This window comes from Scatophagus argus, chromosome 2 (assembly GCF_020382885.2).
Source record: "Scatophagus argus isolate fScaArg1 chromosome 2, fScaArg1.pri, whole genome shotgun sequence".
In the NCBI taxonomy this organism is placed as follows: domain Eukaryota; kingdom Metazoa; phylum Chordata; class Actinopteri; family Scatophagidae; genus Scatophagus; species Scatophagus argus.
The window spans coordinates 23,432,477-23,541,141 of record NC_058494.1 but is presented as its reverse complement, the minus strand read 5'-3'; the positions used below and the strand labels follow the sequence as shown (position 1 = coordinate 23,541,141).

The 108,665-nt window shown below is 44.7% G+C and overlaps 8 protein-coding genes and 2 non-coding genes across 15 annotated transcripts; 6 read left to right on the top strand and 4 right to left on the bottom strand.

The window, feature by feature from the left end:
- Positions 1 to 901: 901 nt before the first annotated feature.
- slc5a10 (solute carrier family 5 member 10) lies at positions 902 to 20,849 on the top strand. The gene is made up of 16 exons (XM_046371885.1): positions 902 to 1,198; positions 1,292 to 1,417; positions 1,504 to 1,575; positions 2,508 to 2,612; positions 3,305 to 3,364; positions 3,681 to 3,785; positions 3,898 to 4,003; positions 4,095 to 4,175; positions 4,269 to 4,474; positions 6,974 to 7,109; positions 15,569 to 15,676; positions 15,818 to 15,968; positions 16,079 to 16,247; positions 18,501 to 18,716; positions 19,611 to 19,704; positions 19,849 to 20,849. Exons 2-16 carry the CDS (start codon positions 1,301 to 1,303, stop codon positions 20,040 to 20,042), a joined length of 1,920 nt encoding a protein of 639 aa, XP_046227841.1. The 5' UTR covers positions 902 to 1,198; positions 1,292 to 1,300; the 3' UTR covers positions 20,043 to 20,849.
- On the bottom strand, positions 5,346 to 14,856 carry LOC124049813 (protein FAM83G). 2 transcript variants are annotated; one of them, XR_006841479.1, is made up of 6 exons: positions 13,437 to 14,856; positions 11,017 to 11,184; positions 9,927 to 10,051; positions 7,717 to 9,115; positions 6,086 to 6,513; positions 5,346 to 5,589 (listed from the first exon to the last, which is right to left on the bottom strand). XR_006841479.1 is itself a non-coding variant. In XM_046371869.1 (5 exons), exons 1-5 carry the CDS (start codon positions 13,926 to 13,928, stop codon positions 6,142 to 6,144), a joined length of 2,556 nt encoding a protein of 851 aa, XP_046227825.1. In that variant the 5' UTR covers positions 13,929 to 14,856; the 3' UTR covers positions 5,346 to 6,141. The 2 variants fall into 2 exon arrangements, 1 of the variants encoding a protein (XP_046227825.1); XM_046371869.1 differs by having other exon boundaries at positions 5,346 to 6,513.
- Positions 20,850 to 21,766: 917 nt separating the features above from the next.
- LOC124049800 (GRB2-related adapter protein-like) lies at positions 21,767 to 27,215 on the bottom strand. The gene is made up of 5 exons (XM_046371860.1): positions 27,138 to 27,215; positions 26,916 to 27,013; positions 26,363 to 26,482; positions 23,194 to 23,503; positions 21,767 to 23,102 (listed from the first exon to the last, which is right to left on the bottom strand). The coding sequence occupies exons 1-5, from the start codon at positions 27,213 to 27,215 to the stop codon at positions 22,923 to 22,925; spliced, it is 786 nt and encodes a 261-aa protein (XP_046227816.1). The 3' UTR covers positions 21,767 to 22,922.
- A 1,405-nt stretch (positions 27,216 to 28,620) lies between these two features.
- brat1 (BRCA1-associated ATM activator 1) lies at positions 28,621 to 35,741 on the bottom strand. Of its 2 annotated transcripts, none has more exons than XM_046371831.1 (12): positions 35,229 to 35,741; positions 34,459 to 34,607; positions 34,224 to 34,371; positions 33,730 to 34,135; positions 33,077 to 33,199; positions 32,826 to 32,917; positions 32,628 to 32,731; positions 32,345 to 32,525; positions 31,911 to 31,984; positions 31,366 to 31,450; positions 30,958 to 31,241; positions 28,621 to 29,974 (listed from the first exon to the last, which is right to left on the bottom strand). In XM_046371831.1, the coding sequence occupies exons 1-12, from the start codon at positions 35,395 to 35,397 to the stop codon at positions 29,105 to 29,107; spliced, it is 2,685 nt and encodes an 894-aa protein (XP_046227787.1). In that variant the 5' UTR covers positions 35,398 to 35,741; the 3' UTR covers positions 28,621 to 29,104. The 2 variants fall into 2 exon arrangements, with proteins under 2 accessions (XP_046227787.1, XP_046227796.1); XM_046371840.1 differs by having other exon boundaries at positions 32,628 to 32,728.
- A 94-nt stretch (positions 35,742 to 35,835) lies between these two features.
- eif3ba (eukaryotic translation initiation factor 3, subunit Ba) lies at positions 35,836 to 42,753 on the top strand. The gene is made up of 19 exons (XM_046371855.1): positions 35,836 to 36,063; positions 37,495 to 37,687; positions 37,775 to 37,894; positions 37,985 to 38,042; positions 38,230 to 38,358; positions 38,470 to 38,627; positions 39,252 to 39,383; positions 39,497 to 39,563; positions 39,661 to 39,707; positions 39,803 to 40,013; positions 40,122 to 40,194; positions 40,290 to 40,412; positions 40,521 to 40,599; positions 40,801 to 40,939; positions 41,048 to 41,173; positions 41,431 to 41,508; positions 41,632 to 41,740; positions 41,841 to 41,953; positions 42,187 to 42,753. The coding sequence occupies exons 1-18, from the start codon at positions 35,964 to 35,966 to the stop codon at positions 41,939 to 41,941; spliced, it is 2,043 nt and encodes a 680-aa protein (XP_046227811.1). The 5' UTR covers positions 35,836 to 35,963; the 3' UTR covers positions 41,942 to 41,953; positions 42,187 to 42,753.
- On the top strand, positions 40,646 to 40,727 carry LOC124053913. Its single transcript, XR_006842265.1, has one exon. It is a non-coding gene; the product is annotated as a small nucleolar RNA SNORD60 (small nucleolar RNA).
- LOC124053906 lies at positions 41,227 to 41,314 on the top strand. Its single transcript, XR_006842264.1, has one exon. It is a non-coding gene; the product is annotated as a small nucleolar RNA SNORD60 (small nucleolar RNA).
- A 1,494-nt stretch (positions 42,754 to 44,247) lies between the features above and the next one.
- On the top strand, positions 44,248 to 53,745 carry LOC124049778 (carbohydrate sulfotransferase 12-like). 2 transcript variants are annotated; one of them, XM_046371810.1, is made up of 7 exons: positions 44,248 to 44,325; positions 44,458 to 44,927; positions 49,631 to 50,291; positions 50,565 to 50,707; positions 52,060 to 52,188; positions 52,300 to 52,492; positions 53,141 to 53,745. In XM_046371810.1, the coding sequence occupies exons 3-7, from the start codon at positions 49,743 to 49,745 to the stop codon at positions 53,405 to 53,407; spliced, it is 1,281 nt and encodes a 426-aa protein (XP_046227766.1). In that variant the 5' UTR covers positions 44,248 to 44,325; positions 44,458 to 44,927; positions 49,631 to 49,742; the 3' UTR covers positions 53,408 to 53,745. The 2 variants fall into 2 exon arrangements, with proteins under 2 accessions (XP_046227766.1, XP_046227774.1); XM_046371818.1 differs by lacking the exons at positions 44,248 to 44,325; positions 44,458 to 44,927 and adding an exon at positions 47,742 to 47,899.
- Positions 53,746 to 57,089: 3,344 nt separating this feature from the next.
- On the top strand, positions 57,090 to 84,024 carry ern2 (endoplasmic reticulum to nucleus signaling 2). Of its 3 annotated transcripts, XM_046371791.1 has the most exons (25): positions 57,090 to 57,219; positions 57,321 to 57,457; positions 73,798 to 73,915; positions 74,003 to 74,036; positions 74,244 to 74,316; positions 74,409 to 74,481; positions 74,582 to 74,704; positions 74,814 to 74,915; positions 75,279 to 75,338; positions 75,466 to 75,682; positions 76,166 to 76,244; positions 76,749 to 76,899; positions 77,685 to 77,827; positions 77,951 to 78,145; positions 79,110 to 79,296; positions 79,491 to 79,595; positions 79,704 to 79,794; positions 80,277 to 80,466; positions 80,620 to 80,716; positions 80,880 to 81,079; positions 81,406 to 81,553; positions 81,970 to 82,097; positions 82,275 to 82,398; positions 82,482 to 82,549; positions 82,647 to 84,024. In XM_046371791.1, the coding sequence occupies exons 5-25, from the start codon at positions 74,314 to 74,316 to the stop codon at positions 82,827 to 82,829; spliced, it is 2,667 nt and encodes an 888-aa protein (XP_046227747.1). In that variant the 5' UTR covers positions 57,090 to 57,219; positions 57,321 to 57,457; positions 73,798 to 73,915; positions 74,003 to 74,036; positions 74,244 to 74,313; the 3' UTR covers positions 82,830 to 84,024. The 3 variants fall into 3 exon arrangements, with proteins under 3 accessions (XP_046227747.1, XP_046227731.1, XP_046227738.1); XM_046371775.1 differs by lacking the exons at positions 57,090 to 57,219; positions 57,321 to 57,457 and adding an exon at positions 71,620 to 73,195; XM_046371782.1 differs by lacking the exons at positions 57,090 to 57,219; positions 57,321 to 57,457 and adding an exon at positions 72,265 to 73,195 and having other exon boundaries at positions 77,951 to 78,139.
- Positions 84,025 to 88,835: 4,811 nt separating this feature from the next.
- Positions 88,836 to 107,721, bottom strand: gna12a (guanine nucleotide binding protein (G protein) alpha 12a). Its single transcript, XM_046371805.1, has 6 exons — positions 106,942 to 107,721; positions 101,731 to 101,949; positions 93,869 to 93,919; positions 93,572 to 93,772; positions 93,022 to 93,228; positions 88,836 to 92,120 (listed from the first exon to the last, which is right to left on the bottom strand). The coding sequence occupies exons 1-6, from the start codon at positions 107,257 to 107,259 to the stop codon at positions 91,959 to 91,961; spliced, it is 1,158 nt and encodes a 385-aa protein (XP_046227761.1). The 5' UTR covers positions 107,260 to 107,721; the 3' UTR covers positions 88,836 to 91,958.
- Between the last annotated feature and the right edge of the window lie 944 nt (positions 107,722 to 108,665).

Below are 108,665 nucleotides of genomic sequence, written 5' to 3'. Positions count from 1 at the left end.
TTCACTACAAGTGCATGAGAATTAAAGAGGCTGCGCACCTCCTTGATATACCAGGATGTTTCCATTTATATGGACATTTTAACCTTTTCTTTGTAAAATAAACAAAAGTGTTGGGAAAAGACAGATGTTATGTCTGTATCGGTTACACATGTTCAATCAATTAACAGTAAATATGTTACATGTGATAGGGTAGTCATGTAATCTCATTACTGTTGGGAGTTTTCTGTTTTAGAGTGAAACTTCCTGTAAAACTTTAAAACAAACCTGTCACATACATTAAAACAACAACAGCACCAGGTTCAGTTTTCAAACTGGAAATTGTAACGCTCATCCTAAAATACCAAATATTATCTGAGGTTATATAGTAGGATTTTGTGGATGTTTTGTCACAAATGGATCGAGCTTCAAACATTTACATTTTTCTTCAAAAAAAAAAGACTTTGAATGAATCGAATAAAAGCTCACGTTCCACACTCATTTTGTGAGATCAGGTGTCATCGTGTTGGCGCTTGCTGGAGTAAAGAAACTTTCCTTCCTGAAGCCCACTGACTGAAACTGTACGAAGGTGTTCAGCCCGTCTCTGTTTCCCTCCCACACGTCGACTGACCCTGCTTTGCACTTACCAGCAGATGTTTGTGTGTTTAGACACTAATGATTATAAACTTGTCATCGCCAATGATTGACCATCTGTGTGTGTGTGTGTGTGTGTGTTCATCAGCGTGGACTCTGGTCCACATGAGCATCTGCTGTACTCCACTGCTCACCCATACCATGCACTCCATTATCCCCTAGCACAGTGTGTGTGTGTGTGTGTGTGTGTGTGTGTGTGTGTGTGTGTGTGTGTCAGCGCTGCATGCGCCACATTAAGGTGATGTGTTTAATCATCAATTCGTCCAAGGGACTGCCCTCTTCACGCCTGCACCAAACGCTCTGTGTCGGACAGCGAGGTCAGCTTGTAGTTCAGCTGAGAAGGGACTTTCTCCGAGGGCTGGAGTGTGCGTGTGGAGCATGTGTGTGTGTGTTCGTGTTTGTAAGGCCGTTTGTTGGAAGTGAGGTGAGCATTTAAAGGCCGAGGGTCTCTGGTGGTTTCCAAGTTTTCACGGAGTGTAATGTGTTCTTCTTGGTGTTTAAGGTGTTCGCAGAGTCAGTCTTCACTGTCAGGTTATGAGAGAGGGTTGATGAGACTGACTGCACAGCTGTAAGTGTGTGTGTGTGTGTGTGTGTGTGTGTGTGACTGTAAGGAAAAGGGCAATACAAGAAAGAAACCTGCGTATTTTGGTGTACTTTTAAGTGCTGTTAAATGCAGAGGATGTCGAACTCCACCACCAACTTCTACGACCTGCGTCAGTCCTTCAGCTTCTCCGACATCATCGTCATATCAACCTACTTTCTTCTCAACCTCGCTGTCGGCATCTGGGTGAGAGTCAGAGGTGTATGCTTGTGTGTTTTTCCTTTGTGTGTGTGTTCGTGTGGATGCTGGTGTGTAACAGCTTTCTCTGTCAGTCATCATGCAGGGTGAGCAGGAATACTCTGAGTGGATATTTCTTGGCTGGACGGGACATGGCCTGGTGGCCGGTGAGTTTGTGTGTGTGTGTGTGTGTGTGTGTGTAACACCTCTCACACTAATGTTGTTTCTGTGGATTAAAGGCCAAAGAGAATTTTCTAGTTCTTGAGATGATCTGTGTTTTTCATCTGTAGTTATTGGACGAAGCTTTTTCTGAACATCTGATCGAGTGGCAGTCCTTGTTTGCAAATGTCAGCAACCGGGGGTTGATGATTGTGAATTAGTTATACCGACATTTGGCAGGCTTGGTCATGTTCACACACAGACTGCTGGTGGGTTACGCTTGACAGAAATGTTCAGCAAAACAATGAATCTTGTATGCCTTGTGTGTTTTGTGGATTCCATTTGGTATTTCTCCATTACATCTCAGAGGGAAATACTGTACTTTCCTCATTTATCTGGCCAGCTTCTTATTTCATTTTACATTTAAAAAAAAAAAGTGATAATTTTATGAAATACAAGACATTTTTGAAGAGTGTAAGGCTTGTGAATCCTTACAATTTTATTTATTTATTTTTTTTAAAAAAAGTCCTGTTGTGATGATTCAGAGTCTGTGAGTTGTTAGCCGTCCCACCAAAGTGAGATGTCTCCTCTAAACATCTCAGGTGGTTTAATTTAATTAACTGTTTGAGACCAGTTAGAAAACAAACGAGTCCAAATTTGTGCAGGAGATTTTTGCTTTCATTCCGTCTTTCCTGCCTCAGATTTATGAATGAAACAGTTGGAAGCGAGATGCACTTTTACAGTAAAACGTTGCTTATGCATTGAAGCACAGCCTTAAAACAATGTAATATGATAACATCTTTGTTTCTTTTTTTTTTTTTTTACTTTTGCAAACTGTTAGGATTACGAATGCAGGAGTTTGCCTTGTAACTGAGTATTTTTACTGTGTCATATTGCTGTTTGTACTAAAAAAAACATCTTCCGTCGCTGCTGTGCGCAGATTGGAGCGTCTCTCTTTGCCAGTTCTGAAGGCTCGGGCTTGTTTATTGGTCTGGCTGGGACTGGAGCTGCTGGAGGCATCGCTGTCACTGGATTTGAATGGAATGTGAGCAGACACACATGCAACCCATCCAACAACACATTCTGAGATGCTGTTCTGCTTCAGCTAATCATAGCCTCTAAACTCATTATTATCTGGAATGAAGAAGAGCTAATCTGTTAAGCCACCCCTCTTATTTCTTTTGTGGTGTGTGGTATTAAAAAGGCTGACTAGACAAACACAAACTGTTTATTTAGTAAAAAAAAGAAACTGCATACAGCTACTACAACTAATTCACTTTTTGCAAGAAAAAACAACTGAAATTAGCATTGTGAGAGCTGTCTTATGCAAATCAAAAAAGTTTTCATGGTACTGTATCGCACAAAGAGCTTTACAGGCAAAAATACAAAAATAAACAAAAAAAGAAAAGCACAGAGAAGTTTATTAAGAGTACAGGCAAATTTAAAATCAGCTTAGTAAGATAAATAAAAGCACCATAGAACGGATTAGCTAAAAGCAATAGGAAAAGAACTGTCAAATTTTTTGACAAATTACTTTGAACATGCCTGTCTGGACCAAAGAGATAAAATTATTTGCATAGTATGCATTCGTTGCCAGCAGCCTGCAGACAGACTTGCACACGAGCTTGTTTTAAGTCAGTTTGGCCAGAGAGAATTTTCCTCCTGAGGGGACTGTTGTGGACAATGTGGTCAAACCCCTCTGTCCTCTTTTCTGTCTCCCTCCCCTCTTTCCCACAGGCCACTTATGTGCTGCTGGCTCTGGCCTGGATATTTGTGCCTGTCTACATCTCCTCAGGGGTTAGTTCACACACACACAAACACACACACACAGTGCATGTCTGCTTGTTAAGGCTGGTTTAGCAGGTACATTGCAGTGCCAAGAAACATAAGAAACATTCCCCGGCAGGGTGTTACACTACACCACACACACACAAAACAGTTTTCTAAGGATGAAAAAAATATTACATTAACTCTGAACACATTAAACATGTTCACAGCCACCAGCCGCCAACTGGCAGATCACACTGAGGCCCTGAAACCACCTGAACCTTCTCATATCTGCCTGTTTGGTGTAGCTGTGGTGTGTTGAAAATGATGAAATGTGTGTCTTCAGATCGTGACAATGCCGGAGTACCTGGGCCGTCGTTTCGGAGGAGAGAGGATAAGAACCTACCTGGCTGTCCTCTCGCTGCTGTTGTCCGTCTTCACAAAGATATCAGTACGACGCATCATTCAGCTGCTTTGGCTTTCCACCATTTTGCAGCATCATGTGCTGTGAGATTAAATCCTTGCTGGCTTTGTTGACAGATGTCTTATGTTTCCGTTACCAGACTGACCTGTATTCTGGAGCCTTGTTTATTCAGGTGTGTCTGGGGTGGAACCTCTACCTGTCCACTGTCCTCATGCTGGTGGTCACTGCTCTCTACACGATTGCAGGTACACAAACACACACAATTATAGCTGGTATAACTAATGTCATGTTTTCGATTTTGAAAGATTTCCATAACACACGCTCACTTCCTTTCAGGGGGTCTTGCTGCTGTCATCTACACCGACACTCTACAGACTTTTGTCATGATAATAGGAGCGATCATCCTAACAATCACTGGTTTGTACAACAATCATGTTTTAGAGAAAGATGCAGCAACTGATGTTATTTTAAGGATCGTATAGTCAACGGTTGTCTGTTCTTGACCCATAGCCTTCAACAAAATCGGTGGATTCGGCAACCTGGAGCATGTGTACAGCATGGCGGTGCCCAGTAAGATCATTCCCAACAGCACCTGCCACCTGCCACGTCAGGACGCCATGCACCTGTTCAGAGACGCCGTCACGGGAGACCTGCCCTGGCCAGGCATGACTCTGGGGCTCACCATACTGGCCACCTGGTACTGGTGCTCTGACCAGGTACACATGCATGCATAGGAAAAACAAGCAGGAATAACCACTGCTGCAGATGTGACTTGTAATGCAGTTCCTCTAACGGCCACTAGAGGCTGGCAAAAATAAAAAAGACCCTCTGTTAAATCGAAGTGAAGTGGAAAACCCGCTAACCTCTTTCTACAAATAAATCAAATGATTTAATGACTTCATTTGTTTTTCACATCACACAGGTGTCAATATGTTCTGGTGCCATTTTAGAAAACTATTTCTTCATTAAAAAGATAGAAAAGGAGCCAGTAGCCAAGTCTTTCAAGTAGTTTTGACAGTTTGGAAGACACACACCAATATCACCACCTTGTTCTGCTGGACTTACTTCAGTCCAGGTGTCTGTTAATATTGCATATTAAAATAAAGTTAAACAGAAAGTGAGCACACCACAAAAATGTTCTGGTGAATGGTGAATTGTCCATTGCATAGAGAAAGGTAAGGCAGGTCAAGGTCGAGCAAATAAGTTGCAAGAAAATGTAATTAAATTATGATGCTATCAACACACAGTTTTGGCAGTTATCTTACTTTCTGTCTTTGTTTCCCCCTCCATGAATTAAACACTCAAATCTCCAGAACATCTGACTGGAACCTGAAGTCAGAACAATTTTAACTGTAAATTTTGCTTGGTTTAGTTCTCACTACCTGCCTTACCAGACTCAGTTCTACCAATGTGGTTGCATCCACAAATCCCAGGAAAATCCAGGAAAAGAAAAACCAAAATGTTGCCCTGATGATGATTTTCTGCCAAACTCAAATACCAGGCTTTAAAAATACCTTGAGAAACCTAAAAGCTACAATTATATTTCTCTGCAGTCTATGAGGCAAAAGTAGACATACTTAAAAAATCCTCAGTTCAACAATCTGTCCTTTTATTTGGAACATTCCCCTTTGGTCCAATGTCAGTATCTAAAATTGCATATGTACCACAATATGCACAAGTAATCAGCTACATCTGTCAATATGTGAAAGCAGTCAACACAGAAGCCCTACCCTTGCACCATCAGTAACCAGTCACAGTGGTATCAACATAAAACCTGACCCTGGGGGCACAGCGGGGCACAATCGGCTGAAAAACAATATGGTACAAAATCCTGAAAGAGAAAAACAGTTGAGGTAATTTAGAGAATATATGTTCAAAAGATTGTTAACGATACTGAAGTGCTGAGCTGACTGAACCGCTGATTAGATTTGGTACAACCATGTCTAAAGCTCTTCAAAAACTCTCAACTCTTCAAAACTCTCTGATAAACAAATTTGAGGGATTCATTCTTAAGAGAGTGTGTGTTCATGAATAGGTTTGTATACATACAAATATCAGATGATATGTAGTTATTTCCCCTGATATCTGCTTCTAGAATTCGTTATCAGTCAGACACTACCAAAAACAGCCAATCAGAAGCCTTTAGCCTGGAAGGTGATGTGATTCTTTTACACACACATTACATCATCTCTTAAAACATATTATCCAATCAAATTGCCAACACCTGTTGACATATTCAAAGATCCCCATTAAATAGTTCCTTTACGCTGAGCCTGAGGGTTTGAAAACAGGAAATGACATGCATGCATGAGACAGAGAGGATTCACCAGTTTTTTAGCAGGAAGTCTGTGTCAACAATCATCCTTGTGCCCCGGGATTGGTTCTACCTCGAAGCCTTGTTATTTTGAGACACTTTCTTCTGCGGCACGCCACCGCGTGCCCTCAAGTGTCTTAAATTGCTCAGTTTTGAGAACGATACTCCTAGTAATCCTGATGGGTTGGCTGGCGGCTGTGGTGAGGCTTGATCCGTCTTCCTGTAACTTGGACTGTGGCGTCGCGGTGACCGACCGGAGCGCGTCTCGGCACACAGCTGAGCCGAATCAGGTTGCACTTTCTGATTCTGCCAGTAACGGTGTCCACCAATCACAGGACCAGCTGCTCGAGTGGGGCGGTGAAAACTTCCTGGTTTGGCAATGACTACTTTAGCTCCTCTCAGTCGCACATCCCGACCTGGAGATCTTGAGGTCTGGAACAACTAGACAGAAAGAGCAAACAGAGAGAGATGAGCAGGACATTGTGGCGTCCATAAGAGTTACACATGTAGACTGTCGTGTAAATCCTCCGCTACCTACTAGACACATGGAGCACCTCAGGGATCAGACCTTGGTCCTTTACTGTTCTCTGCTTACATGCTCTAATATTTCAAAATCATCATGTCAGTTTCCTTTTTTATGCAAATGATTCCTACTTAGTAAAAGTTAAATCAGATAACTGAGATAACAGAAGTTATAATCACAGAGTCAGACTCTTCAGTGAGTAATACGTGCTCACACATATAATTCCCCTCTATAAACATTAATTATTATTTTATTTATATGATTATTTCATAATAACTTGAAAACACATGAGCACAAACATATCTGAAAATGTATACAGATATGTAATATGTTATATTTGTACTAATATCATTGCTGTTCACGTCTCTGTGTGTGCAGGTGATCGTACAACGGTCGCTGTCCGCTAAGAACATGAGTCATGTGAAAGGAGCATCCATTTTGGCTGCCTATCTGAAGATGCTGCCCTTCATCTTCATCATCCTCCCTGGCATGATCAGCAGAGCTCTCTATCCAGGTATGTACACACACATGTGGGCAGGTAATCACACACACATACCTTTAAATGAGGAAAAGGCTATGACATGTTTACTGTAAGCAAGCAGAGGCTTGCTTTCACACCGCTAAGCAAACACACCCATTTTGGCTAGGATTTGTATAAATGTGTGTGTAAGAGAGCATCTTTGTCTTTCCTGTAACCTTATTCATGGCAAATCATCATTCCTGGGAACCTTCGCACTCGCTTGTCTCGGATTAGTCATGAAACATTAAAAAAACGATTTAAATGATCATTTGTGCCAAACACTGTGTCAGCTTCACCATGTCAGTGTAATCTTGCACTGCAACTAACAACCACCTCCGACTGTTTTTTTGGTTAAGAACTGATTAATCATTTAGTCTATAAAAAAAATATCCACACCCATCACAGCCAACAGTCTAAAATCCAATAATTGACATCGTTATAGAACATTAAAAGCCTCTCATTTGACGACCTAGAATGAGAAAATGTGTTATTTTTGGTGGATAAATGAGTTAAAACATTAATTTCTGTTGTGTGTCAATTAACTAAGGGATTGATCTGCCAATTGTTTCAACACCAAAGGACTAGACATACTGACACTGACCTGTCCTATGTGCCTCTGTGGTGATGGGTGTGCTTGTCTGCGGAGCTGCTGGGATTGGCGGATCAGGGCAGCGCTGTCCTCTGACTGCTTGGGCTCCCGCAGATCCAGCATGCTCTGAGAGAGGCGGGCCATCATGTTGACCCCGTCTCCCTGATGGCGATGCCTGCCATGCCCTGACCCTGTGGTCACTCCATTGGTCAGCGGGTCTCTTGGCTCTTGCTGGGAACAATCATAAAATTCCTCTTCTGATCCTGTGGACGTAGAAGGATCGTCATTGACAGCTCGGTCACATATGACTTTGGTGCTGTCTTGGCTGCCGTCATCGTTGCTGCCAGAGTCCCTGTCATTGTCTGCTGACGTTATGCGGCCACGGCCTGGCGTCAGCTCCTCCTGGGTTCTCTTTTCAGTAAAGCCATCTAGACTTTCCAGTTGGTCCATTTTCATCAGAGTGACCTGTGGTTGGCCAGGCTCCTCTGGGGAGACGGGGTCTATAACTAACTGCAGTGTGCGACGTTTAGGAACAGGAGGGGCTGCAGTTTCTGGAGTCTCTGGAGTTTGTTTGGCATTTTCTGTTGGCTGTGAATCAGCAGTAACATGGGACGGCGATGTAGCAGAGTGTGCATTCGGTTTGTGCATGTCTCTCTGTTTTACAGGTGCGTTTGGCTGCTGAGGGGGCTCTCTGGAATCTGTTGCATCATTTTGGTCTTTACTCGGTGCTGTCTGGGTTTGCTGTTTTGGACTCACAGGAGTGGGCACATCTGGACTTGCGTTCCCAGAAGGATTTTCCGCTGCTTCTGCAGTGTTTGCATCCTGACCAGAAGCAGGTTCCTCAGTCTGTGCTGGTAGCGTCAGTGGTGAGCTGAAGCGTATTGCCTGGCTGACCTCAAACCTCTCTGACCGCTGTAGGTGAACCTGATTGGCTCGCTTTTCATCCCTGATGTTGATAAAGCCAATCACGTCGCTAGGTGGGTCTGGCTCTGGCCAGGTGGGCAGGTACGGGATCAGATATGCTTTTTCCAAATTGGCTAATCCTGGATGTATGGGTGGCATTTCAATAACATTCTTGGGACGTCCTTTCATTATTTTTAGCCCGGTGGGATTCTGGGTGTTTTTGTTGGTGGAATTTTGGTCAGAGGAAGTGGGACTTGTGTGGGTTCCTGCGGCAACAAGGGCATATTTGGGATTGATGAGCTTCCTGGCAACAGCAGTTGACACCAGAGCTGGAGCCGCCTGTGGGATCGGGTCTGGGGTTGGTTCATCTACCATGGGAACCTTGTTCAGAGAAACACTTCTGGACATGAGGTAAAGCTCACGAAACTGCAGGTCGAAGGTCTCCACTGCCTGTCCCGTGATCACAGTGATGAGGTTACGGTCCAAACGAGACGAAGACCAAGTGAAGCTGGAATAAGACAGGCATGGAGACATGAATTCACAGTCAGCGTGTTTAGAAACATTTTTTTCTACCAAATCAAAGCCAAAGTTCTTTGTTCATTTGTCCCATCCCACTCTTTTTATATTTAACAAATTCTGCTGAGAAAATCCATTTTATAGTTTAATCATTACACCGGACAAGTCATGCATCACATTTTGCTCTTTGATCGCTTTCCTTTTTCACTCTTCTCTTCACCCTCCCGGTAGAATGAGGATACAGTGTATGCGAGCGTACATACACCATATGGACAAAAGTATTTGTACACACCTCTTTATTACTGAATTCAGGTGTGGTATGGGGCTGTTTTTCAGGGGTTGGACTCTGTCATTTTCTTCCAGTGAAGGGAAATCTTAATGCTTCAGCATACCAAGACATTTTGGACAATGCTATGCTTCCAACTTTGTGGCAACAGTTTGTTGAAGGCCCTTTTCTATTCCAGCATGACTGTGCCCCAGTGCACAAAGCAAAGCTCCATAAAGACATGGTTGGATGAGTTTGGTGTGGAAGAACTTGACTGGCCCACACAGAGTCCTGACCTCAACCCCATCCAACACCTTTGGGATGAACTGGAACAGAGATTGTGAGCCAGGCCTTTTGGTCCAACAAAACTGTCTGTGTATTTAGAATGTGATGCCATTAAAGTCCCTGTTGGTGTAATTGTCAGGTGGCCCAATACTTTTGTCTCTATAATGTAGTTAGTTCAAGTTAATACAAAAACATTGATTAGAGCAGCTTTAAATGCACATGTAAACGGTACACAGAAATGCACACTGCTCACCTGTAGGAACCAGAGATGGCTCTGTCTCCATCTACCAGCAGGAACTTCTGGCTCAGTGATCCACGGACTTTCTGTGCTGACCGTGTGAAGAACTCGACGCCACCACAGCAGCGTACACGCAGATTCTGCAGTGCACATACACACACACACATATATACAGGGTTAATGCTTTGCAAATAGAGGCCCTTGGGGGATTCGGTGTCAATGAAAGGAAGGATTTTAGCGAACAAAAGGGAAGTGAATGTTTTAAAAGAAAAATGAGCTTCCTTGTTTCTCAAGAATAGTTTATCCATACAACCATAACACAGACATGGCTGACTCTGCAGGTTAGAGCATGGACTGTATCTATGTATGTGCATGCCTGTATGACACACCCTGTTGTGTTTGTCTTTGGCCCAGTGATAAGGGTGTGGTTCCACGACCAGAGTTACCTCGTAAGTAAATGTTCTGCGTGAAATCTCACAGGAGACACTAAGCACAGAAGTTTTGAATGCTCATAACAACAGCGGAGATGACGGATAAGAAAACAGCTGAAAGGGGGGGGGGGTCTGACGGTTAAAGCTGTGAGGAAGGAAGAAGGAGAAACGAAAGGGACACGTGTTACAGAAAGTAAAGTGAGAGCGTGCGTGGTTTGTCTAAGTGCCTGCAGCGCAGACGGGAATGTGTCTGGCCTCCGGTCCAAAACATGAACAAAAAACCCCCGTGAAACATTAAGTATTTTCTGTTACTGCCTGGACCGGTTTATCTCAGAGGCAAAGAATAACACAGAAATTCAGCCTGCCTTTGGCTAAAAACTAGCTGTTGCATGCACCTTACCACGGCCAGCAGGCAAAACCCTGTCACACCTAAGTTTAATCATGCGACGTGCTTTCCCTTTTATAGTAACATACTCGTTGTTGAAAAATGTCTCTTAAATGAAAATATTTTATTTGAAATGTGGAGCATTTTTTAAAATAAACATTTTTCTATCATTATATACTTATCAAGAGCACCCATCTATCCCGCTAGCTCATTCCCCAGCTTATCACAACATCATCCGGGTGGGTGTGTGTGTGTGTGTGTGTGTGTGTGTGTGCATGTGTGTACATACCTTTAGGTGTCCGCGGTGCATATCAGCTCTGCCACACATGGAAAGAAAGCAGGGGACTGCAGCCATATCAATAATGATGTACACAGGAACTCTGCGTTTGTACGCAGCATCCAGCAGGTCTCGAAAAATATCCACATCTGTAAACACATCCATCACCACGGCTATCACCTACACACACACACACACACACACACACAGAGGAAACCACAAATGGTGTTAGTGTTTCCTGCTCAGTGAGGGTGGGTTCGATTTAGGCTGCTCTTATCAACAATATTACATTCATTAAATCCTCAAAGGAAGCCGGGCACTTACGAGAACTGACTGTTATAAATAAATCAAACCCTCAAAGACAGAGAAAAAGTCTAACTGCTCTGAACACAGACGTTTCCTTCAAGAGACAAAGAGTGCTTTGCACAGTGGCGATGGAGTGTGAAGTGCCTGAGACAGTGTGTCTTCTGTGGGCTCAACAATACAGCAGTCCTAATAACATCACGGTCCTCTTCACACCGCACTGTCTGTTCACTCTTCACCTGAACAAGTTTTACATTCTAACACTGCAGGACTGAAGACAGACAACTTATTCACTGCGCTGAACAAGAAGAAGCTCCGGAAAAAGCTTGTTAGTGAGCCGTGACAGTCGAATGTTTTACCACAGATTCCAAATCAGCTTTGTTGGTAACAACTTGTCCCTAAATCCTAAAGTCAGAATAAGCAGAAGGTAAAGGAAGATTAGCCGTATGAAATAACAGTACGTCATTTACTACACATGCGTAGGGAGACGTTTGCTGTTTGCAGAGTTCAGATGCACGAAAGCCTTTTGAATAATTTTAGTCTTTGTTGCTTTGGGGTAAAACGAGACTCCAGTATGTGCATGAGCCAACATTTACGTATGTGAGAGGTAAAAGGGGTGCTGGCATTTAACATTCACGGTGACGTCAGAGCGTTTTTTTCCACCGGTGTGTCAAGATCAGACTTGTGTTATTAAAACTTGTTGTGTGCATGTGTGAGCGTGGCTCGCGGGGAAGGGGGCTGAGGTTTGAAGGCAAGTCGACATGATGGAAAGTGTATGGGCAAAAGAAAAATGAACTCCAGACAAATAGAAACTGTAAAGAGACTGGATTCACAAATGTTCAAGTGTACTCTCACGTAGGACGAGAACTACTGCAAAACCCGACACTGGAGAAGCTGGAGCAGGAGAATTTTTGGTTTTGATTGAGCAGTGACTGAAACGATTGTCAGAACAGCTGTAGTTTAATTTCCTGTTGATGAGCTAATCTGATTAACCGTCTCATCCTTTCAGCTCTAAACACAGCAGACCAATTGGGTTTAGGCTTCTAAAAATCGTTTCTTTGTTGTCTCAGAAAAGCACTGCTTTGTAGTTTGTGGTGTTGTGGGACTGAACTGCATTATACACCAAGCAAAATGGGAAATATGAAAACCATGACTTACTGTGGTGCATTCAATAGCAAGGCAACATAATATAACCTTACTTCGGTTTACGTGGAGGCTGTTACTGTGCTCACTCGTGTGTTGACTCAGTACTACAGCACATTTTGAGGCTCCATATTGTGGAGCTTTTGTATTGGATTGTCGCACATTAAAATGAGTTTTGTCCACCACATTTAGATTAAGAGAGGATATGCCGCATACACTATACAGACAAAAGTACTGGGTCAAACTCGCACTCCTTTGTTGTTGAATTCAGGCGCGGTACGGAGTTGTTTTTCATTAGCTGGTCTCGACCCCTGACTTCCACTGAAGGGAAATCTTAATGCTTCAGCATACCAAGACATTTTGGACAAAACAGTTTGTTGAAGGCCCTTTTCTATTCCAGCATGACTGTGCCCCAGTGCACAAAGCAAAGCTCCATAAAGACATGGTTGGATGAGTTTGGTGTGGATCAACTTGACTGGCCCACACAGAGTCCTGACCTCAACTCCATCCAACACCTTTGGGATGAACAGGAACGGTGAGCCAGACCTTTTCATCCAACCTGAACCCACAAATGCTCTGCTGCACAAATAGGCAAAAATTCCCACAGAAACACTCCAACATGTTGTGGAAAGCCTTCACAGAAGAGTGGAAGCTGTTTGTGTATTTAGAATGCAATGTCATAAAAGTCCCTGTTGGTGTAATGGTCAGTTGTCCCAATACTTTTGTCCATGTAGTGTATGAACAGCTTACAGTATAATGAACTTCTCCAACACAAGTGTAATCTTGATGCCTCTTTGACAGTGTCAACACTTAAAGAACTAGGTACAAAAATAAGCTCTTCAACAGAGCATTAAATTACAATGCAGGGCGCAGTGAGTTTGATCACGTGCTGAGGTGTTATTTTATTTTTTATTTCTTGTGCTTGTGTTTCACTGTGTTAAAACACCATCATCATCACCACCACCCTCATCTTCTTCACTGCCTACCTTCTGGGCTGACGCAATGCTCCTGCGCACCACCTCCTTGATGTGCGTGTGTCCGTCCACCGGCGGTTGGGTGTACACGTTCACGCGCGTGACCCCTCGGTATGATATGGCCTCGGGCCAGCCGAGGTCTAGCTCCGCCACTGAGGCCTCGGACCGGTCTGGCCAGTACTGCAGCGACACATCACCGTCCCCGCCGTCTTCCCCGGACCCCGGGGTGATGTTCCCCGGCCCTGGGGTCTCCGGTTTCTGTTGATGCTCGTGTCCAGGACGGTATGCCTCGGCTCTCTGTGCAATCCGCTCCAGCTCCGGTTCCGAGAGGAACTCCCGGACGCCAGATTTACGAATGTATTCCGTGAAGGCATCGCGGCCTTTGGTGATGAGAGCCTCGACCGCCAGCCGTTGGTCCTCACTGTAGAAGAACTCCGGTTTGCTCTCGCTCACACGCCAGTTGACGTGGTGATCGTCCAGACACTGGATCTGAGACAGCGCCATGACCCAGATATATCCCACCGGTCAGTAAAGAGTTAAACACTCCAGTCCACTCTTGACCCACTTTCCACTTTTCTGTCCGAAGGGTCAAAACTCCACAAAGTGCGATCTGACATTACGGTCCATAACGGGTCCTTATGACCGTGGGCCCGTGAGGTGGTAAACAAAAAAAATCCCTCCGCTGGGGAAATAAACCGCTACAGACTCCAGCTCAGCGCGGATCTCCGGCTACTCAGTCACTCACTCGCTCACTCAGGTGATATTCGAACAAAGCACTCCGCCCAGCGCCACCCCTTTCACCTGACAGGGGCCGGGCAAATCCAGCTGGTGGTGGCCCGGTTCAGCCGCGGGGCCCGGCAGACGTGGAGGCAGGCGGCTGGCTGTCTGTCTGTCTGTCTGGGTGTATGAGTGAGTCTGCCCGTGAGTCAAAGCCAAAGCGGAACAGGCACCAGAGATAGAGAGAAGTCATTAATCCTCCTCCGAAATGTGTCGAAACAGCCGGTGACTCAGTCTAAAAGTTGCACACTGACGCGTCACTTCTCTTGATGGGATTGATTCTCTCGTTGGGAAGGCTGGAGTCTGACCGCAACGGTTCACAGCTGCTCACAAAAAATGGCAACTGTTGAGTTCCCTGAAGCACAAAAAAGTCGTAAATTTCACCAACGTGACGAGCACGAAGCTCAGCTTTCACTGAGTCCACGTCGAGTTGTCTTTTCTTTGTTCTCCTTTCAAAAAAACAAAAACTCTGGTCCAGACGGATAGTTCATGGCTGTTCAGCTCACGGTGCGGAGCTACCGCTGAGCGTCTGACCCTGGAATCCGGCACAGGAAGCTCTGTTACCGGGGGGAAGAAAGGCGGAGTGTCCGGTAGTCCGGTTCGGAAAGAGAGGCATTAAACTCCACCCTCCTGTCTGGACAGACGCGAGAGAAATGTTGTATAGTGTAATAACTAATCCAATGCGATGTGCTTAACTGACCGCAGTCCTCCTTAACGCTTTAACTTATAAAGTGAAAGTGGTTTTAGGGTGGTTTAATGCGGATTCCGAATTGTCCTATTTAGGCAATGCAGCGCAGATACCAAACTTAATGCTAATCATGTGAGTGCTGACTTGTGTCATTCCAAGGCCTGCTGGATTTTTACTGATGAAACATTACACGACTGAATGTGAATAAGGCCTATTATGTTGCAGAGTCAAGTGGTATTTAATATAAACTGTGCACACAAGTGTGGATTTTTACACATTTTTGTCAAAAGAAAGGTAATAATAACAGCTACATACTTCAAGTTGCTTTTTTGTAATTACACATGGAGATATTGTGCATTTCCTACAGTATAAGGAGTAAATATTGTCACTTGTTTCATATGATCTTACCAAGGAGAGCCATCTTGGGCTTAGAATAAAATAATAGCATCAAATAATAATATTCTAAAGTCTAACACTTTTGAAAAACTATATGTAACACGCTACATTTTGCCCTTTTAAATTAACTGTGTGGCTTTTTTTTGTTCGCTTACAGTAAGTATTTCACCAGATCTCATGAGAACAAATGAGAGCAAAGGAACATTAACTCTGCATGAGTAGAATATGTGGTCACGTCCTGTGTGTCTGTGTGTGAATGACCTGTGGCCGCCTCATGTTTCAGACTCTGTGGGATGTGTGGATCCAGAGGAGTGTGTGCGAGTGTGTGGAGCTGAGGTGGGATGCTCCAACATTGCCTTTCCCAAACTGGTCATTGAACTCATGCCAAGTGGTGAGAACATTGCTCACATTTCACAAAACCTTTAAAAAGTGTTATCTCCAAATGTGTCAACTGCTTACAGAGGCTTTTTTTTTGTTACCTGCGTGCATCTTTTCGCCTGTGTGTGTGTGTGTGTGTGTGTGTGTGTCACAGGTTTGCGGGGTCTCATGATAGCAGTGATGATGGCTGCACTGATGTCATCGCTGACCTCCATTTTTAACAGCAGCTCCACACTCTTCACCATGGACATCTGGAAGAAACATCGGCCGCGGGCCTCGGAGCGAGAGCTGCTACTGGTCGGCAGGTTAGGCCGCTCACAGACCTTAAGGGTTCAGGCTGACCATGTTTGTGGAGAGCAGACTTTTAACTCCAGAATCAATGAAGAATGGGATGCACTGTGCGTGTTTGTTGCAGGATCGTGACTGTGATCTTGGTGGTTATAAGTGTGGTGTGGATCCCCATCCTGCAGTCAGCCAACAGCGGCCAGCTGTACGTCTACATCCAGTCAGTGACGAGCTACCTCGCTCCACCTGTCACTGCTGTCTTCACTCTGGCTGTCTTCTGGAAGAGGACGAACGAGCAGGTAACACACATGAGAGTCCACGAAGGGTTAGAGGTGTAGCTGACATTTTTTCGTCCTTTTCTTTGTGTTTTGATTGCTTTATTTGAATGTCTTTTGTTTATAAAATAGTGAAAAATAAGTTCCAACAGTACAATGAGATCCACATTTGTGAAACTGAAACCAACGAATGTTTGGCAATCTGGAAAATACACTATATAGACAAAAGTATTTGGAAAGACCTCTTTATGGAGCTGTTCTCAGGGTTTGGGCTCGGCCCCTGACTTCCAGTGAAGGGAAATCTTAATGCTTCAGCATACCAACACATTTTGGACAATGCTATGCTTCCAACTGTGTGGAAGCAGTTTGTTAAAGGCCCTTTTCTATTCCAGCATGACTGTGCCCCAGTGCACAAAGCAAAGCTCCATAAAGACATGGTTGGATGAGTTTGGTGTGGAAGAACTTGACTGGCCCACACAGAGTCCTGACCTCAACCCCATCCAACAGCTTTGGGATGAACTGGAACAGAGATTGTGAGCCAGGCCTTTTGGTCCAACATCAGTGTCTGACCTCACAAATGCTCTGCTGCATGAATGGGCACAAATTCCCACAGAAACACTCCAACATGTTGTGGAAAGCCTTCACAGAAGAGTGGAAGCTGTTAGAGTTGCAAGGTTGTCTGTGTGTTTATAATGCAAAGTCATTTTAGTCCCTCTTGGTTTAATAGTCAGTTGCCCCAATACTTTTGTCTATATAGTGTACATAAGCACAAACACTTCCAAACTTAATTAAAAGTTTTTCCTCCAGTTACCCAATGGAGCCAAAGCTACTCATCAGAACATTCTGGAGTTTTCAGGTTTGCACTGTTTGTCCTTACTCCTACACTGAACTCCATGGTTTTATTAGCCTCACATGGTTTGCAGCTGCCAACATCCCTCGCTGCTGGTTGAGAGCCTAAAGTGTGCATATGTGTTTGCACACATGACTATTTGTGTGTGTTAGTCACTCCTTTTATGAAATGTATTGTTTATTATTTCCTCTGAAGGAACCTGCTGGAACACGTCAGGTCAAGTCAAATTTGTCCACTTTACCAAATACTTGTAAAGGACGACCTCAACTATACTTCTTATGTAGAGTTAATTCTCAAATGCCAACATGTTGACACACAAGACTAAGAAGATGAGTGGAGTAAACATCATATCTGCTAAACATGTTGTGAGTAGCATGCTAACGCCGACATGTACGTCAAGCTGCCGCTGTGCTCGCAGATCTGCTGGCGCGACTGTAGCCTTGTTTCAGTAGCATAAGTGGCCACGTGTGAAAAGTGAAATGCGGTTGAAACGAAGCTCGTAGGTAACCCAAACACCTAAAAACTTTCACATTTACACATCATTTAGCACAGTGTAAATCTGTACACCTAAATGTCTCCATACCTGTAGAAGATCAAACCCAAGCTCTCTGGGAGGGGTGATAAAATTTGATAAGGCGCTACCATTTCACTTCTCACCTATAAAAAGTTAAAGAGAGGGGTCAGTGGCACTGTCACACAAAAGGCGTGAGCTTTTTATTTGTTTATATAAACATAGCGGGCATATCGTTGCAAGAATCTTGATGTTGTTGACTCAGGGGTCAAAGGGTGTGTTTTACTGCACAGGATGAGTCACGCGCTGACTGTAGTCTGACAGTACAGACTTATTTTAAGTGTTTCGGCCGGCGCAGCAAATGCAACTCATGTCATCATGTTTATCCCGTGTGGCATTTTATGATGTACCTGTCATAGAAATGCACAGGATTTAATCCCAAAAGCAGAATATATATGATTTGATATGTTTATGATTTACATGAACTAAAACCAGCAAGACAGGACCATTCAACAACTACAGACATGTCGAACTTTCACATCAGAAGAAGAAGAAGAGAAATAAGTCCAATGAGAAGTAAAGCGAGGTACAGATGTTTGCTTTGTGTGGTGTCACAGTTCTTACTTTTGAGTGTTAAGTCGAACCGCACAGATCACATTCTTTGCTCAAAGTTGAACAGAGAAGCAGACAGTGAGGTGTTTGTGTTGCTGCACGTGTGTGTACTGAAGTGAGAAGTGACATGAGGCTGACAGATTATCATGATGGGAAAGTGAGAGTGTTATGAGCAGATCACGCCCAGGTGTGACCCACAGCTGCTGACTGACATTTTTTTGCAACAGGAAGTTCGGCTCACATCCACTGAGAAACGGCATGTAATGTAACCTGTGTGTGTTTAAATGTGCGTTTGTGTGTTCAGGGAGCGTTCTGGGGCCTGATGGTGGGTTTGGTGGTGGGCGTGTGTCGGATGGTGCTGGAGTTTGCCTTCCCGCCTCCCAGATGTGGGGTTGTGGACTCGGCTCCTGCAGTGCTGCGAGATGTCCACTACCTCCATTTTGCCATTCTGCTCTGTGGCCTCACTGCTATTGTGGTTACCACAGTATCGCTGCTCACACCACCGCCCACCCATGACCAGGTGTGCACACATAGATACAGTAAACAGCAGAAACAGCAGGGACACAAGCTTATATAACCGTTTTAGTGCCGATACACCCGTCATGTTATCAAAAGGAGATGGAAATGAGGTTAAGGAACAAGCATTATGTGAATATTGACACGATAGCCAAAGAGGGCGGGCCTGTCTTAATCCAAGAGATCAACCACAGTGCAAAGCCTTATAGTACAACTTTTGTTTTACACAATGGGAATACTAAATGCTTCATATTTCAAATCTAGCTAAATCCCGTGACCCATTTGTCAGATCCGACGTTAATCTGGTCTGTGGATGAACTCAAAAGACAAACAGCAGCCATTATGATAAAATAACCAACAACAACCAGGCCTAACACATTTTAAGAGAATTAGCCTCAACTACAAAACAGGCAGATTTGTTTAACCTCCTCTGTATACTGGACAGATACAGCATTGCCATATATGTAGTCATTATATTCATCCACAAACCACAAACTAATCACTGTGTGTCAGTGTTATTAAGATTTAGGCAAAATTTTTTGCCTAAGAAATAAATCCATGCTAACTGTCATGGCTTAAAATTAATAATTACTGGCCAGAATAAAACTGAATCACATATGAAAAAAAGGTGTCAAAATTAACTGGAGAAGCTACCATCTTCACCCTGTAAATTAATAAATCCTGTTTATCACCACTGGAATAGTTCGACATTTGCTGTCTCCCTGAGAGTTAAAAGAAGAGGTTGATACCACTTTCAAGTTAAGCTACACCCGGATAGTTAGCTTAGCTTAGCATAGGACCTGAAAACTGTGAGAAATGTCTCAGCTAGCTCTGTTCAGGTCTCAGATGCTTATCAGTACATAAAATTTTGTTATTTATCCATTTTGTCCTCTCCCAGGTGTGTAACCTGACCTGGTGGACTCTGACTGAAGAGCCACAAAGAGAAATTCCTCTACAGAAAGTGTCCTCTATCAGCCACCGTAGCTCCCAGGGTGAGAGACTGAATATTCGCACCACTTGGAATAAAACCGGCATCATGTGATGACCAGTCATCTACACACACGCATGCTGCTGTAGTTATGGTTTGAGTAACTTCCTGTGTCTGCTCTGTGTGTGTGTGTGTGTGTGTGTGTCAGGCTCGGAGCCAACGCGGCGGGTGACATGTGGTCAGGGGACAGGGCTGTGTATCTCAGCAGTGCGGCGATCAGAGGAGACTCCAACTCCCAGAGTTCCTAGCGTTCGAGAGAGTGCGTTCTGGTCCAGATTCTGCTGCGTCAACGCGCTCCTGCTGGTCAGCATTAACATTTTTCTCTATGCATACTTTGCCTGAGTAGAGGATCAGATTTAACATCCTGCCTCACCCTCCTGCTGAACTGCTGCCAGTCTCTCCAACACGAGCATTGAAAGCCTGCCTGCTTCCCAAACAGCCACTGATTCCTTCAGATCCAAGAAGGTTGGGAAACAAACTGTGATTTTTGTACTGATTGTACATGAATTTTTCAAAATCAGTGGATGTACTGCATTTCGAGTGAATCATGTCAATGTAGTTTCATGTGCTGTAAAACAACACTAGAAGATTTCAAACTAGAAAATAGTGAGAGAACACATACCTCCACCAAGGCTGCACAGGCCTCTAAATGTATTATTTTCATAAGTGTTCAGAAGAGTTTTAATCTGCATCTGGATCCACATTTGTATCAAATTACACTTAATGATAGATAATCATAGGATGCACATGGCAGAGTTTTTTCTCCTTCAAGTGCAAAGGGTCAAGAAAAAAAGAGCAAAATGCTCTTTGTTACCATGTTTTGAAATCCTGAGCAGCTCAGGCTGTGATCACTGTTGTCTTTTTAAATCACTTTATTAGACATACTGTGTTTCTGCAGTTTAGCTTTTTTACTAGCGATTCCTTCATAAAACCCCCTCCTGCTGTTTGTTGTAATCCAGTTCCAAACTCTTTGAAGGGTATAGCACAAATAACAATGAAGGTTGTAACAAGCTAACACGAATGTGCATTTAGTGCCAGATAACATATGGCACCTCAATAAAAGGAAGCTTGCAACATACACTATATAGGCAAAAGTATTGGGACACCTGACTTTTACACCAACAGGGACTTTAATGACATCTCATTCCAAACACACAGACAGCTTTGCAGCTCTAACAGCTTCCACTCTTCTGTGAAGGCTTTCCACAACATGTTGGAGTGTTTCTGTGGGAATTTGTGCCCATTCATGCAGCAGAGCATTTGTGAGGTCACACACTGATGTTGGACCAAAAGGCCTGGCTCACAATCTCTGTTCCTGTTTATCCCAAAGGTGTTGGATGGGGTTGAGGTCAGGGCTCAGGGATGTCCAAATACTTTTGTCTATATAGTGTATATAGCAAGATCAGATAAGATTAGATAATACCTTTATATGGCTCAGGTTGTATGTGACTTGCATAATTGCACTTTGTTTTGAGTCTTTGTGCTTGCTTGTAATTATATACCCGTAGTTGTGTTTATGGTCTTGTGTCTGTCAAGCAAGGTTTTGTGAACCTTTTAGTCACTCTTTAGTGCCGTCTGATGCCTCTTAGTTTGTTCATGAATATATGTCAGAACTTCTCAGCTTTTTCTGGTCCATGAGTTTTAAGTTTTCATGTCTGTTAGTGCCTTCAGAGGTCCAAAAGCAAATAATGATAAGTTTTCCATTTAATTTTTAGTACAATCACAACGTTATCAGACAAAGTGCAATTTATCAGCGCTGAAAATGACCTTTTCCTGCTTATCTCCCACACGGGGAATCAGTCCGATGGTTGAGAGGCTCTAATGTTCTAATGCATTGTTCAGTGTGCATTGTGTTGATTTGTTTTGTATTTGTAAAATCCACTCAGAAGCATTGACAAGTACAGATTGTTTCATGTAAAGAACCTCATCTCAGTCAAAAGACAAAATTTTTGACAACCTGTCCATCAAATGTTTTTTTCTTGTGATATCTCAAATAAAGTTAAAGATTTGTGCATCAAAGCTACAAGTGAAAAATGAATGAATGGTTGAAGCCTTTTTAACCAGATAATATCAATCTTTATTGGGCTTTTGTACAGTTTGCCTGCAGTTACTGAAAAGGAGGTTGGGGCATAGACACTCAGACACGATGGGAAAACAAAGAGAACTTAAAGTTACGTTACTATTGGTGAAAAGAGGACATGTAAAGGTTCACTAAAGAGCTGCAACAATTATTTTCATTTTCAATTGATCTGCCAGTTCATTTTTGATCGATAAATGTGAGAACGATCTGTAACTCATGGAATTCAAGGTAAAATCTTTAAATTGCCTGTTGTGTATGACTGACAGCCCAAAGGTATTAATGATGATATAAGAAGGAGCAAAACAACAAAATCCTCAAATTTCAGCAGGTGGAACCAACCAGTTTATTCTACATTTTCTTACTTGAATTGATACTTGAACTGACTCAAATGATAAGTCTGAGAACCTTCAACTTTTATCTGTCATAATAACAAAAACAAATACAAGTACTGCAACGGTTTAGCATTGTACTCTTATAACAGCGTCAAACTCACGATGGAGAGTTTAAAAGGAGGATCAAAATGAGTTCGGCAGAACAGGAAACACACATTCTTCTTCCTTGTCAAAAAAAGTATTTAGGTATTATTTTGAGTTTTAATACTCAGTAACTATTTAGGACTGTGTGGGTGTGGTTTGATCATATTTGACTTAATTCAACATCTATCGACATTTATAAAGACGGACGACACGTTTCCACTTCCTCCCACCGTACGCTGTAAATGAAATCAAAACATCCCAGACACGAGCGCCGCCATCTTAGGCTGATGACGTCATTTGGAGCCAAAGTCTGTGCGGTAGTGATTGGACAGCGGAGCCACCAGGATTGAGTTCCCACCCATACACCCGTCTAACCCAATCAGTGCTTGGCTATCAGTCCTGACGTAGACCGGAGGTGATTATTACGTTTCAGCTTCACTTTGAGCGGACTCTCACGTCATCCGTCTTTATTTACAGTCAGGGGTGACGACCGACTGCCATCAGATTTGGTCTCAAATGATACAGATTTGTGATTGGACTCGATTAATGCACTACATGTTTCATCTCTCGTTCAATCATTGGATAAATAAGGTAAGTCACGACAACCTGAGAGTCAGCGATACAGTGATACAGTCAGTGATGGTACTGATGGTGTTTGATATGGCGTCAGTAGTACAGCGGCCGGACGTATTCTGGCGGAAAGATTCCTACTCGGCCTCGGCAGCGCCCTCTCCAGGTCAGCGAGCTCGAGCAGTCCAGCAGGTCGACGATGTCGCCGCGCAGGAAGTGGAGGTGTGCCGTCTGCAGGGGGGTGTAGTCACAGAGGGCATGAGCCAGACGAGGTTTCTACGTAAAGACAGAGCAAAGTCAGACAAACAGATCTGCATTTCAGAGAAGCTGTTTACGAAGAGTAATGACACTTTATGATTCATCATACCCCCACAACTGGTTTAAGCAGGCTCGCAGAGGTCTCTCTTCCTGGGTGAGAGGGGTGAGAGTGGAGGCGGGCCGAGGGGAGGGACTCCTGAGAGCTGCTTTTATAAGGGTTGGGGTAAGGATTATGTCCAGGCTGGGACAGCAGGTGAGGGGACGAGGGAGGGTCTCTGAGGCAGACCACTTTCTCCAAGGCGATGCTGCGAGTTCTGTAGAAGTCCACCAACCGGTTGAGGGAGCAAAACGACTCGTCCCAGATGTAGTACTGACCGCCCCCCTCCAGCACCCGGAAATGCTCCACCCTGTCACCGTAGCTGCAAAACAAGTGTAAGAAAGGTGAAGGGGATAAAGACGAGTGTGCACACTCCTTTGCACTCCATCGCCAGTGTGAAATTGGGAGTTGTGTATTTCCTCATTCCTCTGCCCGTCTCTTGCTTAGGAATTCATGCAGATGCTATGTGCATATCTCAGTGTCAGTGTGGAAAATGTGTCTGCAACGTGTGGGTGTATCTCCAAAGTCATCCCAGGAGGAGTTCTCGGAGGCAATAAATCTCAAATGTCAAAAAACACACGTGTGAATAAACACTCATGAGTCTGCTCTGAGCTCTTCTGAGACGTTAAGTAGTTAATAAGCAATTTGTCTCATACTCATACGGTGCAGCTCAAGTGACTGAAGATGAAAACATTTCTGAAAGAAGAAGAAGCAGAGCTGAATTCGTCTATCGATTGGTCGATCGACATAAAATTATGAACTGTCCTGACTGCTGATTAATCTGCTGCTTTTAACTTTTAAAAGACATTATAACCCATGAAGTTCACACTGATATACGCAGGAGATCCTCATGATAGACAAGCTGTCACTTCAAAAAGGTTGGATTTAATTAATGCTATAAATACTGACTTAAACAATTTCAAAGCAGTTGCAAATTAATTTTGTTTCACCTCCTATCGAGCAACTTTGGTGATTCTTCAACTTATGAAAACCTTTCTTATGTGTCCTGTGAGAGGGAGGAGTGATGAGCTGTGGCTTCAGCCAACAGTACAAAAACTTTCATCTTGGCCTGCTTTCTGTCGTACTGTTTTGCTCTGAGTGACTGCCTTTGCATGGACTGTCTGTGCAATTATTTAAACACTGAAATGTAATTACATTTCAGAACAAATGTGGGCAAAGTTCTTTTGTCTGATGTGTAACTGCTCGTTAAGCTTCTCCCTCCCTTACACACCTGTAGATAATCACTCTAACAAGAGGGCGTCACCACTTTTAAGGTGCTCTGATGATGATGACTTGTTTGCTGAGACGTGTCAGCTGAAGAAGTGAAAGGTTTGGGGGATTTTATCGTGTTAATGTGTCAGGGCAGCACAGTTTCACAACACAAAGGTCATGAGTTTGAAACCAGCTCCTGTCTGATCACCAGTCAAACTGCAACTTTGGCTCAGAACTAAGAACAGTTAAAGGCAAAAAAAAAAAATTAAAAAAAGAGATAAACAGTAAGTTGTTTTATTTTTTCCATAAACATACAGTGGCTGTTTTTCTGTTTTCTGAGGTGTTTCTGCAGCTGTTTCACCAACAATCACTTCCATGTTTTTCACCTGAAAGCAGCTCCTCCACTTCCTTTGTGCAGAGTATTATGAGACAAAAGTGTCCACAAAGCACCCATAGAAATCAAGAAGTAAATCTTAGTAAAATTCATGTTTTAACATGCCATCTAGTATTGAATAGTATAGTATGTATGTATAGTTCAGCTGTTCTTTTGCCATGATGTCATCCACACAAACTGCAGACGTGTCGAGAATTGAATCACTGTCCTTCAGTGACTCGCTGCTGATGTTTACAGCTCTAACAGGTCTTATGAGCTCTTCTTGAACATTATCACCCTCTGTTGACCATCCTGAGCATTACACTTTATAGTCACGCATGTGTGCACGGACATACGCTATATAGAAAAAGTATCCAGACACACCTCTTTATGGGGCTCGGCCCCTCACTCCCAGTGAAGGGAAATCTTAATGCTTCAGCATACCAAGACATTTTGGACAATGTTGTGCTTCCAACTTTGTGGCAACAGTTTGTTGAAGGCCCTTTTCTATTCCAGCATGACTGTGCCTCAGTGCACAAAGCAAAGCTCCATAAAGACATGGTTGGATGAGTTTGGTGTGGAAGAACTTGACTGGCCCACACAGAGTCCTGACCTCAACCCCATCCAACACCTTTGGGATGAACTGGAACGGAGATTGTGAGCCAGGCCTTTTGGTCCAACATCAGTGTGTGACCTCACAAATGCTCTACTGCATGAATGGACACAAATTCCCACAGAAACACTCAACTTTACTTTCCACAACATGTTGTGGAAAGCCTTCACAGAAGAGTGGAAGCTGTTATAGCTGCAAAGCTGTCTGTGTGTAGAATGAGATGCCAATAAAGTCGCTGTTGTTGTGATGGTCAGGTGCTCCATTACTTTTGTCTACATAGTGTAAATAAAGCCCTAGACCCTCATTGAGCCCTTGCAGGCAGACAGATGGTGTGCTTTTGTACACAACAGTATGTACACAGTATGTACATGTCTGTTACATGTGCTCATTGCATAATGTACCTGTGTTTAATTAAAACCCGACCGGTGTTACGCAATGCCCCGATTATTGAACACATTTAAATTACCCTCAATCATCTAATGTGTCCCACGTCACTTTGGTGACCCAAATTACACCTCCTCACACACACACACCCACACCCACGCGCTGTTATATTTTTAGTACAGTTCTTGTAGAACATAAATAGTCTGGCTCCCACCCTCCACTGACCCTTCCAACTGCAGTACGTCATAAAACAAGAGATGCTGCTGCCTGCATGTTTAGTGCAACACTTCTCGTATAGTACAGTATATTCTCCCAGAAAGGCGTTAAACCGTGGAGCAGTTGCTTGCTGTGTGTCTCTGGTCATAAATACACACTCTGACAAAGCAAAGCAGATGGTGTCATGCACTGAAAAATTACAGCAGCACAGCAGATTCAACACATGCAGATGTAACTGCTGTGTCACAGCACATTTTGCAGTTTATTAACATCACAATGTGACCGTAGACGACAGAGGAACGTTACTTCAGCCTGCAGTGTGACAAGTGTTATTCTCATCTCTTGTGTATGTGCCTGAGCGAGCGTGTGGTGCGTTTACTGACCTCACGGAGACAGAAAACTCCCCGGGAGCTGATTCGCTCTCCCTGACCAGGAACACTCCAGCATCCTGCCAGTGCAGACGCTTTTCAGCTTCGAGTCTTGACACGCGTCCTGCAAACCACCTGCAAACACACGTACACAAGCGTGTACAGTACGGCCTCCTCTTGAGCCAGTATATTGTGAGGCTTACAGTACATTTGTGGAACTCTTTAAACTGTATAATCGTGAGTACTTTTGAGTGAAAAATCTCCTGCACAACGCAGTGGTTCCCAACCTGGCTGGTCTGACTCTGAGGGGTCACATGTTTTTTATTTTACATTACTTTTCTCTAATTTTGCTTTTTGTCTAGTTATATATCAAATACTTTCCCTTCTTAAGGCCTCAAAGATTCCTTCAAATTAAACAATGCAGGCAGTTAAAATTAGTTTCATCACACTGAGTGGTCACAAGTAATTCTTCTTTTTAAGCCATAAAGTTTGAGATGCACAGATATTAAGGATGGCGGCTAAAACAATCCATGAGTAGGAAATAGATGGATAAAAGATTTGTTTTTACGGATGAGGAAGGAGGGAAATGTAGCTCTCTGGCACGTAGCCACGCTTCCCCCGGATCTCTGCTGTGAACCAGCAAGAATCATCCTCCATCTCTGTCACCTACGAACACACAAGCACAGTCATTCTCGCCATGTCAAACATGCAAACCTTCTTCTTGTCAGCTTTGGCCAATTCAATTTTCTACACCTTCTAAATGCATCAAGCCAAACATTTGCACACTTACCTTGACAACGTCCCCTTTCTGGAAACTGATCTCGTCTGCTTCAGACGCTGCGAAAGAGAAGAGAGCCACAGCCTCCATGCTGAGAGTCGAGTAGAGTCTGCTTCAATAATAGTTTCAATCCATGAATGAGGAGAGAAAGCACAGCTGTGTGATTGGATCACAGCAGGGTGATGACGCTCTGTTACAGGATGTAATGTGTGTGTGTGTGTGTGTGTGTGCAGGCAGTCACTGACATCGTGCTCATTAGTTAATGAGGAGAGTTTGCTCTGTGTGTGTGTCCCTCTGTTCGTCCATGTGACTGAGTTGGAGGGCGTGTGTGTGTGTGTGTGTGTGAGAACACGTGGAGGCAGCCTCCACCCTCTCCATCTCCATGTCTCATGTGTACACACTTGAATCTCCTGGGCTTTAATGAAGCATTTCCACGAGGGGAAATCAGATCCAGTGGAGGGAAGGAGAGAAGAGAGATGTGACGAGCTGCATGTTTTTGAAAATGTTTCAAGAATTTAATTTTAACAGCTCACCATGAAGTAGAGCAACTAAGTACATTCATTCAAGTTCTGCCCTTAAGTACGATATTGATGTACTTGTACTTCACTTGAGTATTTCCACTTCATGGTTCTTTACAATGCGACTCCTACATTTCAGGGAAAATACTTCACTTTGTACTCAGCAAAAACGTATCTGACAGCTTTGGGTTTTAGCCACTTTTCAGATGAAAATGTTCAGAAAGATCGAACAAATCCAACCTTTACGAAACTAGAATTAGAGTCTCGTGTTCGTATTCCTCCACCAATCAGCCAAGTTGCAGTTTACAGCCGCGTCTGTCCACACTCACATAACAGTGTGTATGTGGAGAAGACTTTGCAGGAATTTAATAAAAACCATGAGGTGTAATTCTGTGTGAAATGGAAGCTATCACTACACTGAGGTGTGATTCCAGTGAAAAATTCCCAGTGAGAAACATGTTGTCTTGACAGAGGACTGACAAAGAGCTTCATCACACGGGGCGACCACAACCACCTGAAGTTCAGTAACATCCAAACCAATCAGCTCGTGGTGGACAACAAGGCTTCAAATATGGATGCTGTTGCAAAGAAGCTAAGGATTTGAAAACATGAAGGTTTCACACAAACGTTCATCCCGACAGCACAGAAGATCCACGCAGTCGGGACAGTTTCAAGATGGACACCCAAGATTAGTGTCACCAATTCAGTACCTGACCACATGTGAAATATGGTCTGCGTTCTGCTGCTGAATAAAGTCACAGTGAGGTCAACCTTTAACCTTTTGGATAAAATATCACCACTTCATCATTAATGCTATTAGACAACTTTGGAATTTTGTCATGATTAGGGCATGAATTATTGCGCTATGACCGCTTTTCACACAAAACATGTCAGCACAGTCGACACAGCAGCACAGATTCAGAGGAAGCAGTAGGAGAGGTGGTTGCTTATCCAACAGCACAAAACACACAAAAAAATACCAATTTACTCTTTATATTTATTTACAAAAGTTAATTAAAATCAACGTGTGACGGACATCATTCATGTCGAGTCGGATCCACAACAGAGGCAAGAGTTGAATGGATGGACAAAAGAAAAAAAAACAATAAAAGATTTGGTCTAATTTGGCAGGTTGGGTTGTAAAGACTTGAGTCCAGGTTCAGGTTTTGGTGAGCTGTGACTGACCTCTGCTGGACAAGACAAGAACATCATATCAACATGACAGACATCATCGCAGGAGAAACTGCTTTTCTGCTTGCTGTTTGATGAAACAGCAAGCAAGGTTTGTTTTGTTTTGTTTTTCTTTAAATCAGCTGTTGTTGATTTCACTTTCTGAAATCAACAATCAGAATGTCAAAATGTGATCTCAGGTGTGTGGATATGATGATTTAAAAAGGTGCCTTCTCAAGTGTAGAAATACAAGCAGAAATCTGTAAGGGTAAGGCTGTGTGTGTGTGTGTCTCAGTAGCAGTCCACTATGACCTCTTCCCCTGGTTGTGAGTCTGGATGATTGTGAGCGGCACTCGCAGTCAGCATGTCCTGAAGCAGGGACAGGGGCGAGTTGTGGACGTGGTCGCTGCTTTGAGTCAGGACGTCCAGCCTCTCGTCCAAAGCCAGAGACCTCAGCACCTCACACACGCTGACGATCACGCAGTCGTCCGCTTCGCCCGCAGCCTCCTCTTCAGAGCTGTCCCATCCAGTGACGCGGTCCACCTCTCTGTCCCCATCACCCTTCTTCGCCCCCAGTATCCTTCTGATCTCCTGCCCCCAGCCCCATCCTGGCAGTTCACAGGACACCCTGTCAGCGTCCGGTGGTCCTCGTGACAAAGGACACACCGTCTCCCTGAGTGCTATCAGCAGTCGACAGGCCTTCAGACCCACGGGCCTATCGCAGTCAACCAGACCGCACAGCAGTGCTGAAACGACTCCCTGCTCGACCAGATCGCTCAGCGCTCCGGCCAAATCTGCCTCCGCGCCCTCCGTGTGAGCACCAGTGTGGGCGTGAGGTGTGTGCGTCTGGTCGGAGACGACACCGTAGGGGTGCGGCAGAGCACGATGTGCGTCTGAGCTCTTCCTGTAACCCCGGTGACCAGAAAAGGCTTCGTCCAGCAGCAGCTCGGCCAGCTCCAGCGTGTGAACTTTGACCTCCCAGTCCAGGTCTGCACTCCCTTGCGAGAGGACGGTGCGCACACACTGTATCAGGAGAGAAGAGGGTGACGAGGGCGACGGGCATGAAGAGAACCAGGCGATGAAGTACCGCACGACAGCCCTCCTGGAGAATCCCTCGGTGTCCTGGGAAAGAATTTCCAGCAGCCGACTCACTATTTCAGTCTGGAAGGACAAGAAGTTTATCAGCAACAGAGAAGTTTACATTGTACTGTAACCGTGTGAAAACATTGTTCCTCCAGTTTTTTGCTGTTATCTTTACTGTAATTAAGTGTATAACTAGCAGAGAACATATCTGGCTAAGTTACATCAGCTTTCTATCTCTGTTGCAGTTAAATTCAAGATTGCGATGGTGCCTTCAGTCACCCTATGTAGACTTTTTATTAACTCTATTCTGCACCCAGACCCCCTCAGATCTGGAATCCAAGGGGACTCCAGCTGCAGCATTGTTGTTGCTTTAAACAGCTGCTCAAAGTCTAATAAGACTCCAAACTAAGCTGTAATCCAACTTGAGTCAGAGGGTGTTTGTAATATCAAGAAACATTGAAAACACACTATATAGACAAAAGTATTGGGACCCCTGACCACTACACCAGTGGGGCTCGGCCCCTGACTTCCACTGAAGGGAAATCGTAATGCTTCAGCATACCAAGACATTTTGGACAATGCTATGCTTCCAACTTTGTGGCAACAGTTTGTCGAAGGCCCTTTTCTATTCCAGCATGACTGTGCCCCAGTGCACAAAGCAAAGCTCCATAAAGACATGATTGGATGAGTTTGGTGTGGAAGAACTTGACTGGCCCACACAGAGTCCTGACCTCAACCCCATCCAACACCTTTGGGGTGAACTGGAACGGAGATTGTGAGCCAGGCCTTTTGGTCCAACATCAGTGTGTGACCTCACTAATGCTCTACTGCATGATGGTGTACCAATACTTTTGTCTATATAACGTATTTGATCCTCATCTGGATGTGAGAACACTGGTCCGAAGAAGGCAGCAACTTGTGATAAAGCAATCAAAATCTTACACAGCTGAAAGGTGAAGGACCGAAATCTGATAAAGTATCCTGCACCACAGTAACTTCTTCTCTGTGGTCTTTTATCAAACTGGTTTTTCAGAGTCACATGTAAAACAACTTCTGTCTACCTCCTCCTGAGTGAGCGCTGCCGCCTGCTGCCAGCTGCGGCCCAGAGTCTTAGCCAGTGCAGAGATGGCGCTGGCTCTCACGTAACTCTCCGTGTCCTGCAGTGCCTCCCTCAGGAGAGGAGTGGTACAGCAGTCTCCCAGCAGAGCCTCCAGTGCATCACACGCCTCCTTGACTGATCTCCAGAGGACATGAGTGTCTGCCAAGTGTCCCAGAAACTCCACGGTTGAGTCTCTCACCTCCCAGCGCATGTCACACACACGCTTCTTCACCACCCCAGAGAGATCTAATAGGAAAACACACACGTACTGTATAATGTCATTCATTTCAGACAGATGCAACAACATCAGAGTCAGTCCAGAATGAGAATATTCAGGAGCTTTAATGCAGAGGCAGCTGGTGAACTTTACCTCGTCTAAGCTGCTCTGTTATAAAGGAGAAGTCTGTGCACACACTCGTCCATTTTACTAAGGCCTGGTAGGACTTGTGAAGTACCTAAGAAACACAGAGTTGTTTCACTAACAGAAAGCAACACAAGAAAGAAAACTAGTAACTAAACTTAGAAAATAAACGGACTGGAGCTGAAGTATAAAGAAGTAGAAATACTCAAGTAAAATACAAGCACCTAAAAATTGTACTTAAGTAAAATGTTTGTAGCTGTACATTCCATCACTGCTTAAGTTTGACAGGAAAAATTTTATTTCAAAATAATGTTTATTCCACATGTTCGTTATCAGTCTCCTTGATTACTAATAATCGATATTGAATATATAAAAAAAACAACACACGTTGATCCCAAATGCAAAGTCACTCAAATATTTTGACTTTATCCTTCAAATGTTTTAAACATTCAGATTCAGACAAACAGTAACTAACGGCGTCTTCCTCTAAGTCACGGCTTCCCCCAAAAGAAGGTGTATCCGTGTATGCATCGACGGGAGTACACACAACTTACGGTAGGGTCAGAATCAGGATTGTCCAGATATTGTATGAGAACATCGAACACATCACTGATCTTCTCCTTCGCTCCTGAAACACACAGCATGGACGACCATGAAGAACACACACATCATAACAGTCACGTGCTGCATTTGTTTCGATGGTGTTGTTGTATGTAGTGTCTTTAGTCTGTTATTGGAGATATGCACAAATTGTTTCGATCAATTTAAAATTTCAATAAGTTGGATTTACTTTAATTATTGGAGAGAATGATTGATGATCATCTGTGATGTTCTGCTGATTGTTTCCAGGATTTACTTGCGGATTTTGTTTCATGTTGTATTTCCTCGTTCAATTAAATTCTGATTGCTGTTTTTCCCGTTAAAGTTTTCCATGAAAATGTAGTTTAAAAAAAAAAAAAAGGTCAGGAAAGGAAACACACAGATGTACCTGGGCTGCTGCTGAGAGCTGTCAGGGCCTCTAGAGCACATTTCTGGACTTTGCCACAGCCAATCACATTCCTGCAAACCTCACCACAACCAGCGGACGAGGGGATGCCACTGCAGGTCTTTAAGAGTGACAGAACTGCGGTGACAATCAAATGTGGAGGACAGGGGAGGACATCTGAGGGCTGCAGGGAAAAGGAGAGACAGCGATGACAGTTTTTAAGAAAAGTAAATGAAAAACAGGACCATTTCCTCTTCTCTGTTTTCTGTTGCGCTTACAGCCTCACCATGAGTGTGATCTGCGGAGTGTTTGTCAGACAGACACAGATTATAGAGATGCAGGAGGTTTTACTCTTCAGCTGCTCCAACAGTGACGATCGATACTCGCCTGCTGCAAGAACAAAAAACCCCAACATATTTAGCTGGAAACATGCTAAACAACAAGCTGTTTTCTTCTTTATTCTTTTCCAATGTGTGCGTTTCACCTGTGGCGTCTGTGCCCAGAAGAGTCTGACCAGATATTATGTGGAGGGGTAGCAGCAGTACTCTCACAGCCCGGGCAGAGTGGACAGCATCACTGCACAGGAAAAGACAAACAGCATTCATGTGACTTGGTAAACAAATGCTGGTTTACTTAAACGACTCGATGTCAGAAAATTTCTACAATCCGGGCTTGTTAGCAGTGCGGCTACATTCTGCACGAGAGTGCGAAGTCACGTGGTGGGCGGATGCTTACTGATGAGGTCCGCGAAGAAAAGCAGCTGCAGCACGAACGAGGTCAGAGGGTTTCCTGGTGTTCAACATGGAGGACAGCAGATGGGTGACGCGTCGGTCGGGGACGTGTCCATCGGTGCCGGAGCTGCAGAGGACGGACACTGTTTAACACTGAAGTGTATTCATTAATCAACCAATCATTTCAGCTCTACAGAAATTTTCCCCTCCTTCTTTGAAACTATGCTTATGCAGCAGGTGTTCTGGTTGTGTACAAGTGGAGGAAATCGATGCAGCTCCTCTTTACTGTTCCTTTAATTTGATATGCACTGTACAGAAATGAAAATTCATGTTTTTCTATTTTCTGTCGACAAACGCAAAAGTCAATTTAAATTGTCTTTGTCACTTATATGAATTCAGAGCGACAGACAAAGACCTTTACACTGTGAGATCACTTCTCCAGAGGAGATATTTTATTTCAGGTGAAAGGTGCACTTTGGCCTGTTACCTGCTGTGGATGTTAAAAAATTAAGCTGTCCAACACTTTTAATTTTTCTGAATAATTTACTTTACATGGGTTTGTTGATCTGTGTTGACGACAACAATAACAATAACATAAACCCGCTTGTTTTATGTATTTTTCTGATTTATTGATGCATTTACATTTGATTTGTCTACCTGTAAGCAGCCAGAATGACGTCCATCAGAGGGAGTGTGAGCTGACTGCAGCCTGCTGTCACCAGTTCCTCTAGAGAGTCCGCGACTGTCAGGAGCAGCTGGTCCCGAAGAGGAGGCCCAGCCTGGGCCAGGAGCAGGGCCAAGAGTTTGAGGATCTGAACACTCTGATGGAGCTGTGTGCTTTCTTTGGGAACCAGGGACTGTTTGAGGTACTCTGAGATCGCCAGGACAACATCAGCATGGATAAGGGTTTGCTTTCTCCCGTTATCTTTGTCATCTACGCCGTTACGTGTTGCAGATGAGTCTGACTGAAAGAAGTGCAGGATGTGGGCCAGCATCTGATTGGCTGCAGAGGCAACAAATAGACTTGAGTCCATCTGGAGTTGTAGGAGTGGCTCAGTGAAACCTGTGGAGTTAGGAAGACAGATAGTCTGATAAAATTCTTAGTCTTTCCTCCTCTACTTTGCCTGTCTGCCTCAGAGGGGTAGTGTTACCTGAATTTACAAAAAAACTCAGAGCCTTTGGGTGCTGCAACAAGTTGTTTAAGCCCTGGATCCAGCCAATCCTTAAACAGGGATCCTCCCAGAGCCCTGCTTCTTGCCAGCGCTGAAGGTTGAAGACCAGGTCCAGAACAGAGCGTTCCTGCAGGGGTGGAGGGGGGACACATCACCAGTAAAGCCAGAAATCGACACCTTGCACTTTTCCTGAATTGTAACTAACTCTGATTACCTGAAACATTTTGAAGCCGTCCTCGGTGGCAGCCATTAAGCCGGTGAGTTTGATGGCGAAGGAGAGGACGGCGGGGTCTGAAGCCGTGTTGTAAACCACAGCGGATATGAATTCAAGCAGACAGGGGCAGGCCTCGAGCAGAGATCCCCCTTCATCAGGAGATAATCATGAGATGACATAATCATATCAACTGATTAATGCTGACTGATTGGCAGAATATTAATGAAAGTCTATTTTGATAATCAACTAATCCGTTGAGTCACATCTGAAGCAATCATATCAAACATTCTGCTTCTTAAATGTGATGATATGTTGCTTTTCGTTGTCCAAATTAAAGATTATATTGAATATAACTATACAATTTAGGCTACTAGCAAGCAATTTGAATGTGTCAAATTGTGACCGGCATTTCAGAGCAAATTATCAATTTTGGAATCAATAAAATAATTTGTACATCCTGCAGATGCAGATCAAGCAATTACTTGCAGCCACATTTCAGTTCATGTGGTGCTTCAGTGGGGGCACATTTCCAAACAAAGTGACAAGCAACGTTAACCAAATGACTTCCGCTGTGAGCCTGTCAGTTTGCTCAGTCTTGTGTCCATACTGTCATCTGGATGTAAGCGAGAACATGTTATGTCTCTAATGCACAAAAACTTTTTTCCAAATCCTTGCTCGTGAAAGCTCAACCTCTAACGATCAGACAGTGAAGAAACCAGCAGGAGGAGACTGGCAGATAACCAAACCTCCCCGCCAAGTTCAGTACTAACCAGCTTTTGTTAGTCCTGTGAACCAGTCCAACAGTTTCTCCAGGCTGGTGTCATCGGGCAGAGACCACCCGGAGTCCGCCAGCACTTCACACACGCGGGGCAGTAGTGACACACACTCTCTGTCCATGGTGCTAGCTTGTGTGGGCGTTAATGAGCCCTCGGGGTACATTATAGTAGACAGGTCGCTAATAACTGCACAGCTAACGAGTTAGCTAAGTGAGTAGCTAAATAACTGAAAGATACATGGCTAACAACGACGGATGTATCTGGAAATGTGACTAAAAGCCAAGTTATGTCGTACTGAGTGAAAGGGCAAAGTTAGCTAAAATTACCAGGATCGATTTGTAGTCCTTCATTGTAGTTTAGCTAGACGATTTTTTTCTCGCGGGAAATAGTTTCAGATCTACCGGTGCGTGGCTTCGCTGTTCTTCTCTCAATGGCTGTTCAGAGTCACAACTAAGATGCACTGTGCCCTGTTCTGCGATCTTTAAACTTGTGGATAGGCTAAATTGCATGTTTTCCCACCACATTGCAGCCCATCCCAATATATTACAGCTTGAACTTTACCCCGCAGCACGTCACTGCCGCCGAACGAGTTCCGGTGTTGCGTTTCCGTCACATCGTCCATTTTCACGGAATCGCACATGGTGCCGCACCGGCCGAGGACCGTCAGCCTCTTAATTTTCTGGATTTTTGCTCTGCTGTAGCGAGAAATCCGTCTCGTAGCCCTGTTAAATGCAAGAAACGGTGGATATGGTGGACGACCCAGAGTATGAAGAGGAGGAGCCCTCTTTCAGCGACCCGGAGGACTTCGACGATGACATCGAAGATGAGGGTGAGGGGCAGCAGGAAAAACGCCGGCTTTCTGGCCTGTTGCTAGCAGCTAGCTAAGAGCTGTAACGGTCCTAACCGACTCAGCGGCGGTGGGAATCGTCATAGATATCACAGAGCCAGCTGGCTGGTTAGCTTCTCATTTTGTCTCCCGAACATCAGTTTGTAAATGTTGAGGCCTGATTAAGATGTGTAAAACAGCATATTGCTCACCAACATCAGTTAGCGTATTAACAGATGTTATCACAGTCTCGCTTCACGCCCATTAACGTCTCACCCAGACCCCAGAAAACCACTGGCCTTGTCGCTGTCATATGGAAAAATGACTCTGCTTAATCAGGTGGCGGAGTTAGTAATTTTACTTGTTGCTGTCTGTATGGATAATTAAGGCCAAGACTACTACTATGATGCAGTCTGTAGGCTACATGAAGCAGCTGTGGGGGAAAAAATGCCCAAAGCTTTTCTGGGGTTGAGGGCGTTTTGGTTCAGCATGTCCCTCTTGTCTGTATAGAAAACGGGAACAAATGGCACATCAGTTTGAACACAGAAACTCTTCTTTATTAGGCTGCTTTGTAAGTATTTTTGCTCTGGTCTTTTTGCCTCTGTATTAGGTCACCTAGCTTAATGAAGTCAGCCCCCCTGCATTAAAATCGTTAAGTCTGTAATGTTGTGTCAATATTTGTTCACACTTTGTCAGAGAAGAGTTGGTTCAACTGTATGGGCTTTACTCAGAGTAGTTTTAATATTGTGTTCAGCCCATTTGTATCACTGAGGGCAGCCTAAACGTTAGAAACACCGTTCAGCAGCACCTCAAACAGCCTCTGAATTAATCATACAGGCAGATCAACAACCCTCTAAATCCTAAATACTTTATTAATAATAATTATTGATGTTTAATAAATGAGAAATAGTGTTTCCTTGCACCTGTCAACTGGGTCTGTAGGTACATATGAAAATTTGAGTAGTGAGGCGTTATGACTTAAATTGGTTAAGATATTCTTAAGATTTACTGCTAATGTTTTTAAAAATCAGTCAAATCTGTAAATGTTGCATGTGTTTGTTTATGTAGTTTCTTTTTAAAAGTGTAACTTTCCCCGTAGTTTTTTATTTTGTATACTTTTACTCGACCTATCTGCTCCTTGGTTTCACTATCCTTGCGCTGCTGTGACAATGAGAATTTCCCCGCCATGCGACTCATAAAGGCTTATCTTATTCTTGCAACATCCATGATCCAATGCCAGCTGAGGACCTTTGCTGCATGTACCCTCTCTTTTCTCTCCCCATGTTTCCAGTGAAGGCCAAACATGATATAGTAATATAATCATACCCAAGATCGTCATTGATGAAGCCATCGGTCTGGAATCTCAGGGTAACACAGGCGAACGTTACTGATTCTCCTCTCTGATCTTCCCACCCCTCTTTGTCTTCTCTGCAGAGCTCCTGGCTGACATCCTGAGGGAGAAGCCCCAGGAGGCTGACGGCATAGACTCAATGGTGGTGGTGGATAACGTCCCTCAGGTGGGCCCAGAGCGCCTGGAGAAACTCAAAAACGTCATACACAAGATTTTCTCCAAGTTTGGCAAGATCACCACTGAGTTCTATCCAGATGCTGACGGCTTAACCAAAGGGTTTGTTTTTTTCTCTCTGTTATGGCAGCATACTAATTTAGTGTTGAATTAAATTTTTTATTAAAAAAAGGCCCATATCTTACACAGGTACATCTTCTTGGAGTATGCTTCTCCTACCCAGGCCCTCGAGGCTGTAAAGAATGCGGATGGATACAAACTCGACAAACAGCATACATTCAGAGTCAATCTCTTCACTGACTTCGACAAGTAAGTGTGCACTGTCCAATAAGAGAGTAATTGTGATGGGAGATGTGTGTGAGACAAGTGGATTCATTCTTTTTTTTCTTGTTTTCTCAGGTACATGAACATCAGTGATGAGTGGGAAACCCCAGAGAAGCAGCCTTTCAAAGATTTTGTAAGATTTTTTTTTTTTTAAACAAATGCCACTTTTTACACTTAATCATAAGTAGTTTTTAAATCAGCTTCTTTGTGCTCATTTTGCCCTGATATCTCTCTGTAAACGTGGCTACTGAATATCAACAAAACAAATGGTATGCCAAAATGTTGTAAGCTCCCCTCACTGTGAATATCTGTCTGTTCAGGGAAATATGCGTCACTGGATTGAGGACTCAGACTGTCGTGACCAGTACAGTGTGATATACGAAGCTGGAGAGCGGACCGCCATTTTCAATAATGATGCTAAGGACCCAATCACAGTTGAAGAGAGAGCTGTAAGTGGTTGATCCCCCTTTGAAATGCACACCTAATGTTGTCATATATTTGTATAATTCAACAGTAGTGGTTGGCATGGTGACTGATAACATGCTTGTGTCTTGATGCAGCGCTGGACAGAGACGTACGTGCGCTGGTCTCCTAAAGGCACCTACCTGGCCACCTTCCACCAGCGTGGCATTGCATTGTGGGGCGGCGAGAAATTCAAACAGATTCAGAGGTTCAGCCATCAGGGTGTGTCCCTCATCGACTTCTCACCGTGTGAGAGGTAAACGGCGATGCTGTTTAGCAGTGACACTTTAGTAGCATTAATCAGAACCTCTGATGAAGTGCCTTTACTGTGTGTGTTGTGTGTACGTAGTGGAATTATGTATTATTGAATGATGTGAATTGATGCTCTGCTTGACAAGTAAGAGATATTTCACTGTTAAACAGTTTAATGCAGTAGCTTGGATGCAAGTCTCAACTGACGATAAATGTGGCAAAGTTATTTGCCTGTGACATTCAGAGAAGAAAAGCCCACAACAGTTTCCTCTCACTTGTCTTCCCCAATATTTGATTATTCATCACCTCACTTAATTCCCACAAAATTTATATCAGTGGTCACACTGAAAAGAGATGTAGATTTTTACCTTAGCTCACATTGCCGTGAGTTCACTTGGTGATTTCCAGTGCAATAGAGACATGCAAAAATGGGTTTGAATCAGTACGTGACTGTTGAGAAAAACAAACAGAAATGCAAATTTTTGTAGTACCCTGTTTGAATGAGTTTACCCATGTTTAAAAACCCCACACTGATTTTGTGATAAAAAAGAATATATAAAGCCTTGTTTGGTGAACTGTGCAGTTTCTGAGATGCTTGATGCTCCATGTGTGATTGTGATCCTTCCAGGTATGTGGTGACCTTCAGTCCACTGATGGACACCAAGGAGGACCCACAGGCCATCATCATCTGGGACATTCTGACTGGACAGAAGAAGAGAGGATTTCACTGCGAGAGCTCTGCACACTGGCCCATATTCAAGTCAGTTCTCCCTACATCACAAAAGAAAAAATCTTTACTCAAGTCTTGTTTCCACATGTGTTGCTCCTGCAGGGATTGAATGTATTGTAATAATGCAGCGATTTTGTTTTTAGGTGGAGCCATGATGGGAAGTTCTTTGCCAGGATGACCACAGACACACTGAGCATCTATGAGACTCCAGTAAGTGAACTCACAAACATAAAGAAAAACACAACATGTAGGTGCATTCATGTTAGGTTTGCAGGTGACACTAAAGCCATGATTCTGCTCTTTTCAGTCTATGGGCTTGCTCGACAAGAAGAGTCTCAAGATTACCGGGATCAAGTAAGTTTCCGTGATAATAAATTGTTTCTTGTAATTGTACACTTTAAATGGTGACAATGGTAGAAAGATACTGATGTGTGTGTCTGTGTCGACAGGGACTTCTCATGGTCTCCAGGTGACAACATCATAGCGTTCTGGGTGCCTGAGGACAAAGACATCCCAGCCAGAGTGACTTTGATGCAGATGCCCTCCCGGCAGGAGATCCGTGTCCGCAACCTCTTCAATGTCGTCGACTGCAAACTGCACTGGCAGAGAAATGGGGATTACCTCTGTGTCAAAGTGGACAGGACTCCTAAGGGAACGCAGGTACACAAGCGTAGAGACAGGAGAAACAGATGAGACCTGTCTGGTAAAAATCCAGTGCTGAATTTGTTTTTTTTGTTTTGTTTTGTTTTGCGATCCTTTTCAACCCAGGGTGTGGTCACCAACTTTGAAATCTTCCGCATGAGAGAGAAGCAGGTTCCTGTTGATGTGGTGGAGATGAAAGGTGAGAATGGAACGGACACACAAAGCAATGACCGTCCTCTCCCGTTGGAGAAATAAAAGCCCGATCTAACGTTCGTTGTGCTTCTGTCTATACAGAAAGCATCATAGCGTTTGCATGGGAACCCAACGGCAGCAAGTTTGCTGTTCTCCACGGAGAAACTCCCAGAATCAGCGCCTCCTTCTACCATGTCAAAAACAACGGCAAGATTGACCTCATAAGTGAGTAGACTTGGGCTGGGGGGGGGGTGCAAATTTCCCTCTTAACACTAATGTTGCACAGTTTTGCGATGCCTCCTCTTAATGTAACGCTTTGTGCTTTTCTTACAGAGATGTTTGACAAGCAGCAGGCCAACAGCATCTTCTGGAGCCCCCAGGGACAGTTCCTGGTGCTGGCTGGGCTCAGGAGGTCAGTTAAATCTGTCTCTCAGTTTGTGTGCATGACAGGCACAAGAAGCCGCTGATGACAAACTAAACAACTTTTCTGACACCTCGTATGAGAGCTAAGCTCCTGATTCTAACTCTGCTCTGAGGCTCACAGTAGTATATAATTGCATTTGTTTGTGTGTGTGGTCGTGTGTGTATAATGTATTTCCCTGTGTGTGTGCAGCATGAACGGAGCTCTTGCCTTTGTGGACACATCAGACTGCACCATGATGAACATAGCAGAGCACTACATGGCCTCTGATGTGGAGTGGGACCCAACCGGCCGCTATGTCGTCACCTCCGTCTCCTGGTGGAGCCATAAGGTACGTGCTGCTCCGGAAATACTCGGCTTTTTCCTTTCCTGCCGGGCCTGTACACAATGAACTCGCACTCACATCCTTTCCCCTCCACCCTTTTATGTGTGTGTACAGGTGGACAACGCATACTGGCTGTGGACGTTCCAGGGCCGTCTGCTCCAGAAGAACAACAAGGACCGTTTCTGTCAGCTGCTCTGGAGACCCAGACCTCCAACCCTGCTCAGCGCAGAACAGATCAAGGTACCACTTCATCCACGTAATAAACTGCTGTGTGTGTTTGTGTGTGCGTGTGAAGCCAGTGACGACAAGCTAAATAACTTTTCTGACACCTCGTATGAGAGCTGCTCTGTGGCTCCTGATTCTAACTCTGATCTGAGGCTCACAACGACAACATCCCGTGTACTGGTGCAAACACGCTTGATTTGGTGTTTGTCATACTTTTGATTTGCGGTCTGTGGAACCCGCCTTGACAGTAAACATCCCTCTGCCTCTTTCAGATGATCAAGAAGGATCTTAAGAAATACTCAAAGATCTTTGAGCAGAAGGATCGTCTGAGCCAGTCCAAGGCTTCAAAGGTTTGAACTCTTCATTTCTTTGCTGATTCAGGCTGTTCACATCTATATTTTACCCGTTGTTTAGTACATTTTGTTGGGGAAAGTGCTCTCATCTGGATGTTTTGTTTGTGTGTTTGCGAGTAGGAGCTGGTGGACAAGCGCAGGTCCATGATGGAGGAATACCGTCGCTACAGGGAGGCGGCGCAGCAGATCTATCTGGAACAGAAAAGCATCCGACTCGAGCTCAGAGGAGGTGGGATTCTCTCTCTCATCTCCGAGGCTTTGCTCGCCTCCCTCCGCAGTCCTTGTCTTTAATGAAGAAACATCACTGACATTCGTTTTTTGTCCTCCAGGAGTGGACACTGATGAGCTGGACAGCAACGTGGACGACTGGGAGGAGGAGACCATTGAGTTTTTTATCAACGAAGAAATCATTCCCCTTGGAGATCTGTAGTCCCCTACGCAGGTAACACTTGCACACAGACATGTTTGATATGTGCAATTAAGATTTATAGGAAAAACCTCGTCACTCATTTGATAAGTCAAAATTCTGCATCTGTCTTGCGTAATGAAACCTTTAAGACTGACAGGCACTGTTACTGTATTATGTCCCATTTCCTTGTTTGTGTAAGTAACCCAGAGTAGGAGTTCACACTGACATTCTCAGTGTGCGTTTAATTTCTTTCTTCTCTCTCTCAGTCATCCATTTTTGTGTGGAAGGAGGAGAGAAGAGCCGCGTCACTGATTGGAGAAGGACGACGACCACGCTGTGGATCTTGGGGTTCACGAGCCTCAGCATTCAATTTTAGTGTCATCATCAAAGCACGCCTTGTGGATCAGCAGCCACATCAGGGGACGGGAGAGAATACTTTGTACTCAATATTTTCTCTTTGTCTCTCAACATCATCTGCCCTTTTTTTTTCTCTGTGGAACTTGATATTTAGTAAAACTGCCTCATTTTTTTCTATTCACTAATTGGAGATACTTGCTCTCTGATCTCAGCCCCCCTCACTTATTGGACCCTGTTCTTTCTTGGGCTGTTGATGAACTAGCCTCACCATGCTAGTGTGTTATCACAGGGCAGCACAGAGTGCCATACCAGTAGGGGCTGAATGTGATGTGACTAAACAAGTAGCCTTGTTAATAAATGTGCTGATGGGGCATTATAGTGGCCTGTATCCTCCTCCTTTCAGACTAGGCATTCACACAGGGAGGGGGTGCGCAGTGGGAATAACTTTAAATAAACATTCAAACACAATACTAAAAGGCTGTGTCTCAGTGTTTGGTTTTTTTACTGTAGAGAGAATCATCCCTTGTCCTGTTCAAACTTGGCACTAAAATCCACATAATCATTCATAGATCTAAGTGCCAATTAAGGCATTTAATGGCTAGCTTGACAGAAAACAACCACCAAACATCAAAAAATGTCAAACTTTCTGCAGTTCTGGCCTCTCAAATGTGAGGACTCTCTGCTTTTTACAGTTGATGTTCTAGAAAACTGACGGGCATACAATTGAAGTGCCAGAGACGAAGGCACCCAACCTGAAGATACTCGGTCGTCTTCGCCTCTAGCACCTCAACTACCATGACTCAGATGGCTGAGAACCTCCGTGAACATATGATGGGTATACACTATAAAGACAAAAGTATCCAGACAGACCTCTTTATTGGTCTATTTTTCAGGGGTTTGGTCTCGGCCCGACTTCCAGTGAAGGGAAATCTTAATTAATCTTAATTCAGCATACCAACACATTTTGGACAATGCTGTGCTTCAAACTGTGTGGCAACAGTTTGTTGAAGGCCCTTTTCTATTTCAGCATGACTCAGTGCACAAAGCAAAGCTCCATAAAGACATGGTTGGATGAGTTTGGTGTGGAAGAACTTGACTGGCCCACACAGAGATGTTGTGGAAAGCCTTCCCAGAAGAGTGGAAGCTGTTATAGCTGCAAAGGGGGAACCAAGTCCATTTTAATATCTATGTGTTTAGAATGCGTTGTCATTAAAATCCATGTTGATAAAGTGGTCGTCTGTCTTTTGTCTATATTGTGTATTTCAGCTGGAATTCTATAAAGTAACTGATTAATAAAAAAATTGCATACAGATAAATTTGCAGAAGGTCAAGTAATCGTGTTCCTCGGATACATCTCCTAACCACACTGGACCACATTTGTCACCTACATTAGTGGAAAAAGTTTTTTTTATTTTCATGCGGTGATAACATAATGCAGAACACAGATCACAACAGTGGATGATCACCCCTCTGTTTGGATTAGGAATAAACAGCCACATATTAACATCTGAAAACCAGTTTGACTTTAATTTTCATTTGACCCTTTGGTCAGTCAGAATGAAGCAGCCTGATAAACTGCTGCTGTAGCCTGTAATTCTCCTGTCTGTGTGATTAATGGAGTCTACTGTACATTAACCACCACTTCTTCTTGAAACAATAGATGCTAGTCTAACACTTCTTCACACAAGAATACTGGAGTCCACAAATGGCATGTGGTCCTGACAGCCTCATTTAGCCTGCAACTGGCCACAATCTTAACCCCCACCACAGTACAGGGAAACGCCCTTCCTTCGTCATCAAAACAACACAAAACACAACAAATACATTAAAATACATCAGTCCAACACTAAAATCAAATACTCTCCATGCTCTTCATTTGTGTTGCATGTTACAACAGAATCCTAGAAACCCCGAAAGCAGTTTCAGGTACACTAACCCCCTACACTAATTACCACATGGTATCTCCCAGAACCTTTAAACTGGTGCTCAGTTAGCCTGGGGACTCTTTTGGTACAAAAACCCTGGAGAGAAGGCACACACACACAGAGGTGAATGACCTGCACACAGATGCCACCCAACATCCTGTTTCACAAACAAGCACCACTTTCAGTCCAACATTTTGGGAAAGGCTGGGCCACATTATGTTAAGGTGGCCAAACCCAGTGTGTTTATCTTCACAGGTCAGACCTCCATCAGTCAGTTCCAGCTGAGAAGCAGCCGCAGTATCTACAAAACACATTGCACTGGGGTATCTTTCCTCAGTCAGACGAGGGTCTCTCTCTGATGAGGTCTGGGTCCAGAAGGGGCACAACATCCTCCTGCTCTACATATGAGACAGGTCCATTAAGCTGGACCCTCCCGTGTCAGCAGAGAAAAACTTCTCTGTCACCTTCTCATCCTGGACTGCACGAACATGAACGAGCAGGTGATGGTCCACTGCCTCCGGACGAACCTGGAACTGCTTTAACAAGATGACACGAAATGTCTCGTTTTTCTGGACTCACAACCCACGCAAGTCTTGAGGCCACTGAAGCTTTTCACTCTGCCGGGTTGGACAGTAGCAGTGAATGAAACCCCCCGGTGCTGGACAGACTGCCCTTCTAGCTACCTTTTAACAGGAGCACTGAGTGTGGATTAAACCATTACACAGGTAACGTCGCTCATCTTGTTTGATAAGATCTGAAGAGAGTGTTGTTGTTCTTTTCCTGTCCATAACCCTACTTGCAGCCATTAGACTTAATACACTGAACAACGTTGTTTTTCTCCCACACTGGAGAAAATGCAGTCATAAAAATACTGCCAACAATGAGCAGCATGTGGTCCTGGCAGCAGCAGCACTTGCTGAGCACTTGCAGCCTTATATAGCCTGCCACTGACCACTACCTCAACCCCTACCTCAGTGTAGATAAATGCCCTTGGCCTGACATCAAAACTACACCACAAGTTCATTAAAATCATTATTCTTATTCTAAAATCATCTGTGTGCTCCTAATTTATGTTGTATGTTACAATAGCTTCATAGCAACCCTGAAAAACAGTTTAAGGTACAATTAAAGCACACTCCCCTACACTAATTACCATATGGTATCTCCCAGAACCTTTAAACTGGTGCTCAGAAACCCTGGGGACTCTTTTAGTGGAACATCTCGGAGAGAAAAAAGACAGGTGAGTGTCCTGAACACACACACACTAAACAACATCTTAATGCACAATCAGTCTTGAATTTCCCTCGGGATCAATAAAGTATCTATTTATCTATCCATCTATCTATCTATCTATCTATCTATCAGTGAGCACATCATGTTGAGGTAACCAGACTAGCCAAACAGTCTTCACAGGTCAGGCTCCCATCAATTGATCAATTCCAGCTGAAAGGCAGCTACAACATCTACAAAATACACCTTGATACATAGAAAATTTTCAATAAAAACATGTAACGCTTCAAGTTTCTGTCTTATTTCTTTTATTAGTACTATATACCAATTCTGCTTCAAATACTAGAGCTACAATGAAGAGTAATGCTAGTAACACTAGCAATGAAGAGGCACTTTGTTACATTCTGCCATTAATCTATCTACATTTTCTTAGTGAACATGAATATAAACCTTTGTTTGGAACAAATCGTCTTGAAAACAGTTCACTGATCTGTTTCAGATTTAGATGCCGACACATTCTCCAGATGCCGCTAGAAGTCGCTGCATCTAGGGTTTTACAGAATATGCTGAAGGATAAATTGGGATGAAGTTGGCTGTAATATTCTTTCACCATGTATTAAAATATTTATAAATCAAAGTCAGTCACTGCTTCACATCCACCGTATTTTGTGGTCCTAAAACATTTTCTTTTGTTCTGTTTAGTCTTCTTCTGAGCTGGCCCGTCATTAAGGTGAAACTCTCTGAAGTTTCTTCATGCGTTTGTCAGACCATCCCCTGCAATGACTCACAAGCAATTAAATCTATTTGTGCAAGACTCTGCATGATGGAGCATAATTTTTTTGTGTGTGCGTAATGCATAAATCCTTAAGACTTCTGGTAAGACGTTTTCTAGCAAGTTGGCTTTACCAGAGTCCATAATTGCCACCAATTTATTTCATATTTGCCATTTTTGTCACTGTCATCCAGACAAGCTCATCATACGATGAACAGCTCGTTCTCGGTGTGCCAGCACCATTTAGGTTCATTAGTCTGCATGGTTAATCCCAAAGGGTCGTGTGAGGTCAGGCACTTTGAATGTTGACTCTATAAGCTGCACAGGTCTTTTACATCGTTAACCCAACTGAGTGCGTGTACATACGTTCACTGACAAAGTGAAGCGAACAGTCAACTAAAGACTTGCTTAACATTACGTACCAGTGAGGAGACAGTATGTGGGGGCAAATGTGCAGGTTTTATATGCTGTGCAGCTTATGAGGTCAGATCACGGAAATCAGGAAGCTTTGATAAGAAACCAACAAGATGATCTGTAATTGTTTAACATAGCTCTACTACTTCTTTTTCCTGATAGGATGGGCCTCCATGAAGTCCTAAGTTCATCCTGTTACAGATGCTCACTGGGAACTTTGACAGGCTAAACAGAACAGTGTGATTTATTTATACAAGATATTATCCAGTTAGGGGGGTGTACACTTGCTGTCCAACAAGACTTACTGCTTCCTGGGCAAAATTCAATTAAGTCTTTTTTTTTTTTAGCAGCAGCAGCAGTATCAGTATGGTCTTAGCTTTCAGCAGCCTGCTGGTTGCTGGTGGGCCGCCTGCCCCTTTTTGATGTGGAAACAGCAGCAGCCACCCCATCATTTTCCCATCAGCTTTCAGATGTTATAAATACTCATTAAGAGACAGCTCTTTAGCCCTCATTCAGAGGCTGAATCCAAGTTTAGACTTGGAGACAAAATGAGTTCAGAAAAGGTGATTTACCAGAAATGTAGAATAACCTTTTCAGTGTAATTCACTACAATCAGTATCTCCTCACTTGTAATTTTTAGCGTTTGGGCCCAAGTGTTTTTAAAATGTATTTTGTTGGATGGTAACTGTGAGTGTGACTGTAAATTACAGTACATTTTGCATTTGTTTTCTGCACTTTTAGGGCAGTTTGTTGAGATGAATGTGTAAGTAAGTTAAGTATATCATGAAGTGTTATTATTTTGTCTTTGTATCATCTGGATTTAGTGTATGGTTGTTTTTCCTCTCTGCATATCAAAATCTGATTTGGTTCCTCTTAATTTGAATGTATTATCTCATCATTTCTCAAAGATTTCCATCCTTCTCCTTCCCCATCCTGACAACCCTGAGCTTCCACACTGTTTATTACAGTGATTTCACGGTTTCTGATTCGGCTGCGACGCCCTGTGGGGCCGCCTGGAGGTCCCAGGACCATAGTTTGGGAATCAGTGTCATGGGCGTAGGCGGGTTTTTGGTTTCACGGCTGGGCAGTATTTCGGGAGCGTGTGTGGAAGAGTGGGTGACTGCTCTCTACAATATCGCGAGACTTTGCTTCAGTCTGTGGTGGAGAGCGTGGACCGCAGCAGTCCAGTCGTGCCCACCCGGTTCCATCACAGGCAGACAGAGGGAGAGAGGGGCGACAAAGGTCTGACAACCGGCCGGCACTATGGAGCTCATCTGCCGGGTAAGATGGAAGATAAGTTTCAGCCCGTTTCTTGTCTGTTTTTTCCTCCTACAGACGGACATCAGTGCTCAGAGCGGCTTCGTGATGCTCCCGGTGTGAAGGGCATAAAGGGAAAAGAAGCGGTCTTTCTTACACCTCACGGGGAGCCTGATGAAGAGGGTCGTGTGGTGAAAGAGCAAAGGCGGCTGTGGAGGAAGACGAGTTCAGTATTTCTATCGTCCGCCGCCGCCGCCGACGTGTAGCCCGCAGGGAAAGTGTCCGGTGCGGACGGTGAAAGCCCACATTGTGACCTGCGTCCTGTATAAATTAAGGTTGTTTTCCGAGCGAGACTTGGGAGGAGGTGATGGTGAGTTTCCCCCCCTCCCTCCGCGAAAAGAGAGGAATATTGTGCTGACTGCCTGCTTTCACAAACAACCGACATTTCTTCAAACTCACATTTAAAGAACAACAACAACAACTTATCGCAGCTCACAGTGCGAGCTCGCCTCTGAGCTCCTTAGACACGTTCAGATTCCACACGTCTGTGTTGTTTGTGTTTTTGTATCTTCTTTTAGTGTTTTTCTTTTCACACCCCTTTCTGTTGGGTTGCGCACGTGTGTGTGTGGGGGTACGGCGCGTGCGAAGACACGAGACAGTTTGTAAATGTTGATTTATCAAAATAGGCCCCTCCAGTCAACGTGGAGTCCGGATTTAAAAACCTCGTGGAAAAAAATGCCACAGGGGGGGAAAATAAAACCCAACAATAACGAGTTTCTCTGTCTAAATGTGCTGTGGGCTTTCTGCTTTGCCGTGTCGTGGTTTGGGTTTGTTTCTTCTGGTTTTATTAAGCTGGACCGTCATTTTTTCCACACACACACACAGCAGATGTTTTAATGGGACAGACAAAACGGGGAGTGAACCCTCCGCCAGGCTCTGAACTGAAGCCGCTTCCACCCCCACCGCCCCCCGTTTGTTCACATCTCTGTGACAGCTGAGCGCCCCGGGCGGAGCCTGAGGTTCCCACGGCCCCCGGGCAGGTTCTCTCTGGACAAAACCATTTAAAACACACACACACACACACCTCGCAAATCATTCTGTTAATTAATAACAATCTGTTGACTTTAAAGGGTGACATATTGTGGCTAATGTCCGGCACAAGTTTGATTTCATGTCCTTTATTTTGTCTGCAGGAAGAAGTACTGAAGTTAGAGAATGAAAATATGATGATATTGGATGTTTTAATGCCAAATTGTAGTTCTATTTAAGTTTTATTATAATGTAAAATGTAGAGTTTTTGTACTCCTTTGATTTTAATATTGCATTGCGATAACCACAATATTTTATAAACTGATGTAATTTTTTTTTCTTCTCATTTTTAAATACCAGAAACGTTTCAATGGTCGAGGCAGAGCTCATTTTTTTCTCCGTTTCATTTATTTGGTTTAGTCCGTTATGTTTCGTCGTAATTTACAAGCTGCTTGTATGTTTTGTAAATCTCAAGTGGTTGTAGTTGTACAAAGTACAGCACTTGAGAACATTAACTAATCCACATTCTCCCATTGGTGAACCTCCACCATGTCTCTTGTAAGCTCCTGAAGGCACCACCTCATGTTTTATATGATTATAACAAATCTCGCACTCTTACTTATTGATTTCTTGTATTTTTTAAAATTATTTTGGAGTTGCTGAATCACTTCGTCGATGCTGTAAAAACAAAAGAGAGGTCTTAGTTGCACTTCCTGTTTCTTTCAGTTGCAGCTGACAAGTAGGAAGTGTGTCCTTCCGTGATAGATGGCCGCCATGGAGCTGAGATAACCCCCTTCCGCTTTTCTTCACCAATCACAATACTGGATTGAGCATAACCATGCCAACATGGCGTGGTCTACGAGTGGCGTTCATCCTTGGCTCTTTGTTAATGATCCTGCTGATCATCGTCTACTGGGACGACACCGGGGGCTTCAGCCTCTACAAGCTACAGGAGCCCAAACATGCGTCTCACCTCCCTCAGTCGTACCCTCAGACGACTACGGGCCCTTCGCGCTCCACGTCCACCATCAGAGCCCAGACCAGTTCTTCCTTCACCGTCCCCACTACTGGCTGGAGAACAACACCAGTCCCCGAGGAGGCGGGAGGAGCATTTGAGGAATATGCAGAGGAGGAGGAGGAGGAAGAGTGGCTGGACAAAGAAAAACAGTGGATGGAGGAAACAAGGGAGGATGTGGAGATGGAGAGTTTTACTGATGTGAATGATGGACAGGAGGCGAGGAAGACGAGAATAACGGATGTGTGTTCAGGAAAGTATGGTGTTGAATTTCCCGGAAGGAATCGGACATTTGAGCAGATCCCCAACAGGGAACTGGATCACCTTATTGTGGACGACACCCACCAGATTATCTACTGCTATGTTCCCAAGGTACAGCCGCCTTTCCTGTGCGTGTGTGTGTGTGTGTGTGCGCACGTGTCAATGTTTGTTTGATCATGTGGGTGGTGAGTTAGAAAAATTGCAAGACAAGAAGAAGACATGTTGAAATCACAGTTCCTCTTTTTTTCCATCTGGTGTTTTGCAACCAGTCAAAACGGCAGTACACACACCCACACACACACACACACACACACACACACACACATGTTCACAGTCCCTCTCATCTTTCCTTTTTCTCTCCCTCTGCCGTTGTTCTCTGCTCAGGTTGCGTGCACCAACTGGAAGAGAGTGATGGTGGTTCTGTCTCAGTCTCTGATCTCGCCCTCCTCAGGAAGGCCTTACACTGAACCGGAGGCCATACCTCCTGACGCCGTACACAACTCCTCTCTCTACCTCACTTTCGCCAAGTATGACACACACACACACACACACATCAACATTCTCAGTTACAAATATGAATCCCTCTAGTGCCACCCCATGCCCCCCTCCTCCCCCAAGACACACACACACTCACAAATTTTCCGACTTTTATTTCTTTTATTATAAAATCCCTCCCAAAATGATGTTTAAAAATCTTCTCCACGAAACTTCTGAGGCACTCAAGAGGGGAAATTAATTAAAAAGCTTCTATTATCTCATGGCTGCTGTTATCGTTACCTTATCCACACTTCTTCTGGTTGGAGAAACCCTTAATACCCTTATAATTTTATGAACTTTTATTGCATACTTTTTAAATCATAAATGCGTGGTAAAAAGTCCCTGACACCGGCTATGGAAGCCCAGTGCTCAAGTTGAATTAAATTGTATTATTAGTTATCCTTATCCTGTCACTGCTTGCCTGTGACACACAAGGAATGTGTCTCCATACTGGAGTGTGACAGGACAAAACCATGAGTATAAAGTACGCTACAAATTAATAAAAATAAATAAGAAAACATGTAGCCTACACAAACGTTTTCTTCACCGAGTCAACGTGGACAGAGAGACTGAAATATTCATCTGCACAAGAACAGGCTGGACAGCCAAAACCAACCACACACCTCAGTCACACAGCGACAACACAGCAAAGTAAACCAGTAAATCAGAAGCAAGCCAGAAGACAAGTTTGCAACTCTGAAATGAAAACGAGACAGTCTGAGCATATCAGGGGGCCTCTGTCTTTACAGATAGCCCACAAAATGTATTTCTCAACAGAAAGGATTTAAAGAATTACAGCAAATGCCAAAGTAATTATTTCTTCACTCAGAACTTAAGGAAACTCGGCGTGTACTGTTTGCTCTACAGTTACTGCATCATTTTTGCATGAAGAGATGTGTCGCCTCCTTCTCCGCTCCTTTTCAAAAAGACATTACTTAATGTCTTTTTCTGCGACACGACTTAGATGTCCAGTTAAACTGAAAGTCTCTTTGACAAACTACGCATGAGTTAAAGGAGTTATTTACTGAGTGGACTCTTGGAAGAGGAGAGTGGAAAGGACAGGCGGAGCTCGGGGTAGCAGCACAGACGGACCTTTCTCCACCCCTCGGGGAGCTGTCGGTATCTGAAGAGAAGTTTTCTCTCTGCGTCATTCTATCAGACGGCAGGACTTTTTTTCCCCCTGAAGGGCCGTTTTGTCCTTATTTTCAAGTCATAACATCACCAGATGTGTTTAGCACTGCATGAGACTTAACAGCTGAAGAATCTGGCAAAATCAAAAGCTTCGCAATCATGACTAAAGATGTGCTTTTATGGTGTTGTGTGTCGATGTGTCTTTTACCAGGTTTTGGCGCCATTATGGTTCACTGTCCCGTCACAGGATGGCAGTCAAGCTCAAGCACTACACAAAGTTTCTGTTTGTACGAGACCCTTTTGTTCGCCTCATCTCGGCCTTCAGGAACAAGTTTGGAAGGTGTGTTTTAGTGGATATTTAGACAGAGTGTGTGTGTGTCTTTTTATTTAACAGCATTCCATTCATTCTTGAATGATGAAAGTATGTGTATTTGTGAATGTGTGTTTCCAGGCCAAACGAAGACTTCTACAGGCAGTTTGGTTCAGTCATAATGCGTCGGTATGGTAACGTGACAGGCCGTTTGCCAGAGACGGCAGTCAAGGCCTTCACAGCAGGAGTGAAACCGACGTTTCGGCAGTTTATCACCTACCTGCTGGATCCAGAGACCGAGAGGAAGAGTATCTTCAACGAGCACTGGCGGCAGGTATTTGTCTCACAAGGAGTGTGAAGCCAAAGTTCATTTTTGAGATTATTGAATTTTCTGTGATCACTATTAGATCACTATTATCACTATTTACTCTTTCTTTAGGTCACATGGCACTTCTTAAATCCAACATTATTTCCATGAATATTGACATTGCAATGTTTTTACAAGACATGACTTTATTTTTTTATGCTAATGAGAAATGACTTGAGGGCAGCTGAAGCTGTGGAACAGGACTGGCAGCTGTAATTTGAATATTTTACACGACCACAATAAAATGGTCTTTCTGGTGATCTGTTTTGTTTTTCTGATTGATTTTTCCTGTGTTGTGGGTCAAAAGCATCAGCTTATTGGCTCCTCACTCAAAAATTTTAACCGCTTTGAGTCTGCATGCTGGGATTTTTTTCAGCACACAGATTTTAGCGGAATTGTTTTGACATGATCGGCTCAGAAAAAAACTATCATTGCAACTTTATTTTCTAGTTCTGGTGTTCATAATGAAAACTGAGAGAGCCAATATATTATATGTACAAACAATATACTCTGAACTACACTATACTCTGACTCAAGAAAGAGCCAAGAAACACAAACATGTGTACAAACTGATGCAGTTTTAAAATTATATGCCTGCTTTTTTGTGTGTCTCAGGTGTACCGCCTGTGCCATCCATGCCAGGTGAAGTACGACTTCATTGGACGACTAGAAACCCTGGAAACAGACGCAGATCAACTGCTGAAGCTTCTGGACGTGGAGGATCTAGTACGCTTCCCCGCTGGCTCCCAAAATCGCACTTCAGCCAGCTGGGAAAGAGACTGGTTTGCACAGATTCCTGTAACAATGAGGAGAAAACTATATCAGCTGTATGAGCCAGACTTTGAGCTGTTCGGCTATCCAATACCTGACAGCGTGCTCTAGTAGGCCACAGCAAGCCAAAGGCCTGGGCGCTGCACTGTGTGTAGAGCCCACACTTCACCTACCTTTGCACAGCCAGCATATGCCTTTAAATACCAGTCCTTGATGCTGTTTCTTTTGTTTGTTTTCGGCATACCTCAAATGATAGAAGTGCCTGCCTGATCTTTCTGATTTCATATCTGAAGCACACCCGCTAACAGACTACACCATCCCAGTCTGTGATTCCCCATGTAAAGGAACTTTGAAGAGTATTTTGGTACAGTAAGTCTGGAGGGAGAAGACCTGGGAGCTCTTTGTTGGCTAACATTTCTGTTGCAGAGAAATAAAGTTTTTCCTGTAAATGTCTGGCTGTCTTTTTCTAATTTTACTGTACATGTGGAAGAAATAATAGCACAGTATAAAAGCAGTCCATTGATGATAAACTTCTCTTTTAATCTGGTTTAATAGGTTACTTTCATACAAGGTCAGTTTAATGGTCCAATGGGTGCAACTTATTTGAAATCAGTTGTATATGTCTTCTGTAGCTCAAAATAAAGGTTAAAGAAACTGGTGGCATACAGTTTTAAAAAATACAGGTGCTTACCCTGAGAGATGGGTGGAAAGAAAAAATGCTATTGCTGCATGATTTTAATTGGGGTTTTAAGTCAGGACATTCTGAATATTCAGTATTTAATCTGTCTCTTGTGAAACTTTCTGAAAAGTCCAGTACTTAATTTGAGTAGCATGTTAAGGGTTCAGAAGTATTCTCACCAAAATGGCTTAAGATGCTGAATGAACCCATTCAGAGTGTATAACTAACAGGCAAAAGAAACTGGAGGAAAAGTAGGCAAACACATAATACTATTCCATATGTGTTCAAATTTTGAATACTAGACATAAGTTTAACGCCTTGTAAATTGATAGCAGTCCATTATATTTTATAGAATTATACTGTGTGTAAATCTTACCCTGCAGAGTCACTATCTGCCAAATAGAAAGTACCAGAATAAAGAATAAAACGCACAATATTTCCCTCAAAAATGTAGTGAAGTTCAAGTATGAAGCTGTATGTTGCCTGCACTTACTGAAATACGACAGTAGGTCTATGGAGCCAAATCAGGGCCAAAAGTTTTATTAATTTGAAAAAAAAAAAAAAATTGACTCTGAACTATATATATATAAATACAACATTGTATTTCAACTAAAAATAAGTGTAGGGATTTTTTAAAAGTTTAAATATCATTTTTATTCAGATATTCAGAAATTCTTTTGAATAAATTATTTATTTTCAGTTTTCATTTTCAGATATATTTCAATCTTTGAGTTCTTGTTGTTTTCAGTTGCAGATTTCGTGGTTTATTGTTTTGTTTTTGGGTTTTTTTTTGTCTTTTTTTTCGCTTTCAGATCTTTTGTTCACTTTCGGGTCCCATCGTTTCAGTTTCAAACTCTTGGCCCGGATCTGGCGTGGGGTGCGTGACATCAACTTAGAGGGGCGTGCAATCATGAGCGACAGCATAACAAAGAAGGCCGAGGATCTTCCTCTATCACGTTGCCTTCAGGGAACATAGGCGCTGTGAGAAATATGACTCCACACTCTGTCTATAGGCTACACCATATTCACATTATGGGCAGTGAAAAAACTGACACAGCTGATAAGGTTCTGCTTAGGAAGCCGCTTTAAACCGAACTTGGCACCAATCGCAGTTAAAGAGCAATGAACTGATTGTGCAGTTGAGGACTGAGATATTTTTGATCTTGGCAATCGCAACCAGACTCCATTGACAAAAACAGTAATTTAACCGAGCAGAACAGAGGAGCTGGTGATACACCGTGGCCTCAGTGACAGTGACAGTAACGTGTAACAGTTCGGGGATGATAAAAAGTTTCTTAATATCCCAATAGCTGGCTGCAGCACTCATCTCTCCCACCAGTACTGACCGGAACCTGAACATGGCCCTGCGCGAACCATCACAATCACAGCACGCTAAATTACCTGCCTTCCGTTTCCACTATACTTTATCTTACACAGGCATGCATTCTTCTCTTACATTTATATTTTCCCCAGACAAACATACATGTTCTTCTTACACATATATATTATTTATAATGTTAAATGTATCCACTGAATGCATGTGCATAAGAACAAAATGTATGAATGTCTGAGTGAAAACGTATGAATGTGATAATTAAAAATATATGAATATGACAATAAAAATACGTAGGTGTAAGAACAAAAATACATTATGTGAGAGGAGAATGTGTGTGAGAGAGGGCCAGAATGAAATATGGCTTATATGGCTCCTCACAAGATTTGGTTCCCTTTACATTTGGATATTATCACCACTGATGAGACTTAAGTGTGCCCACATAATGCTGCATGTGTTATCAAATGAAAACATATGGCATAAGGAATATAGGAAAACTGCTTCAATAAATACAAATATAAACCTTTACCTGTGAAGACTACTCTCTGAGAGTCTCATATCTTGTCACTTTGAGCCTAAACATTCTGTCATCTGTGGTTTTCATTTGTATCTATCACTTCAATTCGTCCCTCTCAAGGTTAGTTTCTGCTCATTGTGATTTCATAGATGAAAGTAGTAAAATGTGTCTGATGTCCATCATTTTTCTCTTCACACTGTATCTAACATCTTAAAGGAGTGACAGTGGGATGACCCGTAACCACAGCATACTGAGCGCTTCAGTCTTACAAAACTGATCGAAGTGGGTGAGAATCTTTACAGAAAGACATCTTCTCTTAAATTAGGATTGATAGCATTTTCACATAAATGCCCTTTTTAAATTTTACTTTTACAATGGAGCTGTGCTTTTAGCGATCATTCTTATCCAGTCAGATATTCTGATATTGTGTGGGATGTCCTTTAGGTCTAATGGTTAACAAGTCATCCTGAGTTACACACTCCAGTACAGTAGGTGGCGATATGCACCTTTTGAGTTGGTTGCAATACCCCAACCCCCCCCCAGAGAAGAAGAAGATGGTCCAATGGTTTGCTGATTGTGTAATTGAAATGTTCCTGGTTCCAGTTAGGGATGTTTGTTTCATGTGACCAAGACAGCCCTTCAACCCACCCCTCTGTCAATTCTCTACAGCATCATCCTACCTTTAACTACACCCAATGAAGTTATAAAAATACTCAAACAAGACCAAGAGTCTACAGCCATACTGGCAGTTCGGAAAGGCTTCAGTTTGGTTTGACCTAATTACTGAGAACATGCTGCTTAGTATGTTTGCCATGTACACACCTTTAGTATGTTAGCATGCTAGCATTTGCTAAGTAGCACATAACACACCTGGGTCACAATGTGTAATTAGATCACCACAGCCATTAGGCTTTATTATCTGAGCACTTTGGATATCTGTGGCACTTTATGGCAATCAATCAAATAGTATATTTTTATGTAAATATTTTAGTCTGGACCAGAGCATCATACCAAAGCACCATGCCATACTTCCTTGTGTTTTCATTAAACTTTGTGACATGGTTAAACTGTCAGTTTCTACTATGGTTGTAGACAGCCCATAATCTTGTGGTTAGAAAAGCATAACACAAATGAGGTGAAAATTACTTTTTCAACCTACAAGCTACTTCAACATGCAAGCTAGTTCAGGCAGACAATTGTTAGCTAAAATTTTACATGAGATGCTCTTCTGGCAGGTGGATATAACAAACGCACCCATTTCTCAAGGCAGGGTATTTAAACTGATGGGATGGCCATTGTGGGTATGCTGTGCTGGTGCTAGACATGACTCCTTTCCTAGCTTGTCTCTGGGCTTTATCACCTGAAAAATACTTTTGAAGAATGCTATATATTAGGTCAGTGCTGTTGTTTTGAGATAACTTGGTGGAGGGTGGGTGTTTGTGCTGCACACTGGCCAGATTTAGCAGTTCTGTTTGTTAACTGTTGACTATTTTAGGCACAGGCCTCAAACCCACACTCCAAGCCTGAAGCTTCAAGAGTTTCATGTCTTGTGGACCACCCAGACTCAGTCAGATGGAGCGACTGTTTCACAGACGGGCAGGACATCATCACCGCTTCACTTCTACAAGCTAAGTACTTGCTTTTTGTTATTTTTTTTTTAACATGCTGAACTTATGTCAGTTTGCTGTTCAATGTCAAAAAGCTCTGAACATGGTGTGTGCTGGTTGATGCTCTTATGCTGCTGCTGCTCCTGCATTCATACTGGTTCTTCTGATCGTGTCTTGAAATGGCTGAACTTTGCTTTCATCTGATGTTTCATTTGTGCCTTGTGATCCTTTAACACTGCTACATGGTGCTGAAATAAGAATATCGATGTGTTAATGTGGGAGGTACTGGGGTGTTCCCTGGTTTGGTCTTTCCTGGTTTGGTGTGGCCTTATTGGTTTTGTACATATTTTCCCTAAAGTTGTAGTATTAAACTGAGCCTCTAAACTGAGGTTTTTGTTGAAAAATACAACATAGAACTGGCAAATTTGTAAATTACATAAGTTAATATCTGAAACTATGAATCCCATCATTCACTGGTGCACTTGACAGTTTATGACACTTGGTGGAATGTTAATTTTGGAAATGTGTAAGACTGATGTTATATGCATTGATTGTGTAGCTGTTGCTTGGACTGGTGGCCATTTTTGTTGTGTGAAACCATCAAATCATCACTTGCAATTTACACTCTGAAGCAGTTTTCAGGGCTTTTGGCTCAGGCTGAGATCCAGACTCTTTGTTGCAGTTGATTCTGTTCAACTGTATTGTTGGAGCCAATAACATGACCATTTTACCTTTGTAACATTTTGGAAAAACAAACAAACAAAAAAAAAAACAACTTTCATGTAGAATATCAAGCTCAACGAAGTGACCATATATGGTTCCTTGCCTGTTAGAGGTTAAAAAAAAATAAATATGTATAAAAACAAACAGCAATAACATTACCATGAAATAAGGCCTAATTTTATTGTTAAACAATAAAAACAACAACATTAAGCTTATTTCATAGTAAACAACAAAAACAACAACATTAGGCCTTATTTCCTGTTAAATTTTCATGTACAACACCATATCATGGATGAAGCCATCCTCAGAAGCCCTTGAAAACAGTTTGAAACCCCACTTGTCTGCCTTGTTTTTGTATATATTGCCTCAAGTTGTCAGCTGTCTTCCCTTTGTAGGCTTGTAAGTTCAGAGCTAAAGCACCTATTAAAGTAGTCAAAGGGGGCTTCAGTGTAGTCGGGTAGTGAGTGCTGGTACTGTGGCTGGACTTCGTTGTCCAGGTCAACTTTGTGCCAGGTCGTTGGCATGTCTGCAGTCTTTATGGGTCTTTTTGCTTGTGGTACTGGCTGCTCATCCTCATCGTCCTCCTCCTCATCAACCAACTCTACAGCAGGCTGTATGCACTTCCTTGCTTGTGCTGGGAATGTCCAGGTCGTGGACGGGTGGGACAAAGTCTGGGTCCGCCACATCATCATCTTCTTCCTCGTCATCATCGCTGATGGCAGGGTGGGCCAAATGAATGTCGATTGCTACATGTATGTATGTATGTATGTATGTATGTATGTACAGGCTCTGAACAGGTTCTGACAAAGACTAATAAGACCTAAAATACATGCAATAAAACCTCAAACAAACAAAAAAACAAGTATGAGGTCATAAAACAGATAAACAAAAAGCACTCATTCACTATTCATAGCTTGAAAAGTTATAGAAATGGGTTAAATGTCTCGCTGAACCTTTGGCAACATTATCACATAAAGTCCCAAGTGTTATTGTGTTATTTGCGCAGAAAATGCAGAAGTACTCTGAATGGAGCGCACTCCAGTTGTCAACATGTGTGTAAGTGCTCAAATGGTCATTTGCCTGATAAAGAGTTAAATGTTAAGAATTCAGAATACGTTGCTAGTATTAAGGTCTGCTATGAATATTGCTGCTCTCTGTTTTAACACTGCTGTTTGCCATGTTGGATTGAATGTTATCTGATTGTCATCTTTCAACTTCCTCAACTTTTTCTTTCAGCTTCTTGTTTTTTTCTTTCAGTCCTCTTTTACCTCCTTTCTTTTTGAGCTTTGTTCTTTTTCTTTCCATTCAGCACCCACTACCAACCACCCTTGACCAACACTGTTCTCTCTCTCCTCTCTCCATCTCCCCCTCTCCCTCCCAGGCGGTCACAGCAGAAGGCCGTCTACACTGAGTCTGGTTCTGCTCGAGGTTTCTGCCTGTTAAAAGGAAGTTTTTCCTCGCCACTGTCGCCAAATGCTTACTCAGTGTGGGGTTTTGCCCTGGGACCTGTTTCTCTCCTTTTTAGGAATGTGTTGTTTACACACCAGTAAAGGGTCATGAGATAACTTTGTTATGAATTGGAACTTTAAATAAAACTGAACTGAGTTGAACCACACACCACCAAGCACCTCTCACCATCTACCACCAAGCACCCCTCACCATCCACCCACCGAGCACCCTTCACCATCCACCAACCATCCACCACCCTTCACCATCCACCAACCATGCACCACCCACTGACTGTCCTCACCATCTACCACCCACCAAGCACCAACACTCATCATCCACCATCCAATGAGCACCCCTCACCATCTACCACCAGCAACACATTCACCACCCACCAACCACCCTTCACCATACACCACCCACCAACCACCCTTCACCATACACCACCAACCATCCACCACCCACTGACTCTCATCACCATCTACCACCACCCTTCATCATCTACTACCACCCACCACCAAACACACTCATCATCCACCATCTACCACCAAGCACCCTTCACCATCTTCTACCATGCACCCTTCACCATCTACCACCAACACATGCACCCTTCACCATCTACCACCAACACATGCACCCTTCACCATCTACCACCCACCGAGCACCCTTCACCATCCACCAACACACTGACCATCCACCACCCACTCTGGACCACCCACCACCAACACACTCACCACCCACCAACCACCCTTCATCATACACCACCAACACATTCACCACCCACTGACACTCATCATCGACCACCACCACCCACCCTTCACCATCCACCCTTCACCAATCCACCCTTCACCAACACATTCACCACCCACCAATTCTCCCTTCACCACCCACCACCAACACATTCACCACCCACCACCAACACATTCACCACCCACCAATCCAGATTTCACCATCCACCACCCACCATTCCACCCTTCACCATCCACCACCCACCAAGCACCCACCAACCACCCTTCATCATACACCACCCACTGACACTTATCATCGACCACCACCACCCACCCTTCACCAACACCTTCACCATCCACCCTTCACCAATCCACCCTTCACCACCCTTCACTAACACATTCACCACCCACCAATTCTCCCTTCACCACCCACCACCAACACATTCACCACCCACCAATCCACCCTTCACCACCCACCACCCACCAATCCACCCTTCACCACCCACCACCAACACATTCACCACCCACCATTCCACCCTTCACCATCCACCACCCACCATTCCACCCTTCACCACCCACCACCCACCACCAACACATTCACCACCCACAATCCACCTTTCACCATCCACCACCCACCATTCCACCCTTCACCATCCACCACCCACCAAGCACCCACCAACCACCCTTCATCATACACCACCCACTGACACTCATCATCAACCACCACCACCCACCCTTCACCAACACCTTCACCATCCACCCTCCACCACCCCACCTTTCACCGCCCTTGACCAACACTGTTCTCTCTCTCCTCTCTCCCTCTTCACCTCTCCTTTCTCTCTCCATCTCCCCCTCTCCCTCCCAGGCGGTCACAGCAGAAGGCCGTCTACACTGAGTCTGGTTCTGCTCGAGGTTTCTGCCTGTTAAAAGGAAGTTTTTCCTCGCCGCTGTCGCCAAATGCTTACTCAGTGTGGGGTTTTGCCCTGGGACCTGTTTCTCTCCTTTTTAGGAATGTGTTGTTTACACACCAGTAAAGGGTCATGAGATAACTTTGTTATGAATTGGAACTTTAAATAAAACTGAACTGAGTTGAACCACACACCACCAAGCACCCCTCACCATCTACCACCAAGCACCCCTCACCATTCACCCACCGAGCACCCTTCACCATCCACCACCCTTCACCATCCACCAACCATGCACCACCCACTGACTGTCACCAACACATTCACCACCCACCAATCCACCCTTCACCATCCACCACCAACACTTTCACCACCCACCATCCACCACCAACACTTTCACCACCCACCATCCACCACCAACACTTTCACCACCCACCATCCACCACCAACACATTCACCACCCACCAATCCACCCTTCACCATCCACCACCCACCAAGCACCCTTCACCAACACTTTCACCAACCATCCACCACCCACCAACCACCCTTCACCAACACTTTCACCAACCATCCACCAACCACCCTTCATCATACACCAACAACTATCTACCACCACCGAGCACCCTTCACCATCCACCAACACACCAAACACACTCATCATCCACCATCTACCACCAACACGTGCAACCTTCACCATCTACCACCAACACATGCACCTTTCACCATCTACCACCCACCGAGCACCCTTCACCATCTACCACCACCCACCGAGCACCCTTCACTCTGGACCACCCACCACCCACTCTGGACCACCCACCACCAACACACTCACCACCCACCAGCCACCCTTCATCACACACCACCAACCATCTACCACCGAGCACCCTTCACCATCTTTCACCATCCACCCTTCACCAACACCTTCACCATCCACCACCAACACATTCACCACCCACCAATCTACTCTTCACCACCCACCACCCACCAACCACCCTTCATCATCCACCACCCACTGACACATTCACCACCCACTGACACTCATCATCGACCACCACCCACCCTTCACCAACACCTTCACCATCCACCCTTCACCAATCCACCTTTCACCACCCTTCACCAACACATTCACCACCCACCAATTCTCCCTTCACCACCCACCAATCCACCCTTCACCACCCACCACCAACACATTCACCACCCACCATTCCACCCTTCACCATCCACCACCAACACATTCACCACCCACCAATCCACCCTTCACCAACACTTTCACCACCCACCAATCCACCCTTCACCAACACTTTCACCAACTATCTACCACCACCAAGCACCCTTCACCAACACTTTCACCACCCACCACCAACACATTCACCACCCACCAATCCAGATTTCACCATCCACCACCCACCATTCCACCCTTCACCATCCACCACCCACCAAGCACCCACCAACCACCCTTCATCATACACCACCCACTGACACTAATCATCGACCACCACCACCCACCCTTCACCAACACCTTCACCATCCACCCTTCACCAATCCACCTTTCACCACCCTTCACCAACACATTCACCACCCACCAATTCTCCCTTCACCACCCACCACCAACACATTCACCACCCACCAATCCACCCTTCACCACCCACCATTCCACCCTTCACCATCCACCACCCACCATTCCACCCTTCACCACACCACCCACCACCAACACATTCACCACCCACAATCCACCATTCACCACCCACCAATCCACCTTTCACCATCCACCACCCACCATTCCACCCTTCACCATCCACCACCCACCAAGCACCCACCAACCACCCTTCATCATACACCACCCACTGACACTCATCATCGACCACCACCACCCACCCTTCACCAACACCTTCACCATCCACCCTTCACCAATCCACCTTTCACCACCCTTCACCAACACATTCACCACCCACCAATCCACCCTTCACCATCCACCACCAACACTTTCACCACCCACCATCCACCACCAACACATTCACCACCCACCAATCCACCCTTCACCATCCACCACCCACCAAGCACCCTTCACCAACACTTTCACCAACCATCCATCACCCACCAACCACCCTTCACCAACACTTTCACCAACCATCCACCAACCACCCTTCATCATACACCAACAACTATCTACCACCACCGAGCACCCTTCACCATCCACCAACACACCAAACACACTCATCATCCACCATCTACCACCAACACGTGCAACCTTCACCATCTACCACCAACACATGCACCTTTCACCATCTACCACCCACCGAGCACCCTTCACCATCTACCACCACCCACCGAGCACCCTTCACTCTGGACCACCCACCACTCACTCTGGACCACCCACCACCCACTCTGGACCACCCACCACCAACACACTCACCACCCACCAGCCACCCTTCATCACACACCACCAACCATCTACCACCGAGCACCCTTCACCATCTTTCACCATCCACCCTTCACCAACACCTTCACCATCCACCACCAACACATTCACCACCCACCAATCCACCCTTCACCACCCACCACCAACACATTCACCACCCACCAATCCACTCTTCACCACCCACCACCCACCACCCACCAACCACCCTTCATCATCCACCACCCACTGACACATTCACCACCCACTGACACTCATCATCGACCACCACCCACCCTTCACCAACACCTTCACCATCCACCCTTCACCAATCCACCTTTCACCACCCTTCACCAACACATTCACCACCCACCAATTCTCCCTTCACCACCCACCAATCCACCCTTCACCACCCACCATCAACACATTCACCACCCACCATTCCACCTATCACCATCCACCACCCACCATTCCACCCTTCACCATCCACCACCCACCACTCCACTCTTCACCATCCACCACCAACACATTCACCACCCACCAATCCACCCTTCACCAACACTTTCACCACCCACCAATCCACCCTTCACCAACACTTTCACCACCCACCAATCCACCCTTCACCAACACTTTCACCACCCACCAATCCACCCTTCACCAACACTTTCACCAACTATCTACCACCACCAATCCACCCTTCACCAACATTTTCATCAACTATCTACCACCACCAAGCACCCTTCACCAACACTTTCACCAACTATCTACCACCACCAAGCACCCTTCACCAACACTTTCACCAACCATCCACCAAGCACCCTTCACCAACACTTTCACCAACCATCCACCAAGCACCCTTCACCAACACTTTCACCAACCATCCACCAAGCACCCTTCACCAACACTTTCACCAACCATCCACCAAGCACCCTTCACCAACACTTTCACCAACCATCCACCAAGCACCCTTCACCAACACTTTCACCAACCATCCACCAAGCACCCTTCACCAACACTTTCACCAACTATCTACCACCACCCACCGAGCACCCTTCACCATCTACCACCACCCACCGAGCACCCTTCACCATCTACCACCACCCACCGAGCACCCTTCACCATCTACCACCACCCACCGAGCACCCTTCACCATCTACCACCACCCACTGAGCACCCTTCACCAACACATTCACCACCCACCAATCCACCCTTCACCAACACATTCACCACCCACCAATCCACCCTTCACCACCCACCACCAACACATTCACCACCCATCAATCCACCCTTCACCAACCATCCACCACCCACCAAGCACCCTTCACCAACACTTTCACCAACCATCCACCACCCACAAACCACCCTTCATCATACACCACCAACTATCTACCACCACCAAGCACCCTTCACTAACACTTTCACCAACCATCCACCAACCACCCTTCATCATATACCACCAACTATCTACCACCACCGAGCACCCTTCACCATCCACCAACACACCAAACACACTGATCATCCACCATCTACCACCACGCACCCTTCACCATTTACCACCACCAACACATTCACCACTGACACTTATCGACCACCATCCACCCTTCACCACCCACCATCCACCCTTCACCAACACCTTCACCACCCACCATCCACCCTTCAACACCCACCAATCCACCCTTCACCACCACCCACCATCCACCCTTCAACACCCACCAATCCACCCTTCACCACCACCCACCATTCACCCTTCAACACCCACCAATCCACTCTTCACCACCCACCCTTCATCATATACCACCCACTGACATATTCACCACCCACTGACACTCATCATCGACCACCACCACCAACCTTTCACCAACACATTCACCACCCACCAATTCTCCCTTCACCACCCGCCACCAACACATTCACCACCCACCAATCCACCCTTCACCACCCACCACCAACACATTCACTACCCACCATTCCACCTTTCACCATCCACCACCCACCATTCCACCTTTCACCATCCACCACCCACCATTCCACCTTTCACCATCCACCACCCACCATTCCACTCTTCACCATCCACCACCCACCATTCCACTCTTCACCATCCACCACCAACACATTCACCACCCACCAATCCACCCTTCACCAACACTTTCACCAACCATCCACCACCCACCAATCCACCCTTCACCAACTATCTATCACCACCAAGCACCCTTCACCAACACTTTCACCAACTATCTATCACCACCAAGCACCCTTCATCATACACCACCAACTATCTACCACCACCAAGCACCCTTCACCAACACTTTCACCAACCATCCACCAACCACCCTTCATCATACACCACCAACTATCTACCACCACCAAGCACCCTTCACCAACACTTTCACCAACCATCCACCAACCACCCTTCATCATACACCACCAACTATCTACCACCACCGAGCACCCTTCACCAACACTTTCACCAACCATCCACCAACCACCCTTCATCATACACCACCAACTATCTACCACCACCGAGCACCCTTCACCATCCACCACCACCCACCGAGCACCCTTCACCATCTACCACCACCCACCGAGCACCCTTCACCACCCACCACCAACACATTCACCACCCACCAATCCACCCTTCAACACCCACCAATCCACCCTTCACCACCACCCACCCTTCAACACCCACCAATCCACTCTTCACCACCCACCACCCACCCTTCATCATATACCACCCACTGACACATTCACCACCCACTGACACTCATCATCTACCACCACCACCCATCTTTCACCAACACATTCACCACCCACCAATTCTCCCTTCACCACCCGCCACCAACACATTCACCACCCACCAATCCACCCTTCACCACCCACCACCAACACATTCACCACCCACCATTCCACCTTTCACCATCCACCACCCACCATTCCACCCTTCACCATCCAACACCCACCATTCCACTCTTCACCATCCACCACCAACACTTTCACCACCCACCAATCCACCCTTCACCAACACTTTCACCAACCATCCACCACCCACCAATCCACCCTTCACCAACACTTTCACCAACTATCTATCACCACCAAGCACCCTTCACCAACACTTTCACCAACCATCCACCAACCACCCTTCATCATACACCACCAACTATCTACCACCACCAAGCACCCTTCACCAACACTTTCACCAACCATCCACCAACCACCCTTCATCATACACCACCAACTATCTACCACCACCAAGCACCCTTCACCAACACTTTCACCAACCATCCACCAACCACCCTTCATCATCCACCACCAACTATCTACCACCACCGAGCACCCTTCACCATCTACCACCACCCACCGAGCACCCTTCACCACCCACCACCAACACATTCACCACCCACCAATCCACCCTTCACCACCCACCACCAACACATTCACCACCCATCAATCCACCCTTCAATCCACCCTTCACCAACCATCCACCACCCACAAACCACCCTTCATCATACACCACAAACTATCTACCACCACCGAGCACCCTTCACCATTTACCACCACCAACACATTCACCACTGACACTTATCGACCACCATCAAGCACCCTTCACCACCACCCACCATCCACCCTTCAACACCCACCAATCCACCCTTCACCACCACCCACCATCCACCCTTCAACACCCACCAATCCACCCTTCACCACCCACCACCAACACATTCACCACCCACCGAGCACCCTTCACCATCTACTACCACCGATACATTCACCACTCACTGACACTCATCATCATCTACCACTGCCACACCCTTCACAATCTTCTACCACCAAGCACCTTTTACCAACACATTCACCACCCACCAAGCACCTTTTACCAACACATTCACCACCCACCAAGCACCCTTCACCAACACCTTCACCACCCACCGAGCACCCTTCACCATCTACTACCACCGATACATTCACCACTCACTGACACTCATCATCATCTACCACTGCCACACCCTTCACAATCTTCTACCACCAAGCACCTTTTACCAACACATTCACCACCCACCAAGCACCCTTCACCATTTACCACCAAGCACCTTTCACCAACACCTTCACCACCCACCAACCACACTTCACCAACACCTTCACCACCAACTATCTACCACCAACGAGCACCCTTCACCATCTACCGCCAAGCACCCTTCACCATTTACCACCATCAACACACTCTCCAACCATCCACCACCCACAAACCACCTTTCACCGTACACCACCCACAAACCACCCCTCACCGCCCACCACCAACACATTCCTCACCCACCAACCACTCCACACCACCAACCATCCACCACCCACTGACACTCATCGTCTACCACCACCAAGCACCCTTCACCATCTTCTACCACCAAGCACCTTTCACCAACACCTTCACCACCAACCAACACCTTCACCACCCACCAACCACACTTCACCAACACCTACACCACCAACTATCTACCACCAACGAGCACCCTTCACCATCTACCACCAAGCACCCTTCACCATTTACCACCATCAACACACTCTCCACCCACCACCAACCATCCACCACCCACTGACACTCATCATCTACCACCACCAAGCACCCTTCACCAACACACTCTCCACCCACCAAGCACCCTTCACCAACACACTCTCCACCCACCACTCACTTACACTCATCATCATCTACTGCTGCCACACCCTTCACAATCTTCTACCACCAAGCACCTTTCACCAACACATTCACCACCCACCAAGCACCCTTCACCAACACCTTCACCACCCACCAAGCACCCTTAACCATCTACCACCAAGCGCCTTTCACCAACACATTCACCACCCACCAAGCACCCTTCACCATTTACCACCATCAACACACTCTCCACCCACCACCCACTGACACTCATCATCTACCACCACCAAGCACCCTTCACCATCTTCTACCACCAAGTACCTTTCACCAACACATTCACCACCCACCAAGCACCATTCACCATTCACCAACACCTTCACCACCCACCACCACCCTTCATCAACACCTTCACCACCCACCAAGCACCATTCACCACCCACCACCCACCAAGCACCCTTCACCAACACCTTCACCACCCACCAAGCACCCTTCACCAAGTACCCTTAACCATCTACCACCAAGCACCTTTCACCAACACATTCACCACCCACCAAGCACCCTTCACCATTTACCACCATCAACACACTCTCCACCCACCACCCACTGACACTCATCATCTACCACCACCAAGCACCCTTCACCATCTTCTACCACCTTTCACCAACACATTCACCACCCACCAAGCACCATTCACCATTCACCAACACCTTCACCACCCACCACCACCCTTCACCGTACATCACCAACCATCCAACACCCACAAACCACCCCTCACCGTACACCACCCACAAACCACCCCTCACCACCAACACATTCACCACCCACCAACCACTCTGCACCACCCACCACCAACACATTCCTCACCCACCAACCACTCCACACCACCAACCATCCACCACCCACTGACACTCGTCATCTACCACCACCAAGCACCCTTCACCATCTTCTACCACCAAGCACCTTTCACCAACACATTCACCACCCACCAAGCACCATCCACTACCCACAAACCACCCTTCACCAACACCTTCACCACCCACTGACACTCATCAACCACCTTCCACCAAGCACCCTTCACCAACATATTCACCAACCACCCTTCATCATACACCACCAACCATCCACCACCCACCGAGCACCATTCACCATCTACCACCACCAAGCACCCTTCACCATCTACCACCAAGCACCCTTCACCAACACCTTCACCACCCACCAAGCACCCTTCACCAACACCTTCACCACCCACCAAGCACCCTTTCACCAACACACTCTCCACCCACCAAGCACCCTTCACCAACACACTCTCCACCCACCACCCACTTACACTCATCATCATCTACCGCTACCACACCCTTCACAATCTTCTACCACCAAGCACCTTTCACCAACACATTCACTACCCACCAAGCACCCTTCACCATTTACCACCACCAACACATTCCCCACCCACCAAGCACCATTCACCACCCACCATTCACCCTTCACCAACACCTTCACCACCACCCACCAAGCACCCTTCACCATCACCTTCACCACCCACCACCACCCTTCACCGTACATCACCAACCATCCAACACCCACAAACCACCCTTCACCATACACCACCCACAAACCACCCCTCACCACCCACCACCAACACATTCACCACCCACCAACCACTCCACACCACCAACCATCCACCACCCACTGACACTCGTCATCTACCACCACCAAGCACCCTTCACCATCTTCTACCACCAAGCACCTTTCACCAACACATTCACCACCCACCAAGCACCCTTCACCAACATCTTCACCACCCACAAACCACCATTCACCATACACCACCAACCATCCACTACCCACAAACCACCCTTCACCAACACCTTCACCACCCACTGACACTCATCAACCACCTTCCACCGAGCACCCTTCACCAACATATTCACCAACCACCCTTCACCACCCAACACCAACCATCCACCACCCACCGAGCACCCTTCACCATCTACCACCCACCAAGCACCATTCACAAACACCTTCACTGTACACCACCAACCATCCACCACCCACAAACCACCTTTCACCGTACACCACCCACAAACCACCCCTCACCACCCACCACCAACACATTCACCACCTACCAACCACTCCACACCACCAACCATCCACCACCCACTGACACTCATCATCTACCACCACCAAGCACCCTTCACCATCTTCTACCACCAAGCACCTTTCACCAACACATTCACCACCCACCAAGCACCATTCACCAACACCTTCACCACCCACCAAGCACCCTTCACCACCCACGAGCACCCTTCACCACCCACCACCAACACCTTCACCACCCACCAAGCACCCTTCATCATACACCACCAACACCTTCACCACCCCTCACCACCCACCACCAACACATTCCTCACCCACCAACCACTCCACACCACCAACCATCCACCACCCACTGACACTCATCATCTACCACCACCAAGCACCCTTCACCATCTTCTACCACCAAGCACCTTTCACCAACACATTCACCACCCACCACCCACAAACCACCCTTCACCACACACCACCAACCACCCACAAACCACCCTTCACCAACACATTCACCACCCACCATCCACCCTTCACCACCCACCCTTCACTACCCACCACCAACACATTCACCAACCAGCATCCACCCTTCACCACCCACCACCAACACATTCACCACTCACCATCCACGCTTCACTACCCACCACCAACACATTCACCACCCACCGTCCACCCTTCACCTCCCACCACCAACACATTCACCACCCACCATCCACCCTTCACCAACACTTTCACCAACCATTCACCACCCACCAAGCACCCTTCACCAACACTTTCACCAACCATCCACCACCCACCAAGCACCCTTCACCAACACTTTCACCAACCATCCACCAACCACCCTTCATCATACACCACCAGCTATCTACCACCACCGAGCACCCTTCACCATCCACCAACACACCAAACACACTCATCATCCACCATCTACAACCAAGCACCCTTCACCATCTACCACCAAGCACCCTTCACCATCTTCTACCAAGCACCCTTCACCATCTACCACCAAGCACCCCTCACCACCCACCACCAACACATTCCTCACCCACCAACCACTCCACACCACCAACCATCCACCACCCACTGACACTCATCAACCACCTTCCACCGAGCACCCTTCACCAACATATTCACCACCCACCACCAACCATCCACCACCCACCAAGCAACCTTCACCTACACACCACGAGCACCCTTCACCATCTACCACCAAGCATCCTTCACCATTTACCACCATCAACACACTCACCATCCCACCACCAACCATCCACCACCCACTGAAACTTATCATGATCTTCTACCACCAAGCACCCTTCACCATCTACCACCACCGAGCACCTTTCACCATCTACCACCACCGAGCACCCTATACCATTCACCACCAACCATCCACCACCCACCGACACTCATGATCCACCACAAGATTTTTCGTCCTTCAACCCTTTTAATAGGATGGTAAGGTCCCATCTATCCTTTCAGGTGTGAACATGTTTAATTCGTCACACAATAACCTATTTATTTGGCATGTTTTCCATTTGGCCGTTTGGCATATTCATCTGCCGGTAACAATGCATGACATTGGCCAGCAGCCACATATGCCGGCTAAGGTCATTCTGTGCTTTACTTCCAGCTTTAGCCTGTTCCCTTTAAAGGTATGCCCCCATCTTCCAAAAATTACCCATCATTATAACACTTGGGATAATTTCTCAGAGTATCTATTCAAAAAATAGCCAACATTTCAACCTGCCGGCTGTCGTGGGGCCGCCAACACCACTGCTAGCCAATACTTGGCTGCATTCTCTGCTCCATGTGGAAAGTGGGAAACGTTGAATTGTGGCTGTTGCACTGTTGCTGCACTGTCAGGCATAGTTTATGGCTCTTCTACCGCGATTGGTACCAAGTTCAGTTTAAAACGGCTTCCTAAACAGAACCTTATCAACTGTGTCAGTTATTCCACTGCCCATAATGTGAATATGGTGTAGAAACTGTGGGATCTATTTCACAGCACCTAGTCCCTGAAGGCAACGTGATGGAACCTTCTTTGTTATGCTGTCACTCATGATTGCACGCCCCTCTCAGCTGATGCAACGCTTCCTCCACTTGTTTCTAGTTCGAGTACAATGTTGTACTTTCCAAATTCAAAATCAAAATTTCAACTTTCAACTTCAAATCTTTCTTCTCAAAGTACCTCAGAAAGAGCAGTCCTTGATATAAAAGCACTTTCGATCACTGATGTGGCTGTGCATATGTGTTCGAATGTGGGGAGTGAACGGAAACTGAGAGAATAGCAGACAATGACGCCACCTCCACTACTTTCTATTGCACAAAAAGCAGCTCTTGTTGCGTTCACAACCGTCCTGCTGTCTCTTTCCGCGTGTTCCAGCTGTTTCGACAGCTCCTCCCCTTCTCTCCCACATCCATGCGCCTACTGGCTGAGTCTCCAGTCACTCAGCACGGAGAGGGGAGGGGCCCCGCCCACTTTCCTGTTTGACAGTTCGGCCCTGACGTCACCGGTTCCGTCCCAACACGGAAATGTGGGACCGAGACCATAAAGGTTGCTGTTGTTGTGGATTTAAAGCGGTACTACTATCTTAGATTTCACCGTGTTCAGTCCGCTGTCGGCGCGGATTTCGCTTTGTTAAACGGCCGGTGCTAACTTTTCTGACAGATGGACGCCCGCGCTGGAAATGAAGAGAGAGTTCGACCTCTGTTGTTAGTTCAATAGCTTTTAGTCGTCCGTTTGTTTCGAGCCATGAGAGAAAGGGGTTCGCGGGTCATGGGGTCTCTGGGGCGCCTGCTGCTGTTTCTTCTCCTGCTGTCCTGGGAAGGCAAACTATTTCAGGTAAACTTGTGAGACTTTAAACGGTGAGGCTGTTTCTGTTGTTGTTCGTGTTTGTGTCTTGCTATTTGTGTGCAGCGAAGATCGCAACTGGCATCTCACTGCGCGTCTCTGTCTATTTAAAGCTCGAGCAAAGTTGCCAAGATATGGTAGGACTTTTAGTCCAAATTGCCTGTAGAAAGTTAATACTGCCCGTGTGTGTGTGTGTGTGTCTGTGTCTAATGTCTTCACGCGTGCCCGGCCGTCTTTGCGCACGTCTCGATTCAGTGTTTGCAGGGGTGTGTGTGTGTGTGTGTGTGTGTACGGCAGGGTTCAGTTGCCACCCCTTGGTGGGTAAATATGGGAGCGGTGAACACACACAGTGTGCTGGGAGGGGAGGGGGAGTAAGAATATCCTGGTAAATCAGGAACACGGTATAATTATTACTGCAGATCTGGACTGTCAACCCCTGGCTGACCTAACACACCCACTTACACACACACACACACACTCACTCACTGTGGTGAAACTATGCTGAAAGATACGTGACAAGGTGACTTAATTCCCTGTCAGACTGCTGATCTGAGGTGTTTTTTATTCTCTCTCTTTCTGCCAACACCCATCAGGTTGCAGGGGTCAGATCTGTCACCCTCCCAGAATCCCTCCTGTTCGTCTCAACGCTGGATGGTAGTCTGCATGCTGTCTCCAAACAGTCTGGAGACATCAAGTGGACCCTAAGAGAAGGTTCATACACATAACCACAGATATTGTTTTCTAGTTATTTCTGTTTCTTAGATATTTCTGATCAGATTATTTTCGTATTTCTTTCAGACCCCATCATTCAAGTGCCCGTGTACCTCACAGAGTGAGTAATATGCACACACCATGCATACGTGTGCACATAACTTACAGGACCGAGTGTTTGTGGCACAGTATAGCAACTCAACTCTTTTTTTTTAATTTAAGATGAACCCTGTACACTGGTTTGTTTCCGTGTAAAACTGACATGACGCCCAGCTGTACACACGCCTGATGTAATCAATGGACTGAAGTACAAATGTCCTTTTTGTAGGCCAGGTTTTCTACCCGACCCCAACGATGGCAGTTTGTACGTCCTGGGCGGCAAGCACAAGGAGGGCCTCATGGTAAAGAGAGCAGTGTGTGTGTGTGTGTGTGTTTGGAAGTTTCTCTGTGTCAGTTTCCACTCCATGACCTCATTGTTTGGATGCATCTGCAGAAACTGCCGTTCACCATCCCAGAGCTGGTTCAGTCAGCTCCCTGCAGGAGCTCTGATGGTATCCTCTATACAGGTGAGTCACTGCGACCACCGGCTTCGTCGCTGTGTGCATGGCAACAATACTGTAAATATGACTGACATACTGGCTGTGCTGCTGGGTAATATTTGTGTAGGTAAAAAGCAGGATGTGTGGTTCGTGGTGGATCCTGAGACAGGTGAGAAGCAAACCAGTTTAACCACCTCCTCCTCTGAATCCATCTGCCCCAACACTCCTCTCCTCTATATTGGACGCACAGGTAATTCGCACGCACGCACGTACCCACACACACACCCACCTTAGCTGTGTGTGGCCGAGGTATTTTCTCATACCTTGGCTGACTCTTTATGAACGTCTTTGTTTTCCAGAATACATGGTTACCATGTTTGACACAAAGACACAAGAGCTGCGATGGAACGCAACCTATAATGATTACTCTGCCCCGCCCTATGATGACAAGCAAGACTACAGTATGTCTCTAACACACACACATCCTTCCACATACATTTAGTTACGCAGGCTGCCTTGGCAGGTTCACTGATAAAGTTGTTGATATTATTTAGTACAAATCAGAATCCAGGATTTACCCAACATTGTGAGGACATTTCTTGAACATTATTATTCCTTTGTGCTCTTGAAGTTGCTTGAAAGAAAAAGAATCTGTCTTGGAAAAGTGTTCTAGTCTTTCTAGTCTATTCTTGAGATTGGAAATGGTGGAAGGAACATCTGATTTTTAAAACCTGAAAGACTGTGTGATACCACCACGAAACAGCTCGCGGATGTCACATTCAGACTTGTCCGTAACTGATCTGTCGTGCCTGCTGTGCTTCCAGAGATGGCTCATCTTGTGTCGAGTGGCGATGGTCTCGTGGTGACAGTTGACAGAGAGTCAGGTAGGGAGAGGTGTGTGGTTTTTACTATGGGGATGTCTTACCACCTTCATGTGTGTTAGAGGGTTCGAGCGTTTCTTTATTTTCTTCTCTACTCCTTTGTGAGGCTTGAAGTGTTTTTGTCTCCTAGGTGACGTTCTATGGAGTCAGAACTATGGGTCGCCCGTCATAGGGGTCTACCTGTACTCCGGCGACTCGCTGAGACACGCCCCCCACCTCTCCCTCGCCATGGAAACGCTGCGCTTCCTCACCTTCTCCTCTGCCAGCGACCAGGCAGACACACACTCCACGCTGAAGTGGAGCTATCAGTTTGTGAAGGAACAAGCCAGCGCGCAAACACAGCTTGTGTAAGAGAAATCATGTGCTTAATCACACAGTGATTTATTAAAGTGCAAACGACAAGGCTGTCAGACTGCACAAAGCTTGGCCAAGAACCAAAGGCGTCCTTCTACTCAACAGACTAAGAGATGTGCTCAAAAACACCGACATGACAGAATAAGAGTTGATGAATCTTTTATTTTCTCAGGATACCTCAAGTAATATTGTCCCACATGCTAATCTAATTTTACATGTTTGGCTGTATGTCTTAAAGGACACCGGGCAGCCAATAACAAACGAGTATTTTTTGTAGCAGTAGTATAATGAAAACTGGATCTTGCTGTAAACAAATAGCTTTGATTCACATTTTTTTCATTAACTGCTAAACTGTGAGAATCCCAAGCTTTAATCATTTATTTTCTTGTCCTAAGACAAATCGAGCCATTTAATAAAATTAGTTGATAGTCAAATAACTTCATTAGCTGAATAACCTTTTCTTTTTTTTCTGTAAGACCCACTCTCTATGTAGGCAAACTGGACTCCCACTTCTATGCATCCACTTCCCTCGTCCACCATGGAGTCTCGTTAGTGGTGAGTTTTAACATATAATCTTTTTTTTTTTTCCATCATACAGCTGGGTGCATTCACACGTGCAGTTTCCCTGAACATCCAGCTCACATCGGATCAGGTGTGTTGGACAGGAAGGAGCTGTTAGCGGTCGAGATGATAGGAAGAGAGGCTGACCGCCCTTTAACGGACAGCCTGTCCACGTCTCATTAATGCCACTCGCGAGGTTGTCCTCAATGAACAGGAGTGAATGGAGATAAATTAATTATTTACACCTACTTCTGGATGAAAGTGGCCAGATTTTATTTCAGTTTTTGCAAATATAGTATCGCTTGTAAATCAGAATTGAAAACTGTATCTATTATCTCTAGCGCTTATACCGAAAACAGAAAGAAAATTGTTCATTTTGGGCCACCTCGTGAGAGCCCCCTACATAACCGCAAGTTCCAGAGAGGTGGAGTTCCTCTTATTAGTTACTTTTATAGGTGTCAAGTGACCTGTCATGTTGTCTCCTTGTTGCCATGGCAGCCTCGTGGACTAACCCTGGCTCGTATTGAGGGTCCAGTCACGGCTGGAGTGACGGTGCGAGAGCGAGGGGCGTGCGAGACCACTCCGTCCACTGATGTGCGCTATCCACCAGGGAGCACAAACAGCCAGAAAAACCACTGGCTGCTCATAGGTAAACACACACACACACACACACACACACACACACACACACACACTCACTCAAGACTTATACAGTTACCTTCAGGGGCCTCATCTGATATCAGTGAAAAGTTCTCAGAAGCTGAGTGAGTTTAACCAAACTTTAACCCTGTAATTTATGCCTTAATAAACCAGTTTCACTGTTTCAGAAGTTTCTGAGCTTCACACGACTCAAACTGTTGCAAACTAATATGAATTGCTGAAGGTGCATTTTGTCTACGTTGGATCAGGGATGGAGAGAAGGATTGGGATAAAAACGAGCAAATACTAAAATAATTGAAGTTTTGGAAACTTTAAGTATAAAACTTTATGTAAAAAAATGCATGCACAGATGTTATATGAACAAAAGTGTTGGGACACCTGACCATTACTCCAGCAGGGACGTTAATGACATTGCCTTCTAAATACATAGACAGCTTGCACTCTTCTGGGAAGACTGTCCACAACATTTTCTGCAAGTGTTTCTGTTTTTACCCGTTCATGCAGTAGAGCATTTGTGGAAAAACAGCCCCATCCCAATACTTTTGTCCACATAGTGTATGTAAGTTTATTTTTTGCTGAGGACAAGGTGAATCCCACCTCTCCTTGCAAACTGAATCAGAACCTCAACAGAGAAGCTTGACAAGGTCACAAAAATCCCTCAGAACTGAAATATCTCTGATTTAGTGACCAGACCAGAAAGCGTCCCTGCCTCTGACACGGATACGATCGCCGATAAAGCTCCGAGTAAATGCATGTGTGTTCTGTGCGCTTTAGGTCACCATGAGCTCCCTCCAGTGGCTCACACCACCATGCTGAGGGATTTCCCAGGCAGGCTGCAGCGTTCGGGCGATGCAGTCATACCGCCACGTCCCCCTGCCTCCCCCGCCACCCCTGCCTCGCACTACCACCAGCACTATGTGAGTCACAGCTGCACCTGAGAGTCAGTAAAATCACAGGACAACGGCTGTCATGACCTGCTCGTGAATCCTCATCATATTTCCGCCGTTTCTCATCCCTGTTGTTGTTCCTGTGGCCCACAGTTCGAGATGTTTGCTGGCAGCCATAGCGACGATAATGCTAACAGAGGAGGGGCTGATGGGAGGACGTCAGGACACACCCAGAGGCCTGCTGCTGTGCTGCCTGTGTATATGACTCAGGACCGTCTTACTCTGGTTGTTGTGACCCTGCTGCTGGGAGGATGGCTGGCCTTTGCGCTCACGTTCCCTGTTGTGAGTGTGTGTGTGTGTGAGAGATTTGTGTCTGTCTGTCGTTGAGATGCTGTTTTTCAGGTTTTATTCTCCAAAATGAGCAAATGGTCACAAAACACATGCCTCTGTGTGAGATTGTTTTCCCCTGCCTACTTTAACTCCTCTTGGTTATGTCATGTATTGTTCATTAATTCATTATCTTTCATCTTTGTGGAGCAAGAGATTAAAGGTATTCTGTGGAGTTTTGGACCTCTGTCAGTAACAAGATGTGCTGCAGTGAGCCAGCAAAGACAGGGGAGAAGAAGACTGCTAGCTAGTGACAGGAAATTCAGGTTTCATTTGTTAAACCTGAATGACGCACACCGGTTGTATTGCCGATTATGTAATGAATATAAACATAACTTTTGTTTGTTTAGAAATATCACTGCAGGGCGTCTTTAAGAGTGTGTCCACTTGAAGAAAAAAGTGAGAGCTGTAATTCTTGCTAAAATGTAAACCTCCGTCTGGCTGCGTTTTAGTTTGGTCTGTTTGAGGCTGCTCTCAGTGAAGAAGTTAAAGTTTAAACCCTCAAAAACACGTTTTCTTATGAAGCTCTCACCAGATATTTGAAATGAGGGCAGGCACCATATCAGGTTTTCACTGCATATATATGATATGATATGATATGATTACTGCATCTTCTTCCCTTTCCCATTTTATCGAGGATGGCAGCCGGCGTTTAGGTGCGTCATCACCGCAGCCTCAGTGATGTAATCAGAAACTGGAGCTTCTGCCAGCACACATCTGCATATTAACAAGTTCAGCTTTATTTGTAGAGCAACAAGAAGTGCAGTTCAGTGCGATTTCTGAGGGTGATGAGACCGATGATAGTGTCGCAGAGGAGAGTTTCCTAATCCTTCTCAAAGGAGAGCTTAATTTCTTCTCAATAGTGATCTCTCAAACGCTCACACAGCAGCGTTTAGCGTGATCTGTATCTCTGTGTGTTTTCCAGCGTGCGGCCCTGCAGCTGAAAGCTCAGAGGCAGCTGGAGGAGGCTTTTGAGACTCGTCTTCAGCGCATGCAGACCAACACGCAGAACAACGTGCAGACCAACACGCCGAGCAACACGCCCACCAACTTGCAGACGGCGCCGGTGTCTTCAGACGCAACCGCTTCTACTGACACAAACCGTTCCAGCAGTAAGTAATTTAGCTCTCCGTCATGCTGTATCCCCCGTGTTTCGTGACCTCAGGGCCCAGTTCAGCGATTGACCTTTTCTCTCCGCCTTTCACAGCAGCATTTTTCTTAAAACCTAAAAATCTTATGTTATTAATCGGACGCAGAAAAAAGTTGCTTACTTACAGATGCACACTCTCCGCTTTTCCATATCCAGACTCTCAGCGTGCATCTGCCGACCCTCCGCCCAGTCCTCACCCTCACAGCAGCGGCGCCTCAGATGACGACGTAAACGGCAGCGACGGGCTCAAACCAGCGGCAGGTAGCCCGTCAAACTGCGTGTGTTAGGACGTATTGTTTCCTTCTTTCCCTCAGCTTTCAGTTGATGCTAATTTCTTGCTGCTTCACTCTTCCTTCCTTCCTCTCTCAGAGGGAAGCCCTGAGGAGGTGCTTGTGGGTAAGATCTCCTTCACGCCGTCTGAGGTGCTTGGACACGGCACAGCGGGAACTTTTGTCTTCAGGTACAAAATGTGTAAGCACTTTTTGGTGCTGGTTTTAATCACAGGTTCATATTAGGTGATTTGTATGTTTTAGGTTGTTAAAGGTGTACTCATGGATCTGCAAAGCATTTTCAAGCATATTAGCCTTTTGCTTCTTGCCACCTTCATTTGGTGATTCGTTGTAATTGAAAAGCTGCTGCTGGCTGACAGCTGAATGTTGTGAACAGCAACACACCATCAGAGACGCTGTTTTCTAAACAGCCTCTGTGGTCACTGTGATCACAAACAAATGGCAGGAGGCCTTTAGACATTTTGACTACAGGAAAAACCAGAGGAGTCACTACAACCAATAACCAGATGAAACATGCAAGTTACTGTCAAGACAGCAAATGTTCTGTACTGTTTAGCAACGAGCCACTGGATTTGAGACGCGAGGAATGTTGTTCTGAGGCACATGCAGTACTGTGCATGATGTGTTATGTCGCCCTGTTTGTGACTTCAAGGGGTAAATTTGATGGACGCCACGTAGCGGTGAAGCGAATTCTGCCAGAGTGTTTCGAGGTCGCAGAACGTGAGGTTCAGCTCCTCCGAGCGTCTGACATGCATCCGAATGTCATCCGATATTTCTGCACGGAGAGGGACCGCCTCTTCACTTACATCGCCATCGAGCTGTGTGCCGCAACCCTGCAACAGGTCAGCATTGAGGAGCCTTGTCAGAGGACGTTTTTGTTACCGTTATGAAGCATTTTGTTCTTTACATCCTGTCCTTGAATGTCGTTTACAAAAGCATCACTGAATAACAAAAGTAGCAGGTGTTTTCTCATGTTTTTTGTGTACTCTCTGCAGTACGTGGAGGATCCGGCTCGCTTTCCTGGGCTGAATCCTATAAGTCTGCTGGAACAGACCATGTGTGGCCTCTCACACCTCCACTCGCTCAACATAGGTCTGACACACACACACAGACGCACATATACATATAGATAAACAAATGATGTTTCTAAATTCAGATCATATTTTAGTAATGCTGAAATGGGACAGCTAAAAAGGTTTTTAAAAATCTTTTAAAAAGCCCCCTCGTCTTATCTCTCCATCATCCCTTCCTGTAGTCCATCGTGACCTGAAGCCCAGAAACATCCTCCTCTCTGGTCCGGGCGCGCTGGGTCGGGTCCGAGCTCTCATCTCTGACTTTGGACTCTGTAAGAAGATCCCAGACGGTCGGTGCAGCTTCTCTTTGCGCTCAGGAATACCAGGAACTGAAGGGTGGATAGCCCCCGAAGTACTGCGGGACACTCCTGGAAACAAACCGGTAGGATTCTCACACACACATGACATCTGACAGAAATGAGTTTCTGTGAAAATTCAAATTCAACTCCTTTTGGTTAAAATAGCTGCAATGAGAAAAAATAAATTCTGGCTATAGATGGTAAAACAGGTTCATATGTATTTAGAGGCTCTGTGGCAAGTGGAGAACCAAATTGCCTGTAAAAGAATGACCAGTTGTTTCAAACCGTTATATTTTGATTTTAAAACACACATTTAAACTGCAAGAAGCTGAGCAGGTTCCTGACTCCAGGAAGGAAGAACGCTTTGGTAGTTGTTTTTGGGCCTCTGATCCTCCTCTTCTCTCTCCAGACAGCGGCGGTGGACGTGTTCTCAGCAGGCTGCGTGTTCTACTTTGTGATCAGCAGGGGGCAGCACCCCTTTGGTGATGCATTGAGACGACAGGTCAACATCCTGTCGGGAGAATATTCGCTCTCGCATTTTATAGAGGACACACATGGTGAGTCTTTGTGCATACGGTTTGTGTTTACTGGCTTCTTCTGTTCCGTCAGTTTCTCTACAACTTTGGGAGATTTAATTCCCACAGTACTTAATTGTATTTATTCAACCATTAAATTATCTGCTCCACAACCACCTTGAGTCCAAGTAAATCAAATCACACCCCAACAGTCCAGCTGCTTTGCTCATATGCTCAGTGCTCAAGAGATTTTCCAGCTATAACCGTCTGCCCAGATGAGCCCCGTTGATAATCAGTTTCTTCATGGTTTAGATGCAACTTTCACACAGTAGTAATCGCAGTATTGCACAAAAAAGTGCTGCAAGCTGTAGTTTGGACAATAATCCAAAACTCATCAGATAGTAAGCAGTAAAATAAATGAGAGCCTGAAAAACGCCTCCTCTTCTTCCTCAAATCAGATGACGTCATAGCACGGGATCTGATTGAGCAGATGATCGACGCTGAGGCCGAGTCCCGACCCTCCACTGCCTGCGTGCTCAAACATCCGTTTTTCTGGATCCCCGAAAAGCAGCTGCTCTTTTTCCAGGTGTGTTCGATCGATTCTCTGTGGTCATTTGGTCGTGATGTCTCTCACACGATACGACAGGGGTGTGAGCATACACCTGGATGGTACAGTTTGTAGTTTTTCCTGCATCCTTCTTGTCTCTGCCTGTAGACTTCAGAAACAGTTTGTTATTGTGTGTGTGTGTGTGTGTGTACGTAGGACGTGAGCGACCGCATAGAGAAGGAACCAGCCGACAGTCCGATTGTGGTCAGACTGGAGACTGCAGGAAGAGCAGTGGTCCGAACTAACTGGAGGATGCATATCTCTGTGCCTCTGCAGACAGGTAGACACACCGTTCACACCTGTGCAGGACCACAAAGCCGTCACTCGTCTGTAATCCATTTTTTTTTCTGCTCTACATTCCAGACTTGAGGCGGTTCAGGACCTATAAAGGAAACTCGGTCAGAGATCTGCTGAGAGCCATGAGGAATAAGGTCAGCGTGTGTGCTTACTTATACACGCATGTATTTGTTCTTGTACAAGTGGACACATCAGTGTATACTTTTGACCTTTTGCATGTTAACATTGCAGAAGCATCACTACCACGAGTTGCCACCCGAGGTGCAGGAGACTCTCGGTGAGCTGCCCGAAGGCTTCGTCAGCTACTTCACCTCACGGTTTCCACGGTTACTGATGCACACACACGCTGCTCTGCACGTCTGCAGCCACGAGAGACTCTTTCACCCCTACTATCTGCCCCCCAGTGCCAAATAGTGTCGGCGTGACTCTGCACACTCTGTTCTGTACAAACACACACACACATGCACAGACATTGGTGTGCTTTCCCCCTGATAATGCCTTCCTGATTGCTTTTGTAAAGCCCACTATTTCCCGAGGGAAGATTCAGTGCTGTGAAAAAGTTTTTATATGCCTTGAGTTGTTTTTATAGATTCATTTTATTTTTTTGCTGCTTTTGATCAAGAAGAAGTCAAGAAGATTATTTAATTTTTAAAGTTTTTTAAGATGTAATTTATGCCGCCATGGGTCTCTAAATAAAAAACGTAACAAAAGACGTTTGATGAGCTGTGAGGTAGCACGGGGTCACGGGACTTGTTGTCGTCGTCGTCGTCTTTGCTGTTAAACAGAACACGCAGCCGACAGCGATAATTAATCGTAATAATAAATCACGAGCGAGAAATGCAAGCAGCAAATTGAAGGGTTCACTGATTCTCCAGCTTCCTTCCTCTTTCTTTTACGTATTGTAGGAGCCAAATGCAAAGTTATGGGGAAGCAGGGTGAATCTGTATTTGTTGTGGGTACCGTAGGGGGCGCTGTGGTCATTCAGGCCATAAAGTGTATAAAGGTAATGGGAAATCTGGGGCCGTCAGGTGCTGTGTGACCTCAGAAGGGCAAACGGTTTTTGACCACTAAGACACAGGTGTTGAATGTTGGGAGGATGAATGGACACACATTTTTTGTTGCACGGAGAATAAACCTCGTATGATGGAACAAGCAATGTGGAGACGTGTGGACTCATTCATTCATTTGGACAACTTAGCGCGTCAGACAGGTCGCTCTGAGGGTAGCTTGTAATAGACTGAGCTCCTTTAACACGTATCATCTGGTGTTTCCTACGCCGCGAATCTAAAATCACATATTTATGTGGGTTTGAACATTGTTTGAACATTCACGATAATTTCAGTACACGACTCAACCAAAAAGGGTCTCATCTTTTTGTGGACATTTAATGCAGAAGTGTTGCGTATTATGCCTTTAAATGAGAAAGCATTCTGAGTACACACCTCCGCAAAGCCGATTAAAGCTCAGCGTTGGGGAAGTGCGCCTGTTTTCTCTCAAGTGCACAAACTTTGTCACAGCACTGCAGGTAATGCAGACAACAACAACACAATTAAAATGTAAGTGTAGTGATCCAATGCTGTTTATTGTAGAAGAAACCTCAGATATCTGCTGTATGTGACAGTTTACGGCTTCTTCGCAGTTTACTTCCTTCCTGTTCTTGTTGCTGCTGTGATTCTCTCAGCTCCTCCGTGCAAAGTGATGTTGCTGCTTGTTTATATATCTTGTGTGTGTGTGTGTGTGTGTGTGTGTGTGTGTGTGTGTGAAGGTAGCTACACTGACTGTGGAATGTATTGAGCCCTGTTTCCCCACTTGTCGAGTACCACTGTCACTGTGTGGTCAGACGTGTCCGTGCCGTGGAAATCTGACTTATCAACAATGTGTGCGGGCAATAATGCAACAACGACACTTACGCTGTCTTTTTTTTGACGTTTTTCTTTACTTTTTTTTGTTTGTTAATAGAAATGCAGTATATTTCACCACTCCTGACTGCTTTTCCAGCCTCACAATATGCCACTAAATGCTCCGAGAGCCATGTGAAACTTAGCTGGAAGCTTTGTTTTTTAGGCCTGCAGTAGAACGAATGATGAAGAATCAAACCTTTCAGGTGCGTCAAAGAATGAAACAAGTCAAGTCTTGTCCTCAGTTTGTAAAGACAAACGGAGAAACAAATAAGTTCGCGTTCACTGACAAAACAAACTACTTTGTGGACTGGACTGCACATCTTAAAGGCCCTGAAAACAGATTTTTATCTTCTTCCTGCGAGCGATGGATCCCACAGGCTGCTTCTTCTTCTCACCTCTTCTCTTTGCTTGGTGATGATCAGAGCTGATTATTTTTAGTGCATAACATGATAATGTAACCCCCCCCCAAAAAACTTTAGTTATGAATATTTAACATTTTAGGGAAATACTAAAACTATTTAGTGGCTTTAAAACTTAATCTGATAATTGCTTTGTAGGAACGTTTCCTCTGCAGAAAACATTAAAAAAAAAAAATGAATGACTGCATCCCGAAGCACAGAATATTTTGAATATTTTCCTGTTTAAGAGCCCAGTGTAAAACTTAAAGTGTTACATTAAATATTTATCACATAAAGGAAAGTGTTATAAAACTCTTGTTAAAATCAATGTGCATCGTTTGGGGGGGATGACACTGATCATGTAAGTCCACTGCATTGTTTACTTTGCATAAAATGTCTCCACCTTCTCGTCTCTGAAAAGCCTCCACCAAAAACGCTGAACAACAGCAGCCGTGTCACTTTAAATGTCAGTAAGAAGACTTTCTCCATCTGGATCCATTCATAAAAGCATCACTTTAACTGCATTACAGCAGTTACAGCCACCATGACATCAAGAGATTTAATATTTGTACAGTTAATGACAACAGGAGCCCTTTTAGGTTTAATTTTGACTTCGTCTCCTCCATGGATAACATTTCTGTCCTTCTGATATCACAGAAATGTGCAGAAAATACTTCATCTTGAACAGAAAATTCCCAATTCCCTTCCCCCTTTGGCCCAGTTATAACAGAATTGCTACTGATTCATAGATTTCATATTCATGGCTTAACTCATATTTTCAGCAGTCAACCATAAGCGTTAAAAATTGAGATAATTTGAGCATACAAGTCTCAGTTGCAGAGACGTGTATTAGCTGGAGCACCTCTTAAAGCAGCGAAGAAAACCTCATGCTGTTCGTGTTGTCAGACGACTGAAAAACAACAACAAATTGCTTTTTGCCTGTAATTTCCAGAGTAAATGATGCATTCGTAATGATGCATTCAGACACATTAATTACTCAGTGTGAGACTTGACTTTTGAAATCAGATCTTGTTTTTCTTTTGTTTTTTTTTTCACCCACACCATCAAACAAAAGCTTGAATGCACAAGCCTTTAAGAAGCTACGTATAAGAAGTGACAAAGTGTGCTTTGCCTCATGCAGCACAGCCTGGAAATTTATGAGGCCAGATGTCAGACTCTAACAGCAGGTATTTATATATGCATTAGCGCCACACCCACTAATTGATGTAGAACAGTAAGGACCCTAATGACCGGTTTTGTCAGAAAAGAGTCCGACTGAGTCACGATGACAGGTCTCATGTGCACCGAAGGAAACGTAGAGGAAAGTATGTCGAATTTGGGTTTGGAGGTGAGTGGAGCCGTGCTGTATGACTGTCTGGGAAACGTACACAATCTGCACTGGTACCTGTTTCCAGAGAACATGTCCAGGAATAGATTCTGACTCCAGGAAGACAAAAGTCGGGTTTGAATTCATACAGAACTACAGAAATCACTTTTTTCTTTCCAGCAATCCCATGAATAAATGTCCTTCCCCTATTTAGGATGCCTTATGAAGGTTATTTTACTTACTTAATACATCTCAGCATTTTACAAGCTTGGAGCCTGTCAAAGATTAAGCTACAAGATAAAAGCAAAGAGTCGTAGTACTCATTTTACACCAGCAGGGGGCAGCAACTACCTTCCACATGTCCTGTACACAGTGAAATTATGGACAAAGAGAAGGTAAAGCCGGTTAATAAATTATTTCCATTTGATCAATTTAATTACTTTAAAGGGCAAAAGATTATGGATTTATGCTATAGTGATTCGCTTGTTAGTCAGCTGTGCTCATCTCCCCTCCACTAACAAACAGTCTGCCCTCAAGACGTCCTGCTGAGCAGATAAGACACCAGGCATGTCGAAGCTAAACCCACTGTCAGTGTGAACTAAAACAGAAGTGGTCTAATGACGTGACGGCCGGGGGTCCGGCGATGTGTCACGGCCAAATCATCAGCTAATGAACCACTAGTTGTTTATCTTTCACTGTATGATTCATTGGTTGTGTGTGTGTGTGTGTGTGTGTGTGTGTGTAAGAGAGAGAGAGGCACAAACCAAGGGAGTACTTGGCTCATTATTAAATATCAGAGTTCAGCTGTGGGTCCAATCAAAACAGCCTTAGGGAAACATCAGCTTAACCAGAGTCATGAGACAAAATTCACTCACACACATGCAGCCATGTACACACTCAACCCCTCTCTCTCTCTCTCTCTCACACACACACACACACACACACACAGCTGTACAGTTAAGCATGTGTGAGGGCACTCAGGTCTGGGTGTAGCCTACTAGACTTTCACACAGACATTTCTGATTTCTCGAACATCGCCAGCATGCCATATCCTCTCTAATGTAATATTACTAATCAATAACCGATAACCAAATACATCTGAACGCAGTTTGCATCTTCACCCTCACATGTTGGACTGAGGGCAGGCTGGATGACTCACTATCGCCCCTGGAAGTACAAAGTTGCATTACAAGAGACGGGCCGGGCCCGGGCTAGCTGGTTGGCAGGCTAACTTCAGCAGGCATCTGCACAATACACGGACGTCACAACAGTTATTTCTACACGTTTAATGCATCTTTTCATGCTTCAAGCTAAAATTCTTTCCCACAGCTCCTTCAAGTGAATGCTAATGTGGTCGGATTGCCTGCTGCCACTTATGCGCGTAAGAATGTAGTTTTAAATCCAAGAACAGTGAGACATTAAACACAGAAACAACATCTGCAGTTAATGACCAGTAAAATAATAAAACACGTTGTTGCCATCAAGTTCCTCCCTGTTTTTTTTTTTTTTAAAAGATCAATAAAATTGACTAAAGTTCACGTTACAGTGATACAATCTAGATATAACTTCAGTGTGTAAAATGAAACGATCCTAGCTCATAGTTGAACTCATTTTAACACACACACACACACACAAAGGCCACATACATCACACACACACACGCGCTGGAGGACAAAATGTCCTGCGCCTCTCAGCCCCTGTAAACGAAGGCTTCCTTATGTTTCAGAGACCACTGGGGAGATATTTTTCTGCTCCCTGCTTCTTTCCTCTCATCTCCTTTGTAGGATACTGCGGGAGGCTGGTTTGGGTTTCTCTGATGTGTGTGTGTGTGTGTGTGTGTGTGTGGGTGGGAGCGGGAGTGAGGGAGGAGGGTGAGAGCTTGAATCAGCCAGAGATGGGATGTCGTTCTTACAGTCTCTCCATTTTGGGAACGGGACAGGAAGTGGGCTCAGCAGAGGAAACATGACCTCCTCTCCCCCCCTCCTCCCTCCTCCCTCCCTCCCTCTATCCTCTTACTTTTTCTTGTATTCCCTCTTCCTCCCTTTGTCTGTCCCTCCCTCCAGTCTGTGCCTGCCCATTCACAGGGTCATTTATGTCCTTTTTTTTTTTTGGGTCCCATAGATCCCATAGGCTGTCACATGTGTGTTTCTGCAGTGTGTGTGTTTAGACCTTAAATTACTTTCTACTCACATCCTGTGTAAATAAATATATGTTAACCACTGATTTATAAAACAATGCTAAACCTCTGGTCTGGTTGTTTCTGGGCTCCCTCCCTCTCTCTTGAGACTTGCAGTCTGTTATGTATCAGAGCTCCTCTGATTAAAAGCCAAAGCGAAGGTCAGACTCTGCTGGGTAACGGAGATATCGCCTCACTTCAGCTTTAGTCTAATGCCCAGCGGTCTGATAGCTTTAGCTGATGAGCCTCATATTGCATTACGTGAAATAAAAGCCCGCAGTTAGCCTCCAGGCTGTACATCAGAATGGCATTACTTATCAGGATCCTCGATTTGATGCTTTCTGGCTGTGCAAGAGGGCTTCTCGTGGTGTTCATAAAACCGCCCCAGGACATAAGAGAAGCATGTTTGAATTTATTTTTTCACCCCACATCTTTTTTTAAAAAAAAACAACCTCTCTGCCATTTCGCTCTATTTCCTCCTGCCTTTCTACTACTTTTCACTTTCCATCACAGAGGGGCTCGACCTCGTTCTCTGCCGTGCACACACTCAAACACACACACACACACACGCGCGCGCACACACAGACGCCCACACTGACAAAATAAAGAAACAGCATGTCAGCAAACGGCAGTGTATTTCACCACAGAGCACAGAGCCAAGGCACTGGGAAACAAAAAACAACAGCAGAGGACCTTCCTCTTTTCATCCTCTGCCTCCATCCTGTCCGCCTTTAAAATTCTGCCGTCTGTTTATTTGTTTCATTGCCCCCCCCCTTTTTTTTCTTTCCCCTCCCAGACGTTTTCCTTTCTGCTTGTTTTCTTCTCGTACACATCCAGTGCAATGACGAAACGTACAAAAAACAAAAAAACAAAACACCTCTTGTGTGAGTGGAAAAGGTAGGTTAGTTGACGGCAACGTTACAGTTACAGTGATGCTGTTAGACAGAGTGGTGTTTGTATTGTAAGGTTACCACAGTACACACAGTGTCAGTCAAATACAGTTTTCTATGTACAAGATGTATGAACATGCACAAAGTGTTTAATACAGTATTATAATAAGGCGTGTGGAAGTGCTCATGATTTCACCTCATTCCCATCGAGGCCATTTGGACTGAACACTGGGATGGGGAGGAGCAGCCCAGCTGTGTCCTACTGCTGCGTACCAGAATGTACAACATGCAAATGCTGGGAATCAAATCAGCCCTTTCACTTCATGGATCCCCCCCCCCCCCCGAAAACATATTAGAAAGAAACTGATTTGAAGGATCCAAGGAAGGATTACGGGGTCCAAATTTAAACCTTATGTGAAAGTACATGTTTGTGGTCGGCTGGCACATATCCATTAAAATCACATGACAGGACAGCTCTGGTCACCAGTTTGACCGCCATCATAAATCAGTGCACAAATATATATTAAACTGCAATTGACCACATGCTACATTACCAGAACACTGTGACTGGTGAAATAAAAAAAAAAAAAAATAAAATTAAATCTCCAATAAGTTTTTTTTCGGGCCACCTGCTGCATTGCAACAAACTGCAAACAATTACTTACACTCAATGTCCACTTCATTAGATACACCTTTCTACTGGGTGGATTTTGCACAATTCTCCATCAACTCTGGAGGCTGTTGTACGCAATCAGCAGTTTCTGAGCGACTCAAACCGCCCTGACTGTCAGCAACAATCAGTCCATTGTCAAAGTCATACATGTCGCATTGCTGACATGTCCTGTCTGCGCGACTTTATGAGCTGAGTTTCTGCCACATGACTGGCTGATCAGATATTTGCACTAGCAAACATACGTACAGGCGTACCTAATAAATTGGCCGCTGAGTGTATTGTCACCTTATAAAATTGATAATGATGAGCATATTAGAAAAACGGTTGCTTATTAATGTATCCATCAGACACGACATTCATTTAATCATCATCAAGTCACCTCATGAATGCAATACCAACATCGACTCCCTTTTTAGCTCCGGTTTGGGCTCAAACTCCCGAGGATATTGTGACTCTTACTAGCACAGTGTTCACCAGTTAGCTGCTAACTCTGTTGGTTTGCGTGTTAATTTATCAGAGGATCTTTGCTGCCTGCCTGCTGTTTAAGTGAACCAAATTGATAAAAGCAAAGCGATGAGCTGAAAGATGCTAAAAAGCCATGTGGGACTGAGGGAAACTGCAGCGTCGAGCGACCCTTTTTCTATTGTTAATACGAAAATATTCACATTTGCAGCTTTGAAATCTGGAGCCAATGTTAGAGCCAAAGATGACATCTTTAAATTACTTGCTGTCTGAAATTCAATTCAACTGTCTGAAATTCAAACATACTCAGTTCACAGTGATATATTTGAGAAGCTTGTGTCTGTATGGTTGTTTTAGAAATGACTTTAATGCTGGTTGACCAATTGACTAATTGTTGCAGCACTGTAACTATTTTTCCTACAGCACTAAATTGATATTTGTGTGTAAAGGTGTCCTGAAGTAGGAAAAATCAGACATGGAGAAGAAGAAAACTCACGGTTCATCGTCTGCATAAGTTAGCAAATTACTCTGTGGTTTTTGTTCATTCTGGCTTGTCTTGGTCGCTTTCTACTGATGTTTTCTGTCAATCTTCATGTTCCTGTCCTGACTGCTACAGAAATCCAAAATGGCCACCAGCAGCATGGGAATAAGGTCATTTACAGTTCAACCCTGTCATTCTCTGCTTCACGTTTTAGGACAAAAGGATGGGAACAACTAACGTAACCACACCCTTCTTGTAAAGGGGATACTTAGAATATGACTTGAGTTGAGTCTCGGTTATTGTGGTACTTGATACTCTGTGATGGGAAACAGAAGAAGGTATATGAATATAACTGAACCATAATTCATGCACAACCAGGAGACATGTGTTTCCGTGTGTGTGTGTGTGTGTGTGTGTGTGTTTAAACTGAGAAGAGCGTCTAATTTGACAGTCTACTGTGTCTGCTGGACAGGGATGAGACGAACAGCCCGTCCATTGTGCCGGGGAGGAGAGGGACAGGACAGGAGGGATAAGACTTATTGTCTGCAGCTGTTCGTCTCGTGTATGACGGCGGGGGCAGGAGGATGAACACAAGCAGGGGAGGAGAGGTAAAGACGGCACAGGAGGGAGCGGGGAGCAGAGCTTCGTCTCTCTTTCCTAAAGTTCATTGACAGGAACACTTGTGCAACCTTATCACATAACACGGCATATGACCAGTATGGTCATGTGTACTTTAGGACAAGACGTTCTTCGAAACTTTCCTTCTTTCTTCCTTATTCTTCCTTCCCCTCCTGCTGCCTGCTCACACAGCTTGTTTGGTTTAGTGACAGGGTTGTCATTAGTCTTAACAGGAAAAATAAACCCACTTTCAGTGCTCAGGTCGTGTAGTCGGTGCATTTTCTTTTTCTTGTTTTCTAAAACACTTAAGAGCTACAAGAAGCAGAGGAAGGTGACTGTCTTTCCAGCATACACACATTTATACAGGTTAAATGCAGGATTTTGTCCTCTCTGGTCTTCACAAGGGTCTCCACAGGGGCCACCGTAGGCCAACAGGTCCAGAGTCACTTTGTGGCTCCACAGGTTCAGGGTTCAGGTAAATCCACACTGTGAGTTAACCGGCTGCTCCACATGTTGCTATTAATATGCATCCGCGGGGCTGTAGTGTCCTCCAGGTCTGGATTAATGGCTGGTTTCACAGTTTACAGTCAGAGAAGTCGTTGTCTGCAGCATGAAGGTCACTGCAGCATGATATCTTTGAGGTTTTCCTGCAGGATGGTGTCCTTGACGGCGTGAAAGACAAAACGAATATTTTCTGTGTCTATCGCAGTGGTGAAGTGGTGGAAGAGCGGCTTCCCCCGGTTTCTCCTCTTACGGCTGAACGACTGCACCAGGAACGCCTGGAGGGAGCAGAGCAGAGACACTTAAGCACCTGATTTGTCTGAGATGTTCCAGTAATCAGGGTATGGGATTAGACAAAACCTGGACTCAGTCGATCTCTTGGCCGCTAATGCACGACTCGCCGGGTTTCTAATTTTATCTTTTCTTTACATGCGTGTGTGTGCATCACTTAAGACAGAGAGAGAGAAACACTGTGGGGCTGCAGCGTCAAACGAAAGGATTATTAAAAGTAGTGATACATCCTCACATTCAGAATACTTCCATCCAAATAAATAAAAATACGCAAGCGAGTTTCCAGAGCTGAACACACGTGTACTGAAAGGCAAAGCTGTGCGCTCCCTCACAACATCAGTAAGGTCCCTTCAATGCACTCTTTTAAAACTGAGGGCAACAATTGAAATGAGTAAGAAACTGATCCCAAGCAACAGAATGACCTGCTGTGTTTATATTCATATTTATAGTCACAAGTTAGTGGTGCTGTTGTCTGATTTCTTGAGTCCTTCAAAGGCAGAAAACAGCGTCATACCTTCAAACAATCGATAGTAGTTTCACATGTTATTAAAGTATAATCGCTGACACTTTTCATCTGCAGGCTGTCCTCCATGAACATCCATGAACAGCTCTCACTGACCTAATTTAACACAGGACATGGGTGTGGACAGCGGACCAAGTCCACAGGGTGTGAAAAACTCTCAGATAGCCAGAGAAGGTAAATAACAGGGACAGAAAACAGAAAGACAAGTTTAGGAAGTCCTCCGCTCCCTCATTTCATCTGCCCTGAAAGAGTCTCATCAGAGGAGGTGAAATTCCAAAATTGTCTTTCTCACATATCTTTCTTTCTATAAGACAGCTAAAACCTGAGAAAAACACGCACACGTGTGTGTGTGTGTGTGTGTGTACCTGTACGTCCTCTAGCCTGCACGGGTCTCCTCTGAACTCGGGAAAGTTCTTGCGGATGTCCACTGTGCGAATCTTTTCCACCAGCAGATCTGTTTTGTTCAGGAAGAGGATGATGGACACGTTGAGGAAGAGCTTGTTGTTGACGATGGTCTCAAAGATATTCATGCTCTCCACCAAACGGTTTGTCCTGCGATCCTCCATCAGGACCTGCAATTACACACACACAAACACAATTATTTATATATATAATTTTTTTTTAGGTTTTATCTGTGCACCAATTAAGGATTCAGTCGTCATCATATGACTGCTGATTTGAACCGCAGCCACGACTGAGGGAACAATCGAGTTCCCACAGCCAACCACAAAGAGACCTTTGTGTAAATCTCAAAATGTTGTGTGTGTGTCTCTGCTGTTTCTGCTCCATTCTGTGTTTCTAAAAGTCAGGAGAAAAATGTCTGTCTAAGGTCTTAAAGAGCACACCGTTTGTGCACAATATGTCTACTTCAACATCAGCATGACGCGATCAGAAACGTGTGTGCTTGAACAGTACCTGATCGTACTCCGACGACGAAACCATGAAGAGTATCGATGTGATCCCGTCGAAACACTGAAACCACTTCTGCCTCTGGGACCTCTGCCCTCCTACGTCCACCATCTTGAAAGGGATCTTCTTGATGACAAAGTCATGCTCGACGATGCCTTTAGTCGCCTTCCTCGCAAACAAAATGTCCTGCTTGCTTGGGATATAGTTCTGAAAGAAAGGGGAGAGAAACATATTTTCTTACAAGTTGAAAGAGATGAAGGGAAACGATTTGCACTGCAGATTTAACCGGTCGCTGTGACTCACCAGCTGGCCAATGCGATCCAAGTTATCCAGGAAGTATTTGACTGACTCACTCTGCGAGCAGGAAGACAAAAAAATCCATTAATTCAACTGAGTCATCTTGTTGAGCATTAACCAAACATGAACGACTCCAAACGATCAAATTAAAGCACTTTATCTGAACCGTTTCATGACTTGTGTTTCCTCCTTACTGAGTTCACATTTCATGAAAGCTTTGGACAGAAACACTGTGAGAAACACTGGGACTGTGTATATTTTCTCTAACGTGCCCGGCTACTTGTGAAGCACAGCTCTGAACTGAAGTGGCTCAAGTCACTGGATCAGTGTGTTTATATGAGCCATGTTTTCATCAGCGTGTTGTCTCATGGTCACATCTGGCCTGTCCCTCCTTATAGTCACACACAAACTGAGATGACTCTGAAGCTGCACTAATCAATATTTTTATGCTCTTTAAAGAAAAAGCTCTGATGAGTGAACAGAAACACTCCAAACGAAGGCTAATGTCGCTCCGCGTCTCGTGGATGTGAAGCTGTTTGACATGACAACTTTATAAGGTGATAATATACCAGTTATTGGTCTATGGCTTGTTTGGCTGCACACACTAAGTAGCCAAAAACAATTATTGCAGCTTTTGAGATTAGTGAAACCTACAGAGACTTGACATCCCACACATATCATTATTTCCATCAGCGTGACTCTTTTAGTCTTGCAAAAACTGAAAATTCGTACTGATTATGAAACACACCAGATGAGGGACGGACAATGATTTAAGTTGTGCTTTGCGGGAACCACTAAAATCCCCTGCAAAAAAACCCCCCAAAAAACGAACCTTTTCTGTGAATTTACAAGAACTATACTTAAAACAGGAACTGACGTCCATCAAAAAGAGCTGCTGATAATTTCTGGCACCAGAAAAGGGCAACAAAATGTTGTAGGAAAGCATAAAATTCGGATGCAATGGTAGACAGAAAGACGTGAGCTGTGAACGTCAGGTGGCTCTGTACAAATCCAAATGACCCCAACCTTAAGGGTTAGGATTAGGGTTAGGATTAGGGTTACTATTTCCCCAGTCCACACTGTAGAAAGCACTGATACCTGTGATACAAATCAAACATGTTTAGAATAATCTTCATGAGAAAGACAGACGGCAAACAATGATTAAACACCACACGTCATATGATTTTATCTCTTGACTGTCAACATCCACTGAACCACACTGGAAAAGACTCAGTTTGCTTCCAACGCTCACGATGCCCAAATTAAAGCCAATATAATCAGCCCAACAATTGCAATGGGTGTCAGGCTGCGTACACTTTGGACGTATTTCTCCTACTGTTTCAGGCAGCACAGTCAAATGAAACTGGAGCTGTGTAATCCATCACAGCGAACACCAAGCCCGCATCCATTTTTGTTAACGCTACGCTATCGTTGAGCGGTAATGTGGTTTAACTGCAGGCTCGATCTTGACTGTAATGGATTACGCCGCTCAAGGAAGTTTTAATAGGCTGCTTATTGATTTTCATACTGTTCGGAAATGAATGGAAACCAGAGTGTGTCCGGAACAGCAGCAAAGGCACAGTCTGACAGCAGCTCGGCTTGCAGAGTGTGTAACAGTACGTCATGTGAAGTAACACAGAACATTAAGCTTTAAACATTAGTTTAAAAGTCTTCTTCACACTTGTGATTCCTGACAGTGGTTTAAAAGTGAATCTTTCACTTCCTCCCTGTCTTAAACACACACACACACACACACACACACACACACACACACACACACATATTGAACAGGAAACAGCTGTGTGTGTGAAAACAGTGGGGAGAGACATGGGGGAGGGAGGGATTAGCGAGTCAGACAGGACCCAGATACAAAGTCATTTTAGCACACCCATCACACACACACACCCATCACACACACACACACACACACACACCTCACTACAATAAAGCACCATTCCTCTTAAACTCCGTTCACAACATTCTCCCAAGCGCTTTAGTCATCACTTGATCAAACAGAATCAGTGAAAACTCTTCGCGTGGCTGATAAATTCAAATCTCTGTCTGCCCTGTTGTGCAATAACCAGGAAACGTGACCTCCTGTGCGGGTGAGACGTGACCCCGTGACCCCGCCGCTGACCTACAGTGTCACAGCAAGAGGAAACACAAAGCCTGGGGCTCTGATTGGTTCAGCTGGACGTGGACAAGAGGAGGGGCTGGTCGACGGGAGAAGCAGGGAGAGGGGAATTCCCAGAGATGAAGGGATACGCAAACACAGACAGACACAGATGCACACGTGAATCACACACACACACACACACACATTATTTCCACAGAAGCTTTAACTGCCGTCAGCAGAAATGAGACGTCCTGTTCGTCGATGCAGCGGAGCCTGAAGCCAAATCAAAGTAAATTCATTTCATTGTGCCAAAGTTGAGTTTTAGGTCCTTGCAATGCAGATCTATACCTTGTAAAACTAAAACACAGCTCTGTGTGTGTGTGTGTGTGTGTGTGTGTGTGTGGATTTGTGTGTGAGTACGTGTGGTTGAGTAAGGCTGGAGGAATGTCTCCATTCATGGCGTGTATGGGCAGATTAGGGCCTTTATTACAGCAAAGACCTGAATAAGCTCCCATTCTCTAGCGTGTGTGTGTGTGTGTGTGTGTGTGTGTGTGTGTGTGTGTGGTCACAGGTACATGTGTGCCACTTGTGTGTGTGACTGGGTGTGCCTCTATTGCAGTCCTTTCACTACATACTATGATATTCACTCACCATGGTATTATAATGAACAAATCTGTGAGACTGTAACTAAATTCTTCTCATTAACCGTCACTCTGTTAATTATACTTTGATCATCTGATTGATCACTTCGTCTCTAAAATAGTCCAAGGTGACTTATTCGTAGTGCATGTTTTGTCCAACCAACAGACCAGCTGATATATTTAATTTACAGTTACATAAGCAGCCAAAAATCATGTTTATGCCGTAAATGTTTGGCCTTGTTTTGCTCAGTGGTTCTGATGGCAGCTGCATACCAGCAATTAGCAGAGTCTGTCTCTTAACGAAGCTGTCATTTCCTGTTTCTGTTTTATTATGCAATGCTTTCCGATTGTCTTTAAGATAAAAAAATAATAATAATAAAATAATAATAATGCATCGCTTTGGCCATCATCCCTGCCAGTAATAATAACTTTGTATTGGGCAGGTTAATAGCCAAAATCTGTCAACTCTATAACATCATAAAACAAATTCAGCTGGTCAAAAAGCAGAGCAGTCAAACAATCAGACAGGTTTTAAACAAAACCTTCAGGGTAGTGAAACTTGGAAAAAATGAAAGCGAACAGAACACTTGTCTGTTGTAAACATCCATCAGTTTATGGTGCGACGTCCTGACTCAGATTTAATCTACTGTAAACTGTGCACAGTTTTTTCTGTGCAATATTGGCAACATTTTGGGAGCGTTTACTTTATGTATCGCCTCCAAATAAACGGCACAGATGTACACTGTTGTCCTGATGTCTCAGCGATCACTTTGGTGGGAACAGTGATGTCAGAACTACGAAAATAAGCTGTAATAAGCCTGAAACAGCATCTAATTCTCAAACCAAAAGAAAAAGGCTGCCACGTACATATGATATTACTTTTTGGTTGTTATGGGGTACAGTATTGGGGCCATCACACACACACTCACACACATGAGGATGCCAAACCCAAATCCAGACATGAGGACAGACAGAAAAAGATTTTTCCACTCTCTAAACACTTCTAGATAAGGTTACATACTGTACACACAGTATAGCCCGTGTTAACTGCTCAAGTGTTGCAGCAGCAGACCTCCAAGCTGAAATCTCATACAGTCGGCCATATGGGGTGAGTGTGTGTGCCTGTGTTTCAGCATTTATAGCTTCTTTTCATCTTTGCGGGGCTTCGAGGTTCTCTATACAGTTAATTCAAACCTCCTTCATTCAGGATGTCTGTGCCACTGAAGACAACAGCAACAGTTTACCGTCACAGCTTGATATACAGCCTTGTTTTTGTCAAGCCAAAGAGGTTTTGGTGTTTATCCTATATCAAACTGCGTGTTATCTGGGTGTGGTGGGAACACAGAGAAGCTTGCAAGTAAACAAAATCCTTGCATATGCTCGCCGCTGTCTCTCTCTCTCTTTCTCTTCTTCTTCTTCTTCTTCTTCTTCACTGCGTTCGCCCTCTCAGCCCCCTCATCCCTTGCTCTTCTCCACTTTCCACTGCTTTTTTCCTTCCTCCCATCAGACTCTTTCTCTCTCCCCCACTTTCTCTCTCTCTCTCTCTTTCCTCCCTCTCTCTGTCAGCCTGTGGCCCAGCTCCAGCAGTGCCTGGGAAAAGCTGACTGTGGTATCCCCTGAAAACCTCTCAGAGTGCGGAGAGAAGGGGGGAGGAGAGCATCTAACTCAGCACATTTACTCCACAGTGGACATTTTGGTTTTTCTTACTTTGGAAGGATAATGCTGGCGTTATTCTATATTTTTCTTTCTGTAAACCAAACCAACAATGCAGTAGCACGTGTCTCAAAACCTTCCAGTTTCCCAACCGGGTGTGCGACACTCAGCCCCTAAGCTCAATTGTTCCGACTGAAGCAATACTACAAAATATATATATATACTTAAGTGATGTCCCAGAACAGCATATAGGAGCAAAACAGGGAGCAAATAGTCAATTTTTGGGTCATATTTTCAGCTGCAGACCCTCAAAGGGATTTTTTTATTCCTTTTTCTCTTAACTGTGGTAATTCTGACAGAGGATCAGTCCAACATTGCACTCTCCACTCCCACTGAAGAGATTCAAGACATGTAACTCTGGCAGAGCAAAGTATAGCATCGCAAACAGCAAGTGCCCACTAATGTTTTCCAAATACGGTCAAATATTGTGTAATTCCAAACAAAGGAAAACAAAGAAAGCAGCCCCCTGGGTTAGCTGTTATGCTAGCCAACTGCATAACTCTTCCTTGAGCTCTGCTTTGGTTTCTACCAACTCCTAAGTAATAAAATATCTCGGCTCTTCAGCTGCTAAATGTTAAGGTTGCTAACTTTGTCTGCTGTTCGGTGTGGGGCAGAGATTGACAGTGGTTATTAGAGCCTGGTAATCAAAGAGAACCAAAAAACAATATAAACTACAGGCTGCAAAAACGAAAAAAGATGAGCTGAAAGAAGCAACATTTAAAAATTTTAATTTTACATAATCCAAACAAGAGTAAACATGGAAAGCAGCCCCTGGGTTAGCTACTATGCTCTTCTTCGAGCTCTTTTTTAGTTTCTACCAACTCCTGAGTAATGAAACATCTCAGCTCTTCAAAGCACACCGTCTGTCAACAAAATGAGCTGAAGGCTGCTCCGTTTAAGAATTTTAATTTTAAGTTAAGCCAAACAGAACATGCAAAGTAGCCCATGTTAGCTTCTGTGTTAGTTAACTCCATAGCGATGTACTCCTGTGCCATCTTGCTAACTGCAAAATTAGCGTGGCTCACTACTCACTAATTCCATAACTATGAAGACAAGAACCAAGTTGAAAAAGAATATTTTAATACATATTTCAGACACACGTTAGTGAGTATGTACAGCAGCAGAATATGCAGGTGTGACTGTCTCAAAACAGAACAACGATGTGACTGATTGATATGTTTTAAACAGTTTTTGGACAACCAAGGATGTTTATGGCACAGAGAAATAAGCTCCATCAGGCTTTGAATACACAAACAATACTTGTTCGATTTATTGTTGGTTTTAGCCTTTTTTATGGCGTTTGTTAATAATAAAATTAAAAAACACTGAATAGCCCCAGCTTTATCCTTTAGACTGGAATGATGTCTGCAAGCCCATGCAGCTGCTGCCATACTAGCTTTATCATACGGCGACTCCAGATAAGACAAGGCAGTCTGACCCAAAGCTGTGCACTGTCTCACACACTCGTACAGTGTATTAAGTGAGAGGGAGACGGAAGCTGCTTCCGTCCGACTCCAGATTGTTTTGTCACTGATAAATGTGTAACAAGGTAAAAGGTCAAGCTTACAGCTCTGAATGGAAAGTAGAGCTGCTGTGCCACGTCCACTAAAGTGCAAATAAACTGGCCGCCACAGCCGACTCAAACTGAAATGACAACAAGACCAGCTGGTGATGCTGATGCTGTGAGACGTTCACTGTGTTTACAATATGATTAGTGATCATTCGTGACAATGTGCTGAACCGTTAAGTGCCTTTAGCCGTCTGTCTGGCCCTTCACAGCATGTCTGCTGACACTTATGGAGTCACTTGTAACACCAAGTGGATCTCCAGCTGCACTGTTGTTCCTTAGACTACAATAAGTGTCAGCTTTAAACATGTCTCCATTTGTTTGGTTCCCTTCAGGCAGCAGAAAGAAATAGAAGACATGTGTAAAGCAATAATACAGAGGATGGCCTGCTGCGTTTCTCTTTCTAGACATGTATAGACATACTTAGGGGGAATAATAAAGCATTTCAATATTTCTTTAGACCTGCGTTAATTGATTTGTGGCCACTTGGAGGGCACACCTTAGGCTGAAATGGGGAATATGCGGGCAAGCAAGTGCTCACATGTTGAGCAGCAACATTATTATTCATTTGAATTTGTGTGTCTGGCCAACTTATGAACGATAATCCCATGTTCATTCTTCTTTTAGTTCCATTTTGGTTTCCACCTGTGAGAAGTACTTGACTCTTTAGAAGTTAAATGACCCAATATGTTCACCAGATAGTTTGCTCACAGTGGGTTGTTAGATAACAGCGACATTAAGCTCCACAGGGCTGAGGGGAACAGTGGAGCTGGTGATAATTCTCCATGGGTTCTTCATTACAAGCAGCCTGTGTAGCATACAAATCATTTGATCCATTGCTAATATAAAGTATTAAGCAGAGTAGCTTCAAGGCTCAGATTTAAATTTAAAACATGTTTGTCTTACTGACCTAAATTATAAATTGGCACTACATAGCAGAGACAGGCTCTCATCCATATGTCATATAAATTTCCCTAAATTTTGGCCTGCAAAAATAAAATGAATATCAGGAAGTAATGAGTTGTAACTCAAGGCAAGCTCAATAAGTGGCCTATGAATAAGGCAATGGATTCACCCTGATATGTTTCACTCCTCCCATCCCCACTGCTTTCTGATTACAAAGCAAGAGCAGGCACGTTACCATCATCGCTTCATGGTGTCTTTTTGAAGGTTTCTCGTCATCAAAAATGAATAAGGTTACTGCACCTCACTCTGATAGTTGAGTGAATAAAGGTGCCATTTTATCAGCACTGCTTGAAAGACACTTAGTGAAGTTTTCATTAAAACATACTGCCTTTTATCCAACGGTTGAATAGATTAGTGATGTAAATGGTGAAAAAGAGTTCAGCGTGGCAGATAAAACTCCACTTTCAGTCAAGAGAAAAGTAATTACATCTTTGGAAAGTCTCCCAACAAAAAAAAAAGAAGATAAGAGAGGAAAATAAAGCAGAAACACAATAAATATGTTCACAGGCTTCACTCAGCTCAGTTCTCCTTCTTCAGCTGACAAGTAAAAACACCTGATAATATCCTGTTGTCTCCTCTGAAGATGTATGCTTTTGTTAGTTAGTCCTTCAAACCCATAGAACTTTCTTATAAAATCCCCTGGAGATCCTGAACTTTGCAAACAGGGAAATGTGTAAAATTGATGCACAAGACATCAAATTATTTCCATTTGTCAGAATGGTGCAGCAGCAACAGTCAGGGTCTACACGATATGACCTTTGATTTGGAACAAACTGTTGCTGAAAATATACAGCATATACCAATTATTTCAACAATCTCAAAATGAAAAGGGGAAAACTGTACACTGTAGGGTTCATCTACTCACCAGCTGGAACTCAGAGCGCCGTGCGTAGGCCTCCTGTATGCCGGCGTCCGCCCAGAGCGCGCTCAGTGCCATCACGTACAGCTGAAACTCGCTGGGCTCGACCCCCGAGCCGCCCACGCGTCCCTCCCACGACATCACCAGCATGCCCTGCTTCTCGTTCTCGCAGCTCTCCCAGCCGATGCCCAGCTTGTCCCGGGCGTCCACCAGCACACGCATGCCCTGCAGAATCACACGGTCAGCACATACACGAGCCTGGACGTGGTGTTCAGTAGTGAAGTGGGAATTCTGGTTCTGATTCTGATATGTCCTGAACACACTGAGGAAACAGAACGTCATACTGTGTGTGCAGCTTCCTAAGAAAAAGGTTAACATCGAGTCTAGTGTTGCTGATAAACATGAAGTAACACACACACACACACACACACACACACTACATAAATGTGTGACTGCTGGTGGTTTTCTGAAGAAAACCATGTGGACTGATCTGTGTGGGAGGTCTCCTCCTGACTGATCAAACTATCCAACACACACACACACCCACACACACACACTCAGTGTTTTATATACATCTCCTTTTCTCACTCAACTTTTTTTATAATCCCGTCATTTTAATTGTTTTCTTTCAGCATCTCGTGATCTGTCTGATTTTGTGTGACTTTTTGTCATTTTTAACATGACGTCATTTAATTAGTCTGTTTGACTGCTTGTTGATCTGCAGCATCTTTTCCATTCCTTCTACTTTGTGGCTTAATAATTTACTCCAGTGTGCCACAGCATGGTAAAATTCTAAATATGCTGTATTATTAAAGTCTGTTTGCTTGATTTATAGGGTGAAACAACAGTGGATCAACACCAGTGAACTACAGAGTGTTTCACAGGTCACATTAGGGTTGTGAGTAAATGAGTGTGCGTGTGCGTGAGTCATGACCGCCTAACGCTTGTGCAACAGTCAAGTCTGGTCAAGTTTATTTGTACAGCTTAATATCACATTCAGAGAGCTTTACAGACACACAACATGAACAGCTGCCAACCCAGCTCGACCTCGTCTCTACAAAGACGAGCAAAATCCTCCGAAAATCCCAGAGCAACACAAGAACTCTCAGACTAGTGAATTCAAAGGGAGATTCCCCGTTTCGTAATGTAGACGGGTGTGCAACAAGCAATTAAAAATGACATTAAAATACGACGTGACGGTTGAGGTTCTCACCAATGGAGCTGCGACGTGTGTGCAGTCTGAGATGCTCCTTCGTGACAAAGTGCGAGTATTCATATTTTTTTTGTCGGGACCGATGTTTTTGTTTTCTCAGTGGTAATGAGTAAGGCTGACAAAAAATAAACTAGTCTTTAAGACAAAGACACACATGCAACCACACATCCATCACCAGCATGTTGGCGGTAAAGTACTAAGAGACCCACTGTGAGCGAGCTTTGAGTCACATCGCCTCGTGTAGCCATCGACATTTTTTGTCAATGAGCCAACCTGAACCTTATCTTTTTACTAATCTGAGTGTTTGTAACAAAATCCTCTCTGGTCTTGTCTGTCTCTCTTCCCGTATGCCTGCATGTCTGTCTGTTTTCCTGTCGGCCACTCGGCCTCTTTGTCCACCTTATCTGTCCATGTTAGGTCAGTAAGTGAGGCTGCATTTCCACACCAAATGTATCAAAACCATAATAAAGTTTGACCCAGTCTGTCCTGTTTCAAAGGCCCCTCCAAAACTGCTGGCGAGAAATGCAGCTTTTCTTTTTCCCAGGCTTGCAGACATCCTATTCAGATGGTCCTCATCAACTCATATCAACTCCTAGTCAGGAGATACCACATGGCCATGTTTTGTTTGGCATCAGGTTGCATTCAGGTACATATGTCACTTGAGCTATGAGATTAAAGAAAAAAAAAGACATAAATTATGATTTCTCAGGTCGAGCGTTCAGGATGTCTTGCTTCACAGATAAATATGGGTTATAGATGTCTTAAAGGACACGCCAGTGTCACCAAGTGCTTGCTCATGAGGGAATGTTGGGTCTCTCTGTAGCATAAAGAGTTTGGTATAATCTGCCTTTATCCCAGCAAACCCGTGACATTAAACTTTGCTGTCCCTTTGTTGTGTCAGGTGTAAAAGGCTGACATTACGAGCTGAAGGACCACACGAGCAGGAGGTTTCAGCCTGACCTCCAGGACATCTGAAGGACACACCAACATGGACTCTTTGCGCTCTTTGTACTCCACTGTAATTTAAAGGATTATCTTATCTTATCTCTGATAGATGCAACCTCCGTCCTTAAAGGGTCGGAAGAGGTTTGTACATGTTTATACTCAATCTGATCAGCCACCTTAGAAGTGGGACCGATCAGCTGAAAATCACAGCATGAAGTGAGCCAGAAGTTACAGAGATGGTCCAACACGGACCCCCTATTGCGACATCAGCCGTTTGTCTGGCCTCTTCAAGCCCAACCATTGAGGGCAAGGCTACGGGAAACACTACATGAAGTGGACGGAAACTCTATTCACGAGGGAAACTTCGAAAAAACAGACCAGCTCTTGACATTTGTGTGATGTGTCACTGGCACTCAGCGGTAACATCTGACCACATGGGGCTGGAAAAAACACAGAAATCTTATGCGTGAACTGAAGTTTTGTCACATGTCACAGTCATGATGCGATCAATGACATTCTTGTAACAGCAGTTGGCAGCTGCACAGGACTGAACAGCTCATTTAACGTTAACCTTTCACTGTTTCTGCTGTTGCTGCTCTCCTCTAACATGGTGAAAAACACTCTGTATGGCAGACATTAAAAAACTTTCAAAATAAAGGCGGACAACCCCCCCCCTCACAGGAATTAAGCACCAATCATCCTCTTAATTCTTTACTACAAACTACAAACAGAGTTGAAACCCACAGGAGTTTATTTTAAATTCTCTCCACACTCATAATGTTTCCAAAGATGCCAAATATTCTGACCAAGACAAATCTGCAAACTTCTCAGCTGTTCAGCCTGTGAACTCGGTTTATCCCCCTTGATCGATGTGTGTTTGGGAAACACTTTAGTGAAAAGCAAAAAAAAAATCCACCTTGGCAAGGATTTCACCGGAGACTGATCCGTTACTGCTGCAGGTGTCATGACTGACACAGGAGGAGCGGGACCACACCTGAACTCCACCTCTATGTTATTTATTTTATAAGCCTAATTATGGCACACACCTGTACATTCCCTTGATCCCTCCTTCCTTCCTGCTTTGTTCTCTTTCTCTGTTATTAAGTTCCCATTAAAACAAGGTTGGGGATGGAGGAGTCCTCAACACCCGGCAGGTGAGGCTGATCCCCCAACAATGCCCAGGTAACACCAGTGGATCATAGCTTTACTAATGGAATCAGATTCAGTGTATAATGTCAAGACACACATTAAGTTTCAGTTAATGTTTCTGTTAATTATGCACTAATGGTAGATGTAATATTGTTTTAATCCTTTCCTACACCCATGATAATCTTCAGTCTATGTGCAGTTTGGATGTGTTGCTCACTGCTATTGATTTCCACACCTTCTCCTCTGCACCAATATTTTATTTATGTTATATTATCTGACATTAAAGTGCTGAAGCAATGGTTCAATAGCAGAGGATCACTCACTGCTAACTCTCAGCCAAACACTGTTAAAACGCTGTAAAGAGAAGCTCATGCAGAACGGATATGATCAGGCGGGAAAGACTGACAAAAACTCGTCAATCACTGCTTGCTTTAATACAAGAAACGAGTAGGCAACTACTCTGACACTGAAAAATATATATAATTTATCATTTATTAAGTCACTGGTTTCAACTTCTGAAATGTGAAGATTCCTATGAGGTTAAAATGAACGTCTGTGATTTTTTCCACTGTTATTCACACACATTTTACCATTTTAAGATATTTTATAGTCCAAAGAAGCATCAGTTAGTCAATAAAGTAATCGACCAATAGAGTTCCCTGCTTTTCAACCGAGTAACAAAGCATCCAGTGACATAGCTGCAACTGGTGGTGGAGACTGTGAAATTGGGAGTGAAGCAAACAATTATCTGCTTGATTTAAAGCTAGCTGGACTTGACAGTGATCCTTACAACTTTCCAAGCTGTGGCCAGGAATCGCATTTCCTCACATTTACATGTGCCTAAAAGCACTGAATTATTGTTATATCCAACACTTTGGAGGCTAAATGATTATTTGCGACCCTAATGGTGATATGGTGTCTTATGTTGTTTCATGAGAGGGACGACTCTCAGGCCAGCAACCGGGTGATTAACATGGCATGTTAATCTTTTAATATGCGGTTCAAAACCACATTCTACTTCATATCTCTAAATTTGGGCAGGCACAAATCCTGCATTTGCAATCATGTGATTTCTTGCCATTTTTTTGCCTCTCCTGCATCCTCGTACACATCATGCATTGTATGTTTTCAGGAGGTTAAGTGGTGACTGGGGGGGGGGGTGTTCATGATGTGGCCCCTCGACAGCACCGCCACTGTATGCTGGTATTCAGGGGAGAGTGTTGTGTTGTGTATGCTGCTGAAGTCGGGCTCTTATCATCCTTGTCTGGGCTGTGTGGCACTCAGGACGGATGTGCTCATCCCTCAGGAATAGGCTGATTATTGTTAGCTGGTGAAGGAGGTCCAGCCATGGCAGCAAACAAAGGGACAGGACACACACACACACACACTTTGGGATAAAAATATGTACTATGTCAACAAACCTCTCTGTGCCTTTCAGTGTGTGTGAACCTCAGCTGTGGGATGAAAACATCGATTATTGGGCCTCCACATGATGATCTGCTACTGATGAACCTGCTGATTATTGTCCTGATTGATCAACTTTTCGTTTGGTCTATAAAATGTCCCAGAGCCTAACTGGAAATCTGCTTGTTTTGCTTGACTGTCTGAAGCATGAAAAGATAAAGAAAAACACCAAAGCCCACTTCTACTGATTTTTGGCAACATTTTCCTTAAAGATAACTTAAAACGATTAATCGATTGTGATATTTGTTGCTGATTAGAGTTTTAACTGATTAACTGACTCACTTGTTTCACCTCTAGTCAATAGTTTGTCTCCAAAGACCTTGGTCGATATGTCTCCTAAATGTCAGTTTCTCACACACCCTTTAATGGTTAAACACACAGGACAACACTGAGACCACGGCGGTGGGCTGTGAAGTCATTTATTCCCCATGAAACCTTCATCTTACCTTCAGTATATTCTCATAGATGGTGTCCCGGAAGTCCAGAAGTGCTTTTTTATCAAACTCTTGTCCATTAATGATGCGCATCTGTTTGAGGAATGTGGACTTTCCGCTCTCTCCGGCCCCGAGCAGGAGGATCTTCACCAGCCGGCGGACGGCTCTCCTCTCCCGGGCCAGCATCGCGTCTATCTCCCGGCTCCGGCGCCGCGCCTCCCGCTCCTGCGCCGCGTCCCTCTCCCGGCTCCTCTCCTTGCTGTTGCCCGGATCCCGGCTGGCCTCGGCCGGGAGCAGGCAGCGGCTCAGGGTGCGGACCACTCCCGACATGTCGTGGGAAAAAGTTCACCGAAACTGGAGTGGGGAAATGTTCATTATAGGATGTGACTCCTGGGTTGGAAATGGCCCAGTCCGCTTACATCCAGTTGATAATGACACGTTTTCAGCGGACAATTTAATCAAGTCTACATTTAGATGTAACGGGTGAAGCCGTTATCGAGTCTCCCACCGACGGACAGTCCTGTGTCCATCTTGGTTAGATCGCGCCATCAACAAAATCAGTGCGGATGGAGAGGAAACAAAGCCGGGAGACGTTCAGAAAGTTTTCCACCAAGTTCACGTTTGAATCCGTCGACTGGCCGGACGTTAAGAGCTAAAGCTGAAGTCGGTCTGTCATCCAAAGCGAAAACAAAAGTACGGCTAAAACAAAGACACACACACACACGCACAAACACACACACTGTGACAGCCAATCCAAACTCCCCGAAGCCTGCGGGTTTGTGAACTTGGGCAGCGGAATGAGAGCAGCTCCTCCGGGCGGCGGTGGGACGGCCAGACTGATGAGAGGGTCCGCCGGTGCCGGACTGGGGATCACCGCTAGGGGGCGCACACCAGACACCAGGTTTTCTTTGACCACGTGTGTGATGTCTCTCTCTCTCTCTCTCTCTCTCTCTCTCTCTCTCTCTCTCTCTATATATATATATATACATTTCTTAGCTTCTGCACCCTTAAAATTGACCAATTAAAACGTTAATATAATCATAAAATCAAGGTCCAAATATGTGAAACAACAGCTGTTGATCCTAATCGATAACCCGCAACAATCAATAATATCCATAAATGTTTCAAATCACCACATGTAATATAAACCAAATAAAGATTTTTTTTAAAAAAGTGCTCCAAGCACGCACAAGCAAGCAGGTAATAATTAAAACACTACAGCTACAGTTTAAGCACATCCATAACATTCACAGCCACATGATATTTCTACTGTGTTTCTTTTCTATAAGTAACAGAAAATGTCATTTAAAAGCTGAGGGCTATGAAAAACATCATTTAGTTTCACTAAAAAATGCAAAAATCTCAGTAAAATGCATTCAAACCCCAAAATTGCCAGATTAACTTTGAATTAACTGGTGTATTGTAGATGTAATGTGCTTGAAGCCAGTCTGTAATGTACAGCATCAAAGAGTACAAGAAATCATCACTTATTAGAGACTGGCACATCAGACGAGGGCTACTTGGCTGTTTTAAGGACTGAATGTGTGTAACTATGTGTGATCAAGGCACTGCTGAAACAGAGGGCTCCGCTCTCAGTCAAATGGGTCTCTTTTCATCATTACAATATCTCCACACATTTTCCTCTCTTCTGTCAAACAGCCAGACAGGCCAGAGCATACATGCCTGCAGAAAGCGGTCCGAGTCCCTGGACAACTTGAGCTTCTCACTCAGCCAAG

Bases quoted from the DNA above. Each gene is read 5' to 3' on its own strand.
- LOC124049778 (XM_046371810.1), top strand. From the start codon at position 49,743: ATGCCAACATGGCGTGGTCTACGAGTGGCGTTCATCCTTGGCTCTTTG. The intron at 50,292-50,564 runs GTACAGCCGCCT...TTCTCTGCTCAG, and splicing joins TCTACTGCTATGTTCCCAAG to GTTGCGTGCACCAACTGGAA. The intron at 50,708-52,059 runs GTATGACACACA...GTCTTTTACCAG, and splicing joins CTCTACCTCACTTTCGCCAA to GTTTTGGCGCCATTATGGTT.
- eif3ba (XM_046371855.1), top strand. From the start codon at position 35,964: ATGCAAGAAACGGTGGATATGGTGGACGACCCAGAGTATGAAGAGGAG. The intron at 38,043-38,229 runs GTAAGATTTTTT...CTGTCTGTTCAG, and splicing joins AGCAGCCTTTCAAAGATTTT to GGAAATATGCGTCACTGGAT. The intron at 40,014-40,121 runs GTACACAAGCGT...TTTTCAACCCAG, and splicing joins GGACTCCTAAGGGAACGCAG to GGTGTGGTCACCAACTTTGA.
- LOC124049813 (XM_046371869.1), bottom strand. From the start codon at position 13,928: ATGGCGCTGTCTCAGATCCAGTGTCTGGACGATCACCACGTCAACTGG. The intron at 11,185-13,436 runs GTAGGCAGTGAA...GTGTGTGTGTAG, and splicing joins GCATTGCGTCAGCCCAGAAG to GTGATAGCCGTGGTGATGGA. The intron at 10,052-11,016 runs GTATGTACACAC...TGTGCACTGCAG, and splicing joins TGCACCGCGGACACCTAAAG to AATCTGCGTGTACGCTGCTG.
- ern2 (XM_046371775.1), top strand. From the start codon at position 73,106: ATGAGAGAAAGGGGTTCGCGGGTCATGGGGTCTCTGGGGCGCCTGCTG. The intron at 74,317-74,408 runs GTAAAGAGAGCA...ATGCATCTGCAG, and splicing joins AGCACAAGGAGGGCCTCATG to AAACTGCCGTTCACCATCCC. The intron at 81,080-81,405 runs GTAGGATTCTCA...TTCTCTCTCCAG, and splicing joins ACACTCCTGGAAACAAACCG to ACAGCGGCGGTGGACGTGTT.
- slc5a10 (XM_046371885.1), top strand. From the start codon at position 1,301: ATGCAGAGGATGTCGAACTCCACCACCAACTTCTACGACCTGCGTCAG. The intron at 7,110-15,568 runs GTATGTACACAC...CTCATGTTTCAG, and splicing joins CAGCAGAGCTCTCTATCCAG to ACTCTGTGGGATGTGTGGAT. The intron at 19,705-19,848 runs GTGAGAGACTGA...TGTGTGTGTCAG, and splicing joins CAGCCACCGTAGCTCCCAGG to GCTCGGAGCCAACGCGGCGG.
- LOC124049800 (XM_046371860.1), bottom strand. From the start codon at position 27,215: ATGGAGGCTGTGGCTCTCTTCTCTTTCGCAGCGTCTGAAGCAGACGAG. The intron at 27,014-27,137 runs GTAAGTGTGCAA...GTGTGTTCGTAG, and splicing joins AGAAAGGGGACGTTGTCAAG to GTGACAGAGATGGAGGATGA. The intron at 23,103-23,193 runs GTATGATGAATC...GTCTTTACGTAG, and splicing joins TGCTTAAACCAGTTGTGGGG to AAACCTCGTCTGGCTCATGC.
- brat1 (XM_046371831.1), bottom strand. From the start codon at position 35,397: ATGTACCCCGAGGGCTCATTAACGCCCACACAAGCTAGCACCATGGAC. The intron at 34,608-35,228 runs GTTAGTACTGAA...CTCCTGATGAAG, and splicing joins CACAGGACTAACAAAAGCTG to GGGGATCTCTGCTCGAGGCC. The intron at 32,526-32,627 runs GTGAGGCTGTAA...TTTTCCCTGCAG, and splicing joins CTCCGCAGATCACACTCATG to CCCTCAGATGTCCTCCCCTG.
- gna12a (XM_046371805.1), bottom strand. From the start codon at position 107,259: ATGTCGGGAGTGGTCCGCACCCTGAGCCGCTGCCTGCTCCCGGCCGAG. The intron at 101,950-106,941 runs GTAAGATGAAGG...GTGATTCTGCAG, and splicing joins TCTATGAGAATATACTGAAG to GGCATGCGTGTGCTGGTGGA. The intron at 93,773-93,868 runs GTGAGTCACAGC...CCTTTCTTTCAG, and splicing joins TGGATCGCATTGGCCAGCTG to AACTATATCCCAAGCAAGCA.